The following is a 144,179-nucleotide window of genomic DNA, read 5'->3' as shown; positions in this document are numbered from 1 at the left end:
ACTTCTGCCATCCAAGAGAAGATACAGCAGCATCAGAGCCAGATCTGCCAGGCTGCAGGATAGTTTTTACCCCCAAGCTGTCAGACTCCTTAACACCATGCTGCCACCTGGGATCTTCCACATGGCCTCAACCACCTCTAAAAACAGAACTTTTATACATGTGAGCCACTTTCCTGAAAAGACGAGTGTGCATGTAGAAAAGAACTGAGAATCTCATACTGACCTTTAAGTATTTTGACACTCTTGATATCCTTCTTCTGTGAAATATTCTGACCTGTCATTGTTTACACATGTCTTAAACAACTATTATCATACACTGATAATTTCTGTATTATCTATATCTATTATTTATTTATTATAGTACATATCTATTGACTATATTTATGTATCTAGATTGCAAATACCATACATTGCATCAATGTTCATATTGCTAACTACACGTCAATATTGCTGCTACTTCTTTGTCTTGTCTATGCACGATGTCTTGTCTTGTTTGTGTTTTAATTTTAAAATTTAAATCTTAATTTTAATTCTATTTTTAATTTATTATTTGCACTTCATGTTACACTGTGGACCCTGAGCTTCGCAATTTCATCTATCTGTATACTTGTATATGATTGAGATGACAATAAAGTTCACTTTGACTTTGACTTTAATTTTCGGCCTTGTCCCTTGCACACAGAGAATTCCTCAGATTCTCAGAATTTTTTGATGATATTATGTACTGTAGATGATGAGATATTCATAGTCTTTGCAATTTTACGCTGAGGAACATTATTCTGGCGCAGTAGTAGCGCTGCTGCCTTGCAGTAAGGTGACCTGGGTTCGCTTCCCGGGTCCTCCCTGCATGGAGTTTGCATGTTCTCCCCGTGTCTGCGTGGGTTTCCTCTGGGTGCTCTGGTTTCCTCCCTCAGTCCAAAGACATGCAGGTTAGGTGCACTGGCGATCCTAAATTGTCCCTAGTGTGTGTGCCCTGCACTGGGCTGGCGCACTGTCAGGGGTTTGTTCCTGCCTTGCACCCTGTGTTGGCTGGGATTGGCTCCAGCAGACCCCTGTGACCCTGTAGTCAGGCTATAGCGGGTTGGATAATGGATGGAACATTATTCTGAAATTGTTCCATAATTTGTAGATGCAGTTTTTTACAGATTGGAGAACCTCTGCACATCTTTACTTCTGAGAGAATCTGCTACTTTAAGATGCTCTTTTTATACCCATTCATGTTACCAATTAACCTAATTAGTTGTAAAATGTTCCTCCTGCTGTTTCTTTTAGTATCACTTATTTTTCCAGCCTTTTGTTTCCCCTGTCCCAACTTTTTGGAGATGTGTTGCTGCCATCAAATTCAAAATGAAGTAATGTTTTTCATGAAATAGTAAAATTTCTCACTTTCAACATTTGATACGTTTTTTATGTTCTGCTGTGAATAAAATATGGGTTTATATAATTTGCACATCATTGAATTCTGTTTTTATTTACATTTTACACAGCATCCCAAATTTTTTGGAATTGGGGTTATATAACTTATTTTACATCCTAAGATGAAATGCTGCGGTGGGCTGGCGCCTGCCCGGGGTTTGTTTCCTGTCTTACGCCCTGGGATTGGGTCCAGCAGACCCCTGTAACCTTGTAGTTAGGATATAGCAAGTTGGATAATGGATGGATGAAGATGAAACGCTTATCCATTCCAGAATTCAAGTTTAAAGTGAAATGCTCTCAAAGAAAATACTGGCTTAGCCAAATGCAAGGTACAGAATATAGCACATGTGAAATATGGCTAATCTCTTATGGAGTAAGATCGCTGTCAAAAATAACTTGTAATAATTTAAGTCAAATTTAAATTTCACACATGTCAATTATGCTTGTGCTTCTGGAAGTTACGCTTGCGTTTCTGAAAATGATGTTTGCTTCTAAAGAATACGCTTGTGCTTCTTTCTGAAAGTTACGCTTGCTTCCGAAAATTACAAGTACAATTCTCAGGCGTGAAGAAACTGTCAAAAATACGTCATTGGACACACAATGCATTCTCTATCGAAGAAGAAACAATCGATTTTTGTTACTATGCATGTGCTACAAAGGTGGAACAATGGATTTATTTTTGACAGTGATCCAACTCCATATATACAGGCTAAAGCTTTGGTCATCAGTCCAAATGCCATCTCGTTGTTGTGTGTTTGTGATCCAACTGGTGGTCTCAGGGACTTAAGTTTTCCCTAGCAGCATTTAATGAATGTCCGTGGGCAATCAGCCCTGGCTGTGATGCTAATCAGTCATGGGGGTGCACCACTGGACCCTCTATTTACTTCACCTGCGAGTCTTCGAGAGGTTTGGCGTAAAGCCCACTGAGATATGCGGAGAACGTGACTATTTCCCATGAGCCTGAGGTTATTCGCTTCCAGTCAGTTTCTTATTTACACAACTTGTGCAAGTATTCAATAAGTATTTATTCATCTTTAAGAGTCAGTCAAAATATTCTGCAACATAATAAGATATTAACATGCATCACTAAAATAGGCCCTTTATTTAAAAAAAAGAAATCAGTTTTCCGCATTTTATACCTGATCAGATACAAAGGAGTTATATCAAATTGGACAAACTTAATTTTCAAAGTTTTGCGACAAGACAGGTGCCTTTGTTAAATGACAGTTCAGTTTTGCCCAGCTCAATGACAAACTTGGCACATTGTCATATCTAATGAGTAACATATACTCTGATGTTTAATGGGCACAGTAAAGCATTAGGTGATGTCAGGCAGCCCTCATTTTCACAGCTTTGTGATAAGACAGATGCCTTTGTTATATATGAGTTGGGTAAATGGGTCAAATTGACTGGCAAAGTTGGCACATTCCCATATCAAATGAATGGAATTAGAAGTTTAATGGGCACTACAGAGAGTTAGATGGCATTGGGTTACACTAGTTTTGAGAAGAGAAAAACGCCTTTGTTGGGTATATGGGTCAAGTGGACTGGCAAATTTGTATCATTCTCGTATATCTAATCTGGCAATTTACAGGGTTGTATGCCGTTGACCAACTCTAATTTTCAGAGAAAAGTGAATATCTTTGTTAAAGGTTTAGTTTGAGTTAGGTTGAGTTTTGTTGACCCATTGCGGTTACATGGGTCAGACTGACTGGCATGTTTAATGGGCACTGTAAAAGGTTAAATGGTGTTGGACCACCCTTGTAGTCATAGTTTTGAGAAAATGCAGATGCCTTTGTTAAGTTGCAGTTGAGTTTTGCGTAGACCAATGTAACTATCTGGCCCAAATTGACTTGCAAAATGTGTCACATTCCCACTTTTAATGACTAGGATTAACTTTGATGTTTAACAGGTGTTGTAGAGGGTTGTGCAGCATTTTGCCATCCTTATTTTCATACCTTTGTGACAGGATTCATTTTTATGTTGAAGTTGATGTTCACGGGTCAAATTGGCTGGCAAACTTGCCATATCCAATGAATAGATTTCCCTGTGATGCTCCATTGCCATTGTAAAGGGTTAATTGGCACTGGACCACCCTAATTTTAATAACTTTGTGACAAGATGGATGCATTTTTAAAATTTCAGTTGAGTTTTTCTTGTCCCAACATGGTTACATGGGTCATACTGACTGGCAAAGTTGGCACACTGTAATCTGATGAATGAGATTTATGTGATATTTAATTGGTACAGACAAAAGAAAAGAAAAGAAAAGAAAAGAAAAAAGAAAAGTGCTTTATGCTTCCTGGGATAAGCTCCAACTTCCCTGTGACTCTGCCTCTGCTCAGGATAAAGTGGGTTTAGAAATTGGATAGGTGCATGGTTAAATACAAAATAAGTAAATAAAATGAAGATAAATATAACTACTGTCAAATGTTTCTCTAAATATATAATAACAACATCAAATGTAAATATAAATAATTTAAAGCGTCAGGAAATATGCCACTTGTTCCTTATTCCTTTATGTTAGTCGGTCATTTTCAAACCCGCTTAGTCCTGAAGAGTGTCGCAGAGGTCTGCCGGAGCCTATCGCAGCGAGCATAGGGTGCCAGTCCATCGCAGGGCGAACATACTGTACATACACACACACACACACACACACACGCACACGTACGCACACACACCCACACACACACACACATATACACAAACACAGACAATTTAGTACTGCCAAAGCACCTAACATGCATGTCTTTGGACTGTGGGAGGAAACCCCCGCAGATACGGGGAAAACTTGCAAACTCCCATATTTAATTTTATTATGTATTTATTGTCTTATTTCACAGTTCTTTGGTTTATTTTGCTTATTTATTTTTATCTGAAATATTCCTCCATTATAAGGGCGTATCATTCTCCAAACTCAGTCATTAATCTAACTTAGTGCTTCCATAGCAAAATTGTGAGCATTAATAAAAACCTCACTTAAAAGCACTGCCATCATGAGGGGGCTGCATCAGAAGTTTATAATGTGCAAAGCCCCCGATCTTTACATTCGTGTTGTATATATTCATATCCTCCGGGTGGTGGGGCATCATAATACCATGCCTCCCTCCCCAACCCCAAATCTATGACCAAGAGTGCCGAAATCCGAAGGTTGGAAACATTTCGCAACATCAAACATCTGAACATCAGCTAAAATGTTATGTAAAGTTTAAAACACGCCACCGTTAATATGTTAATTTCATGCTCTCACTTTTTATTGTTAAATGTATGTTGTCATTGTTTAATTAATTTCACTGTGTCGGTTTTATTTTGTTTTTGCATTTTGCCTTTTGGAGCCACTCTAAGGGAGCTAAGTATGAAGTATGATCACTGTCAAAAATAACTACAGCATTCTACCTTTGTAGCACAAGCCTAGCAACAAAAATCCATTGTTTCTTTCTCAATAGCGAATGTTTTGTGCGTCCAATGGCATATTATTGACAGTTTGTTCACGCCTGAGAATTGTTCTCATAATTTTCAGAGGCAAGCATAACTTTTAGCACCACGAGCATATTTTTTAGGAGCAAGCATAATTTTCAGAAGTGCGAGTGTAATTTTCAGAAGCAAGCATAACTTTTAGAAACACAAGCGTAATTGATTCCTGTGAAATGTAAATTTGACTTAAATTATTAGGAGTTATTTGTGTCCATAGTTTCTCATCAACATCCTCCCCATATATGGTTTTGAGAAGAGCTTTACTTGTCACGGATGGGTATATAATGCAATAGCATCCCTGCAAGATGCTGTCAATAACTAGGAAAAAATAGATACCAGAACACAAGAAGAAACATAAAAATAAGCTTATTGTAGAACACACCCACACTCATTCACAAGAAGCCATCCTTCTTTGGGTTGTGCAGGAAGGAAGAAAAAAGTTTTCAGGAAAAAAAATCAAACTATACACAGGCACAGATTGAGCTCTGGATTTGAGCCCAGTCTCCTAGAGCCATCAGGCGGCAATTAAACACTGAATGATTTCTTGCAGCAGTTTTTTGGGTATCTTATTATTGGCAAGACTATTACAATTTTTAATGAATTATTAAATTATGAAACTAGTCACCATTCAGGGGGAATTTCCCCATGGGATTAATAAAGTTTATCTAATTTAATCTGAATACAGTATTTCCTACAAAATAAGGAAGGCATAGCTTTGCAAAAGATAGATAGATAGATAGATAGATAGATAGATAGATAGATAGATAGATAGATAGATAGATAGATAGATAGATAGATAGATAGATAGATAGATAGATAGATAGATAGATAGATAGATAGATAGATAGATAGATAGATAGATAGATAGATACTTTATTAATCCCAAGGGGAAATTCACATACTCCAGCAGCAGCATACTGATACAAAAACAATATTAAATTAAAGTGTAATAAAAATGCAGGTAAAAACAGACAATAACTTTGAATAATGTTAACGTTTACCCCCCCCCCCACGGGGTGGAAATGTAGAGTCGCATAATTTGGTGGAGGAACAATCTCCTTAGTCTGTCAGTGGAGCAGGACAGTGACAGCAGTCAAACTGTCCAGCTCCATGCCTACAATAGAGCCTGCCTTCCTCACCAGTTTGTCCAGGCGTGAGGCGTCCTTCTTCTTAATCCTGCCTCCCCAGCACACCACCGCGTAGAAGAGGGCACTCGCCACAACCACCTGATAGAACATCTGCAGCATCTTATTGCAGATGTTGAAGGACGCCAGCCTTCTAAGGAAGTATAACCGGCTCTGTCCTTTCTTACACAGAGCATCAGTATTGGCAGTCCAGTCCAATTTATCATCTAGCTGCACTCCCAGGTATTTATTGGTCTGTACCCTCTGCACACAGTCACCTCTGATAATCACGGGGTCCAGGAGAGGCCTGGGTCTCCTAAAATCCACCACCAGTTCCTTGGTTTTGCTGGTGTTCAGGTGTAAGTGGTTTGAGTCGCACCATTTAACAAAGTCCTTGATGAGGTTTCTATACTCCTCCTCCTGCCCACTCCTGATGCATCCCACGATAGCAGTGTCGTCAGCAAACTTTTGCACGTGGCAGGACTCCAAGTTGTATTGGAAGTCCGATGTATATAAGCTGAACAGGACCGGAGAAAGTACCGTCCCCTGCGGCGCTCCTGTGTTGCTGACCACAATGTCAGACCTGCAATTCCCGAGACGCATGTACTGAGGTCTGTTTGTAAGATAGTCCATGATCCATGCCACCAGGTATGAATCTACTCCCATCTCTGTCAGCTTGTCCTTAAGGAGCAGAGGTTGAATGGTGTTGAAGGCGCTAGAGAAGTCCAAAAACATAATTCTTACAGCACCACTGCCTCATAACTTCAATTCACCACTGCCAATAAAGGTGAAGCTTATATTTGCTAATAATTATATCATTTGTGAAGACCCATATTTGCTAATAATTGTGTAAATTTTTTGGAAACAGTTTCTAGTTCATAGAATTTAGATAAAAAATACGGTAGGCCTCCTAGTTGCCTCGGAGCCCACTTTAATCAGCCATTAGTCATCAATCAGCACTCCAGTGTACATGTGGCATCCTCGCCCCCTATAGCTCGCCTGCGATTGTTTCCTGCCTAGAAGCCAGGGAAGCTCTCAAAAGCAGGAGATAATTAGGTCAGGACTAAAAGTTTTATGAGGAGCTTACAGAGTAAAAAAGAATAGAGGAGAAATGCTTCAAGGAGCAAAGGTCAAGAATTATCAAAGTCTTTTATCACAGCCAGAAGATAAACATTAAAACAGCATTGCTTCTCACATGCTCCGTGTGTCCTTCATATACTGTATGTCTGAATTTTCCTGTTACACCTGATAAAATAGACATTTAATAAAAAACTAAGTAAACGTTTAGGAAAAGCCTCATACTGCAAGATGAAGCACCCATTCTTTATTTATAAACTAAAAGTTCAACCAGACTGCTAAAGTTAAGATGATCTGTTATAGTCAGCAATCACAAAGAAACTGGAATTGCTGACTATGTGAATTTTCAGACCTATGAACTTAGTCCAATGAACTGACATTTGCCCTTACATTTTCAGTCTTGGTACTTCCTAAAGGATTGTTTCCTTTGTTAACTATGCTGACACCCTTGGATTTGCATATAGTTGCTATTTACTACATAATGCTAATGAGTTTTCCAGCCCATAATGAAACAATCCACCACACATCACTGTAAAGACGGTGTTGATTGACTGGACTGTGTTGGTCTTAACCTTTCTTCAAACTGTGATCTATGAGACAGATTCAAGCCCACAATATCATATTGTCACAACCATTCTTACACAGAACTGTTGTAATTTATTTGTAGGGGTTTGAATTCAAAATTACAAATTTACAAAGCACCATTTTGGTAACATTGCACAATGTATTTAGAGAATGGTTTTAGTATTGGATTCGGTATAATGACACCTGAATTGATTATTCATCATTTTCCTGTCACAAAGCAACACAAACCTTTACACTTAGATGATGATAATATTAAATGAGACAACTTATCATGGCTTAATAAACTATCACTAGCTGAGAATAATACTCTAGTGTTTTAACCACAGTCACTAACTACCCTTTGAAAAATATAATTTCATTAACTCTCACTGCTCATTGCTTTATTATAATTATTTCTGAAGCTTCTAAGAATTTCACTATGAACTGTTAATTTAGTTTACCCCTATAATCACTTGGGTTTTCTTCATTCTGTCTTATATAAGAGATACTAGATTTTTGAAATGGAAAATTGAAACTTAGTAATATGTTAACACTTTTTCGGGCATGGAGATGGATTGGCAATGGTGGAACTTCCTTGCAAACTTTGGTGAGATGATTGGTTTTGACTTTCTCATTTCTCTTTCTCTACATTGTGGTCATTCATTAAACACCAACAAATACATCTGAATACCAGTCTGGGACACTTTTGTACAAGTACTTATTTATCTGGAGCAACAATTTATAAAACATAAGTAAAGGTTTTCAGCATTTCCATGTATCATCAAAGTTTCACTATAACCAAATTGATCACATAGAACACAAAAGTTTTTAAGTAACTAACATTGGATTAAAACAGTTATTTCTTTGTGATTCTTGCAATAAGCATTTTAAACTTCAAAAGCAACTTCATTAAGTGATATTCAAAAGTGATCTGAGAGAATAACATTGATTATATTATCCAAAATATTAAAATCAAGAGCATATTAATATTTGTGCAAACATTGCTAAATTTCCAAAGAGTTGGAGCTGTGCCATTATCAGTAAGAAATATAAAACCACCAATTATGAGAGGTTTATCATACCTTGTCATACAAAATAAAAGCATTATGGAAGCTTAAGGTAAAAATTAATTTGCTTACTTAGGGGGTCAATAAATAATTAGCGGACATGACAGGTGGTAGACCTTTAAATGTGATGACCAAGAGAGGTTTACAAGAATATATTTATAATTAAAATTGTTTCTATAAATAGTGGCTTCGCTCTTTCATGCATAAATCAAGTTAGTAAACTTAAGAGATTTAAACTGGGTATGCACAAACGTTTGGTATGAAAATCTTTCTGAGTCTGCCTTAATATTTAGCTGATTTAACAGACTTGAACACTTAAGATGAAAATATATTAATTAAAAAAAAAACATAGTAAAAGTGTCTCCTCTTTACAATATTTCTATTACCACATGACATTAGTGATGGTAACTGAGAGTGAAAAGACAGAAGACTGGCACAAAGAGATTCTAAGAAATTAAAATATGCTGTGTAATTGACAAGAAAGTCAGTAATATATCTGAATGCTGTGAATGGTCATACACATGTTTATATGTAATATGGCACATTTGACACATTGACTCCAGATGCTCACTTGTAAAAGGCACCAAACATCTCAGCTATAAAAAAGAAGTAAGTACCTACTTCTACTTATGATCTGCCAGTCTAGCATACCCTGACTAGAGCTGTTGATTATCTGTGCATACTGCATTTTTATAAGTTTTGAAGAAATAAAAAAAACAAAATATTTTTAAACCATTACTAACCCACCTCTATTGGGTTACTCTTATCAGTATCTGGATGTGGCACTTGGTGCCACTCTGTGCTGCCAGGCTACTCTCCTGCATATGGAAAAGTAATCCAGGATACAGGGACATTGGAATCATCAGACTCTCATCAGAGAGATGAGAGACAGACAGATTCTCTCATCAGATTGGTTGCCGAGTACAGACTCCACTATAGAAAACCCATGAGTGGGTAGGCAGTTGGCAGAGGCCTCCAGGACTGTGACTTTATTTTTGACTTTGTCTTGTACAGTTTTAACCTCCACCACTGTCAACTGGCCGTAGGTCTTCAATTTACGTTTAATCAGTTGTACCTTGTTCTTTGTGCGTTTTAACAAATCTGCATTTATATGTCTATCAGTTCTGTATTTAGTAATTAGATTAAAATGAACTTGCATTTTAACTGTGAATTATCCACAGTGCTCTGTACCTGTACTCAGTGAACAGTGCTGCACAAAAAATAAATAAAATCTTTGTAATCCAGCTACATAATAGCAGATTCAGCATTTCATGAATCGATAATATAAGAAACTGTCTCATCAGTCATTTCTCATATATGTATATAAATTGTAAAAAGGCGCTATATGGCACCTGACCCGACACAGATTGGACACGGTAGGCACGTATAAAATAAATAAACTTTTTATTTTTCTTCACCTGTGGGGTACGTCTTCCCCATAAACCCCACAGACACAACACAGTCCCCAGTGTACAAACACACACACACACCACACTCCTCTCTTCTGGCACCACGACTCCTCCTAGGCAACCTTGTTATCCTCCACCCGACTCTAGCCATTGAGTGGTGGTTGCTGGCTCCTTTTATTGGGCACCCGGAAGTGCTCCAGGTGTTTGATTGCTGACATCCGGCTGCACTTCCATGTGTGGTGAAACTAAGGCCCAGAAGGGTCCAGCAGCTCCTACTGCAGCACCCCTTGGCGGTACCTGCGGAACCCAACAGAACTGTGGAGAACTCCATCCCCGATGGAGCCCTGCGGGTGGCTGAGGCACCGCTCCAACCCACAGGGGGTGGTGTGGTGTTGCGGGTCCACAGCTCCCATCAGGAAGGCCACTTTTAAATAAATAATCACGCACTCACGGCTTAGCGAGGGGGCAGGGTGGTTGTGTGGCTGAAGTAGTTTCCCGGGGTGATTCGTGATGTGGGCGTTTCTCACCTAAGTGTACAGGTGAAAAGCGATCCGCATCCGTGATTGTTCCGGGGCTGCTGATTTGCCACAGCTGCCACATCCTCTTCATAAATAGAAGCATGAGGCGGCTAAAAAAAAAAAAAGAAGGAGAAAAAGAAAAAGAGCCGGCAGAAGGACGGCTGGCTGCATAAGGCCGAGGAGTCAGCGGGAGTCGGGAGCCTTGGAAGTAGAAGCCCCATCGTGAGCATCCTGGCCATTGAATGAAAAGCCAAGTCTCGGTCTGGGAGAGTGCAACCGAAGCCAGGGATCGGAAGGCCACCAGATCAGTTATGTGGAAAGAAGGTCAGCTGCAGGTATGGCAACTCTCTTGTTGCAATGCCCGATGGGAGAAGCAGGAGAGCCGCCAGGTAAACAGAAGACACCGGGCTTTATTTTAAAGGACAGCTTCCAGCATTGTTTTAACCTTGTTGTTGTTTTAAAAGGATTGTTTTTTTTTTCTATGGTGATTTTAACCTCCACTTCAGCACTTGTTTTATGGACTATTTATTTAATTACTTTTTGGAAGGCACTGCACTATTTGGGATATTGTTTTGATTTGATTTTAATAAAAGCACTTTGCACTATTACACCATCCCCTTGCTCCATTTGTTATGCCTCACTGCCAAGCTCATCGGTAACATTACCGATGGTGAAGGGTTCAAGGGCTCCCAGAAGCTGAAAGAGGAGCATGGAGTGAACCTGCATCGTCACAGGTAGCCATCCAGTGTCCAGGGGGAGGTACTGCACTGTCCAGGGACGCTCCCTCTGAATATATAGTGAAGGGGCGGCCCTGTCGGGCATGGGACCCGGCCGTCCACCTCAATATATATATACAGTACATATATATATATGTATATATATATATATATATATATATATATATATATATATATATATATATATATATATATATATATATATATATATATGTATATGGAAGAGAAGGTCTGTGATACGGTTTGCATATTTGCAGTTGGAGATCCACGAAGGGAGAAAAAACGAATCACGTATCATAAAATAGTTTTATTCCTGAGCTTTCAACCCCTGTCAGGGGTCTTCATCAGAGGATAATGCTTAGACTTACAAGAATCAAAGGCAATATATAGCAACACATTCAGTATGGGAGGGGGTGAATGGGGGGGGTGGGTGGCATTGACTAAGTCAGTATGATCAAGGGGGGGGGGGTTGTATAGTTTAATCATTGTTTATATGTCCTTCTTAAGTTGGCATATGCTGGGTTTATGTCCAAGTGTCTGTTGATGGCGTTTTCATCTGATAGCCAAGACTCGGCCAACTCTCTGGCGCTTTTTGTACTGGCCTTAAATTTTACTTTTACGTTGTCCCAGTTGAATGTGTGTCTATCAAGGATAGTGCATCCTTTCTTCTGACGGCGTTGCGATGTTCCTGTACACGTGTTGAGATTTTTTTTGACGTTTGTCCTATGTATACAGCTGAGCAAGAATTGCATGGAATACTATAAACTGTGTTTCGTGTTTCGGCTGTCGATTTCTTGTTTTTAGCATTAAACAGGACCATGCGCAGATTGTTCGTGGGTTTATGTGCTATTTTTTTGCCCCACTTGGTCAGGTTGCGTGCCGTGCCTTCTGACACATTATGGTGATACGGGAGTGAATGCCAGGTGGGGTGGGGGTTCTGATTTACGTCGATTGTATGCTGATTCTCAACACGTGTACAGGAACATCGCAACGCCGTCAGAAGAAAGGATGCACTATCCTTGATATATACACATACTAAATCGACAGGACACACATTCAACTGGGACAACGCAAAAGTAAAATTTAAGGCCAGTACAAAAAGCGCCAGAGAGTTGGCCGAGTCTTGGCTATCAGATGAAAACGCCATCAACAGACACTTGGACATAAACCCAGCATATGCCAACTTAAGAAGGACATATAAACAATGATTAAACTATACAACACAAACCCCCCCCCCTTGATCATACTGACTTAGTCACTTAAATGTGGCTTTACTAAATATTAGAGCATTAACCAACAAAACATTTTATATTAACAATCTTATCAGGGATAGAAAAATAGACTTTCTTATATTAAGTAAGATGTAGCTCAGTTCTGATGGTGCATCAGTGTTAATTGAAGCAGCACCTCCAAATTACAGTTTTGTTCATTCGGTTGACCAAGGCAAAAAAGGTAGTGGTTTAGCAAGTATTTACTCAAGCTGATTCAACTGTAAAGCTGCTAGTTTTGGTTCTTTCGCGTCTTTCAAATATCTTGCCTTGGTTTTTCAAGGAATGTCACAGACTCTCTTATTTACCATTTATACACCTCTGAAATATAATACGTCTTTTATTGATGAATTCTCAGACTTGATATCTGTAATTAATAACTAACTATGACAGGTTCCTAATTGTAGGCAGTTTCAGTTTTCATGTGGATATCCAATGTGACCTTAAAGCAAGAAATACAAAAAAAACTAACTGCATTCTTTTGATCTTAGTCAGCACATCAGCCAGCCCACACATAAGGGAAGACACATGCTGGAGTTAGTGATTTCAAAAGGATTAAAAGTTGAAATGAGGCAGGTTGTGGATATCGGTATTGGACCATATTGTTTAATTTAGAAATACTGATAACTACAACTAATGAGAAGCGTATTGTTAAAAAAACATTATTTTGGTACTAATGCAGCTTCAGTGTTTGCTAATATCCTTAACAATCCTCCGATTGTACTACATACCTTAATAATACTAATAGTGTACCAGTAAAGTGGACAATTTCAATGCTACGTTGAGAACTGCAACTGGCATAGTGTCCCCTGAAAAGACTTAAGAAATCAGCCAGCACAATCATAACTTGGAAGACCCAAAGAATGTCTGTTTTAAAGAGAACATGCCAGAGAGCTGAGCGTAAAGGGAAAAAATGTCATCACGGATGCTAGTGTCAAGAATGACTGCTCCAAATAATTACAGGCCAGGCAGGAAGAGGCAGGTCCAGGTGGATGGACATCAAAAGTAATGTCAGAGGTGTTAAGGTTATCAATCACCTGGGGCCTCATGTATAAATGTTGCGTGCTCACAAAAATTTTGCGTAAGCCTGTTTCCTCGCACAATTTGAGATGTATAAAACTAAACTTGGCATAAACGGAACACAGATTTTCACAGTAGCACCCTACCTTGCATCAGCAGTTTCTGCTCAGACGGCAACCAGTGTCAAAGCAGTGCTCCATGTTTCTGTGTCATTTACCTTTCTTTTTCATATTTGCATCAATGACACGGGATTCATCAAATATACCAAAATTAATTGCATATCGTTTACAAATGTAATTCACGTGATTGTAATCATTATGTAACAATATAATGGTGAATGGAATGGCCAAACTATTCCAACTACCATAGCTGCTTTAGCATTGTTAGAAGACATCAGAAATGGAAGAAATAGAAAAGGGATTACCATAACCACAGCCTTACGCTCTCCCCAAGTCATACTTGTGTAGCACACATACTTAGATGCATTAACCAATGATTTCTTTTTACTGTGTCTAAGAATATGGTGACTATTTCGATCCAGGATATAGCTCAAAGTGTTTTAAAAGATGTCAAAGAAATAGTTACAAGAAAAGAAAAACAAGTTAAGTTAGGCAAGGATAATAATAATAAATTATATATATTATATAAAAAAATAAATCAATGCAGGCTTACATAACATCCATCCATTTTCCAACCCGCTGAATCCAAACACAGGGCCACGGCGGTCTGCTGGAGCCAATCCCAGCTAACATAGGGCACAAGGCAGGGAACCAATCCTGGGCAGGGTGCCAACCAACCACAGGACACACACAAACACACCCACACACCAAGCACACACTAGGGCCAATTTAGAATCGCCAATCCACCTAACCTGCATGTCTTTGGACTGTGGGAGGAAACCGGAGCACCCAGAGGAAACCCACGCAGACACGGGGAGAACATGCAAACTCCACACAGGGAGGACCCGGGAAGCGAACCCAGGTCCCCAGATCTCCCAACTGCGAGGCAGCAGCGCTACCCACTGCACCACCGTGCCGCCCGCTTACATAACATTGATTTATAATTAGTAGAAAAGTAGAGTCTAATATATAATCAAATTCAAAATCTCTAAAGATGAGTACAATAATAAGAACAGAGGACAGAAAAGATAGAACCAAAAAAGAAACTTCAGTTAAAGTATGGAAAAAAAACAAAATCTGCAGGAGTTCCAAGGTCAAAAGACCATTCAGTCTACTCTGGGCATTCCTGACTGTTTTCAGCCTTGGTCCCAAAGGATTCACCGCAGTGGGTCTTATGGACAGCTGGGGCACCTGCCTTCATTTGAGCATCACAAGTGGCTGCACAGTGCCAGTAAAACTTTTTTTTTTCTTTGAAAGCCCTGTATGTTGAAGCTTCTTTATGGCTTATGACATTTTGCTTATATGACCTTATTTAAAATCTGCATTTTTTAAATCTGCATTTTGCTAATCATAAAGGATTTAAAGTGTAAAATTATGACGATGTTTACTTCTTTGGTGTTTAATGCATTGGTTCATTTTCCTTTTTCTATCATTACAAATTGGAGGAGCACATTGTGCATTCTAGGACAGTGGTGCATTTTTCTACTGTTTTAATACTTTAAAAAAGCTGTTGCCATATTTCAGCAAAGAAAGTGCATCCCATACAAGTTTTACAATATAGCTAAGCAAATACATGCTGTTAACAGATACATTTAATTTAGTATCCCGGCCAGGATGGAGGATAATCTTTTACACGGACTGGATGCCTTAATGTAAGGACTCAACCTCGCCAGAATGCCCTAAAATCTTCATCCTTGCTGGGGTTGTTCTATAATGGATGGACTGGCTCAGCGTGAATTCTGGAAACAGTTGTTACTCCCAAACGGAAGGTGGCAGTGTTCCTCAAGGCTGATCCGAATCAGGACACATGCAACCCTGTCAGGGTCTTTGAGTACCGCCAGAGAGGATGATAATACTGGTTTCCATGTGACCTGGAAGTGATCCTGACTGCCAATGTGGTGACACCAGAAGCAGTCCCAGGTTTTGCTAGAGAAGAAACCTTCAGCTTCACATCTAGGAGTCAGAATAGGGAGGCTGCAAGTAACACTCTAGGAGGAAGGAAGGAAGGAGGAGAAATTCAACTGAACTATGTATTGATTATTGATTTTTTGGCAGGTGATTACAGTAAGGGTGCTTTTATTTAAACCCAGAATTGTGTTTGGTATTACTGTGTCTGAGGTTTGGGGCTCAGTGGTGCCCCCTTTTGGTTACAACAATAAACATGATCATAAACAATATAAACATTGTGCTTTGTTATGAAGCAAGCATTGTTGAAAATTATTAAGTTTTTACATAATTTTTCTAAGCTTTCTTTAGGCATTTAAGGAGAACAGTTTAGTATAATGTAATTATTTTGTAAAAAGCAAGTCCATCCATTTATTTCTTAATCTACTTATCCAGGTCAGGGTTGTGGGGCAACTGAAGTTTCTCCTAACAAGGTTCAGGCACAAGGCAGGAAAAACACCAGTACAGGGCGCCAGTGCCAGTGCAGGATGAACAGACACAAACCAATGGGATCAATTTAGTATTGCACCTAACTTGCATGTGTTTGGGCTTTGGGAGGAAACCAGAGCACTCAGAGTAAACCGATGTGGACCTGGGAAGAAAAACAGGATGCCAACACTGGTCTCCTTGTTCTGAGGCAGCGGAGTTACCACTGCACCACCATGCCACCCACAAAGCAAGTTGTTGTAATTTATTATTGTTGTTTTCTGATGTATTGAGATGGCTTTTTTTCTCTCATGAGTGCATGACTTCCAGGACACAACTTCTGGTTGCTAAGTCTTGGAAGTCGTGCTGCCTGAAATCACTGGAACAATGTTTTATAAGCTGATACTACAAATACATTACAATTCAAGACAGTGGAAATTCAGAGAGCTTTTGTTTATGCTATAGTGAATTCTGGTTTTCAAAACATTTCCATATTGACAACAGTTTTTAGTTAGCTTTAGAACTTAGGCAAGTTATTTTGTCTTTCCGGCTCTCAACATTTTTCTGGTTGTTGAGTCTCATTTCATCTCCTGGGGGCTCATGTATAAACAGTGCGTATGAAGAGAAATGTTCCGTACGAACGTTTCCACACTCAAATCGCAATGTATAAAACCTAAACTTGGCATAAAGCCATGTACATTTCCACACCTCATACCCTGGTGTACGCAAGTTCTCCACTTGGTTTTGCAGATTGGCGGCACCCAGCGTCAAAGCAGTGCTACTGTTCTTGTGTGAGCCATTTTCCTGTGTTTTCTGTTCCTGTGTGGTTACCCTTTCTTTCTTAGATCCACATTCCTGACGCGGCTTTATAAATACACTGAAATTAACTGCATATTGTTTATTAGTGTAATGCATCTGATTGTAATTAACCTGCAGCAATATAATGGTCCAGGGAATAGCCATAGTATTCCAAATACCATAACTGCTTTAGCGTTGTTACTCTCAATGCATCTTCTTCTTCTTTCAGCTGCTCCCGTTAAGGATTGCCACAGCAGATCATCTTTTCCATATTACTCTCACTGCTCCACTCGGAGTATTTATATCACTGTATCTGAGTTTGGAATTACACCAGCAGCTGATCGGAAAGATTTATCGGTATACAGCATCAAGCACACACTAAACGCTTCAGAGCCTTTCCTGTATGGACCTCACGGTTCAGAAACAGTTTCATCCCAAGAACTTTAAACACACTCAATCAGTCCATCAAGTGCTCCTTGTAGAACTGTTTGTACGTATAAGTACAATTACCTCACTGTAAACTTGTACTACAGTTATAATATTGCACAACCTGCGCCACTTTATAAAGCATGTATTTACAGTACATATGATGACGACAACATTTTTCAGATGAAATGCAGCAAAATATGTTGATTATATTATACAGATAAAACTTTAACTTCATTTAAATAATCTATATTGTTAATAATTAAACATGTGAGGACACAGTGCCGCAGCGCTAGCTAGTTCACGGATTGTTCCTACCTCGTGCTGTATTCTTGCTGGGCTGGCACGACACTGGAAGGATAGATGGAAAAAAATAATTAAACACGTAAAACGAAGATATTTCAATGTTCCTTAAACGTTTTGAAGAATCGTCGTTCTAAGTTTACAGATGGCTTAACGTCTATTACAGAGATGATTGTGTGGTGTTTGGGTATTTGGAGAAAGAAAAGTAAAGACAGGAATTGGAGGTCAGTACGTTTGAAAGAGACAGTACTGCTGCAATAAATAATTTCATCGAAGGTCGCACATGACATAGCAAGCATCTTGCATGAGACATGAACAATCACTGCGTCACCGTGCTCCCATGTTTAATAACATGCTTTAACTCCTATCATCATTAAAATGATATCACGTATACATCTCAGTATTTTAATTATTCAGAGAGCTGTAATATTTCGAATGTAATGGATTCTGTGTCCTGTCAGAGGAAGAGAAAGCCTGGAAGCACGTAGTGATTCACACACATAGAGCACATAGAAGATCAAATACAAAACAAAGCATTTAACGTGCTACTTTAGTTACGATGGGATTTGACAAACTAGTAAATTAAACAATTTTAAGATGAAGTTTATGATGTTCTACTTTAATGACAAAATAAACTACATGATTAAAGTGGAAATTCCAAGATTAAAGCTTTTTTCCCACTGTGTGCCTATTTTTTTTTCTTTGTACCCTAATAAGCTTTCATATGACACTCAGACGGTGGGCTACGACTTGCCTGTCGTACGACTTTGATATGTGACAACTTCTTTTTAATTTCAGGCACTGTGCAACTTTGTGAACTTGAGCTTTCGAGTTTCTCTGACACTATATGTCACTCGATCAACTTCCTTTTGTTGATTATATCACTGTTTAAACCAACGAATAGTAAGTTTTTCCTTGCCTCCACTTGGTATGCGCTGAAATTCTTCTATTTTCCCCCGTGCTTTTCCCATTGCCTTTTCACAGACCGCTGAGCTTAAGGGCTATTTATATTGATTTGCATATTCAGAAGAGGCATAATTCTGGGAAGAGTTGGAGTGGGACAGCAGGCGCGTGCACGTGCGTTACTTTTCACGCTGATCAGGATTTATGTAGCGGAAGAATGTGGAAGTTGCCAAATGCACAGATTTATACATCTGGATTTTTCTGTGCATACGCACATTCCCGCTTTTGTGGTTACACCATGTTATAGTGTGAGTTCCACGCACGGCCTTATACATGAGGCCCCTGGTCCAGGTCTAGGTTTTCAAAATTCAAACCTGCTCAGCTATTCTGGCAGAATAGTGGTGGTTGTTGTTTAATGGAAAACAAGCAGTATAAAAAAAAATTATAAACAAAGAATTTACACAAATATTGTTATTTCAAATAGCATGAATAATAATCAGAATTTTTAATGATTTGTTCAAGTAAAATAATTACTTCTGTCCCCTTATGCTGAATTGTTTGATTACCATTACCAGTTTTTGAACTCAAGTCATAAGTGTACCAATGGTAGTTTATTGAATGCACCCAAGTTAAATTATTTTTATTTATGTTGTGACCTATGATTTTTGGCAACCTTCTCCAAATTTAGTGTCCATGCTATCTATTTTAAGAGTTCATTCAGGCTCCTAGTACAAAAACATAAGAAATCTGCCAAATACATAATACCAAAAATAAATAAATAATATTTTCAACATTTTGAAATTTACTAAAATTAAAAATTAATGTTCATTTTGAATTCCTTGTTGCTCCAAAGCCCCAAATAGATTAATACATTAGTGGAAAATGGATCACAAAATAGTACAAAAATTAAATAAAACACCAAATCATAACAAAATATATCACGCACAAACATAAAAATATTAATAAAAAGTCCTTAATACAAAAACACATGGCAAATTATACTTCACAAACAATAGAAATAACCATAAAATGGAAAATAAGCATAAGCCAGGCAACAAACCCTGGCTGTAACATAGCACTCAGTAAAGAATAATATAATACAGAAAAGGAGAAACAATCTCTGAAACATACATTTAAAAAAAGAATGAACAAAAGGCAATTCAATTAATAAAAAGAAGGGACATCTAAGCCAGGAATGATACCTTGGCTATAACTTAACATGTTTTTAGAAATTCTCCTCACTGCACATCACTTGCCTGCCCTACCCTCCATGTCACTGTATGGGCCAACTTGTACATTCAAAAAGAAGTCACAAAATAAACTTAAATATGACCTGAAGTGAACAGAATATAAATGTGCTATGCACCAACAACAACAACATTTATTTATATAGCACATTTTCATACAAAAAAGTAGCTCAAAGTGCTTTACATAATGAAGAAAAGAAAAATAAAAGACAAAATAAGAAATTAAAATAAGACAACATTAGTTAACATAGAAAAAGAGTAAGGTCCGATGGCCAGGGGGGAACAGAAAAAAAAAAAAAAAAAACTCCAGACGACTGGAGAAAAAAATTAAATCTGCAGGGGTTCCAGGCCAAGAGACCGCCCAGTCCCCTCTGGGCATTCTACCTAACATAAATGAAATAGTCCTCTTTGTATTTAGGGTTCTCACGGAAGGACTTGATGATGATGGTCATGCAGACTTCTGGCTTTTAATCCATCAATGTTAGAACATCACGGTGCTTTGAGTGCGCCACCACCAAAAGGACACTGGAAAAGGAAACAGAAGAGAGAGTAGGGGTTAGTACAGATTTTAGAGCCACCATGAATAGTTATTATAATGAACTGGATATACTGAGTATCAGGATTAAATTAAAGTGAAGTTATGAGAAGGCTATGTTAAAATAATGTGTTTTCAGCAGTTTTTTAAAGTGCTCCACTGTATTAGCCTGGCGAATTCCTATTGGCAGGCTATTCCAGATTTTAGTTGCATAACAGCAGAAGGCCTCCTCACCTCTTCTTTTAAGTTTTGTTCTTGGAATTCTAAGGAGACACTCAGTTGAGGATCTGAGGTTACGATTTGGAATATAAGATGTCAGACATTCCGATATATAAGATGGAGCGAGATTATTTAAGGCTTTATAAACCATAAGCAGAATTTTAAAGTCAGTTCTGAATGACACAGGTAACCAGTGTAGTGACATCAAAACTGGAGAAATGTGCTTGAATTTTCTTTTCCTGGTTAGGATTCTAGCAGCTGCATTCTGCACTAGTTGCAAATGATTTATGTCTTTTTTGGGTATTCCTGAGAGGATTGCGTTACAGTAATCTAGTCGACTGAAAACAAACGCGTGAACTAATTTCTCAGCATCTTTCAATGATATAAGAGGTCTAACTTTTGCTATGTTTCTTAAGTGAAAAAATGCTGTCCTAGTGATCTGATTAATATGCGATTTAAAATTCAGATTACAGTCAACAGTTACCCCTAAGCTTTTTACCTCCGTCTTGACTTTTAATCCTAATGTATCCAGTTTATTTCTAATAGCCTCATTGTATCTATTATTGCCAATCACTAAGATTTCAGTTTTCTCTTTATTTAGCTTGAGAAAGTTACTATTCATCCATTCAGAAATACAAGTCAGACATTGTGTTAGTGAATCAAGAGAATCGGGGTCATCAGGTGCTGTTGATAAATACAGCTGTGTGTCATCAGCATAGCTGTGGTAGCTCACGTTGTGCCCTGAGATAATCTGACCTAACGGAAGCATGTAGATTGAAAAGAGCAGCGGACCCAGGATAGAGCCTTGTGGAACACCATATAGGATATCATGTGTCTTTGAGCTGTAATTACCACAACTAACAAAGAATTTTCTCCCTGCCCAATCCCTCCTCAGAATGTAAACAACTGCTTTCATGTGGATATGACTACAGCTAACAGTTTCCACAGATGTTAAGTTCTGTTTTGCTTTATAATAAAACTTCAGGGGCTAAGTAACTTTCGCAGCATGTGTTACATGAATGCAGCCTCAGAGGCTAAGCACTATTCCTTAGCGTGTGCTTCAGAATTAAAACTCAGAAACTAGGCAGCTTAATGTACTATATGTTGCATTTAATTCAAAGCCTAACTAAATACTCACCAATTATGAATATTCAGACAATGAACCCCAGAGGCTAAATTTCCAATGTGTGTCCACTAGGAATAAAGTGTTATACCTGCTTAGCATTAATACTCATGATAGAAGAGTAAAAGGTCAGGTGTGGTATACAATAATTATATACAACAACAACGCAAATTACAAATATCTTTCGGTTGAGCAAACGCTGACGTGACTGGTTGCCGCTGCTCACTGGTAACTTTTTGACTTTTTATCTTTTTTAACTGTTTTTTACGATTAACTTGCAATCTAATGGACTAAGCAACTGTTTTTCATTTTCATTTTGGGCAGATTTATTCGCTGAGTTTTATTTTGCCATCATTTAAAGCTAGACTGATTTCTAGCTCGACTGGTGATGTGGCTGTGTATGGACTATTTTACAGCCTATCCCCGCTTTGAAACTTACCTGGCTTTGTTCTCTGGACATCTGAGTTGTCTGCGTCTTCACTTAACATGTGGACTGGTAGGATATTTATTTGATTCGTGTTTGTTTGGTCCCTCCTGTCGCTCGCTATCCTACCTGCAACAGGCCTGCTTCAGTACTCGGCTGCCGAGCTCCTCTGACTGCACTGCCACCTGTCTGAGCCTCCACTGACTGGTCTGTATCTCCACCCAGACATCGTATTCCTTCCCCATTGGAGATACATCCACCGCAGGTCCCGCGGAAGTATCCAAGCTGACAGTTCAAAAATAATAAACTCCATCTGGTCCAGTTCTTGACGTCCTCCGCATAATTTAGGCAGAGTCGCTGACCACAGTGTGTTAGCCAGCCTAGCCCAGTCGGCTAACACCGTTGCTAAATGCGTTAACACCATTGTCAAATTCAGTCTGTTGAATATCCGCTCACTTACGAGCAAGGGACCTCTCATCCACGATCTCCTCACTGATCGTAAGTTTGACTTTTTCTGTCTAACCGAGACATGGCAACAATCTCATGACTTTTCCCAACTTAATGAATCCACTTTCCTGGGGTTTGTTTACATCTCTCAACTCCGTGGCTCTGGCTGGGGAGGTCTGGCGTTAATGTATCGTGAGAAGTGGAAAGTCCTGCCGTTGTGTGTTCCTGCCTTCAGTTCATTTGAATCTCTTGTATGTCAATTAACTGGACCTATTCCTACTATTATTGCAACTGTTTACCGGCTCCCTAAATCAAATAATGACTTTCTGAACGACTTTGTTATTTTTCTTACTGTTTCATCAAACATAATTGAGAGGTTTGGATTCCAGCAGCATACCAATGTTCCCACTCATTACAAAGGACATATCTTGGACTTGATTTGCTGTTCTGGAGTTACCCTGCTTGATTGTACGGATGAATTCCCCATAACTGATCACTTTCTTATTTCATTCAATGTTAAACTTGCACTTTCCAATACTAAGCTTTCCGGTCTCATGTCTTTCCGTAATATTAAGAATATTAACTTAGACTCTCTTTCCTCAAGTATTGATTCCCTTATGGACATTCATAATTTATCCACTCCTGAAGAACTGGTCTCACACTATAACACTGGATTTAATGGTATTCTTAACTCTGTCACTCCATTAAAAACTAGATCTGTTTCTTTCTCCTTTTCTGCTCCCTGGTTCTCGCCTAAACTTCGGCTTTTGAAAGCCAAAGACCGGCAACTTGAACGATTGTATAAAAAATCTGGACTCTTTGTTCACAAAGAGATGTACAAAAACCATATACTTTATTACAAGGACTGTATTGCCCAAACTAAATCTAACTATTATACTCACATTATTTCTTCCAATGAAGGCAACACCAAGTCATTGTTTTAACTGCTTAATAATATCACACAACTCCTGGATTCTTTACCTTCTCACCTTTACTCAACTGATTTTTGCAATTCCCTTATGTTCTTTTTTAATGAAAACACCCAGAAGATTCATTAGTCTCTCGGTACGGATTCCTCCAGTACTTCATTTGAATTTCACCCACCAACTCACTCATTTTCCTCTTTTCAGTTTCCTACTTTCTCAGGAATCTCAGATCTTGTATGTAAGTCTAAGCCATCCACTTGTCAACTGCACCCCATCCCTACAGTTCTAGTCAAAGCCTGCCTCCCCTCTCTGGTCTCTCATATTTCTGCTATAATCCACTCTTCTCTCACTACAGGTACTATTCCTTCATCTTTTAAAACTGTTGCAATAATCCCAATAAAGAAAATCCTGGTGCCTATCCGACTAATTTCAGTAATTTTTGCCCTATTTCTAATCAACCCTTCATTTCCAAAATTCTTGAAAAAATAGAGGCTATTCAACTTCATTCTCATTTATCTCAAACTAATCTTTATGAACAGTTCCAGTCTGGTTTTCGTCCCCTCCACAGTATTGAAACGGCACTTATAAAAATTACTAATGACCTCCTTATGGCAGCTGATTCTGGTTTAATTACTATTCTCATCTTCCTTGATCTGAGTGCAGCCTTTGGCACTATTTGTCACACTACTCTTCTCAATAAATTATTTTCGATTGGCATTACCCACAGTCCACTAGATTGGTTCAGATCCTACCTCAGGCTGTACTCAGTTTGTTCAGCTTAAAACGTTCACATCCCAACCCACTGCTGTTACTTCAGGTGCGCCCCAGGGATCTGTCCTGGGGCCCCTCCTTTTCATTATTTACCTCCTTCCCCTTGGAAATATCTTTCGTAAATATAACATTAGCTTCCACTGTTATGCTGATGACACCCAGCTCTATCTCACTAGCAAACCTACTGCTTCCTTTCCACCCTCCTCACTTATTGATTACATAGCAGAAATCAAATCCTGGTTTTCTTCAAATTTTCTTAAATTAAATAGTGACAAAACTGAGGTTCTCCTCGTTGGTACAAAATCAACATTATCCAAAACAGATAATTTTTCATTTGTTATTGATAATTCCTCTGTCTCCCCTTCCCCACAGGTTAAGAGTCTGGGTGTCATCCTTGACAGTAGTTTATCCTTTCAGTCCCACATCAATAACATCTCCGGTCTGCATATTTCCACTTGCGTAACATTAATCGTATTCGCCCCTCCCTCACTCCCCACACCACTGCTATCCTTGTTCATAGCATTGTCACTTCTCGTCTGGATTATTGCAATTCCCTTTTCTTTGGTCTTTCTCGCAAATCTCTTTATAAGTTTCAACTGGTCCAGAATTCAGCAGCACACACCATTACTAGAACCCCCTCTATTCACCATAACACTCCCGTTTTGCAGCAGCTTCATTGGCTTCCAGTTAAGTTCCGCATTCAATTCAAAATTCTTCAGTTAACTTTTAAGGCTATCCACAATCTTGCCCCTCCATATCTGTCTGACCTCCTCCATGTTGCCATTCCCTCCCGTACCCTTAGATCCTTTTCCTCCATCCACTTGAATGTCTCCTTCATCTGTCTTACCACCATGGGGAGCAGAGCACTCAGTTGCTCTGCTCCCCAGCTCTTGAACTCACTACCATCTGAGCTTAGAAATATTGAATCATTTTCACTTTTCAAATCTAAACTTAAAACTCATTTGTTTAAGACTGCTTTTTCTCTTTGATTAAAATTTCTCTGTCTGATTTTCATTTTTGTATTTTAATTTTGTTTATAATCTATGTTTTAGCTATTTTTCTGTGTCCTTGAGTATTTATAAAGGCACCTACAAATAAATAAAATGCATTATTATTATTATTATTATTATTATTATTATTATTATTATTATTATTGGCTAAGAACACAGACATGTGCAGTGGGACATTCCTTTGAATCTTCCACATTGGTCATTGTGTCTTGTCTTCTTATGTTGTACAACCCAAGTTATTTGACCAATTAGGAACACCGACTGAAAACAATGACTGTATACATTTGACACAATTACACCTTTGCAGATCAATAATAATCAGATGGAATGAGGCGTGATTCTCTTTCTTCTAGGAATGTCAAGTTGGCTTTGTAAACTTGATGTTGATGTCAGAAAACATCAGAAATGGGTATGTTTTAACACCAAAGGTGGCTTTCCCCAAGAAAGACAAAAGACTAAACTGAACGTGGCTTTATCTTTGTTTTGTCTTGGTAGAGTAATATATTACTCTACTTTCCCCTATTGTATTATTATTATGTAGCCTTTCTCAGAATGCCTCAAATCCCACAGACTTACCACTATTTATAAGGTACTGTACCATATAACTTCTCCCCACCTTCCCTTCTATATCTATAACCTCAGGCAATTGGGTGTAGTAAAAGACAAGCAGGAGTTAAGTTACAATATCAATAATGTATTATTGAAAATATTCATAAATAATAACAATATGCAAAGTACATTTGAATATTGGCAACCATACAACCTGATAAATGGTGATGTGTAGTTTCTGGCGGCACACAGACTTGTTAGTTACTTAAAAATGTCTCTAGTTCATTTGTGGTCAGCTTTCTTCAGAACAGTCCACATGCCTGTCTCAATATGTCTGCCGAGCTGTGCTCTCCATTGTGTGTCCTTTTCAGTTCATGGTGTGTGAGATGGTCTTTCATCAGTTTGGTAAGAGAGAGAGGTAAAGCAAGGAAATTTATAGGTTTTCTATCCAACCCCTACAGCCAATAGGGCATCGTGGTACTTAAAGGCTACTGATACAAGCCAGTTCCAAATAGCCATATTTCAGACCAATGGAGCAGAGAACACCTTCACACCTACCCCCGTGAAGCTTGGCAGTTAAGCAGCCTGACTTTCCTGTGGGGGTTGACTGAGAGACGTTAGCAGAGAAATATTAGCCAAACTTGTTTGAGGCACTTCCCCCAACCCTGTCATAAAATTACAAAGAGACTCATTCCTAAATGGGGGGAAGGGGTTCTTAAACCATCAACCCATTGCTGTTATTATCTATAATGTAACACTAATATTACATTGCTTTGTCTAAGTTACAAATAAAGACATACAAAATATCAACTTGTATGCAAAATTTCACATCACAACAATCTTCAAAGAAAAAGTCATCTTCCTTGAGAATTTTTCCAGAGGAAAGTTATTTAATTGACTTTAATTGCTCAGGCTCCTGTGGAGGTTTATCTGAAGCCAGCGACAGTTGCTTTCCCAATTGATGTAACCAGTTCTCACACTCTTTGATGTGTAAATGAAGTGACTGTTTATGCAATGCTTAGGACAGACATCTGCACTCGAGTTATTTATGGAGGGTTGATTAATAAAAATATTCTTCTGTTCACACTCCCACCAATATCCTATAGCTGTATACTATATATATTCTATCAACAATATGAAAGTACTGCAATTTTGTACTAATTTTACTCTGTCAGCAGGACCTATTTCAAAAGTATTTGCCCACCCCTACTACTCCCAATGTTTTAAACCTATCAAAAAAGTATGTGTTTAGAATTATGTTAGCTGAAAATTATTACTGGGGAGGGACAACGGTTAATGTAGCTTTCCCAAAAAGCTCCCAGAGTCCTTGGCTTACTGTATGTGTGAAGTTCACACATTCTTTCCTTGTCTGCCTGTTTTTTTTAATTTATTTTTATTTATTTATTTTTGCAGATGCAGATGAGTTTGTCTTGTGATGCATTGGCTTCCTATCCAGTTCTGTCTCTTGCTTTGCACCCATCACCAACTCTCTACAGACCTGAATTGGAAACTGTGGACAGAGCAGAGCTAGTTATCTTACAGTGTCTTGATATCATAGCTGATGACTTCATAAGATATGTATTGTGTCTGAAATCCAATGCATCATATATAGCATAGTTGCTAAGCCTCATGACAGGCAATAAAAAGAGATGCCAAAGCCTGAAACAAATGGGAATGACAGAGGGCTGGTTAATATTTAATTACTTCTAGTCACTAGCAGGTTAACTGTAAATGGGAGGAGATAGAAGGAGATTGAAGGGAATTACTTACAAACAGAGAAATCTCACATTATGTGGCAGTGCCACACTGTGAGTGCCAGACACACTTCCAGCTGTCACTGAAAGAGCACACAGCTTTTCTGCTGCATGAGCCATCAAGTAAGAAACGGAAGAATTGGAGTTATTTCAGTTGTCTGATGTTCGACTTCTTCGCAGGAATTGAGACTCTGAGAATTAGGAAAAGGTAAGTCATGGCAGCCTTACTAGACATGCCTATGAGTATTGTATGTCTCCACTTGTCTCACCTTCTGTTAAGTTGTTCTAGGAGGAGTGATACTGTTCTGGGTTGGAAATGTTACACTGTTAAATGCATGGGTGAAAAATATGATTGGACCTACTTGTTGGTTGCATAAAGACATTTGTAATTTGCTATTGTCCTTTGTGAAGGCCTACTTTATACTACTGAAGAATTATTACAAGTAACTCCTTCTTCACAGATATTAACCCAGTCAGTTTTACTGTACTTTATATTGAACATTCTAAGGCTGCTCATTGCAAAAAACAGTGAAAAGAGCAACACAGCACATTTAATTACAGAACAGGATGTTGGAGTGAACGCAGCCAGCAAAAAGAAAAAAGCAGATGTGATAATGGCAAAGAGAGTTAGTTGTGAGCAAGAACAACAGGGAAACTAAAATATAATTTTGTGGGTACAGATGAGATTGCACAAAAGTCAACTGCTGATCAAGAGAAAAGGAAATAGTGGGATTTCAGTTTAGATTGGAACTCTGATTTTAGATTACAGCTTGGACAAAAGATATCAAAATATCTCGAAATAAGACTAGAATTCCTAACAAATTTTTGGCGTATGAACAATTAGTCTGGTAGCACAAAGATCTTCAGTTAGATATGAATGTTAGTAAAAAGAAAAACCTGCAGGCTAATCCTCATCACTGAGAAGAGTGGTTACGTTACCACAGACACTCATTTAGTGTACACAACTGTAGTAATAAAAGCGTTGTAATTACAGCTATTATAATATTATTGTTAGGTATTATATACGTTAATGAACAGGATACATTTATTGTTTACAAATATTTGCAATATGAAACATTTCTGGTATGTGTAGATAATCACTATATGCCTGTTTGTAAAAGGCTTAACAGGAATAAAGCAAGGTCAGAAGACAGTTTCTGCAGCAAGAGTACAGTAGGTCCATGCCCTGGAAGGAGGTACCTACTTGGGAAGGTGTCAAGGTCTCCTATTTTAAAAAAATATTTTGTATCTTGCCTCTGTGTAAACTTATACCTGTCTTGTTTGCTTTTTTCACCCCAAGGAATCCATTGTCTTCATTTATTCTTGAATAACACTTCTATCTATGATATTGATTTTTGATTTGGCCCATTTTATTACTGCCATTTTTTTGGGCACTATGCTTGCTGCCATCCCAGAGTGGGTGTGTCTTCGAAGGTCATGGCCCTGTCAATCATGATGCAACAGAATAAAAGGTCATTGAACGGTATACTTCCTCATCTGATTACATGGATTCCAAAACACTTCAAACCTTCCAAAAAGTTTATTGTTTTGTTTCTTGGGTGCTTCTTGAGTTTGATTATTCCTTGTGATTCTTGGCTTTGGTTACTGTGATAGTTCTTCTCCTGGTTCAGACTCTTGCTTTGTTTTTTTTGACTATGTCCTTTTCTTCCAGTTGCCCTCAGAACTCTTGGTCTACCTTGTGGTGACCTCATAGGAAGCCTGCTTAAGATCTTCTTGGCATCAGATAATCTCAGCAAAAGCCTGGCAGCTTATAGTGTTCTGACTGGGTGTTGTAATTCATGTTTATATTTACTTTTCTTGAGTTTTCCTGAAGCCAGAGAATCTATTTATGATGTCTGTTTTTCATTTGGAGACTTTATTTAAACATCTACCATTCTTTAACATTATTTTTGAAACCATTGTTTTTCCCACCATTTTATGGATTATGCATCACTTGTTACTGTGGTAACACATGTCATTATCAGCATGACTATATAAAGTCATCTCTCACAGTTGTAATTTATCCAAAATGTAATTTATTTATAGACTACAGGATTTCCTTTGTGAATTATTAGGATAAGACTTTTGCTCGGCAGTTTGACTTTGCTTTTTGGGTTAACGTTTCTGGTTTTGTTGTTTCTCAAACTGATCTCTGGTTTTGACTTTTGAAATATTATTTTTGACCTTGTATTTTCTCCTAAATCTTCCTCATAAAAAATTTCTGAGTTTCATTTCAAAGTCAGTACACCAAGAGGACAATAACAAGTCTATGATTACTTTAATTTTAAAAGAAGAAGCTGAATGGGAAATCATTGTTATGATTTAAGGATGTAGTTTAATTTACATTCCATTTCTGTAATTATTTTGTATTTTTATGTTCATTTTGACTTTATTATTATTTTTTATTGATACACTGGATACGCTAAGCTGTCACCATTTCTTATACTGGGTTTTGGTGGTAGGAACAAGCGTTTTGTGTATTTTGAATGGCCGTAGCCATATTGTTGCTAGAAACATCTCCCTGTTTCTACCATATGGCAGCCTGAAGTGCGGACTGTGATGTTTAAAGATGGTGATGTTTGATTGTCAAAGTTTTTGGACTGATATGAGAAAATCTTCAGTGTGTTTAGTATAATAAAAAAAAACATATCTAAGGAGTTATTTTGATTTTGATTTCTGATTTGCATATTGATTTTTAGCATTAAATGGCTTGTTGTCTTCCTGACATTTGACCCTTGATTGTTTCTGTCTCTGCATTCATCTCTCCTCTTCTGGTCTTACGCATTTGTTCCCTAGAACCTTCTAAATCTAATCTTGGTCAAATAATAATAGGCTTTTGAGAGAGAGAAAGAGAGAGAGAAAGAGAGAGAAAGATGCCAAAGAGCAGTCATTAGTTAACGTTAAATCTGCCAAATTTACCACCAACACAAAAACAAAACCAAATTTTCAGACCCTGTCTTTGATTCTTTCCCTCTCCAAGCAATTTTTAATTGTTTTCAGTTTCTTCAATCCAGTGCTTGCACAGGTTTGAAGTTCATGTCACAATTTTATACAATGGCTGGGCAATCACATGTTGTGATTGCCAATGTATATTGTGTTTCCTTCAATATTTAGAGTGGGGTTGTTGTTTGTTATAATGTCTATCTATCTTTCTATTTATCTATGTATTGTTTTGTTCCACTGAAATAGATAGGAAATGTTAGTGCCTTTGAAGAAATTAAACCACAAAGTGTCAATGTGGTGATGCCATCAACATGATGTTGGAAATAATAAACATTGAAGTAACAATAATATGATGGCAACAAGAAGTAATGTCCAAACATTCTCTCTGTTACAAATATGTTTGGATTGGCTGCCTTTTGTTGTTTTTTATTTAAATTAATTTTGCTCTTGTTTAATATTTATTAAGTAATATTCTTTATTTTCTGTTGACACTTTAATGTGTAATCAGTTATTTTTTATTATTGTCAACTGTTTGTTAATGGTTTTCTTTTTAATTATTTGTATTCATTGTGTGTCCTGTTGTAGCTTAAATATTGAACCAAGGGGGCAGGGCCCCCTAATTATGTAGGTGTGGTGCCATTAGAGCTGCCACCTGAAATCCCAAAGAAGAAACCTTCCAGTTGCAGTCTAACTACTCAGACACTGACTTCCCTCCATGTCCATAGGCCCCTTTACTATAAATATATATTATTTTGTTCTTGACTTGTTGAGCTATATCAGAATTTATGCTCTTTTGATGGGACAATTATTTGGTACTTTTTGAATTATCATTTTCTTAACTTTGCATTTAAGACCCTTAATCCTACAATTCCATTTAAACCTTTTTGATTTAGGCCATTGGGATTTCTTCCCATTTCTGTTGTCAGCTGAATTGTGTACCATTTTCTTTGCCTGTTTATTCTATGCATTGCCATTTAGAAGTTATTCTTGATTTTGAGTTTGTTTCGGGACATTCTTCTTGTAAAATAATTTTGAGTTAACTGTATTAGTTAGTCAATCTCTTTAAACAAACAAACTATTAATTTACTTTGGTGATAACTAGACTCCTACAACTTTTCCCTCTTTTTCCACATCTTGAGTCACAACAATATGGTAGGAAACATATTTTCTGTTTTAAACTCTTTTGAAGTGTATATTTGATTTCTTTATCAGTTTCTTTACATTTTACATGTTTGTCCTTGTGCTCTAATGACATCTTCTGATACTTGCAGCTTTCCTCTGATAACTTCACTGTTGCTGGGCATAGGTACATATGTTGGAGATTGAGGTTTCAGTGGTCATTATATACAAATTATGTTGTGGGCTGATTAATGTTGATCAGTGAAATTTTCCAAAGTGCTTTTCGCAGTGAATATGTTGTGTTTGCCATTGACTTTATCCATCCATCCATTATCCAACCCGCTATATCCTAACTTCAGGGTCACAGGGATCTGCTGGAGCCAATCCCAGCCAACACAGGGCACAAGGCAGGAAACAAACCTCGGGTAGGGCGCCAACCCACCGCAGGGCGTGCACACACACACACACACACACACACACCAAGCACACACTAGGGACAATTTAGGATCATCAATGCACCTTACCTGCATGTCTTTGGACTGTGGGAGGAAACCGGAGTACCCGGAGGAAACCCAGACAGACACGGGGATAACATTCAAACTCCACGCAAGGAAGCGAACCCGGGAACCCTAACTGGCACCTTTCACTGCACCACCATGCCGCCCACATACAAACTTAAAAGGTTTAAATAAAACAGAAATATATACCTTTATTTTTACTTCCTTAACTTGTGGAGGGTGTATCCTGTAGCAAAGCCCTAAGTTTTTTCATGAAAGCCCCTTTCAGTCAATAAGCCTTAAAAACAGGTGTAAAGCTAAACTTGCAGCACCGCTATTCAATTACACTTGCCTAACGCCTCTCCTAAGGGGAGATACTATGGGATCTGGGCATCAGTCAAAGCACCAATCACAGGCCCGATTAGAAAGCGGGAAGCTGTGATTTGTCGTCTCCCTCCCATGTAACAATCACAGCCAGTGTTACAACGCACTGTATGTATGTGTATATGTATATATGTATATGTGTGTGTTTATGTATGTGTGTATATGTATGTGTATATATATGTCGATATGTGTATATATATATATGTATATATATGTGGATGTGTATATGTATATATATATATATATATGTATATATGTATATATATGTATATGTAGATATGTGTATATGTAGATATGTATATATATGTATATATGTATATGTATATATATGTTTACATAACCTCTTTAACACACTACTTCTCCGTTGCGAAGCACGGGTATTTTGCTAGTTTAATATAAATCTGTATTTAACTTAATAGTTATTTTGGTTTTAACAATTAATGTATTTGAAGCATTACGTTTTGTTTTTTATTGGCTTTGGTGTTAAGTTCTACATGTTGTTTTAGTTATTACCTATAATCCCAAAAATGTGTATAAACGTGTTGTGGGTATGCTTAAAATATAAAATCTGGTAGGGTAATACAGTTACATGCCTTTTGCAATGGCAAACTGAGCAAATGTGACTTAAATGGATATTTATTAAATTAATTCTTTACTGTAAAAGGTGAATTTTGTCAGATGTTTTCAGATAATCTTATAATTCACTGCCAAAAATGGAGCATGAGTCAAATTGTGCTATTTATTTAAACGCAGCATATGTAATTTGTAATTGTCCATAGTTATCTTAGCATAAAAATGTTTTTGCCATTCGGAACTCTTATACTTCTTTTAGTTGCTGTTGATATGCAAAGGTCCATTTGCTGACATTCTTGCATTTTATATATAATTCAAATGTACAATGTTGCCATGGGCACCTTCATGCCAGATTAACTACTTTGCCATGGGATCTTCAGACAGAAGATTTTTGATTTAATTTGGTTTTATACAAAATAAGAGATAAGTGAAATTTTCTGAAAAATCTTTAGTATGTGTGAATATTAATCATAAATAATATGCTCTGAGCTCATCAATGCTATCTTATCTCTGAATTTTGTAACCTTCAAGGACTGCTGTATGGGATGAGTATTTTTTGTTGGTTTGCTTGAGTATCATAAACTTCATATTCCTGCTCTTTTCCTTTTCAGAACGCGATGGGGTGTGACAGGGTAAAGGGCACCAATAGGGATTTCCTTTAATCTTATTCTAATTATTTTAAAACTGTTGTTTATTATCCATGTCATATTTTGTTGCTTGCTGTTTGTTACTCAGTGATATCTGATCACAAAAAAGGACAAATAATGCACTCTATTAAAATCTCAACCATGGTCTCAAACAGAGCCATATTGGCTGCAGGTTTTCATTTCAACCCCTTTCTTAATTAGTATTCAATCACTTCTGCTAATAGGATCTACTTTGCTCTCTTGATTTTAACTAATTGTTTTATGATTCCAATAACGTAAATTTGCTTATTTTTCCTTACTACTCTGAGTCAAGCAATGTGTGGATGAAGTGTGTAAAACTCAGCTCTACTCCTGGTGGGCTGCAATGGCTTTAGGTTTTTGTTGCACCCAGTTTTATATTTAAAATCCCATTCTTGTTGTTAATGGTACACATATTACTTTAATTGTATCGCTTGGCAGTACACTCAGTCTAACACATCAGACATTTCTAATATTATTTATTTTCTTTTTCTGGGAACATCATCAAATTCTTTTGATCTGGAGTAGTTGGCAGCTGGTTAAAAGAAGAAAAAAGATTTTCTTTTTCTTTCTTTTTTTTAGTTCCTGCTGCTTTGAAATAGTTGCCCATAAAGCTCTCTTAAACCTCTAAACTGACCTAGTTGGAGCCTCTACCGCTGTATATCTGAATGTGTCCCAACCTCCCCATGGACATGAGTCTTTCTTTTTAAAAGGTGGATTACTATTCGTGCCAGCAAAGCAGTGGGTCCAGATGGAGTATCATCACGACTGCTGAAGGTTTGTGCGTTGAAGCTGAGGAGTCCTCTACAGCGCATCCTCAACCTAAGCCTGGAACAGGAGAGAGTCCCGAGGTTTTGGAAAACATCTTGCATCACCCCAGTCCCAAAGGTATCTTGTCCTAGTGAGCTGAATGACTTCCAGCCTGTCGCTCTAACGTCACATGTGATGAAGACCATGGAGTGGCTACTGCTTCACCACCTGAGGCCACGGGTCCACCACGTCCTCAATCCTCTGCAGTTTGCATACCAGCAGAAGGTGGGAGCGGAGGATGCCATCATCTATATGCTACACCAATCCATTTCCCACTTGGACAGAGGCAGTGGTGCTGTAAGAATTATGTTTCTGGACTTCTCTAGCACCTTCAACACCATCCAACCTCTGCTCCTTAGGGACAAGCTGACAGAGATGGGAGTAAATTCATACCTGGTGGCATGGATCGTGGACTATCTTACAGACAGACCTCAGTATGTGCGTCTCGGGAACTGCAGGTCTGACATTGTGGTCTGCAACACAGGAGCACCGCAGGAGACTGTACTTTCTCCAGTCCTGTTCAGCCTATATACATCGGACTTCCAATACAACTCGGAGTCCTGCCATGTGCAAAAGTTCACTGACGACACTGCTTTCATTGGCTGCATCCGGAGTGGGCAGGAGGAGGAGTATAGGAACCTAATCAAGGACTTTGTTAAATCGTGCGACTCAAACCACTTACACCTGAACACCCGCAAAACCAGGAGCTGGTGGTGGATTTTAGGAGGACCAGGCCCCTCATGGACCCCGTGATCATCAGAGGTGACTGTGTGCAGAGGGTGCAGACCTATAAATACCTGGGAGTGCAGCTGGATGATAAATTGGACTGGACTCCCACTACTGATGCTCTGTGTAAGAAAGGACAGAGCCGGCTATACTTCCTTAGAAGGCTGGCGTCTTTTAACATCTGCAATAAGATGCTGCAGATGTTCTATCAGACGGTTGTGGTGAGCGCCCTCTTCTACGCGGTGGTGTGCTGGGGAGGCAGCATAAAGAAGAGGGGCAACTCACGCCTGAGCAAACTGGTAAGGAAGGCAAGCTCTACTGTAGGCACGGAGCTGGACAGTTTGACATCCATGGCAGAACGATGGGCGCTGAGCAGGCTGCTGTCAATCATGGAGAATCCACTGCATCCACTAAACAGTATCATCTCCAGACAGAGGAGCAGCTTCAGCGACAAACTGCTGTCACTGTCCTGCTCCACTGACAAACTGAGGAGATCGTTCCTCCCCCACACTATGTGACTCTTCAATTCCACCCGGCGGGGTAAACATTAACATTATACAAAGTTATTGTCTGTTATACCTGCATTTTTATCACTCTTTAATTTAATATTGTTTTTTATCATTATGCTGCTGCTGGAGTATGTGAATTTCCCCTTGGGGATTAATAAAGTATCTATCTATCTACTTCTCCTTTGTTTGTGATGTCTATTGCCCCTCAAGGTTTGGTGCTTGGTCTGCTGCTCTTCAATAGTCTTGTACTGGATTATTTATCTTACGCATCAAAATGGCATTCATGTGTTAATGACACTGAGTTCCACATGTAATTCACCCTTTCATAAATATCAGGTATATCTAAACTCTTTTCCTGCCTCAGTGAAGTCAAGGCTTGGATGATGCCTCAGGGTGTACGTTTTGACTTCTTGGAACACTCTCATTTAACCAGTCATTCCAGGCTCACACTAGTGCCAATGATTTTGACTGCTTACTGACAACAATGTAGCCTGAAAGAACTTTTAAGGCCGAGGAGAAGTGGCTGTATACTTTAAGCAAACTGAGCTGACCCAAATTTCAGCTTGCTTACTGGTTATCCACTTATAATGCACTCCTCCAATGCATATCTCTTTTGCACTATCTCCAAGTTAATTATATATTTTGAGAAAATAAGGCTATTTTCACATGACTAAAGAAATACAAGAACATTTAATAGGTGCAGCTTGGCTTTAGGAGTACAGCTGTGATCAGTAGTGTATGGGAGATTATTCATTTCAAAATGAAATGTAATTCAATGTGTTAACTGTGTTACTATGCAATTCACATGCAAGTTGGACATTTGATTTTGGTGGGGTTTTATCGTTGTCATAATTAAAAGTATATCCACCAAATGATTGATTGTTTTTTCACTATAGCACACTATATAAGAAACATCACCTGGATGCACTGGGATGCATCATCAGTGATGTATCCTGAGGTCATCAGGTGTTCCAGGTCTCACAACATCATACACCCTCGCTCAGGCGACCCAGCCGGGGTTGATCAATCCCCAACTTGCATCGCAATAGCGATCCATGGATCAGCCCTCTTTATCCAAAGCCACCTTGAGATTTTCTCTGCGGCTTCGCTTGCAGATTTAATGGCACTGTTTTTGCCCGCTCCTGTTTTGCCCAGCCATGTGAGGACTCTGCAGAGTGAGCGTCCTGCAAATCTTCTGCAGCCAACTTCTATGGGTTCATAGAGTACCCACTAGCCTCTGACCCTGCACTCCTCCACCAGCCCCTGGTACTTGACACATTTCCTCTTGTTAGCTTCCTTGATATGCTCTTCCCAGGGCACTGTCAGTTTCAACATGATCAGCTGTTTTGAGGCCTCAGAGGTAATGATCATGTCTGGCCAGAGTGATGTTTTTATGATTTGCTGCAGGAACTTCAGCTGCTTTCCCAAGTCAGCCTGCAGCTGCCAGTCAGAGGCTGTGTGGAAGAGGCCTGTTATTACTGCCTTTGCCTGGGATTGCTCTCCCACTTTAACGAAGGTAACTGCCATCTTTGAGCCATGGAGGAGTTTGCTTGTGTTGATGGCTGAAGCCAAGCTTTCAGCAACTGCCTTAAGCACCTTGTCATGGCGCCACCAGTAGCGGCCATCTGCCAGAGCCTTACGGCAGCTGCTGAATAGATGTTCTAGAGAGCCTCTCTCTTCCCCCAGACGTGGAAGTTTGCTTGGCTTGGCAGGGCATTGTAGACCGCCTGCACCAGGAACCAGACTCGAAAGAAATCTCGGGCAGGTGATCCTTCATTGGAGAGTACTCTCGCACCTTGTCCACGCACCCTCTTGCCAGAGTCCTACTGTCCTGCTCACTGTCTCTTTCTCCACCTCTGCTCGGAGTAGATGGATTCTCTCCTTGCCCTGGGCCTTGCCGACCTGGGTCTTTGGGAAGTAGCCCAGATCTGCTCTACCTTTTGCCATGGTGCCCACCTGAGAACTTCTGTCACAGGCGTGACTCTGCCACCTCCACAGCCTTCTCTACCCTCCATTTCCTGCATGCCCTCACTTCTGTGCCAACTGCTGACACCTTGGAGTCCCTGTACTGTAGGGCTTCTTTGGTGTGTGCCACCATGAATTCTTCAGTGAGGCCGCTAAATGGTAGCCGTAGGATGTTACTTGTCCCATACAGTGCTGCGCTGGTGAGGCTGCGTGGGAGTCCCAGACACCTCCGAAGAAAGCTGCTGATCTTCTTTTCAAAGGACTCAACTGTTGAAAAACGGGACTGCTTATACCAGCAGAGGCCGTAGGACTCGGGGCAGTATTGAGTGCTGATAGATCCAGATATTAAACCTACCAGGCACGCCAGACCTATCAACCTTGGTGAGCCACGTCCCAAGCTTCTGGGTGGACTTCTGAATGGCAGCTGTGTCTTTCAGACTTGAGTCAAAGACTTTCCCCAAGCTCTTGACTGGCTGCTCTGTGATGGATGGGATGACTGTTCCTACAATAGCAAATTTGTACTTATCAGTCACAAGAAAAGCAACTTATTCCATTTTGCTTACACGTGCCCCTGTATGTATGCACTTTGATTCAAGACCATGCTTTAATTGGGACAAAACTAAATGTAACCAAAGGATCAATCGGCATCAAAATGTGTGGCACGGGGTGTTAACGGTTGAGGGAAGAAGAGCTCTAATCACAAGTGTGTTGTACTTGGAAAGAAGGTGAACAGGGAGTTCATATGGCAGGGAATCTGCTGTCTCATTGAATGGGTGGTAGCTGGTGTTCTAAATGTTCTCATGTGTGTCGAAACGATGGAAAAAATATTAATAGTATCTGTCTGTGTATGAGTAGAGTTAAGAGGAAACTGAGCTTGATGATTCTAACAAATGTTTCTCAGCATTTAGTTAAAATCGCTAACACCCCACACCTTGAAAATTTAACTGCGCTGCTTAACATGTATAAAAATTAAATGACTTTAAAGAACTTAACATAAGAGTAAACTTACTTAATATACTTATTGCCGTTTCAGTTAACCACTCCACAGTCCTCATTGACTAAATGTATGCTCTCTGTCAGGATAAAGAAACATTTAGAAGAGGAACGCGTTTTTTCCCCAACTGTAAATACCCCTTGCCCCACCTTTTCACGTTGATTTGTCATTTGATTACTTTTAGTTTTGCCATGATTTAAATGTGGGCTGCCACTAAATTAATTCAATATATTAGCTTTGCAGTTTATTTATGACATGTGATCTATGAACATGAATTACAATGCAATACATTTTTGTGTTGCATTTTAAACTGCTAATAACATGGCATGGCTTAGTGAAAATCAATCAATTATTTGGTTAATATGTTTTTAATTTGATATTTAATTTTAATATGTATTACATTTCAAAATAGTTAACACGTTAGATTGTATTTAATTTTGGCTCAAATAATCTTCCATAGTAGTGAGGTCAAGAGGAGAGAACAGAAAGAGAGATCTAGCAACTTCAGAAGGGAGGAACTCAGTCAATATATAAAACTCCCATTCCTGGGTAAATGAATCTACAATCATATAATGGATATCATCTCAAATATGTTTTCAAAATTCAACCATCCATTTTTCTAACCCACTACATACTGAAGATGGACACAAGGAAGCTGAAGCCTATCCCAGCAAGCATTGGACACAAGGCAGGAACACCCAGCCAGCCAATCCATCGTAGGGTGAACACATAACCATAAACATACAAGGGTCAATTTAGCATCACCAATCCACCTAACCTGCATGTCTATGGACTGTGTAAGGAAATCCACACAGACAGAGAGAGAGAACAAGCAAACTTTACACAAAATTCAAACTTTACAAACCATTGTTGTTTTAGGTCTATGGAGAGACCAAGATCCTGAATGTGAGAATGCAAAATAGGGTTGTCAGTTAAAAAGTAAACAATAAGGAGAGCTTTATAATGGTTTAAGAGGAAGGTAAGGAAGACATTTAATTACAGACACACACAAACACATTCACAAACACTCACACACACACACTTATATCTCTCTAGTATAAAAAAAAAATCTTGGAAGGTTGGAAGGAGACGAGACGTGATTATCTCAGAGAGACACTTTCAAATCCCGCGAGACGAGTCACTTCTGCGAGACGAGTCACTTGTTCAAAATCTTTGTGCCAAGAGATTATCCATGCCCGGGGCCAGAAATAAAACAAAGAGTAGATGACAAAGTAGAACGTCATAAAGAATTCAAAAACGTTGGCGCGGTACAAATGCAGAGCAGGTTAGAGATAATGGAAGTATGAAAATTCAAAAGTTTCAAAAAAAGGATAATAAAGATCGGATTAGCGCAAACAAATAGAAATTATTATTCCGTGAAATAACGGAACAGTGAAAAGAGATCGAATATATTGTTCGGATTTAAAATTTAAGTCGGAAACTTGTAGATCGTCTAATTCATGTTGTCATCAGGGAAAAAAAAAGTAGTGTTTCTTCCCAGTGAAGAGGTGTATCTGCGAGAATTAAAAGAATCCAAAAACATTGGTGCTGTACACATGCAGAGCAGGTTACAGATAATGGAAGTACGAAAACTGGAAAGTCTCAAAAAAAGGATAGGAAAGATCGCATTAGTGCAAACACATGGAAATTATTACTTGGTGAAATAACGAAACAGAGAAAAGAGATTGAATATATTGTTCGGATTTAAACTTTAAGTCTGAGACTTGTACATCATCTAATTCATGTTGCCATCAGGTAAAAAAAAAGTAGTGTTTCTTCCCAATGAAGAGGTGTATCCACGAGAATTAAAAGATTTGTTTTTGGGTGAAAGTGAAATCATTTCTCATTTGTGTGAATGCTATTGTCAGACACATTTCTTGTAGAGAGAAAGAAACAATATTCACTCACGGGCAGTTATATGTTGCGTTGTCACGATGTAATTCCAAACACTGAATTAAAATTCAATGTGATATTGATGAAAAGGTAAAAGCGAAAAGAGATCAAATATATGGATATAGGTGCCCTGCGGTGGGCTGGCACCCTGCCCCGGGTTTGTTTCCTGCCTTGTGCCCTGTGTTGGCTGGGATTGGCTCCAGCAGACCCATCGTGACCCTGTGGTTGGGATATAGCGAGTTGGTTAATGGATGGATGGATGGATGGACATAGGTGATATGACAAAAGTGCGGTGCGCGAGATGCAGATCACGCGGCACGGCAGCAGCAGCAAGCCAGCAGCTGATCAAACAAAGAGAAGGTTAAAAAAAACTGTATTTGTTTTCTATTGTATCACCCTTGTAAGAGGGTGTTTTGGAGAAGCAGCCGCATCTCCTTGTGGGGCTTCACAACGCGAGCGGCAGATATGCGAAGTGGTTGGTGCGTAGCGCAGGCCCTTTGATGACCAAAGCGAGCATGAGGCGAAGCCCCCTAGTATATATACCTAGTATATAACCATCACTCTGACCAGAACTTTCATCTTAGCCTTCAATCTTTTTGTAAAAAAGTGCTTTTTCTTTAGTCCTCCAAGTCAGATATTAACAATAGTAGTCCTCACCATTCCTTATTAATCACTCTAGTGTTCCTTAAGTGTTCTTACAAATGACTCTTGGACAGGCTCTCTTATTCGTTTTGAGGCTGTGCCAACTTCATACATTTTGTGCATTCTCCAAAGGACAGAGTTCCTGCTTTGGCTGTAGCTTTTCCTAGTTTGCCTTTATTAATTCTGTTCCCTAATCATGAAACCAGAAGAGGCAAGATCCCATGTACTTAGCTAAAATTAATTTAAAAAGGTAATGCAATTTAATATAACAATGATTGAACATGCAGAACTTTAATAACCTATCGACCTTGTACTTATTTAGATCTTTGACCATGCCCCTTTTGGATGGTTTGGATTCCAGTTTTCCAGTTGCTTGGTTACAACAAACACAGTGCACTCACTTCAGGCACCACTTTGGTGAGGCTGATGAGCTGGGCAGACGTGTTCTATCATTTCAAGCATATATTTTACAGTCCTTGCATTGTTACTTTGTTTTAGAGCTTTGATTAGTCTCTTTTGTCAAATAGAAAGTTTAAATGTTTTCCTGTGGAATGTACTTTTCTCTAAAACAAAGTTAATGTGTCTATCTGTAGAAGTGTTACTTTATGAGGAAAAAGTCGTCTACAATGTATCCTTTTGAAGCCATTACATGATTTATAATGTTTATAGGTTTATTATCATAATGTGTACAGAGTACACTGAAATTCTTACTTTCATAATGACGATTTTACAGCAATAAAAGACTTTGCAATCAATAAAATGACGAGAAGGTAATAACAAAAACAACAAAAACTGGTTATGAACCCTTTTAATAACTGGTGCCTAAAGACAACACTGGTGTCTGCAGAGTATTGCATAGAGGCTTACATATCTTCTGCACATACGTGATGTTAAGTAGGTATTGGTGGTATCCTTTTAAAGGTGAGAGTGGCAGACGGTGACTTGTCTTCTCCTGGGTCAGTAAGTTCAGTGTTGTGGATGAAGCAGACAGATTTGAGAATTCTCTGGAGTTAACTGCAACTGTCTCCTGTGATTTCCTTTGTTTTTACCCCCATTGTGAGCAAACATGCCCTAGACAGAGGTACTACTCTGTGTAAGCCTAAACAGCACAGTGCCAACAAAGGTACAAACCTGCAGATAAAGATTTCAAACTGAAGCGGTTATTTACAAGTTTTAAGAAATGTGTTTGTACTTCTTGAAAATATTTCAGAGCACATTTAAAGTGAAAAAACATCACAGTTTCTTGTTTTTTTATTACACTTTTCAAACTAAATCCTATCCTTTAACTTCTTCATAGTGTGACAGATAGGGGCGCTATTGCTCCCTTGAACCCTCAGATCAGACGCCAGACACCAGATAAAAGTCCAAATGTTATTTTATTTATAATAACAATGTGCACAAAGCACCTACACTCCACAATACTCAATAAATCAATACTCCAAACAATACACAATAAACAATCCTCCACTCCCAGACGCTTAGCCACCCTGCCTCCCAACTCAGCTCATCTGTCTGGGATTTCCCACAGTCCTTTATAGTCCATGACCCGGAAGTGCTTCTGAACCCTCCATCCGTGTGACTTCTTAGCACTTCCGGGTCAGATCAAAACTCTTCTTTTTCATCCCGGAAGCACGTCATCTCTTTTGTCCATGTGACTGGGACGTACTTCCGGGGTGCAGGGAAAATAGTCCTTACTCCTCCCTGCAGCGTCCTCTGGCGACCCCCCATGGTATCCAGCAGGGCTGTGAATAAACACTCCATTGTCCATAATTCCCTGCTGGCATTCGGGGCACTTCCACGCTACAGGGAGAGGCTCCACCTGGTGGCCTGGAGGTATTGGCCGGGATGAATGGCCGGCCATATCCCACAATAGAAATACTTTAAAGAATATTGCTTAATATGACCAAGCTAAGTGAAGTGCTTGGCAGAGAAAGTGATGGTTGCACAAACCTGCATTTAATCTGTAATTTACTTTGTGTATAAAAGTCAACTTGGATGAAAAACTGATAGCTACACATAATAAATAATATTTGATTTATATATTAATTTGTGTTATAAATCAGGTCTTTTTTGTAGTTTTTTTCTGTGACTGGAAGATTGAAAACTTTCAAAAAAGCGCAATAGAGTTCACATTTACTTTTATTCGTTTTGCTGACACTTTTATCCAAAGTGACTTACAAAAGAGTTCAACATGTTTGAGTAAACATTAGTCTGAGGGACTGTTTTGGAACAAGTGTTACAGGACAAGGCTACAAAGTTGATCTGCACAAGTGAAGAGGTCTGAACAAAATGCAGTCTAGTTACATCCTCTTGATTGCAAGAACCAATCAAAGACAGTCTTCATACACTTCTTAAACACAGGGAGGTAGTCAGCAGTATGAGGTCAAGGTGGGCAGCTCATTCTACCAGCTAGGAGTTACACATGAAAAGAGTCTGTATTGAAATTTGATGCCATGCAGAGGTGGCATCACTAGATGCCATTCATCACAGACCTGAGTGGGTGAAATAGACCCATTGACTACTCTGTAGGCAAGCATCAAGAATTTGAACTTAATATGTGTTGCTATACAGTTAGTTGAACACTGTGCCACTGTGGCTTGGTAACACATGTTGGTACTCCTGCCATCAAAGAGTCACAGTAGTCCAGATGTGACATGATCAAGGCATGGTCCATGAGTAGTGCTTCATACTTTGTCAGAAAAGGTCTGAATTTGCAAAATGTTGTACAGAGTGATGCTGAAAGACATGATCAGAAAAGGACAAATGGCCATCAATCACCACCCCAAGGTTGCATCCTGACTTGGTGGGAGTAGGCACTAGTGAACTGAGCTGCACAGAGATGGGAGTGTTGAATAGGCAGACAAGCTGGGATAAAAAGGAGGTTGGTCTTTGACAGATTGGACTGGAGATGGTGTTTCTTTATCCAGGTTGAAATATCAGTGAAATATGCAGAGATTCCAGCAGATACTGTGTGGTTGTCTTGAGGGAAGGACACATACAGCTGCATATCATCAGTGTAGCACTGATTATGAGAAACCATAGGAATGGATGATCGGGCCTAGTAAAGAGGGGCAAATAGAGAACAGGATAGGACCCAGGACTAATCATTGGGATATCCATGTGCCCCTTGTCAGGACACATCATCCTGCCCAAGAGGCAGAACTGAAACCACATAAGAGCAGTCCTAGTAATGCCGAGGTCAGAGAAGGTGAATCTTACGGTTGTCTGTGTCAAACGCAGAGGAGAGATATAAAAGAATAAAGGACAGAAGACATGTTGGTAGATGTAGCGAGCTGTAACATATCATCAAAAGTGAGTAGAGTTGTCTCAGTGGAATAGCTTGTCCTATACAAGAAAGGAAGAAACTTGGTTAGAGATTGCATGAGTGATTTAGATAGAAAGGAAAGGAGAGTGACTGTAATTACCTACTTGAGATGGATCGAGCGTGAACTTCTTCAGAAGGAGAGTTATTAGGACCTGTTTGAACACAGTAAAAAAGGTGTCTGTGCTGAGTGAGGTTGTGAGGTGTTTCACCTGCAACTTTATGCAAGTGACTCTAGCTTGTGCATTGTACAGTCCTCTTTAACAAACCAGCATCTAAAAGTCAGTTTTTAAAGGAAACATGTTGCTTAAATCAATTAAACAATAAAAAACGGTATGCAAAAAACAAAAAGAACAAAAAAAAACAAAGCATTCTGAGTATGTTACAAATGTTTCCTTGTATTTTACATACAAGTTACTACTGTAGGTCATAGTCTAAAAATACATTATTTATCTGTAACTTCCAGCTCATTATCCATGGAGTGTCATTTTATTACATTGAAGAATAAAAGTAGTCATGTGGTTGGATTTTAATGATTTACTGTGTAGACATACAGTATCTGATGTGGTGAAGGTAGAAAAAAACAGTGGTTGGCAGTGACTGTAATGCTTTGCACAGGTTAAAAACTTAAAGTGCAATGGAGCACTAAACACACACAAACTCAACAAAAGCCACAAAAAGGTTTGGGACAGCCACCCGTATATTGTTCCCTGGCTGCAAAATGAAATGAATAATTGCACAGATGTGTATAGGTTGGAATCCAGAACAGAACTGATTTGCTGGCACAAAGATGGTGGCTTTAAGGAGAGCGGAGGATGTGATGTCATCATTAGGGCCAGAACTGGAAGTAGTGTCATTGGGGCCGGGACCGGAAGTGATGTCATCAATGGGGCTGGAACAGGAAGTGATGTAATTGAGCCCAGGACCGGAAGTTTTGTCATCAGGGCCAGGCGGAATACCGTTACTGGTCTGCAGAGAAGTGAGAGAAAGAGTTAGTGCACTCCATCACCCCCTGGTCTGGCATGGAATTTCTCTCATTCAGGCCCTTCAGCTACCTCCCATGAGCACGTGTGTGACACTGACCATCCATTTGCTGAAACTCACTTAATTCAAAACGAGGCGTGAGGAAGACAAAGTTTATCCCAGCAGAACCATAGGGCACACTGACAGGACCGGTTTAGAGTTGCAATTTCAATCTGGTTGTCATAAAATAAAAGGAATTCCACGATGACAAAGAGTTGAGGACCATCCCCGTATAATGTCCAACGGAAAAAGTAAAGGAATAATTGAAAAAGGCTAATCATGTATTCAATAACAGCAATTGACAAAATGAAATAGAGACATGGCGTCTTTATAGAGGAACAAAATGGCTTGCGGAAATGATGTGGCAGGAAATGATGTCGTAACTGGAAGACGGATGTAACGTCATCAAGAGACCACCAGAAGTGATGTTATTGCGGAAATTACATCATCTTCGGGAACCGGACATAACGGTATCGAGAGGAAGCCGGAAGTGACATCATCAGCGGGAGACAGGATGTGACGTCATCAGTGGGAGCCAGATGAGGAAGTGACATTTGAGGAAGTGTGTGAGGCAAGTGTACTGGATTACTTTTCTTCTTTTGGTCTGATGAGAAAGAGAGAGAATTGTTAGTATCATAAATCAGCCCTTCATCTTGCGATGTTTCATTCACCTCAGGGTTTGTTGACTGCCTCCTAAGCGCATGTGTGTGACATGGTGTTCATAATTTTTAAATGTAAAGTAAGCTGACGTACACTGAGAAAATCCACCAAGATTGGAAGGCAACTCTTGAGTCGTGAGGCAGGAGTATTAATTACTGTATCGGCATTCTGCTCAAAGTTTAAGAAAAAATGGTCATGCAAACAGTAAATATTTGGACTGAAACACATTATAATAATGTACCAAAAGTATAATATATATTATACACATTATAAACAAGTGCTAGGAAACATGATGGATGAAAATATCAATAAACTATGTAAGTAGGGATGTGGAATACACCACAAAATTTGACTGCATTCCAATACTGAAATAATAAATCATACTTGACTGCTTATAGGCAGGGGAAGGAGTTTGTTTCCATGTAAATAACAATACAACGAACACTGTTGTATTTCAAGACCCAAAATCAAAATGCCTAGAACAAGCAAAATTATCAAAAATACAGAAAAATCCCAAATTTTGAAACGACATGATTTAATTTTCAATTAAATAATCAAGTCATAATGATTCCATAGGACTTGCCATTGATATTTATAAGTTTATGAAAGCATGTGAAATGAAGCTATGACTGATTCAGTAATTATATTTGGTGTGGCCAGTAGGGGAATCTCAGGGCCCCAAACCAAAGATACAAGCCCTGGGCTCAAATCAACTGCCTTTACTTTCAATAACATGTACATTTTACAGGCTTCCTTCCCTTAATGCTGTAGCAGCTTCAGCACTGAACAATACAGTATAGCAATTCCTCACACACTTCTCCTATTACTTTGCAAGTGTTGTCCATCTCCTCTCCTGACTCCAACTCCCCAGGTGGAGGGCTCTCTTTTAAATTCCAACCTGTGAGTACTTCTGGTGCTCAATCTATTGTTTCCAGAAAGCACTTCCAGTTCAGTCAGGTCCACAACTGTCCTTGTACAGTCAGTATACAGCAGCTCCCCCTGGTGATCCCTAAAGGTCCCCAACAAGGCAGGCCTGTGGAACCACAGCTTCCATGCTGCCCTGTGGGCTCATTATAATGGGGCTTATCAGATGGGATGCTGCCCCCCAGTGCCCTGCCCATAGCAAGCAGTCACCCTCTGTCCTGTTTTTCCAGTTTCATAAGCTCAACTAATGGGTCCTTTGATGGCTGTTGGGACTCCAGCCCTGGTGTAGTTGCTGCTGCAACATACTTTCATATCTACATCCTTGCACACAAGGGGAATATGGCTGCTCCCTCGCTTATCTTTCTTCATCATATGCTTCTGGCTAGGAGACGGTGCAGGGTCCATCTTGGCTGGGATGCCAGTTCGTCCCTCACAATAGAAGTCAAAAAAGGTCATTGTAATTTAAAATAAGAAAATAGACTTCACGGGCGGCACGGTGGCGCAGTGGTAGCGCTGCTGCCTCGCAGTTAGGAGACCCGGGTTCACTTCCCGGGTCCTCCCTGCGTGGAGTTTGCATGTTCTCCCCGTGTCTATGTGGGTTTCCTCCGGGCGCTCCGGTTTCCTCCCACAGTCCAAAGACATGCAGGTTAGGTGGATTGGCGATTCTAAATTGGCCCTAGTGTGCTTGGTGTGTGGGTGTGTTTGTGTGTGTCCTGCGGTGGGTTGGCACCCTGCCCGGGATTGTTTCCTGCCTTGTGCCCTGTGTTGGCTGGGATTGGCTCCAGCAGACCCCCGTGGCCCTGTGTTTGGATTCAGCGGGTTGGACAATGGATGGATGGATGGACATAGACTTCACCCTACTGAAGAAAAAAACACAATGGCTATCGTTATATGAATTCACTCATGAAAATTAAACAAACTGAGTCATGGAAGGTCAACCTACGTGTGGTGGTAGAGATGTTGATATGTCTTGGTCTGCATTGCCTGGCTGAGTTAGGATATTAAACATAGAAAATGTCGATGGTTATATTATTATTACATGTAGCTCAACAAAATCAGTTAGGTACACCTCAGTGCTGGCCACGGTGCTGCATGTTTTGAGCACAGCTTGTGAGTGACAGCTGCTGCAATGCTGTATGTTACATGTCAGCAAATTCCCATGCTGCACCATTTGTTTGGCTTCAGTTAAAATATGTCTAAGTCTGAGCAAATTAGATTATGATTTTTTTGATCTCTTGTGGAGAAGGAAGGCATCCAAACAAAGATCATGTTATTTCCCAATTGTAGGGTTTTACTGTTATATGCATTTTATTACTCAATGCAAAGCATTTATAGGCTGTTGTGTTTTACCCCAATTGCCAGCACTTTATGAAAAGCATACTAATTCAAATTTAAATTACTGTTGTGTAAGATATGTAATATGTTCTATCTATTCAGCTAGTATAATGATATTGTAAGATCATGTTTGATGTCCTATAAATACAAATAAACATTCATATTTGAATAATCTATGTTTATTTATGTGTATGTAGGTTGGTTCTGGCTGGGGTTAAGGTGGTAGTGGGGTCATAATGTTTTACTAGGCCCAGGAGACCCATGGTCATGGATCTGTCCCTGCTGAGAGCTGGAGCCAGACTAACCAGAGTCAGGGACAAGGCATGACTGGATGATTTCATATCTTGATATATTTCTATTCTGTTTTTTTTCTCTTCTATTATTATTTACTTTAAAGGAGCATCAACATCTATTCTTTAAATAGCTTTCTGGAGCAATTATTGAAGACTTGTCACTAACTGTTGCTTCTTGTGATCTGCATATACCAACTGTTAAATTTGCCATCTTGTATGCAGTGACATTTCATGTGATCTCAGTTGTCAGAGGATTCGGCACCTCTGATGTCATTAGTAGACATTTAACTATGCAAGTTTCTTTAAATTCATGAAGGGGATTGTAATCTGGATGCCAGTATTAATTACACTATTCTATTAATGGTTTGATGTTTTCATTTTTATTCTATCTATCTATCTATCTATCTATCTATCTATCTATCTATCTATCTATCTATCTATCTATCTATCTATCTATCTATCTATCTATCTATCTATCTATCTATCTATCTATCTATCTATCTATCTATCTGCCAGGCCTGCCTGCCTGCCTTGCAAGCACTTAAGGCATAATATGCTAGTGCAAGCGAGTGTTGCTTAAAAATTAAAGCTACACATTTTAAAAGGGATACACATGATGTAGTTCTTGAAAATTATTATTATTATGGCTTTTCACTTTATATGTTTGCTATTCACAAGATGTGTTCCATTTTTAAGTGAGGTCAATAAGATGATGTGGGTGTCCCTCTGGCAGAAGGCCGTTTCAAAGTCTAGCATGCTGAGACTGTTGGTGGTGCAGAAATGAACAGAAGAATGAGTGTATAAAAGAGGACATGTTTTAAGGACAAACAGAAGGTCAACAAATAAGTGGAAAGGTTTAATGAAGGCAGAAATGAACATTGAATGTTCACTTCTGTGATGTTTCAGGGCAACAACAAACTGATTAGATTGGTGCAACTTTGGCTTTGTAAGCAACAAAAATATATTTTTGTCTTTTCTTTTTGGCTGTTGATGGAGAGTATGATTAAAATTAGCCTTAACTTGCATATTTTATTAAGTATTGTGTCTGGAGTGGGATAGAACAGTGGTGCAGTTATTAAAGCTATGGGCTCATAGATCATGGGACCCAAATTCATTCTCCATGTGCATTCTCTAGGCACTGCAGTTTTCACTCATATTTACTGAACTGACCTGGTATGTGCGAGTAAAACATAAGATTAATTAATAATGGTATTATAAGATCATTATCTAATATTATTTCCTTTGTTCATGATTGTAGAAGGTAGAACTAAATTAACACTTAAAGTGTCTATACAGTGCAGCACCAATCAAATGTAAGTACAGTGGCTTTAAAAAGCATTCATCCCCATGGAAGATTTCACGCTTTACGTTATAAAACATTCAATCATAGTGGATTTAATTTTGCTTTTTTGACACTGTTCAGCAGAAAAAGACTCTTTAATGTCAAAGTGAAAACAGTCTCGGCAAAGTGGTCTAAACTAATTACAAATACAAAACACAAAATTATTGATTGCATAAGCATTCAGAACCTTCAAGTCAGCCTTGTTTCTGTGTGCTCAGATCTCTATCAGCTTTGTACATCAGGACACTGCAATTGTATACCTCATCGTCTTTACAAAACTGTCCAAGGTCGGTCAGGTTGCATGGGGATTGTGAGTGAACAGCCTTTTTCAACTCCAGCCCCAAATTTTCAATTAGACTGAGTTCTGGGCCTTTTTCTTAGGCACTGTATTTATTGCAGTTATTGAGATTTTCCTGTAGTTGTAACTAACAGGAGTTCATGATGGCACAGTGAGTAATATACTCAACCCTATGATTCTTGGATTGTGACTATGGGGATTTTTCCCCAGGAGCTCCAGTGTCTTCCCCACAGTCCAAAGGCATGCACTTGGCTTGATTGGACTTCAAACCACAAGGCTGCTGCTTCAAATCCCACTCCCAAATCAGCAAGTGACACTGATCAACACACTTAACCTTCTTGTGCTACAATAAACTGCACTGTATACCTCGCATGTTGCCTGGAATAAATGCTATTAAACAAATATACAATAATACTAATCATTTTCTGTAAATAAACTGATGCTAAATGGATACTTCCTGTTCAGCGCTGGCACTTGAATTTGTGGGCTCCAGTTCCATATCATCCTGTACTCAAAGGGTCTTCAGAAAATTGATGTCTAGCAAATACGCATTATAATTATAACTCACTTTTGTGATCTTGTAAGGAAATATTGTGTTTTCATTCCATCTTGCAATGATATTGCAGCCTATAAAACAACTTTCTTTTGAGGAATTGTTTCGTCGATTAGCATCCTATGGTGACCCTATTTTCCCCTTTGTATTCTTTATTGTGTAGACACCTTAATACAACATTCAAAATTCCATACTCTTACCACTCTGTGGTCAGGTATGTTAGCACTTCCACCCCCCTTTCCTTCTACATCTGTAATCTCAGGCAGTTAGACAGACTAAAAGAACAGGCAGGAGTTAAGTTACACAAAGGGGTCCTCTAGAGCGGGGGTCCCCAACTCCGGTCCTGGAGGGCCCCAGTGGCTGCAGGTTTTCATTCTAGATCTTTTCTTAATTAGTGCATTGTTTTTTCTGCTAATTAACTTCATTTGAAATCATTTTAATTGACCTGTTTTTTAAGATTTGTACTCCTGAGTTTTTTCATTGTTTCTCTGAATTGCTTCATTTCTTTCCTTAAATGGCACCCAAACAGAAATGAAATGTGAAGTGAGGGAGCCAACAGAAGACCAACTAAGTCAGGGCCTGAAACTCCAAAAAATTTCACTCCAAGCAGTTGCTTAATTAGGCACTGATTTATTGTTTATTAAACCTGTTCTTTTATTCCATGGCTTATTGCTGGTCTCATTGTGAAATAGCAGACATTTCTGAAATTGTTGTTTTTCTCTTTTCTAAGAGCACTGGTCAAATGTTTTGGGGACCTGAGCAGATCAGCATTCCTGAGACCTTCACCTTTCTTTATTTTCAGATATTGTATGATTTACATTGTTGATCATATTTTGCTGGTCATGTTTTGGTTCATTTTGTATCTCATTATTGTTTGGCTGCTAATTAAGGAAAATGAAACAATTAAAGAGTCTGAGTCTTCAAGAGCAAGTCAAATAAAATTAATTCAAAAGAAGTTAATCAGGAGCAAAAACAAGTCACTAATTAAGAAAAGGGTTAGAATGAAAACCTGCAGTTACTGGGACCCTCCAGGACCAAAAATGGGGACCCCTGCTCTAGAGTGCCTCTTTCTCTTGCACAATTTGTCTCAACAACTAATCAGCACATCGTCACCTCATAACAGGCTTAAGTTTCGAGTTCGGTATTTTTCCTTTCAGCCGTTTTAGCTCTAGACCATCCTCAAGAAACTGTGGCATACAGACACACACAGACAGATACACCCATCATCGAAATATCAATGTTTTCGGTATCAGGAGACCCATTGAAAACTGACGAATCTAAAGCTTTCTCTCCAAAACTCATTTTGAGTGAGAGAAAACAAATTGTGGATTGGGAAACTAGTCCATTATAACTGCAAATAAGTGTGAGTGTGAGTGCATGTGAGACAGAACAGCTGACCAAGTTTGTGCTTAGCCTCCCTGAGAGATGGTGCCAGTTACCTATATTAGGGATGTGTTCTACAGACTTATCATGGTGCTTTAATTGAGCAGATACGTTTATCGATTCACAAAGACGGCAACAAAAGTACACCACATTCTCATTTTTCTCACGGTACAGTACACCATCCATGATCTACTTATCCTTTCTCTATTTTTCATTTGTATATAATAATTAGTAAATCTACTCCAATCATTATTTACAGAATAAACTTTAGTTTTCACCAGAACAGTGGTCTTTATCTGATAGATGATTTGGTCAGAGAGCGGGGTCGTCATTTATAATGGCAGTGTTGTTGTGTTGGAGTAGAAAAGGCTCACCAACATTTTCATCTGTTTTTTCACTGTCACTACAAAGAGGGGTACAGGTAATTTCAGTACAAGCATTTTCATGTTCCTCTTTGTCTGAAGCTGCAGAAGCCACCACATTGTGGGTTAGACTCAGGAAGAAAGAGTTAAGTTTGGGGAGATTCTCCATGTAGTGAGAAGTCCAGCAAAATGACACCTTTTATTGGCTAACTAAAAAGATTATAATATGCAAGCTTTTGAGGCAACTCAGGCTCCTTCTTCAGGCAAGACGTTAGCCAATAAAAGTTATCATTTTGCTTGACTTCTCACTACATTAATAATGGCTAACATGGTACAACACTCTAGTACTAGGGAGATTCTCCATTAATTTCTTTGTTTTGTCTTTTTTCTTTCATTTGTCTGATCTGGAGGGATAACTACATTTTATTTAGTTGCTGCAAGCTTATGTTATAAACTTTTAGGTTTCAATGTTCAATTTAATGTAGTTGATTCTTGCGTTCTTATGAATTCCTTGTGACTGTTGTAACTGGCTGCCTGCTACGCAGAGTCCAGGGATGTTGGAACAGTCTACTTTTCCCACAAGGAATGGAGTAGGTGTATGCATCAAAGAAGATGCTGTTGAGAGGGACAGCAGCTTTATGTAGCATAGAGTTAGCATCACTGATAACCTGAAGTGGGCACAACAAATTCACTATAGTCAAGGTGCCTCAACAATACCTTTACTTCCATAGACACCTGACAAAACTCTGGAGGTCTCCGTCTATGCTTACACACCAACTTCAACAAGTGCACAGTAAAGTTCATATGTGGTGGCTGCATAACATCCTGGTACAGCATTTGCTCAGCTCAAGGTCAATGCAGGGTGAAGTCGGCGACACAGCAACACAGCTACCTTACATTAAGGACATATACTTTATGGTCAAACGTATGTGGACACCATTCCAAATTATTAAGTTCAAGTGTTTCAGCCAAATCCATTTGTTAACAGGGGCATAAAGTCAAGCACATAGCCCTGCAATCTCCATTAACAAACACTAGCAGTAACATGGGTCATGCTGGAGAGCTCAATGGCTTTAAATGTGGCACTGTCATAGGATGCCACTTTTGCCACAACTCACTACATGAAATTTCTGCTCTGCTAGATTTGCCCCAGTCAGCTGTAATTGCTATTATTGTGAAGTGGAAGCAGCTAGGAGCAACAACAGTTCAGACACAAAGTGGTAGGCCATGTAAACTCACAGAGCATGACCTCCTAGCATGTAAAAATCGCCCATCCTCTTTTGCATCACTCAGAATAGAGTTCCAAACTACCTCTGAGAGCAACATCAGCACAAAAACTGTATGCTGGCAGCTTAATAAAATGGGTTTCTATGGCCGAGCAGCTGCATACAAGCCTATGATTACTAAGCACAATGCCAAGCGTCAGCTGGAGTGCTGTAAAACACGTCAACATTTGACTCTAGAACAGTGGAAATGTGATCTCTCAATATGTAACGCATATTGCCTCATTCAAACTTAATAAACAGCTCTTTTCCAAGCACACTTTATTCCTGCAGTTGTGGAAAGAGTTTTGAATTCTTTAAACAGACAAAACAGACAAAAAAATTTAACTAATTTTCAGCAAAATTCAACTCAACTTGTTTCTAACTTTCTCAGATTTAATAAAATTCAAAGGTGTCTTCTCTGCAGTGGGTTGGCACCCTGCCCAGGATTGTTTCCTGCCCTGTGTTGGCTGGGTTTGGCTCCAGCAGACCCCCGTGACCCTGTGTTCGGATTCAGCGGGTTGGGAAATGGATGGATGGAAAGGTGTCTTCTTCAGATTTACTCTCCTGGAAAGGGTTGGGGACACAACATTTGAGATGGAACTGAAAGAGAGAAGCACCACATCTTAGGAAAGCGTGTTTACATTAGCAAAACCAAACTTTTAAAGATTTTTTATTACCGTGAGATTCAAGACTTGTGTATTAAAGGCAGCTGACATGCAGCTGTTCCCACATCTTTCTGTCTTAAGTTTGTAAGAACATTTGCTTTTTATATTTTATAGCAAAATATTTGCAACTCAGAAAGCAAAAGCAGAGATTTGTTTACTATATGCATCATCATAAATATAATATTTTAGTGCAAAACAGTATTTAAAAAAATCTTTAATGACAGTCTGAATGGGCAGGCACCTCCAAAACTCTTTCACATTGATGGGGCTGCTTGGTGTTCATAATACATTCTGACAGGAGGCACAGGAGCTTGTCTGTCCAAGTTTCTGTCCACTGTACAAAGTCAGATTCATTGGTACATGTTCATAGCCAGAGATGCTGGTGTTATTCTTACCTAAATTATGTCTGCATAAAGTCTGCATGAATTCTGTTTGTTTATTGTGCAGCAATAAAGTGTCTGCCTTTTCTACCAATCAGCATTTCATGCTATAGTTGTTTACTTTTTCAAGATAAATTACTTTCAGCATTATCAAGTGGAAATTAAACTAATAATACAAACTAGGCTTATCTTCTACCCTTTGTGGAAATGTAAGCTAGTAATAAATATGCAACATTATTAATTTACTGAGTGCATTCAATTTGTGTTATTGGAAGATGAAGACTAATTGATGGTGTTATAAAGGTATAGCAACTGAAAAAACTGAACAACAAACATAGATGTACAGTAGTGCTGGGATCAATGGCAGATTCCCCATTTAATTTTAGTGGTCGTATAAAATTCAGAGGACCAGTCTGTTCCTTGGCTTCATCAGCCCATAAGACCTGCTTCTGAGGACATAGTTCTATCTCCTTTAGATGCAGGATGATGAGTGAATGCTGTCTTCTGGATGTCACAGATTCTCATTTTTTTTTTCCTCTGGACTAAATGTAGACAGAGGATGGTTATTAATGAAGGTGTCACATCACTGTTTGCCCCTATTGTTCTTACCTGCTTAGAGACCCTAAAACGCTTCATGAGAGTGCATGCCTGACAATACCTGTAACTCTTGATCTAGATTGCCTGTGCCAAACTGTTGTCAATATTAGGTTCATTTATTTATAAAATTATTGTATCTACTTGGAAGGTAATATATGTATAAGCAATGTCACACATGTGTGCCAGAGAATCACCTTCCAAGTTAACTTAAAGTAAGTAGTACCACCCCGGGACGAGAGGGGGCACTGCAGCTAACAGTCTTGTCTCCTTCTTCCCTCACAGCCTGGAGAAACTGCCCTTTAAGGGCACTGAAGCAAAAGAAGCCCCATTCTGCATATTCTAAAAGGAGAGAATGCTCATGGAGGATGGTGTCTCATTTACATGTTGACCCAGCTCCTGTGTTGATCCAAGCCAGAAATGACCTTTTGCAAACATTCTATGAAGAGAATTGCAGTATTTGTTGTTAAAACACACTTTGAACTGTTTGATTTTCATTTATTTTATCAAATATTTGTTAAACAGGGTTTTTTGGCCAGTTGGCACCCAAAGCAACCTGCTTTATGCTGCACCATCATTACGCCTCCACTACATCAGATTTAAATTTACTTTGTTACTGCAGCCACAGGAAACAGGAAATATTGTTTCAAATATTTTATAAAAAAAAAATGGCTTCTGAGATACTCTACCATACTTAGCTGAATATTACCTGATCAACCATATGACAATTATTTTCTTATTTATTAATTATTTATTGACCATTTCTCCAAGTAGGTGCTGTAGCTGCAACAAAAATGCAAAAATTAAAAGAATTTAGTATTTTTTTTATTCATTACATTATAATTTGGGTTAAAGAAGTGAAAAGCAAAGCAGGTCGCTCTTATAAAATAAATACAGATGTGTGGGTGACGTTATTTATTTTGATTCCTGTTGTTAGCAGAAAGCAAAACAATTGAAGTCACTGACAGATGGATATAACTAAACAAGTCCCTGAAGACCATGAGCTCTCCTGACATCATTTCTTGGTTTTTAAGGATTTTATATTTTGTAAATGTTCTTGCCAAGTTATGTACTGTATGCAGAAGTCCACGCTATTAGTTTAAATGCTGTCCAAAAATATTTAAGTGGGTGTGCTAATTATTTTGATTTTTAATAACAATTTGAACTCTCACCATCTATTTCTTGAGTGGATTTGTGTTTACATAGTGTTATTTTTCTTTGGAAAGGAATTGGTGATAAGATATCTTTTCCCAAGCAATAAAGTATATTGAGAAAAATTAAAAAATAATGTTATTTAACTACTGGAATTTGTCACACTGAATTGCTACAAGATATAATATAAAAGTGTGAGTTAGAAATATTATAGAAACTAAAGAGTTGCTTTATTTTTATTCTTTCATTGCTATATGGGTGCAAAGTAACTGACTAATGAGTACAACAAAAACATTTTTGCAAAAAAATGTGTTCTTCTTGCTAATGTGAGGAAGAGGCACTTGCTAAACATGTCAAGTTTGACAATATGAGAATTTTTATGTCTTTAGCTATGGAGGGGCAGATTCGAGAGCTGAAGCTTCAGCTGGAAAAGCAGTATTTACGGACAAAGGAGCTGGAGAATGAAAACCAGCATCTTGGTAAGCAAATTATTTTACTATAAGAGTCCTACTAATGCAAGTATTGCTACAGTGAGTGAAAAACATTTTAAGCTGCATTGTGAGGCAGCCAGTTTAAGGATTATTTGTTCCTTTTAAGTTGTTGGTAAATTCATGGAGGTATTGCCCTCACTAAACAAAACATAAAATACTGCAGGCATTTATTCTGAAAAATGTAACGCCAAAGACAAAAATTGAGAATATTTATGTTCTTTAAAATCAACTCACCACAAATATATTGCAATCAGGTTGCCTAGGTTTGGTTTTGTTTTCAGGCATGGGTAAAAGAATACATCTGGACTTTTGCCATTAAATTGTAAGATGGTGTGAAGACGCTAAACGCAGCCCCAAGGGGTTGTGGCCGCTCCTCTGAAACCCCTTCTTAAACGGTGATTCAATGGGAAACAAATACAGTTTTTTATTTCCTCTTTGCTAGATCAGCTGCAGGCTTTCTGCTGCTGCTGTGCAGTGTGATCTGCATCTCGCGCAGGGCTTTAAACATTTAAAAGCCGGTACTGCAGCTGTCCTTTGGTCTCATTGCCTTGTCTATTTTCCCCCAGACAGTCTCTGCTTTATCCGTTATCCTTTATTAAGCTGTTAATGAATAAAGTTTCTGTTTCTTGAAAACCCTGAATGAATCTGTGCAATTTTGTGACCCAAGAGTGACAATGGCTTGTTAATTGGCAACTCAAAATTCACCTCATGTGAGTATGCATGAATGGGCCCTTTAATGGACTGACTCCCTGTCTCAGGTAAGGTGGGTTGGAGTTTGTCCCATCGGCAATGAACACAAGGCAAGCAGCCACCCTAGACAGTGCACTCACCATCCCATTCATGCAAATATTCAGACACATACATTCATTAAACTGTAAATCACATAGAGTCTCCAATTAACATTAACTACTCATCTTTGGTGACGTGGGAGAAAAATCAGAATACTCAAAAGAAACCCTATACAAGCATGTGGAGAACATGGAGATTTGACCGTGGAGGGGGACCTGAGATGGGACTGAGACTGCAGGCAAATTGAAAGAATACAACACAGGAGTTAGCTCGTAACTCTGCATCTCTGCCTGGGCTGTCAACAATAGGAGCTAGGTTTAGAGTTAAGTACATCCAGAATGATAGAAAATGGAAGGATAGTGGGGGAAATTGGCTAGTGAAGCAGGTCCCTTCTGTGTTGTTAAGTGAACAAGGGTGTGTTGATGTAAGTGTTCATTGGGCAAGAAGAGCAGGGAAGCTGATATCTTGTTAAAGACAGACACTTTTTTAAAGCCTCGTCTTGCTTCCTTCATAAAAAAAACGCCTATACTTTGGTTTTGATAGAGAAGACATAATTTGCAACCAATAAAAGGAGCCACCTAGGAATGTTTACTAATGTTTTGCTGTTGCTAATGGTTCTGCATGAAAATTTAACCAATCCTGGGAAGCACTTGCTGTATTTAAAACTACTTTTTTGCACCTCACAATTATTTAACCAGATTCTTTCCTAAGGGTAGACAAGTACTATACCCTAAACCGTTTCAATGTATCTAATACTTCAAGATTTCAACTCCACACCTACAAGAAATATTGAAACTAACATTATAAAAGAAATAGTTGGTGGATCTGCACCCTGAAGCTGCCTTAAGACTTTCCTGAACAAACCATCTATGATGCCAACAGTTGTCTGTAACATCTTTAGTAGTTCCAGGGATCATTCCTAATTACAAAATTCTATCCAGGAATTGTGATTTTAATGTTTATATACTGTAAAAAATAGTTTTAACAAAATCCAGCAAGTCCAGCCAATTAATCCTCACTCTGTTCCCATGACAAATATCACTAACAGCCATACTGTATGTTGGTTGTATGCTTTTTCAACATCAGTTAATCAATATCTCAACAAAAGCTAGGCAACCTGGAAAATAAATTATAAAACTTACTGGTTTTAAAGTCCTGTCTGTCATTATTTTCTTTTCTTAACTTGAATTTCTTTACATGACATGTGTGGCACAGAGGGCTTGCATCAGTGCTTAATGTATAAATCATGACATGCTAGAGCTCCTTTTGACTGCCTGGGGGTGGCATGGAGGTGCACCCACATTGGCAATTTGGTTACCAGAGTCCTGCAGTTCTGTTGATTTTAAATTACTTCATCGACAACAAATACATAATATCTGCACTGTTTACACATATACTCACATGCATTAAATTAATTCTAGGATATCTGGCAATCTTAAATCATTCTGCTGTCCACAGTAAGTGTAGTACACTCAAATTGAAGTTTTTGCTCACCTCAACCTCGTCTGATGTTCCTTCATTCACAATGCCTTGCACGTGTTCCTCTTATTTCTTAGCCTCCATATCACCATCCATAATCACTGCACTTATGGCAGCTTTTTTTAATCCATTACTTGATTTGATTTTTCTCTATGAAGCTTCCAGTGGTTTTGCCATTCTTTTTTCTTTTCCACATCAACCAATCAATAGGCATAACATTATTTACTTTACTTCCAGAAAATGTAAATAAAGGCTACTTAATAAACTTTGTTTATTTAAGCATTATCAAAAATTAAAAACAAACATTTTATGTAGATTTTGAGGAACCGGAGTACATTTGGAGGTCCTGGAGCACAGAGAGCTCAAAATCCAAGGTAATGGAGCTGAGCTCCCATCAGCTCTTGCACAGATTAGACGTTATAAAAAAAGCCCAAAGAGCTCAAAATCTGAGTCAATGAAGCTTAACTCCTGCCCGCTCTGCCACAAATTGCTGGTTATCTCTGATTAGCATGTGCTAATTAATTCAGTCTACATTTTAGAGATTCAAAGGTTAAAGGATAATTTTGGTATTTTTCAAGTCAAATTTATTTCCTCACAATCATGTATATGTTAATTTGGCACATAAAATTATGTAAAAAGTATTTTTTTTTTTTATAAATTATAAAAATACCTTATAATTGGACTTAAGGTAACCTGGGTCCAAACATGACAAAAAGGATTCAAATTAGATAATTTGTTCACTCTGAAGCTGCAGAGGTTTTGACTTAAAAAACATGCCTTATTCTTATAATGAAAGGACTAGAAAAACTAAAAACAATTATTCTATCCCCGATTCTTGAAACTATTTCCTGTTTTCTTGTCTTGGTCATGAAAATACCAATCTTATCCTTTAACCAGTATTAAGAATTTCTATTCCGGAAGACTATTTACTCTTCAGTCCTCCCTGATAAGAGATTTACAAACCAGACTGCATCTTTAATTTTATTTTTTGATAAGAGGTCCAGTAAGCACACTTCGACACTCATTTTATATTGTCCAATGTAGTGTCTTCTGTTAAATAAATGCCTTTGCGAGGGAACCTGGCACTTAAAAAAAATGTTTATTCGGAAAGTATGGCATGGAAGCAGAGCAAAGAGGTTGGTCATATAAAAAGAGTTCCACAAAAAGTTACAAGGCATCCAGGACATTGCCTACTTGCTGAGATCCTCCTTTGTCTGCAATTGCATCCACAGAGCTCTGACTGACTACAAAGAAGGCTGTATTCTGGTAATGTCCATTCATACAGACCTTGATGGATGTCATAGCTCAAGAACTGTGAAATTGTGAGCTTAGGAGGTGTCTACCATCACTCACTGCCTTTTGTACTATTTCCTGGCACACATACTGTAGACAAGACAATCCAGGGCTTTGCATCTCATGTGCTGTGTGAAGGCCACTCTTTGGCTTAGCAGATACTGTCTTGTGCTGAGACGAGATGTGAATCCAGGACTGTGGCACGTAGAGTACATCCACCACCTGGTAAGACACTATTCCACCTTGGACGACATGATGGGGGAAGAGGACTGATCTACCTCCATCTCTAGGTACCAACAAAGCTTTGTACATCACCCCAACAAGCTCACTTTGTCTCTTTATTGCATGTAATTTATTTTTTCTGATCAGAGACAGAGTGTGAGGCATATAGCTCATGGTGTCCACCTTGTTGTCAGGTACTGAATTGTGACATAGGAATATTGTATGATTAGGACTGCATTGCCTTATGGCTAGGCTATGATGTGGTACATGAAGTTGAACTAGCTAGTTGTATATTTATTTGTGTCTGTAAATTATGCATGTAAATACAATATCCTACGAAAAAAGTGGTTGGATGAGATTTTAAACCCATTCTCCTGGTGATGTGAAGCACTGGTGTTAATCACTGTGGTACCTGAGTTTGAACAATGCCTCTGTCTTGCATTGGCTTTACTCTGTGAGCTCTGATTTTATATCCCTCATCACAAAGAAATGAAAGTTTGATTAAGCAGTGATTCTAAAATGGCCCAGTGCAAGTGTAAGTGGCCTCTGAAATGAACTAGCATTCCTCCACAACAGGTTCCAACCTTACACCATAAACTGTTGGGATAGGACTCCCACAACCCTAAACTTTGACTTCACTGGTCTACAACACAGATGGATCATTTCATAAGTGAAACTCATAGAAAGTATTAAAGGATAAGTTTAGCATTTTTAGGTTATTGCTTCATAATCATGGTATATATTATTTTGCTACATGAAATTGTTTGAAGTAAAGAATATTTTAAAAATTCAAAAAAATAACTAGCCTGCTCTTTTTTGTATTTTGTTCCCAATGTGACAAAAAGCATTACAATTTACTGAATACATCATTTTTTCAAGCTAAAAATGTTATTAAGTATTGATGTGTGTCTTGAGAGTGAACATCCATCCATCCATCCATTTTCCAACCCACTGAATCCGAACACAGGGTCACGGGGGTCTGCTGGAGCCAATCCCAGCCAACACAGGGCACAAGGCAGGGAACCAATCCTGGGCAGGGTGCCAACCCACCGCAGGACACACACAAACACACCCACACACCAAGCACACACTAGGGCCAATTTAGAATCGCCAATCCACCTAACCTGCATGTCTTTGGACTGTGGGAGGAAACCGGAGCGCCCGGAGGAAACCCACGCAGACACGGGGAGAACATGCAAACTCCACGCAGGGAGGACCCGGGAAGCGAACCCGGGTTCCCAGGTCTCCCAACTGCGAGGCAGCAGCGCTACCCACTGCGCCACCGTGCCGCCCGAGAGTGAACATATATCACAAAATAGTAATAGAAAAAGCAAAACATGCTTGTGAGATTCATCCATTTTAAAAAGATTCGGCTGTGCTCTTCACTTCACTGTTTGTCTTCCTCCACAGCAACCTTGCAGTCCCAGGGACAGTTACTGAGATGTTGAAATTGTCGTCTCTGATAATAATAACAGAAAAAAGTCTTCCTTCTGATCTCTTATATTCTTTCATTATGCAGAAACGTATTTTGTTATTTTGCAAAGATATTGCGTCTGTTGCCATTATGGCCAATACACACTTTGGTTCAGTGGTCTAATAAGAGAAAGACTGATCATGCATGTAACATGCAATCAAGTGATAAGAACTGAACAAACATTATAGGCATACACTTAGTTTTAATCAAATGCTTTGACATACACAGAATGGTAGTGCAAAGCTGTCATTCCTGACTCAAAAGGCTAGGTTCTGCTTGAATATGTGTGTATTTGTGGATTGATTGGTATCAGGCAGACTCAGTGAGTTTGCTCAGTCAAACACATTGTTTCCAGTTCTTTTATTGTAATATCCTCAGTAAGAGCAACTCAACATGTGTTAAAAATTTGATAATTGGTTAGTGGCTCTTCTGTCTGTTTCATTGTGGTTGAGCTCTATCCACACTCTGCCTTCTTTATTATCTAAGCATTTTTTCTTATCATGCCTGTGCATGGCATCCCATGTAACGTATGACAGGCCGTTGAATTGGCACTTTCAAAAATCTAAGGTTTTTATTAAAAACTAGCCATGTGCGCCCAACTACGTTGCGCGTGTTAAAGTTGTCTGTGAAGGGCTCCCTGTTTAAACGCGGCTGCCAGTCGTGAACTGGGCCCTTCGTCGCACAGCATTATGATTTTTTATAAAGGAAACAAAATTACTAAACAAAACCCTTGGACATTGATTCGATAGGAACGGCCTACTCGGAATCACTGTCCGAATAGTAATTATGTGGTGGTGGAGGAGCATTTCTGCTTCTCTCTGTTCACAGTCCGTCTCGTTTTCACGACGCTGTCGTTTCCTCTCACGATCTCTTCTCAACCTTTCTCCAAACTCGCAGGTTGCTTTGTGGCAATCCAAAGAGTAAGGAAGAACCAATGCTTCTTTCTTGAACTCCAAACACCGACTGATGGAAAATCACAGAAGTGTGTCCGACTTATATACTCTGACTGCCGACTCCAAGAAGTGGGTGAACAACGAAGTGCTGCCAACGACGGTCGATAGAAACACAAAAAACCACAGTCTCGACAACGAAGCAGGTGTTGACGCCAGATCTAAACACAAAGAGTGGTATCGACAGTGTTGGTAAACAAAAGTAACAACCAAGGCAGTGTCAGGGGAACATGAATTCGCGGACAAACAAAGATCAAGATCCAAATGAAGATTATATATAAAGATACAACAAAGTGTAATCACTTCAGTTAAGTTTTATTGTTATGTGTATAAAGTACAATGAAACTCTTATGTGTGCTATTCACCATGTTGCTGCCACTTGTCAAAAATTTCTTTCTGTAGGCTATGTAAAATAACAACATAGAATGTAAGAGGTGAGAAATAGGTGCTATTTAGGAAAAAATGTTTATAACATTTGAGCGAGCATCTGTCTGTTGTTACAAGCCATGGCAGAACATAACCCCTGAGGAAACAGAACTGTAGGAGCAAAAGTAGGATAAAGACAATCTAGCTTCGCAAATGGGGGGGGGGGGGGGAGGGGGGTTGTAATAACTCCACCTGTGATGCCAAAAGTGAGCAGACAAGCATGAAAGAAACTTATCCTTACCTCAGAAAAATAGAATCTGTGATAAAATGTTTTATTTCCAATTTACTTTTGTTGTCGCAATCATGCAACAGAAATGCAGATGGTATGTTTCGTTAAATTGAAACCTTTGCTTTTCAAAGTCAAAATATTCACTAAGTTTTAGGGCTTTATTTTTTTTTTTTTAATATTCAGACCCTGGTAACCAACTTGTCTATTACAAAACGCAAGAGCAGCCTAGTTATTTTTTAATTCATAAAAATATATGTGCCTAATTAATATATGTTATGTTTGTGTAGCTATAGCTTTCACTTTAAAAAAACCTGAACTTATCCTTTAAGAATAAAAAAAAAGAATTTTCAGGATGCATTTCTATTTTTTCACAAACTGACAGGATTATTATTGTCGCTTTTCTCGGTGAGGAGTCCTTAATTTCATTTTAGCACATGAGAATGGGTGTGACAGCCACCTCTCCAATGCCTGAATTTGTTTATTTCATTTTAGGATACTAGACAACTGAATTCTATCCATTGTAAGGATCATGCAGTATATAATTTAATATGAAATAGTTGAATTTTCTTAAGTACAGGTGAAGAGCCAGTGCCCAAAGTAACACTGTAGATTTTCAAAAATAAAATGATTCATTTTATTTGGGAGTTTTTATTTTTTTAATTTTCTATCAACGATGATATTCTGTTGGTTCAATGGAGTGTATAATTCATGCTTTTGAGGAAGGTTTAAACACAACATGGTGTCATTGCCTGTGTTGGCAGTGATTTGTGTTCAGAATTTTGGATAAAATTACCTGCTTTGAAATACAATAGTGCCCTCTTACGAGCTGAAACACACATTTGAAAATGCAAGTCCTGGCAAGGTGTTTTGCCAGGGCACATTGATTCTGATAAATATTGAAAAGTCTGAAGAATTGACCTGATCAATTAGTGTGTAAATGAAACCAAAGGAGGTGGCTCTGTAATGGAGTGGTGCTCTTATCCTAACCTGTGTCCAGTGTTGTCTGGGATAGACTCCAGTTTCCCATTATTGTGAATTAGATGAAGTGGGTTTAACAATGTTATGTAATGATTTGGGAGCTGGTTACACAAGCAAGGTAGGTCAGTTCATTATTTTGATGTTACAAAATGGAAATAAAATTGTGCCTTTAAATAGTGAGTATTAGACATATATAAACAAAAGACCTCTGTGTGTGTGTGTGTATGTGTGTATGGAGCAGTCCGCTCAACCACAGCCACTAGATCATGCATGCATGCACTTTTAGTTTTTTTTGGCGCTTGCATGCTCCTTAGTTCTCATTACAAAAGTCATGTGTGTGTGCATGGGTGCATGTGTGTGTGTATGGAGCACTCCACTCTGCTCATGTACAACCACAACAACAGGAGTGGGTGTGAATTTTACGGAAGATGTAGAAGCTAATACAAGTGTGACTTGGTGAGATGGCACATGCATGCACTTTTAAATTTTTTTGGCGCTTGCATGCACGTCACTTCTCATTCAACCCAAGCAGACAAACTCAGCTTTGTGGTACATGCAAGTTGTACATTCACACTATGAGCTACCATATGTTTGCCTGAGACAGGTTCCAGTCTGTCCCACTCAATTTGTGCCACAGCTGCATTTGACTACACGTCTGTCTCGCACAATATATGACTCTTAGCTGATGACTTTGCAAGTTCAAAAATATAGTAACACTGCTAGGGAGTCTTCGGGTTGTTATTTGTCCCGAACACCACACGCAGGTAGTCTTGTATAAATCAAGACAAAAATATTCAAAGCTTTAGAAAAAACACTATAACACCATAAATATATTGTTCTTTAAATAAGGGGTGAATAAATTCTGATTACATTGTGTTTGTCTATTTTGCCTTAGAGAATCTACTAACAGAGAAGGACAACATGATCAAAGAACTACAGACCAGGCTTGGAGCTTTAGGTAAGTTCTTCAGATGCAACACAGGTCAAAAACATATTATGGATTAATGTTAAAGATAAGTGAAAAACTAACATTCTCTGATTTGCTACTGCTACATTTGTAGGCATTTAAAAAAACAAATTTTTAATGGCCATTTGTGACGATTCAGGTTGGCTCCAGCAGCCTGACACAACTTGCACACGGAACCATCTATAACATGACCGGGATGAGCCAGGTAAATTAGGACACTAACATCAAGAGTAAGGTGAAAAAGTGCTTTAGTGCTTTTATTACAAAAACAAAGTACTTAAACGTCCAATAAATAAATATTCCACAAAAAATAGGTAACATCAGTGAAAGTTAAAATCCACAATAGAATACATATATGTTCCATTGAAAATTGGAAATTGGAGATGAAAACATTCATCTACCCAGCTCACCCTACAGATATACTCAGCTATAGGAGACATCACCAGCTGCAGCCCCAGCCTCCGGCTCTCATGACAACTGCCTTTTTCGGCGTCTGTCGTGACATTCTGAGCCAGTCCCTTCATCTTCCTCACTGGCCCTTCTGGCACCTACTGGATACCTAGGAAGGATCCTTTTTTGTCCCCCGCTTCTTCTACTGTTCAGAGGGAGACAATCAGCCTCCTGGAGCATTGATTGCACACTCCTCCATGGGTCTACCAAACTACCTGCTGGCTTGGGTAGGCCCAGTTCTGTCTTCTTCTTCTTCTTCATTCCTTTTCACATTTTTTTCTTTCACTCTTATTTTCTTTTTTCCACCTGTTTCCTACCCAAGCTCTCTTTTATCCAACTGTGGGTGTGGTGCCTTGATTGCAATCATTGCACAGCTGACCAATTAAATAATTAGTGTGACTCCACACCAAACACCTCACATCTGCCCAGTTCCTCAGCCACACACGCACCCACAGAGCCCAAGTCGCATCATGTGAGTAGTATTTCCTTTTAAGTTATTATTTGTTCATGTCGTTTTTGTTGGTGACATCATTTCATTGCCGTTGTGTGCATCTGCAATGTTACATGACTGCTGAGCACATGATACACATCATGGCTGACCAACAGGCAAGAATGTCACTGTACTTTGTTAGCTGAAGCATTCCCTCACTTCTCATACCATTCGTTCACTTTCTAAGGTATGGCAAGTACTGGTCATGCACCTTGCAGTTTTAAGATTAGCAGCTAATTTTTGTTTGTGTTTCAAAGTTATGAAGGATATGTAAGAAAAAATCTACCTTTAAGTATCAGTTTCACAGTTTTAATGATCATAATGTCGAAGCCTGAGTTGCTTAAACTTGTCAATTTATATAGTATATATATATATATATATATATATATATATATATATATATATATATATATATATATATATATATATATATAAATAAAATATAAAATTAAATGAACACTTTTTAATCAGAGTATAGCATCAAGTCATTGAAACTTCTGGGATACTGATCTGGTCAGTTAAGTAGCAGAGGGGATTGTTAATCATTTTCAGCCCCTTTGATGTTAATGAAATTAACAACAGGTGCAATAGAGGGGTAACAATGAGATGACCCCCAAAACAGGAATGGTTTAACAGGTGGAGACCACTGACATTTTCCCTCCTCATCTTTTTGGACTGTTTTTTCACTAGTTTTGCATTTGGCTACTGTCAGTGTCACTACTGATAGCATGAGGCGATACCTGGACCCTACAGAGGTTGCAGAGGTAGTCCACCTTCTCCAGGATGGCACATCACTATGTGCCATTGCCAGAAGGTTTTCTGTGTCTCCCAGCACAGTCTCAAGGGCATGGAGGAGATTCCAGGAGACAGGTAGTTACTCTAGGAGAGCTGCACAGGGCTGTAGAAGGTCCTTAACCCATCAGCAGGACTAGTATCTGCTCCTTTGGGCAAGGAGGAACAGGATGAGTACTGCCAGAGCTCTACAAAATGACCTCCAGAAGGCCACTGGTGTGTTTGACTCTGACCAAACAATCAGAAACAGACTTTATGAGGGTGACCTGAGGGCCTGACGTCCTCTAGTGGGCCCTGTGCTCACTGCCCGGCACCGCGGAGTTCGATTGGCATTTGCCATAGAATACCAGAATTGGCAGGTCCACCATTGGCACCCTGTGTTTATCACAGATGAAATCAGGTTCACCCTGAGCACATGTGACAGACGTGAAAGGATCTGGAGAAACCATGGAGAATGTTATGCTGCATGTAAAATCGTTCAGCATGAACGGTTTGGTGGTGGGTCAGTGATGGTCTGGGGAAGCATATCCATGGAGGGACGCACAGACCTCTACAGGCTAGACAACGGCACCTTGACTGCCATTAGGTATCGGGATGAAATCCTTGGACCCATTGTCAGACCCTATGCTGGTGCAGTGGGTCCTGGGTTCCTCCTGGTGCACAACAATGCCCAACCTCATGTGGCGAGAGTATGCAGGCAGTTCCTGGAGGATGAAGGAATTGATACCATTGACTGGCCCCCATGCTCGCCTGACCTAAATCCAATAGAACACTTCTGGGACATTATGTTTCGGTCCATCCGACATTGCCAGGTTGTAGCTCAGACTGTCCAGGAGATCAGTGATGATTTGGCCCAGATCTGGGAGGAGATCCCCCAGGACACCATCCATCGTCTTATTAGGAGCATGGTCCCCCCAGACATTGTCAGGCATGTATACAAGCACATGGGGGACATAGAAACTATCGAGTACGATTCTGAGTTGCTGCAATGAAATTTCGGCGAAATGGACTAGCCTGCTGCATCATTTTTTCACTTTGATTTTTTGGGGTGTCTTTGAATTCAGCCCTCTGTAGGTTGATAATTTTCATTTCCATCAAACGATGTGGCATCCTTTCCTTCCTAACACATTACCCAGTCCATATCAGTACATATATCCAATATGATATTTTTCCAATTGAGATCTGAAGTGTCTTCAAAGTGTTCCTTTAATGGCTGCTGGCCATCCCTTACAATATATGTATTTTTAAGGGGTTAATTGATCACTGCATAGAGCTGTTAAGTATGTACTGTATATAGCAATGCACCAGGGGCCTCATGCATAACGCCGTGTGTAGAATTCGCACTATAACATGACGCAAGCAAAAAAGCGGAAATGTACTTACGCACAAAAAAATCCAGAGCATAAATCTGTGTGAACGCCAGCTTCCACGTTTTTCCACTACATAAACCCCGGTCAGCGTGAAAATTAACGCACGTGCACACTCCTGCTGTTCCGACTCCTCCCAGAATTATGCCTCTTTGAATATGCAAATCAATATAAATAGACCTTAAGCTCAGCCTTCTATGAAAAGACAATGTCAAAACTATGAGGGAAAATAGAAGAATTTCAGCGAATACCAAGTGGAGGCAAGAAAAGCTTACTATTTGTTGGTTTAAACAGTGGTATAAACAACAAAAGGAAGTTGATCAAGTGACACTGAGCTCAGGTTCATAAAGTCGCACATTGCCCGAAATAAAAAAGAAGTTGTCACATATCAAAGTCGCCATGAAAAGGCGAGTCGTAGCCCACCGTCTTAGTGTCATATGAAAGCTTATTAGGGTACAGAGAAAAAAAAAGGCACACAGTGTGAAAAAAGCACGAAATGTCAACTTTAATCTTGAAATTTCCATTTTAATCACGTAGTTTATTTTGTCATTAAAGTAGAACATCATAAACTTCATCTTAAAATCGTTTAATTTACTAGTTTCTCAAGTCCCATCGTAACTAAAGTAGCACGTTAAATGCTTTGTTTTGTATTTGATCTTCTATGTGTGTGAATCACTTCGTGCTTCCGGGCTTTCTCTTCCTCCGACAGGACACAGAATTCATTACATTCGTAATATTACAGCTTTCTGAATAATTAAAATACTGAGAAGTATACGTGATATCATTTTCATGATGATAGGAGTTAAAGCATGTTATTAAACATGGGAACACGGTGGTGCAGTGATTGTTCATGTCTCACGCAAGATGCTTTCTGCGCCATGCACGACCTTCGATGAAATACTTTATTACAGAAGTACTATCTCTTTCAAATGTACTAACCCCCAATTCCTGTCCTTACTTTTCTTTCTCCAAATACCCAATCGCCACACAATCTGCTCTGTAATAGACGTTAAGCCATCAGTAAGCTTAGAAAGCCGATTCTTCAAAACTTTTATTGAACATTGAAATATCATGTTTAATTATTCTATCCATCTATCCTTCCAGTGTCGCGCCAGCCACAGCAAGAATACAGAGTGAGGCAGGAGCAAACCGTAAACGATGCTCCAGCTCCTCGCTAGCGCTGTGGCACCATGTAGTTAAAGTTAAAGTTTTATCTGTATAATATAATAAACATATTTTGCTGCATTTCATCTTAAAAATGATATCGTCATCATATGTAATACGCGCTTTATAAAGTGACTCAGGTTGTGCAATATTATAACTGTATCGCAAGTTTACAGTGAGGTAATTGTACTTATAAGTACAAACAGTTCTACAAGGAGCTCTTGATGGACTGATTGAGTGCGTTTATAGTTCTTGGGATGAAACTGTTTCCGAACCGCGAGGTCAGTACAGGAAAGACTCTGAAGCATTTGTCAGATGAGAGCAGTTCAAATAGTAAATGGCTGAGGCAGCGTGCACTTGATGCTGTATACCGATAATTCTCTTTCCAATCAGCTGCTGTACAGCTGTGATTCACACTCAGATACAGTGATATACAGTAAATACGAGTAGTGCAGTGAGAGTAATATGGAAAAAGATCTGCTGTGGCAACCCCTAAGTGGAGCAGCTGAAAGAAGAAGAAGAAGGTGCAGTGAGAGTAACAACGCTAAAGCAGTTATGGTATTTGGAATAGTTTGACCATTCTGTGGACCATTATATTGTTACAGGTTAATTACAATCAGATGCATTAAACTAATAAACAATATGCGGTTAATTTCAGTTTATTTATAAAGCCGCGTCAGGGATGTGGATCTGAAAAAGAAAGGATAACCTCACAGGAACAGTAGCACTGCTTTGACGCTGGGTGCCACCAGTCTGCAAAACCGAGCGGAGAACTTACGTACGACAGGGTATGAGCTACCGTGGAAAAGTGCGTGGCTTTACGCCAAGTTTAGGTTTTATACATCGCGATTTGAACATTAAAACGTATTTACGCAACATTTTTGTGCTTACGCACTGTTTATACATGAGGCCCCAGGAGCCTTTCCTTAAGAAAACATGCTCTCATGGTTGAAAAGAAGAAGCAGAGCCAAGCTGTAATATTACCACAAACTTCAGAGATCCCTTATCACCCTCTCTCTTCTTTCATTATGCTATGGGTGCAGAAAAGTCACAGCAGAGACAACAATGTGTTGGAGCAAGGCGATTGTCTGGAATAATGGACAAAGGAGTAGTTTCCATCCATCCATTTTCCAACCCGCTGAATCCGACCACAGGGTCACGGGGGTCTGTTGGAGCCAATCCCAGCCAACACAGGGCACAAGGCAGGAACCAAACCCGGGCAGGGTGCCAACCCACCACAGAAGGAGTAGTTTCATTATTTTAAAAAATTATGACTAGCTACTAGTTCATAGCAATAAACTAGAATACAGTGCACTGCAAAAAACACAAATGCTAAAACTAGACAAAAAACTTTAAATGGGAGTTGTTTTGCTTATATTTAGCAGTGTGTATTTATGTCACTGAATTCGCTTGGCCGTCCTACAAGCCAAGAACTTAAGCTGTCAAATGAATAGAGTGAGTGTATGGTCTCCTGCAGTGGCAAGACGGAGTGTGTGAATAAACTTCACTAAGAAAGAGTTTAAATAATCAGAAAGAATTAAAATTGAACTAAAAAGCTTTAAGAATTGTCAATGAAAGAAAATATTGAAATATATATCTTACATGAGTCAGATTATATTCTGTGTTATTTCCATACTTCTGACAAAAACAGAAGTTACTGGTTTCACAATATTATGGGGTACAGATGTTAATGTGCGTAAATTGCAGCATCCCATTACTTCTTTCTTCTACTTCAAACACTGGTTTGAGTGACAATATTATTACTCATACTGCTACTCCCACAACAACTACTACACAGCTTAATGATTGATCTCAACTACTACAACTACTCCCCAACTTAATGATTGATCTCAGCTACAACAACTACTCCTAAACTTGATGACTGATCTTAAATACTACAACTGCTACTCAACTTGATGATTGATCTCAACTATTGTAACTACTCCATAACTTGATGCTTGATCTCAACTATTATAACTATTGCTCAACTTGATGATTGATCTCAACAACAAAACCACTCCTTAACTTGATGATTGGTCTCAGCTACTACAACTATTACTCTACTTAAAGATTGATCTCATCTATTACAACTACTCCCCAACTTGATGACTGATCTCATTTACAACAACTGCTACTCAACTTGATGATTGATCACAACTACTACTAAATTTGATTAATCTCAATTATTACAATGACTACTTAACTTGATGATTGATCTATTTTAACCTTGGCTGTGACTGCACTACTTCTTGTATTATTTTATTAGTCTCCAAGACTCAATTGTAAGGAATCTGTCTTTGGCTTTTACGGAAAAAATCCAGATGGTCTTGACAAATAATAGTCTCCAATTTGAATTTACTTATTTACTTACTTTACTTATGTACTTACTTTATTTATTTGTATCTATGTATTATGGTGTTCTGTAAACTAATATTTTATTCTTGGGTTTGTGCTTATCAATACAAAACACATGAATGTGCTATAATAAAATTAGTGTAAATGAGACAGAGAGAAGAGAGTCAAAAAAGTAAGCAGAAGCAGTGTGCATGATATACATTTGTTATTTGCTGCAGTATATATCGACACTGCAAATGTACTTCACAGTGTGACCTTTTTAGTTAGGTTTCCTATTATTTATTTATTTATGATTCTCAGAAATCTCATGTAATCGTTCAAGCTCGGACAGTGATCAACTAGGAAGGATTAGCCGCACCACGGCTATCGCACCTGAACCTTCACCAGAAGACTGGGACATATCTCTGAAAATGATTCATAAGTCTGCAAGGTAAAAAGATATTTTTTATTGAGTCTTTCTCAAACACAAAGATATCATATGTTGGGTAATAAAGGTAATGGAAAGGAACAGTTTACAATAATTAAATGGAAAGCACTCCTTTTAAACAACATGCAGTGAATTGATTTGTCTGTTTATTTTAATCAAATTAGCACATATATAAGAACACAGAAATTAGAGGCAACCTAATATACAGTACATCACTAAGAATATTTATTTAACATACTATACCTTCATATGTAATCTGAATATGTCCCAAAGGACCACAGAGAAATCAGTCTTAATTGATGTTAACTGTTTCAGCTTTGCAATAAATGAACTTATGATACCAACTAATTTTAGGCTGAGGTACACAACATTTAGGACAGCTATTATTTTTATAGGCAGTTTTAATATTGTTACTCATTTTTTTAAATTTCTTCACTTATTTGCATGAATGACTTCAGGTTATTTGGGGCTTTTCTCTTCAGCCTCTGCAGTTAATTAAAGACAATAGCACACTCTTCCTAATCAGTTTTAACATTTTGTGTACTTGTTAAATACCCAAAATGCAACAATATTTCATTGAATTTTTGTATTTGCAATGTGTGAGTTTGTGGTTTTATTTTATTATGCTGAACCTCCTGGGTACAGTATAGTATATGAAGTGATTCTCAAATGACCTACTTCTTTAAATAAAAGTTAAATAAAATAAAGACATCACAATAGCAAAAACTCTACATTCCCATGGCACTCCAGTAGATGCTATTGTAATATAGATAACAATATATTAAGGAAAATCAACGCATGTTGTATAGAAAAAATTGTTAGAGAAGTATAATTATTTAAATGCTCTTCATTTTTTTCCAATATGCAGCTAGAGGATATCCCTTGGTCTTTTATACATAATACTTTATTGGAGCAAATGACAAACATTTGCATTTAAAGTTTATACAGAGGTCTGTAGAGGCACATATATGAAGAAATAAGTTTTTTTTTACTGAAGTAACCTGAGAGGCTGTTGACAAACTGCCTCTGGGACGTCTGCACATAAGTGTACTTCGGGAAGAACAAAGGCACTTACACTCCACTCCAAATCAAAGCTCCAGGTTCCTGGGCGTCCAGGTCACTGATTGCTATCAGTTGTCTGTCAACATCACCTGCATCCTCAAAAAGACTTAGCAAATGCTTTTTACTGAGAAGGCTAAAGAGCTTTGGGGGTGGAAGCAAAATCCTGGTGATCTTCTACCACTGCACTATTGAAAGTATCCTGACCAGATGCATCACAATGCGGTTTGGTCTCCTGACTTGCCAGGATCACATACTCCTCCAAAGGAACATCCATATTGCTTCTAAAATCATTAGAGCAGAACTTCCACAGTTTCATGCCATCTACTCCACCCGGTGTGTGAGTAGGGCTGCATCCATCCTCTCTGATGTCCAGCTTATCCTCTGTTTTCACTTCTTTTTTCTGGTATCCACTACCAGAGCCTCTCTGAACTCTTGCTAATGTGTTCTTACCTGACGTTTACTGTACCCAGTGGTTTATGTATAATTCTGCTGTATTTGTACTGCCATCTTCACGTTTTTTGTGCTACTGTTAAACTGTGTGGTCCATATGTCTGTACAGTTTTGCACTATGTACATCAGGCCATTCTTCTGCTACTCTTATTTTTTGTGTTTATTTATTTAAATATCATCTTATTGTCTTATTGATTATATATATATTCCTGCAAACCCCCACCAAAGCAATTGTGGCACAAGAATTTCACTATGCTGTCACAGCATAAAAGAAAACAAAGATCTAATCTGATTTCATCTAATTGCCCAGTCAACCATTAATTTTCTGATCCCATTTCTGTCAATTCTGGGTTATCACACAAGGCAGGAGCCAACCCTGGATTAGATGTCAGTCCATTACATTGCATACTCACTCTTATGGGGATAATTTGAAGTCACCAATGTAGGAGGAATCCAAAATGCTTACAGAAAGGTTCATGCAAACAAAAGAGACAACTGAAACTGAAATTGATCTGAAAGCAGTTTCAAATCAGTGTGAGGAAGTAATACAAACCACTAAGCTTTCCCGATTTCCTGCTTCATACTGTTTTATTGCCTTATTTAGTAAATTATCTTTCCTTAACACATTGTATGCATAAATTCCCCTTTTAATTATTTTACAGTGAAAGAAGTCTGATTATTAAGGCTATTCGCCAGAATGACTTCCTGAACCGTCTGGATGAGGAACAAATTAACATGATGGTGGAGTGTTTATCCTGGGATGAATGCAACCAGGGCAAAGTCATCATCAGAGAGGGTTCAGAAGGAAATACCCTATATATTGTAGCAGGTAAAAAAAAATGTCTTTTTATAAAGTTAAAATTTGTTTTTATTACATGGTTCATCCCAGTCAGGATACCTGTTGTCAAGCAATTGGTGATTATTCTAACTACAACTTATACATTGATACTTTTTACTTTTTATTATTAGTAATAACATATTATTAATGATTACTATTTTCATTAACATTAAGAAAATTAGTGTCTACCTTCATTGTTATGTGTGTCCAAAATGTATTATTTTTAGTTGTTTCTAAATCTGAAACTTGTACTGTATCTGTAATTGTAGCTGAAAGGTTTATTTACTTACCTACTTATTAAGACACACACATCAACACTAAAATGAGTCTCATTTTATCACTGTATGTGTTATACTAGATTTATTCTCAACTAGACAATATCTACCAGAACCATCTCCTTCATGTACCATAGCCAATGACAACACAGTTTTTGACTTTATGGTTTTCGGCATCCATTTTGATGAATCATTGGTGAAGTACAATCTAAGCAAACGAAAGAAGTGAAAGGCCTCTAAGGTAACTTAAAGAAAGAATGAAGTGGTGGCTTGAGAAAACGAAGCAGGAGGTGTGAAATATGTTGAAGCATGACCATGCAGTGTGTGGTAAAGGTGTTGTGAGAAACCCAATCCAATGCACAGTTTGGTAGAAGAGGGCACATACAAATTTAGAAGCGTTAAAGGAAGACGGATGGTGGCAAGTGCAACCCTTGTTTGTAGAAAGTGCACAACCTGGGTACAGAATACAGAAATAGTAACTATAAATTTGTGTGGCAGTAAAGAAGATGTTTTAAAGAAATTAGGGAAATTTTGCTACTTAAGTGACATACTGAGTGCAGACACAGCAGTGATATCGAGGGTGAGAGATGCATGGAAGAAATTGCAGAAGCTCTCCCAAAATTCTGATTCCTAAAAGAACCAGTCCAGCATTTATAAATTAAAAGCTGTATGAAAAGAAGGCTGTGAGGGAGTGAGATATGGGATATCAAAGCAGAACATGAAGTAAAGCTACGTATCAGGAATGGAATTGGGAATAATGAGAAGGATGTGCGGAGTGTCATGAAGTAACAGAGAGATGAATGCAGTGTTAATGGGAAGACTTGATGTGGATGTGATAGATATTGTGCTGAGGAGAAACAGACTAATGTAGTTTGGGCATTTTGATTGAAAGGTAAAGGATGACTAGAGGAAGAGGTGAACCGTAATGGAGGTGGAGGGAATGGCTAAAGAAGATAGGGTTGCAGGAGGGGGTCAGATGATAGAAAAGAATGGTTGTCACTTCAAAGAATGCCCAGAACCATAGAAAGTGAAGGAAAAAGACTTGGAGGCAAACTACAGTAACTAACCTGGGTAAACCTGGAGAATCACCAACAAAGCAGTGGTGATGGTGATGAGCCTCTATCACACTAGCATTTCAAATTAATTTTTTTTCAACCCAAGTACCAGAGAGACTATGTTTAATGAAAGCTGATTGATGTCATCCATGTTATTTTCTTAATAATTGCTTTGAGTAGCCTTATGAAGATTGATAAGTTAGATGTGCGCCATAATACATGTACATCATAAAAAGCCTATATATTAACAATCACCAGTTGTTATTGGTACACTTAAAAAAGAGCTTGCTCTGTACGAAGGTTGTCTGGGTTCCGCGCGGAATTTTATCGTTTGTCGAATGTCAGCCTGTCGAAACCTGTTCTGCTGTGTAGAGGGATTATTCAACTGGTTGCATGTTTTTGTTCAGATGTTTTGCTCCCTCTCTTCCTTCAGAATGAACACGAGAAGCAAACGAACTGAGAGTGCACAGCCAGCGCTAGCGGCGAAGCTCCCGACTCCGTCCGTGCGTGACTTTCGAGTGATGATTTTTTATGACTTTTCTGATGGTTTAATCCGCTCAGTGGAACGCACCATGTTTGCCATCTTTTTCAACATCGATGGCATTGTCGCGTCAATTCCGCTGATGGAGAGGAAAACTGTGACCTCTGAGTGGCACACCACTCAGTGCCTGCCTGACGTTTTTCTGCAATGGCTAGAGGCCGGTCCAAGAACTTGCGAAGGCACTTTTTGCATCATGACAATGCGCCAGCCCACACGGCTAATGTGACGAAGCATTTCATTGAAGACAGTGGTGTCAACATTTTGAACCCGCCACTCTACTCGCCTGATCTTGCACCATGTGACTTTTGGCTCTTCCCGAAGGTGACAGAACCCCTGCGAGGCCACAACTTCGAAACTCGAGAGGAACTGATTGCAGCTGTCAAAGAACAGCTGAACAACCTCCCAAAGACAGCCTTTCGCGAGTGTTTTGCGGCGTGGGTCAGAAGAGTCCAAAAGTGCATTGATGTTGGCAGTGAATACTTGGAAAAAGTTTAAAAAGGATCAAAGTACATGAGAAAAATAGAAAAAAAAATCCTTGGCTACTTATTTCGAGTGATTCCGCGCGGAACCCAGACAACCCTCGTATGTTCATAGTAATTATTGCCTGAATAACTGAAAACTAGACAATAAATGTAAATGAAAGTCTATTTGTATTTTATGTCAAGTAAAGTGTAGTCAGGAGTGGAAATATAATAATAATACTAATAATGCATTTTATTTATAGGGCACTTTACATTAGCAGTAAATCTCAAAGTGCAACATAAAAAGTTTAAACAAAGGCAAAGCAAGATAAAATCAGAGATAAAACAACAATAATTATAGCATTCTTAATATGCTTACCTAAATAGACAAGTCTTTAGCTGTTCTTTCAAACACCCCACAATCTGCTGTGTTCTTAGGCTCTCTGGTAGGGCATTCCAGAGCCATGGAGCAGCAGCTGCAAAGGGTCGGTCACCCATTGTATAAAGTTTGGTCACAGGGTTGGAAATGCTCTTAATAGGCACCATACAAGTGTTGTAGCGTAAGATGCCATCATGGAAGGTGTCCTTGCAGAAGTAGCTGGTGTACTTCGGCCTGCTGTAAAATAAAAGACACAAAAATGATAAAGATTTGGAGCCCTGGAGGAATACCCCATTTAATTTGCCATAAGCCATAATATTCAGCTGGGAAAGGAAATCATTGTATAATTATCATTTCCATTTGCATTCACTACATCCTTGTTTCTTTAACACATCCTTCCATGTGACATTGTATGTTTGCCTGGAATTACCAGATGGGTTTACATTCACCCGGCGATAGACTGGTGCCCAGTCCATATATTGTTCCTGTGCCTGCTGTAGCAGGCACTAGCTTTCCTGCAACCCTACTCAGGATAAAGCGCAGGCTTGGAAGATGGATGAATGGGCATTGCTGGTTGTTGCTTTTCATTGGCATTTCATTGGCTGCTGATTACTTGATTGGCGATAGTGGATAGGGCAAAAGAGACTTTAGTTATTAACCGCAACTGTTTCCACTATCTATTGCCCTGCATCTTCATGGCAGACTCCACAAATCACTCACCAAGCTCCAGTGTGTGATACTATGTACATGGGCCATTGCTGACATGGGGCAGTAATGAGTATCCTAAACAAAGGCACCTCAGAGTTGGGGAACAGAAGAATACTGAAGGCACATAGAACATAACATGAGTTACCCTAGGAAACTAGATAGATAGATAGATAGATAGATAGATAGATAGATAGATAGATAGATAGATAGATAGATAGATAGATAGATAGATAGATAGATAGATAGATAGATAGATAGATAGATAGATAGATAGATAGATAGATAGATAGATAGATAGATAGATAGATAGATAGATACTTTATTAATCCCAAGGGGAAATTCACAACTAGGTAGCAATACAGAAATCCTGTATGTTTTATCAGTCTCCTTGCTACTCAGATTGAATAATCATGTAGCCAGAGGGTCCAGCAGAACTTTAAAAAAGAACAAGGGGTCACGACTGCAAGGACAACTAGGGCAGCTAGGTGGAGGTTCCCAGGAGTTTCACAGGAAAATCGTGACTTCAGATGAGTTTGGGGATTCACCATGGCATGATTTGGACTGTTCCTTAAAAGCATCTTTTGATGCAATGCTTTTTGGACTTGGAGTCATGTACCGATTAGGACAAGGTTTTGACTGGTGAGAGGAAGAGAGGACGAGGTTAGGACAAAGACTCATTGGAAATGAATTAAAGGAATGAGGAGGCAGGCACTCGGGGTTCCAAGTCTTGTATTACCTAGGTCCAGAGGGGCAGCTAAGGTTTTATTTTTGCCACATTAGATCATATTATTTTAATACTTTTCCCCTTGTGTTATTGTTTTTTTATAAGTGAAAACAGTTTTAATTACTTAACATTCATCCTGGTTTGATAGACATGTCAAGAGTGTTCTCTATCATTCACAATGGAATTTAAAATTGTGAGCTATGATCACCACTGCAAGCTCCAATACACTTCCCACCAATCCAATCCAAACCATTTTATTAACCGAGTTAATCCCAGCATGGATTAACACTCTTCCAACCCAAGAAGATCCTTTCAAACTGCAGTATATGGAATTGTATCTACTATTTAAGAGACATGGGTTACAACCTGCATTGCAGCAAGTGTGAAATGAGCTTAGCTTTTGACTCAGATCATCCCAGAACCTTTGTGTGTATAACGCATTTAATATTTTGTATTTTAAAGTTTTACATTTATTTACTTTTAGTATATTATTTATGTTTTCCCAAACTGCATGTCTCCTAACCTACTATAATAATTGAAGCATTACACAATTACTGTAAATGAATAACTATTCAATCTTCCATCATAATCATATAAATTTTTGTCAGTTATGAATTTCATCTCTTTCTTAACCAATCCTAAATGTTTAGGATTAAGAACTAATTAAGAATTAATGTGCAAAAGCAGAAGGAGGATAATCTAGTTGCAGTTAAATGCTTGGACTGAATGTTCGTTATTGCTGTGATTTATTTTGTTAACCCATTCCATTTTATTAATTTTGTTCATCTGTTTTTATGATGTTGTATTCTTTCAGATGGTGAGCTCAATGTTACTCAAGCTGGTCGTTATCTACGCACTTTAACAAAGGGGGATGTTTTTGGAGAACTAGCTATCCTCTACAATTGCAAACGTACAGCCACTGTTACAGGTAAAATATAAATGTGTGCATCGTCTGTGGCTTTCTGTTGCATTTTCTACTGATTTATTTCCTTTACTTAAACTGGAATTGGTCATTTTAAAACAAATTGCTAAATAAAGCTTTGACATATAAATGAAAGCTGTTGCAAAAACCACCATGAATAAGTAAATTCTTTTTCCATTTTAATGTCATTCAGAAAAGTCCTAAACGTAAATAAATTGGAGTCAATTTTCTATTTATCAATTTTAAAATATTTTGTTGCTATTTTTTTAAAGCAAATGAGATCAAATTGTTAAAACCAAATCAAATTGTCTCTAAACCACCTTGGTCCCATTTTCTGCTTCATGTGTGGTTGATGTTATTATTACTAGATGATAAGAACATGTTGTTCTGACCAAAAGTGTAATCATCAGAAGTAATCCAGATGAAATGAAGTTAAGAATCGAGTAGCAGAGATATTAGGGATATTTCCAAATGGAAGTCAGACATATCTAGAATCAAAACACCAAAGGTCAGTAGATTATCACATTGGTTTAAGAAGAGTTCACTAAATTCAAATTGATTAACCAAACCAGAATCATAACCAGGATTTTTTTAAAGGTTTTGTCACTGCATGTCATTCCTTTATTTTACAACAAAGTTTGGATGCTATTTATTGTGTGTGGTCATCATTTATAACATGGTGGCCATGATATCATGAGACACATAGCACATGCATCACATGCATAGCAACCAAGTAGTATCACAGCAACCGAAAGCTCCAAAATGACAGTGTCCGTAGAAACCACCACACAAAATATAGGCTCCCATAAAAACAGACATACACAATGTAATGTTTCCAAAAAAAACCATAAAAATATAAAAAATGATAACAGCTTGATATGAGAAACATAAGATAGCATCCTGAATTTCACAGTGTCTGAATCTTGAGCAATTGAAAGGAAGACCTAGTCAGATACTAGCACTTGAGCATACAAGTAAATGAAGATTTCTAGTTTCAATTTTAAATTAGACTAGAGGGCTCTGCCCCCTGATCGCTTGGGTTACCAGATGTATTATTTAAAGTGATTGTTATTTTCATGGGAATTGTTACATATGCATAATAGAGCTAACAACTTTACATTGCAGCGAGTAATTAACCATAGTAAAAAATAGTAAAATGTAATAAATTGAAAGAAATGTTTCATGTTGCGTTAGAGGTTTTTGTTGAGTTAAACGTTTTCATTCTATTTGGCTTTGAAATTAGCACGCAAATACTTTTTAAAATTATGCTTTTACTGTAACACTTCTGTTTTTATAAACAACTTAAAATGAGGAAAATGTAAAAGTTTATAAGAGCTGAGAGTGCAGGAAGTGTGTCTGACAAAAGCATTCACACAAGTGATTGTTGAGAATGCAGGAACTGTGTCTGACAAAAGCATTCACACGAAAGAGAGATGATTGGATCGTGTGTGTTGTTGAATATGGTTGAGAGGAGTGTGGGACTTGAAAAGATCTCCTAGCAAAAGTCTCATCTCACGGGAGTACAGGACTTGAAAAGATCTCCTAGCAAACGAATGAGTTTTGAGTGCGCAGGAACTGTGTCTGACAAAAGCATTCACACAAATGACAGGGGATTGGACCATGTGTGTGTCACGCGGGATTTGAAATTATCTCTTGGCAAAAAGTTTTGTCTCAAGATTTCCTTTTATAATAGAGAGATTTGACTTTGTCTTTGATTTTGTCCATTTACTTTAATGATTGTGCCTATGACTTAGTGTATTGACTCTTGGAAATTACAAGGACAATTCTCCTGTTTTGCCATTTGTCACAATATTTGTCACATAGGACTTCTAAACTGTCCCATTGGGTACAAAAGCTCACTCACCTTGGATCTGCCATAACTACAAGAAACCTTTCCTTTGTTGAAAGTCGAATGCAGATAAGACAAGACAAACAAGGTCAGAGTGTTGGGGCACCTTTCGACAAACCCCATATAATTGCATTATTTTTATATAACATTACACAATTGATAATGTAGGAAAAGAATATGAAGCGACTGACGCATACAGACATATTCATGAGTGCAGGTACTTCAGAAACAAAGCACTGTGTAAACCTAAAGTTTAAATTAAGTTCATAGACCTACAAAAGGTTGCCATTGATTTCAGGCAAGATTGCTTTTCTCCTGTACAACTATACGTTGCATTCTCAACAGTAAGCTTACACGGCTTGATCATATTACAATCAGAGTGCTGAACTAACAACGTGGTATACAAAGAGAACTATAACAATCGTAATAAACGAACAATAAAATAGTGGAGAACCCGTGGATTAAATAAAAAGCCTGCTTTCTTGCCGAAGCAAGGAAAAAGGATGACCTTATATGGTGTTCGTTTATGTGCCTTATATGAGCAGGCAGTCAGCTAAAGAAGGGAATCAATAAATACCTATAATCGTAATAAACGAACAAAAAATAGTGGAGAATCCGCGGACTGCATAAAGGAAATGGGTACCTGAACAGAAAAGTGAGTCTCAAATAGCTACACAATAACTATAATAATCGTAATAAACGAACAATAAAACAATACAGAACTGCTAAGCAAGGAGAAAAGACGGCCTTATATGGCGTTCGTTTATAAAACAGCGGAGAGGCTGTGTAAAGACAGCTTCACAAAAAAACAGATCCTTAACAAATTGTTATTGGTATATTTTCCCTCAATTAAAAAGGTTTTCTTTTCTTCTTAATAAAAATTTAAAAGCAGTACTTCGCCGCTGCGAAGCGCGGGGATTTGGCTATATATCCATCCATCCATTTTCCAACCCGCTGAATCCGAACACAGGGTCACGGGGGTCTGCTGGAGCCAATCCCAGCCAACACAGGGCACAAGGCAGGAACCAATCCCGGGCAGGGTGCCAACCCACCGCAGGACACACACAAACACACCTACACACCAAGCACACACTAGGGCCAATTTAGAATTGCCAATCCACCTAACCAGCATGTCTTTGGACTGTGGGAGGAAACCGGAGTGCCCGGAGGAAACCCACGCAGACACGGGGAGAACATGCAAACTCCATGCAGGGAGGGCCCGGGAAGCGAACCCGGGTCCCCAGTTCTCCCAACTGCGAGGCAGCAGCGCTACCCACTGCGCCACCGTGCCGCCATATATATATATATATATATATATATATATATATATATATATATATATATATATATATATATATATATATATATATATATATATATATATATATATATATATATATATAGATATGTATATATATATGTAGATATGTATATATATATGTGTATATATATGTAGATATGTAAATATGTATATGTATATATATGTGTCTGTATGTGTGTATATATATATATATATATATATATATATATATATATATATATATATATGTGTGTGTATGTATGTATGTGTATATGTTGTGGGAAATAGCCTGGACACAGACAGACAGACATTATTTTAATGTCCCAACACACGTTTATTCACCCTAAATACAATGTCCAAATATGCACACAACCGAGTGCCTCAGCACCAATCACCCCAATAGTCCAGGCCTCTGTCCACAGTAAGTCTTCAGGCCGCCTCCTTTTCTCCTCTTTCACTCAGTCTCCGACCTTGTCCTCTTCCACCCGACTCCAGCCCTGAATGAAGGGAGGCAGCCCCTTTCAAAATCACCCGGATGTGCTCCAGGTGCTTCCCAGCAATCTTCCCCTGACACGCCCCTGTATGGTGGAAGTGCCGGTTGTCTTTCCGGAAGCACTCCAGGTGTCTCATTTTCTTCTTCCCCCCAGCACTTCCTGGTGTGGCGGAAGTGCCGGGGTCCCAAGTCCTCCAGGCATAAGGACGCCCCCTGGCGGTCCGGAGGAGGCATGAGCCCTCCTTCTGTCCTTCTGGGCATCCCGGCTGGGTACCACCTCCAGCCACGTGCCACAGTACCCCACCAGAAGCTGAGACCCATAGGGGCCAGCGGCCCGTCCCGCGAGGGCAGGTCTTCTACGGCGAAAAGCCGACACACTCCATCCCAGGGCCCGGTCCTGCAAAATAGAACTGAGGACAAGGGGCGGAAACGTTGCCCTGATGCCGCCACTCAGCGTTTCTCTGTCTCAAATAGGGACAACGCTCGCCCCTCTGACCGGCACCCCGGTGCTTGTCTGCGCGGCCACCTTTTCGTGCCTTCTGTGCCCCCCATTTTGGGACATCGGACGGGACCGCCTGCGCGCCCGTCACCTCAGCCTGCCGTGGGGTTTCCCTCTGCACCTGCAGAGGACAGCCCTTCTTCAGACATGAGCGCCCAGCTGCACGTCCCTTCCTGTTGGAGGAACCGGCATTCATCCCTCGGTTCTTCCTCTTCCTCTGGGATGCGCTGACGGTCTGAGTCTGCCTATGGCAAAAGCACAGCCCTTGATCCGTCTGCATCCCTTTAATACAACTCGAGGCTGCGGCCGGCTTGGGACGGAGGGCGCTAGGACCCAGGGCACTTATCAGCCCGCGTCCTGCCAACCCTCTTGCTGTCTTTCCCCTCGCCAGTCACGCAGCACTCACCAACGCATCTACTGTCGGAGATCCCCCTACTAGATACCGGTCATTGAAATCACGGCCAATTTCGGTGGGCTCTCCTGCATGCTTTACGGAGTCGGCTGTACTCACCGTCTCCGCGGTGCCTCTCCGACCGAAGACTCCGGCGTCGCGCCATTCTGTCATCACCGACGCGACCGCCTCCCTCTTCAGCCTCTGCAATTCTACACGGATGTCACTCAGCACCTTCATTAAAGGCGACTCTACGGGCCAAATGCACTCCTCCGGCTCACGCAGAGCCACCGGCAAGGACAGGAAGACAGCCGACGGTGAGCTTACCTTTTTGTCAGCCCCGTGCTTTGGCTGCTCCCTGTGGACCTTTTCCTCCTGCCCAATCGGGTCTCTCCCCGGCCCGTGATGGACGTTCCTTCGTCCCACCTCCATTCGGTCATTGGCGGGCCCGCCAGACACACCATCCACTCGCATGCCTGTCACAGGGAAGGACTTCTGGTCCGTGGCCATTTCAGCTCCGTTCCCCCTGGTAGGGCGACATTCCGGCTCTTGGAGTTGCAGCGTCTCCTTTACAGCAGCTCTCCCTGCTGCTGCCGTGCTACTGAAACGCCGCGGAGGGACATGCGCCTGCCACCGACAAAGATCCGGGCAGTCCCTGCCTGCAAAACACAAAACACCCTCGGTCCCGCAGGGCCAGTCGCCGGCAAGCAGGGGACTTACCTCCCGGGTCCCATCTGTCTGAGTAAATGTCCTCGGCGTGGCCTCCTTAGGCGACATGCCGCCCCGGGCTCCTCCAACGACGGCGCGCTTGTCAGAGCCAGCTGCATTCCTGCACCGTCCGTTGTTGTCCCACACCAGGGGAACTTGTCCTTTCTGCGGACCTGTAATGGCCCCAGTGGTAACGCGCTCCCGCGGGGTTGTGCATACGCTGCTCCTGCGCCACGTGTGTGTGATCTGGTGCTGCGCCAGGTCGCCCACAGACTGTTTATAATTACAGGTCCCGGTCCAACTGGACGGACCGGCATCCTGCCGACTACGCCACTGTGGGACACAGCCCGGACACAGACAGACAGACATCATTTTAATGTCCCAACACACGTTTATTCACCCTAAGTACAATGTCCAAATATGCACACAACCCAGTGCCTCAGCACCAATCACCCCAATAGTCTAGGCCTCTGTCCACAGTAAGTCTTCAGGCTGCCTCCTTTTCTCCTCTCTCACTCAGTCTCCAACCTTGTCCTCTTCCACCTGACTCCAGCCCTGAATGAAGGGAGGCAGCCCCTTTTATAATCACCCGGATATGCTCCAGGTGCTTCCCGGCAATCTTCCCCTGACACGCCCCTGTGTGGCGGAAGTGGCGGCTGTCTTTCCGGAAGCACTCCGGGTGTCTCATTTTCTTCTTCCCCCCAGCACTTCCTGGTGTGGCGGAAGTGCCGGGGTCCCAAGTCCTCCAGGCATAAGGACGCCCCCTGGCGATCCGGAGGAGGCATGAGCCCTCCTTCTGTCCTTCTGGGTATCCCGGCTGGGTACCACCCCCAGCCACGTGCCACAATGTATATATGTATATGTGTGTGTGTATGTATGTGTGTATATGTATGTGTATATATATGTTGATTTGTGTATTTATATATGTGGATGTGTATATGTATATATATATACAGTATGTATATATGTATATATATGTATATGTAGATATGTGTATATGTAGATATGTATATATATGTATATATGTATATATATGTTTACATAACCTCTTTAACACACCACTTCTCCACTGCGAAGCACAGGTATTTTGCTAGTGATTTAATACACTGTTGATAATAAATATTAGGAGACTGGGTTAATGATGTAATTAAACAGTGTTCCACTCACACATAATGTTTTAAATTGTCATATGTAATATGATTATTTTCTGTCTGTTTTGAAATTTTCTAAGAGAAAAATTCACTTTCTACTTAGAGGATTGTAGCTGGGAAATGAAGGAAGCCAAAGGGGGTAGACAGAATATGAGAGGTAACAGGCAAGAGCCATTAGATTGGAAAGCTGAACAATCTGTTAAAGATATAGTTAAATTTAGCAAAAATGCTGCAATGACCAACATAAAATACTATTCAAACAAACCCTAAAAGATTTCTTTTAGGATACAAAGCAATTCATCGGTTATCACAAACTCAAGCTAACAATCACATTGCACAGTCATCTTAAATAAAGTGACGCCATGATGTCACACTCAACAACACTACCATTCACCTGGCAGCAATGCCGTAGTTTTAATAAACAATAGTACTATCAGCATGTCAGTTAAATCAGTAAAATGCCACCGCTAGGGAAAATATTACTAAAAAATGGTGTCTGATAAAATCACTGTCATAATGATAAAAATCAATAAAAATGAAAAGTATGAATTCTAATAACAGAATAATTTCAAAAACTGAAAATACATGTGTACAAACCCTAAATTACGACACTGTCATATTTCTTTACATCAATACTATTTTAATATATAGTATGAGATATGCCCAGCCTCTCACTTGATAAAGAGGTAAACCATTTCCTGGATGATGTACAAGTAACCCATTGGTGTCATACTGTAGGTCTAAGCGATTCATTTGAAAACATTCTCAGTCTTGGTTACTTTTTTTTACCTCCAAATAGCTGTCACACATGTCCAGATGTGGTGTATCGAAAGGCAAACCTACCGATCTATAATGACAAACAAGTCCAAAAGAAAACGGGAGCAAATTATGGGATTTCTAAAAAAGTAAGTTCTTTAATTGCTTAATCCTAAACCTTTAGTTTAACAAGTGGAGGCATAGTCAAGGCACTGTGAAGAGAGCACCACGTCCTAAATAGGTGGATGCTTTATGTGATATTTAAATGATATTGCAAAATATTTATATAGGGAAAGTAGGGGTGAGAAAGAACAACAGCATATAGAATTGCACATATGGAATGCTCATATTATAAGTGGACTTTATATTCAGTACAATATATAAGCAATAAGTGAACTGTAATGTAAGATGGCAAAGTGATTAGCTTTTAAATGCTGAAGAAAAAGATCAAGAATGATTTTTTTTTTTTTTCTTAGCAGGTCTTTTTCATGCATGGCTATGCAGTTAGCATATTTCTGTGTATTGCGTTTGTTATCAATGTAAATGGTATAATTATTATTTCTGCTAATCAATATTTGTCTTTATTGTAATTTCTGTGTCTTGGAAAAGTCGCTTGCATGGTTAACAAACCTTGCAAGTTCCAATGGTTGATTACATGAATGTACCCAGCAGTGTTAAATTAACTTTTATAGTGTTAAATGAATCCCTAAAAGTGGGAAAACTGTTTTCCTATGTACTTTTTTAAGTGTTAATTTAACACTGGTGTTTTTCTGGGTAATAATAAACCTTGCTGTAATTGACTTTTTTAGAGTATGGGCCTTTCCTTTATTTTATATGTCATTGATGAAACTTTAGATTTCACAATTTTGAATCCTGGGCATATAACAAAGCTACTCAACATGCAGAGATTAATGCAGTGAATATTTAGATAATAATAAATGCACACCTGAAACTCCAGTTTGGAGAACCCGCCTACTGAATGGTCAATACTGAATCAGGCTGATGTGTTTTTAAAACAATAAAAACTGTCAGTCACTCAGTCATTCTCCAACCCGCTATATCCTAACATAGGGTCCAAAGGGGTCTGTTGGAGCCAACACAGGGCGCAAGGCAGAAACAAATCCCGGGCAGTGTTGGCCGACCAAAGAGCATACACACACACACACACACACACCAAGCTCACACTAGGGACAATTTAGGATTGCCAGTGCACCTAACCTGCATGTCTTTGGACTGTGGGAGGAAACCGGAGCACCCAAACGAAACCCACGCAGACACAAGGAGAACATGCAAACACGCAGGGAGGACCTGGGAAGTGAACCCAGGTCACCTAACTGCGAGGCAGCAGCGCTACCACTGCGCCACCGTGCCGCCCCCAATAAAAACTGCTTTCATTATAATACTATATTTTAGCATGCAAGCACTTGTGCCATTTATTCCATCTCCATGGCTCGGCAAGCTTTAGATATTTTTGGTATTTATTTATCCCTGTCAGATTTTGCACATGTCCAAGCATTTGATACTTGGTCTTGAGAAACCTCAAGAGTAAAGGTTAAAGTTTTTGTTACTGAAAGAAAAGGAAAACTAATTCACAAAGAAGACAGACTGTTAATTCAAAATATTGTGTACTAGCTTACACTACATGGAATGGCCCGGGCTTCTCATATTTAGAACAGGGGTGCCCACACTTTTTCGGCTTGCAAGCTACTTTTAAAATGACCAGGTCGAAATGATCTACCTACATATATAAAAAAGGCTTGTACATAAAATGAAGACTGATGTAGTAATATGATCAGAAAATAGAACATATTTCACATTATTAAATTGACAAAATTATTCCAAAACCTTTCAATTCAATTTAGAGTTACCTATGCCACACAATACCATCAGGAAAATATAGTGCTGCACGTGACCTGAGTAAATTAAAGCTACTCAAGTCAGATTTGACTTCATTTCCACTTCCCTGACCATACTATGGTCATACATTTTTAAGAAATATTTTTATATCAGGTTGAATATCATATCATATACCACACTATGTGAAATGCTCATCCTCCTTATAAATTATGTAAATTGAGAGCTTTCATCTTCTTATATTATGCGTGTCTTTTTACTCCTTTCTGAAACTTTAAGATTTAAATAGAGAAAATACACAGCTTAATATACATACTTCAGGCTTTTTATATTGTGAGTTTTGTTGAGTCCACTAATTTGCATTTATGCCAAGATAATACCACACATCACTTATTAAGGTTAATTGTGTCAGCAAGCTAAAAAAATATCTATAATCAAATCATATCATGCTAGGGAACCTAAAGCAAAAGCTGAGTAAAAACCTGTGGAAATACACAGCGTGAAGACATTTCTCATGCTCGGCCACTAAACACAAGGGGATATAAAAAGTGGAAAGAACAGCACTACTGCCTTACACACCTTAATAGCCTTTTTGTTAATTTATTGGCATATCTAGATGGGAATTATTTGATTCCACTGAAAAACAATTAGAGTTTTGTGATGCTCCAATACAGCAACTAACAAACAGCACTTTGAGTGACAGTCGAAAAGTGCATTGAATTTCCTAAATAACTGCTGAATAGTTAAGTGTAAGACAAATTAATTCCTCTTATGTAGTTTTGTTTGTTTTGTATAGTTTTTAGTTTATGACAATTAAATGAACATTTTTTGAATCATTGTGAAATGACTTATTAATACACAAAAACTAAATTGAAGCTAAGTAACACAAATATTCCCTAAAAGAGTAGAGCACTGAACTTGGTGAGGGGTGCATAATTTAATAAAAGGCAAGCTTGATGTCTGTTTTAAGTTATGAATTTCTGTTTTCAACAGGGCAAAGACCCTGAAAGGTCTCAATGATACTCAGCTCTCAAAGATAATCGACTCAATGGAGGAGGTATGTGTGTCTTTTTCTGTTTCTATAAAGAAATAACACATTCATGTAGTATGTTTGCTTGCAGTTCAGACAACTTTTTTGGTAACACTAGTAACACTTTATGGAGAATGGTAACACACCCAAAATTTGCAAGCAAGTGAATCTCTGATAGATAGCATGGTGGTGGTACGGTGGTTAGAGATTCCTGGGATCTAAAGCAGGTCCGTTTACTGACTATGTGGACTTTGTTTGTGCCTCATATACCTGCATGAAACTGCTTTGGATGCACCTCTGTCCCACCACTTCCCATAGATGTGTGTTTCCAAGTGTGCCAGGTTGCATTAATGAGTGAATCTGCCTTGCAATGGCCTGGTGCCTCATCTAGAGTTATCTTCTAGAAAGGATTTTGGCCCACCAAAACATTGCAAATGAATGAATAAATAAAATATGAACAAATTCTGAAACTTTAATCCAGCTATGCAAGTTGTTGATAGCCATTTTCAGTATAATTGCAAAGAGTCCACAAGCAAAATGCAAGGTTAACCAATAGCTACACCACAACACAGGGCCACTCATCATTCCTTTTAGCGCTTAAGAAAATCACATTTAAAAAACCCTGAAAACAATGCACATCAATCAAATTCCTAATCATAGTGTATAAAATACAATAGAACAGAAATCTTTGTCATTATACAGTACCTGCATACAATAAAACATGGTATGCTATCTCTCTCTAAAAGCAGCATAAATATTATACATAATGATTGAAAAAGCAGTATAATTATACATACTCTTCTTCTTCTTCTTTCGGCTGCTCCCGTTAGGGGTCGCCACAGCGGATCATCTTCCTCCATATCTTTCTGTCCTCTGCATCTTGCTCTGTCACCCCCATCACCTGTATGTCCTTTCTCACCACATTCATAAATCTTCTCTTAGGCCTTCCTCTTTTCCTCTTCCCTGGCAGTTCTATCCTTAGCATCCTTCTCCCAATATACTCAGCATCTCTCCTCTGCATATGTCCAAACCAACAAGCATTCTGAAATGTAGGAAGAGGCAAGATTGTTTAGAGTTCTATATACAAGTAGACATATTTTAAAATCATTTCTAAAGGACACTGGCAATCAATGTAAGATATTAATATTGGGGATACAAGCTCATGTTTTTTCTTTTTGGCTAAAATTCTTGCTGCTGCATTCGGGGCAAGCTATAGCCGATTTATGTCCTTCTTGGGTATTCTAGATAAAGAATGTTGCAGTAATAGGATAAATATAAATGCATATATTCATTTTTCAGCATCTTTAAATGTTATAAGAGATCGCACCTGTGCAATGTTCCTTAGATGGAAGAAATCAGTCTTGGTAATATTATTAATATGTGATCTGAAATTAAGGTCAGAGTCAATAATAACACCTAAATTCTTGACCTCTGGTTTGATTCGCAGGACCAGATGATTAATTTTATTTCTAAGAATCTCACTGTCAATAACTATCAATTCTGTTTTTTCCTTGTTTAGTTTAAGGAAATTCCTATTCATTCATTCTGTTATACTAGTAAGTCACTATATACTACATATATATATATATATATATATATATATATATATTCATGGCATTCATAGTCTGAATCACAATCTGATTGTATGGGTGGTTACCTACCAGGTAACGCTTGTGGTTGTATATATATATTGTGGCACCCGGCTGGGGGTGGTACCCAGCTGGGACGCCCAGAAAGACCGGAGGAGGGCTCCTCCAGACCATGAGGGGGCGACCGCCCTGGTTGTGTTGGGAGCCACGGGTGCAGGGCTTGGAAGCCCAACCCTGTAGGGGCCCGTGGTCACCGCCAGGGGGCGCCCCAATGCCTGGAAAGCCCTGGACCTCAGCACTTCCGCCACACCAGGAAGTGCTGGGGGGAAGAGGAGCAGGGACACCCGGAGTGCTTCTAGGGATGCAGCCGGCACTTCCGCCACACTGGGGCGTGTCGGTGGAAGATTGCCGGAACACACCTGGAGCACATCTGGGTGCTCATAAAAGGGGCTGCCTCCCTTCACAGGGAGGCTGGAATCGGGTGGAAGACAGATGAGGTCTTGGAGAAGAGACAGGAGGCGGCCTGAAGAGTGAGGCATAGTGTGGTTTGGCCTGGACTTTGGGGAGTTTTGGGGTTGTGTGGCACTTAATTGTAAATAGTGACTGTGAATAAACATGTGGTGGTGCTTAACAACATGTCTGCCTGTCTGTGTCCGGGGTTCGTTCCACAATATATATTGTCACAAACTTGACTCAGTGTCATAGAAAGGTTTGGGGCAGCCACCCGTATAATTGATTTCCTGACTGCAAAGTCGTTCAAATGAATACAGCACTGATGTGCACAAAACCGAGTCCAAAACAAAACTGAGGGAATAGGGAAAAGGTGGAGGCTTTTAAAGGGGAAGACAGGAAGTGAGATCAAAGGGGTCGGGCTCATGAAGGTCTTCAGCCATAGGTTCGAGCCCGGACATGACATCACAGGGGCCGGAGCCGGCAAGGTCTCCTTCTATAGGCTCGGTCCCGGAAGTGATGTCAAGAGGGCCAGGTGGAATCTCCCGTGAATGGTCTACAGGAAAAGAAGAAAAAGAGTCAGTGCACTCTGCCACATCCTGGTATGACTCTGAACTGCCCTTACTCAAGCCCTTTAGCTGCCTCCCATGTGCACGTGTGTGACAATATATATTGTCAATAAGTGGATGATAGGTGGCACTGTGGCCCCTTTTTTTCCAAACAGACAGAAACACTACACAGATTAAAATACCAAGAAGTTATTTCATTTCTTCTTAAATAGTGCCCTTCAAGCACCACAGCCACAAATAAACAGGCACTAATCACAATACTAATAAACATAAATCTCTCCTCCACACCTCCCAGCAAGCTCTGTCCTACTCCTACCGACTCCGGCTCTCCTGCTGGGTTCACAGCATTCCTTTATATAGTCCTTGATCCAGAAGTGCTTCTGTCCTTCCGCCCATGTGACTTGCTAGCATTTCCGGGTCAGATGGAGAACTGGCTTTTTCTTCAGCCCGGAAGTACTTTGGAGCTTCCATCCTTGTGACTTGTGAGTACTTCCAGGCCATGGATGATGCATGACTCCTCCAGCCCTTTCACAGCTCCTCCTGGCAACACCCACAGTACCCAACAGGACTGATAAACCATACTCCAAGTCCAGGGGCACTGCTTATCTCCAGGGGAGCTACCATCTAGCATTTTGTCCAGAAGTAGCTGCTTCCTCCATCCTTCCATCCTCAGGGCCTTGAGCTGCTGGCTGTCTATCACAATGCATATTGCCCCCCATGTACTGTAGCCTCACTAAATAAGTCAACATATACAGTAAAGTTTTGTAGCCCTATGCATTTCTAGCTAGCTCTCACACAGCGGACCTCTGGCCTTAGTGCTGCTACTGCTGCTGTTATTTTATTGCTTCCGCCAATGCTGCTCAAGTCAGCTTATCATCCAAGTGTTAAGCTTTCCTGGCAGTCACCTTCAACTCCTTGCAATGGTGCACAGGCTCTTCAAATCTCTGGAGTGGTCTTTTGTCCTGCTCTGGATATATGGCTGGTGATAAGGACACAGCTGCTGTTGGTGAAGGTGGTGGCAGCGCAACAGAGGTTCCTCTCTCTGTTGTGATGCACCACTGTAACCCAGTTCTTTACTTTTATTCATTGCACTACTACAAACTACCAGGCGATGATGGCATATAGACTGTGCTAGCTGTTAGCCCATTTTTACAATGTGACCTGTACAATAAGACCTGGGGCCTCATGTATAACGCCGTGCGTAGAACTCACACTATAACATGGTGTAAGCACAAAAGCGGGAATGTGCGTACGCACAGAAAAATCCAGATGCAGGAATCTGTACGTATGCAAACTTTCATGTTCTTCCACTACATAAATCCCGATCAGCGTTAAAAGTAATGTACGTGCACGCGCCTTCTGTCCCGCCCCAACTCCTCCCAGAATTACGCCTCTTTGAATATGCAAATCAATATAAATAGCCTTCTGTGAAAAGACAATGGGAAAAGCACGGGGGGAAATATAAGAATTTCAGCGAATACCAAGTGGAGGCAAAGGAAAAACGTTCTATTTGTTGGTTTAAACAGTGGTATAATCAACAAAAGAAAGTTGATCGAGTGACAGAGTGTCGGAGAAACTCGAAGGCTCAAGTTCACAAAGTCGCACAGTGCCCGAAATAAAAAAGAAATCACATATCAAAGTCGCCGTGAAAAGGCGAGTCGTAGCCCACCGTCTGAGTGTCATATGAAAGCTTATTAGGGTACAGACAAAAAAATAGGCACACAGTGGGAAAAAAGCACGAAATGTCAACTTTAATCTCAAAATTTCCACTTTAATCACGTAGTTTATTTTGCCATTAAAGTAGAACATCATAAACTTCATCTTAAAATCGTTTAATTTACTAGTTTCTCAAATCCCATTGTAACTAAAGTGGCACATTAAATGCTTTGTTCTGTATTTGATCTTCTATGTGCTCTACATGTGTGAATCACTACCTGCTTCTTAAACGGGCTTTCTCTTTTTCCGACACGACACATAATCCATTACATTCGTGATATTACAGCTCTCTGAATAATTAAAATACTGAGATGTATACGTGATATTTTTTTCATGATGATAGGAATGAACGCATGTTATTAAACATGGGAACACGATGGCGCAGTGCTTGTTCGTGTCTCACGCAAGAGGCTTGTGGCACCATGCGCGACCTTCGATGAAATAATTTACTACAGAAGTACTGTCTCTTTCAAACGTACTAACCTCCAATTCCTGTCCTTACTTTTCTTTCTCCAAAAACCCAATCGCCACACAATCAGCTATATAGACGTGAAGCCATCTATAAGCTTAAAACACAGATTCTTCAAAACTTTTAAGGAACATTGAAATATCTTCGTAGTACATGTTTAATTATTCTATCCGTCTAGCATTCCAGTGTCGCGTCAGCACCAGCAAGAATACAACGCAATGCAGGAACAATCCCTGAACTAGCTAGCGCTGTGGCACCGTGTCCTCACATGTTTAATTATTAACAATACAGATTATTTAAATGAAGTTAAAGTTTTATCTGTATAATATAATCAACATATTTTGCTGCATCTCATCTTAAAAATGAATACCGTCATCATATGTAAATACGCGCTTTATAAAGTGGCGCAGGTTGTGCAATATTATAACTGTAGTGCAAGTTTACAGTGAGGTAATTGTGCTTATAAGTAAACAGTTCTACAAGGAGCACTTGATGGGCTGATTGAGTGCGTTTATAGTTCTTGGGATGAAACCTTTTCTAAACCGCGAAGTCCGTACTGGGAAGTCTCTAAAGTGTTTTGCCGTGGCTCAGGCAGCGTCTGTATACCGACATTTCTCTTTCCGATCAGCTGCTGCTGTGATTCCTCACTCAGATACAGTGATATAAATACTCCGAGTGGTACAGTGAGAGTAATATGGAAAAAGATGATCTGCTGTGGCAACCCTTAATGGGAGCAGCTGAAAGAAGAAGAAGATGCAGTGAGAGTTACAGCGCTAAAGCAGTTGGAATACTATGGCTATTCCCTGGACCATTATATTGCTGCAGGTTAATTACAATCAGATGCATTACACTAATAAACAATATGCAGTTAGTTTTAGTGTATTTATAAAGCCACGTCAGGAATGTGGAGCTAAGAAAGAAAGGGTGTCCACGCAGGAACAGTAGCACTGCTTTGACGCTGGGTGCCGCCAGTCTGCAAAACCAAGCAGAGAAATTGCATACGCCAAGGTATGAGTTACCGTGGAAATGTGCGTGGCTTTACGCCAAGTTTAGGTTTTATACATCGCGATTTGAGAGTGGAAACGGGAGTACGCAACATTTCTGTGCGTACGCACCGTTTATACATGAGGCCCCAGGTCATCAAAATCCAGTAGGCTCCTTTGGTAGAAACTTTGTATGCCATTTGGCAATCTCTAGCATTTTTATGAAAATCCGTTGGATGGGATGTTGAAATGAAAGAGAGTTGAAGAGTAAGGTTTCCCCTTGGTAAATCAAGTGCAGTTAGAGACTGGGAAATATATTTGTGGTTTCAGAGTTGAAACAGATTTTTTTGTGTGATTGCGACCCAGCATTGGCCATGTTGGCAATGATCTTACAGTAAGCATGTATGAAGGTTTTGCACATGGCTGCTGAAGCTCTGTGATGTCTTGCTAACTTTGTAAAGCATCATGGGGTGTTTGGAAAAAAATGTTTGCCTAAGCTGTTGAATTTCCAGGAAAATATTCAGCAAACAAGGTGACCGGTGAATGTGGCATATTTGATGAAAAAAATGGTTTGTCAAATTTTGCCAATCAATACCATTTGTCAATTTGGCTTTGGTGACACAATTGACTGAGGAAGTGGCACAAGGAGTGAAATCATAGGAGGCACTGAGCACTGAGATAGGAAGTATTCTTAAGAATATCAATGATGTTTTCATGTTGGGTAATGGGGTCCCATCTGTCATTGGCAGTAGTCAAAAAACAAACAGGAGGCAACACCGGTGTGTGTCTTCCTAAACTTTGTCCGATCAATTCAATTTGCCACAGGCAGACTCAGGGTCTGAATAATTATATAAATGAGAGATTTCAGTTTTTAATTTTTAATAAATTTGGAAAAACCTTTCTGAAAAAATGTTTTTACTTGGTCATAATGGATTATTGTGTGTCAATTGATAAGCAAAAATGTCAAATTTATCTGTTTAAAATTAAATCTGTAACACAATAAAGTGTGCAGAAAGTGAGGGATTCTGACTACTTTCTGAATCCACCATACAGTGATATTATGAAAAGAAATGCTACAGTACTATTTTTGACTGTGAGCCCTTTGTAAATTTATTGACAACTAGAGGGCTTTACCCCCTGCGCGCTTCATTCTTCAACTCCCAAAAAGGCCAGCACTATGCACCAGCCATTTCACATCTCTGCCGCTCGTGTTGTGAAGAGGGGGCTGAACGCACCCCAAGGAGATGTGGTTGCTCCTCCAAAACCCCCTCTTAAACGATGATACAATGGGAAACAAATACAGGTTTTTTTTTTACCTCCTCTTTGCTCGATCAGCTCCTGGCTTGCTGCTACTGCTGTGCAGAGTGATATGCATCTCATGTGACGCACTTCTGTCATATCACCTATGTCCATATATTCAATCTCTTTTCGCCTTTACCTTTTCATCAGTATCGCATTGAATTTTGATTCTGTGTTTGGAATTACATCGTGAGAACTCAACGTATAACTGCCCATGAGTGAATATTGTTTCTTACTCTCTACAAGAAATGTGTCTGACAATAGCACTCACACAAATGAGAAATGATTGAACCGTGTGCATGGTAATGTGGGCAGGACTTTTCCAAATCTCTTTGCATAAGCTCTTGTCTTGCGGGGCTTGAAATTTTCTCTTGTGGGATTTCACTTTCACCCAACAACAAATCTTATAATTCTTGCAGATACGCCTCTTCATTGGGAAGAAACACTACTTTTTTTTCCTAGATGGCAACATGAATTAGACGATCTACTAGTCTCCGACTTAAAGTTTAAATCCAAACAATATTTTCAATCTCTTTTCGCTGTTCTGTTATTTCACTGAGTAATAATTTCCGTTTGTTTGCGCTAATGTGATCTTTACTATAATTTTTTTGAGACTTTGGAATTTTTGTACTTCAGTTATCTCTAACCTGCTCTGCATGTGTACCGCACCAACGTTTTTGAATTCTTTACAATGTTCTACTTTGTCATCTACTGTTTGTCTTTTATTTCCATCCCCGGGCATGGTTAAATCTCTTGGCACAAAGACTCGTCTCGCAGGATGTGAAAGTGCCTCTCTGAGAAAATCATGTCTTGTCTCCTTCCAAGATTTTTTTTGTAATAGAGAGATAAAGTATATTATCCTTTTTATTTTGAGTCATCAAAGGCCTGTTGTCTTTTTTTTTTAATTAATACTTTAAAAAATTAATAGTCACAGAAGGACTGTTTTTAAACCTCTGTTTATTTGTACAGAGCATCTAGCAATTACCAGCTGCATTTCCATTTCAGTTATGCATAATATTGAAGCAACACTTCTGAAACGTCAATAAAACACAAATGCGAACTGTCTGGGTTTCCATTGAGTGATTTTATGCACATAAAGTTTGCTAAAATTAAAAAAGGCAACCAATATGATGGGTGTTGGTTCTGTGATTTTAATTGCGTCTACAATCGCCATGTTCATTTATAATCAGAGATGATAAAAGTGAGTGATTATAATAAAGGGAAGGAGAACTCCCTATACTTGGCAGAGACCACGTATTAGGGATTTCTTTTAAATCATCTGCAGTGATTTTACTTTGAGGCTGTGGGTATAAAATTTTAGGATGGGCAGTTCAATGTTTATGGAATTATGTAGCACAATTGTCCTTCTTGTGTCCCGTGCAGTAGCATACACAATGGAGCCAGTCCTGACTGAGAAGTGCATAGCAATCGCGCTTTATAAGCTGGCTATCTGAGCAGAGTACTGGGTTGTTGCAGAGCCTTTTGGTGTGAGCAAAACCATTGTTCATAGGTGTGTATGTGGGTATAACAGGCCATATGCTCTAAACTAATGAGGCAATACATCACTTTACCTGACGTGGAAGAGGCACGGAAGATTTCACAGTGCAATTATGAGGCACACAAAATACCTCAGGTGTATAATGCAATCGACAGCTCACATATCTCTATTCGTGTACCAAGTGACGGGTATCAGGATTATGTTAACAGAAAAGGCTATACATCTGTTGTTCTATAGGCGGTCGTTGATGACAGATTAATGATCAGGGACATTTGTGTTGGGTCACCCAGTGCTTATGATGCTGCTGTATTCACCACATCACATTTACACAGATATTTCAAAATTTATGTCATGTCATGTGACCTAAATAAGAAAAAAAGTGCTTCCATTACAGTTTTGTGAATTCTTGCTCTGTTAATTCACCTGAAAAACCACCTCAAGAGAGCATATAACGTTTTTTGCAAATAATTAAAGTTTTTTCGAAATTCACGTGTTTCCATTACTGCTTTTTTGTTTCACAATTTCAAAAAGCACAATAAGGAGGTTAATGGAAAAGCGGCTACTGTCTGTATGGTCTTCATTACTAGGTATAATAAAATGCATTTAGTTATTGTAAACTCTTGTGTCCTTGTATTATGAGGAGTTGAGATATGGGAGGCCATATTCAGTTACCATGTTTTAATTTAATTTTAATGTATTGTGGTTTTTTTTCCAGTGTAAATTTCAAAATAATGAGATTATCGTGCAAGAAGGAACAGAGGGAAATATATTTTATATTATTTTAAAAGGAGAGGTGAGTAGTATTTTGGAAAATTTTCTTGTATAATGTTGTATTGATTCATGGCATTTCAATGTTGGAGTCAACAGCATTGTTCACTTACCATCTGTGGATGCATCCATGAGATTCTATTCCACTGTTTAATGACTGCTGCTAAGGTGACTGGTGACTCTCAGTCGAATGGGCCTGATACTCTTCAATGAAATCATGTTCCATCCAGCATTCTTTGTGAGTGTAATAGGAGTGTTTCTCAACACCTAGAACGAAGTCAAGGAGTCCAAACTTTCCAAAAAATCAGTACACATCATAAACAGAAAACTAAAGCCTCATAGGACTGACTTTTTGAATTGATGACCCATCTCTCCCCCTTATTCAATGGTCAATAGTCCTGTCTTCAATTCAAAAACTGATTCCCATGAAGCTTTAGTTCCTTGTTTATAACGTGTTGATTAATCCAGAAGTACAGAAACTATTTAAAAATATTTTAACAAATGAAAAGCCTGAGTTTTGCATGTAGATTATATGAGATGAGAGATTTTGTTTCTTTTTTCCATGGATGTTTTCCACATCATTTGCCATTGTACAGCACTGATTACTATTGGCTTCTGTTATATTATACATTTTTCCCTCTTCAATCAATATGTAAAAATGAAATTAAAGGTTTTTTTACAAAGAACATATTGTAAGTGACAATTACGTAAGTATTCCTTTAACGTTAGGTTTCATTATACCTTACCTCAACACCATTATTGTTTCCTGTGGGCACCATCACTTTGTGGAAATTTTGTATACAGTTGCTATGATGTTGCTAACCAGGGATTGAAGCATGTGATGTCATCAGTATGACTATATAAATATATATGATATTCTTTCTGGAACTTTCATGTGAATGGGTCTTTTTGGAATGAAAAATCGTTCCCCTATGGCATTGCTCTGTAGAGCCATTCTGGCACCTTTATTTCTAAGACTATAGTAGGTATTTCTGGAAGTGCTTTTTGGGACTTTGTGCTTTGGGACCCCCCTTTCTTCCCACTAGCACATCTGTGCCACAGCTCACCTCCCAATGCTGCATTTATAATGCAGATTGTAAAAAACATTTAGAAACCTCCATCTCTGGGGTTGCCTATAAAGAAAGCACCATAGCCACTTCAGGGTTCAAGAGTGGTCTTATTTGGGTACAGTGACACTTGTAAAGTAACCTCAAGTGGACACCGCTTTCTCTGTTCCTCTTTGCCTTGAACATTGGGGGTGTTCCCTGACAACCCACTTCCTCTCTCTTCCTCTCTCTCTCTGGCACTAGTGTCACATTTATAAAACATATAGTGCCCCCTGCTGTCCTGCAGGAATTTTGCTCACCTTATGTCAGTTCTCTTTGTTTTTGTTAAAAGTCCTGTCCCCACCTGTCAATGCCTCACACATCACATGTTTTCATATATGTAAAATAGTAATGCACTGGCAATGGCACAGCAAATAATCAAGCAATCACCTACTGTTTTCTGACTACTCAGGTCTGTTTACCCAATTCCTAAATGAAATTATATCTTATGCATACATACATACCTTCTCAAACAAATTTATTGCAATTCAGGGTTGCATGGAGCTGCAGCCTATGTTGGTAACACTGGTTACAAGGTGGAAAACATCCTGAACATGGTCAGTCCATAGCACGGTACACACACACTCATTCATATGAAGCTAACTTAGAATAATTAATCTAATTAAGTAATTCATTAATTAAACTAATTCATTCATATTTAATATTAATTATTAAATGAATTAATTAATAGTTAACCTAATCTGCAGGTCTCTATGGAGGTGCTATGACAGGAGTCCTGTCTCCCTTTCTTCTCACTTTGGACACCTCCAGCTACAAATACTGTATAACACCAGGTCATGTCACTTGAGGAAATTCTCAGATGATTCTGCACTTATAGGGTGTATTGATAAAGGCAATGAGAAACAGTATAGGAGAGTTTTGTTTCTTGGTGCAAAGAGAATTATCTGCATCTTAATATCAGCAGAACCAAGGAACTGGTTAGTGACATTTGTTGCCCTAAGGAACCTGTATGTCCGGTCACTATTCAAGGTGTATATGTAGATGTGGTCCACTCCTACAAGTACCTGGGGGTTCACATTAATGACAGGTTGGACTGGTCTTGGAACACTGACAGACTATATAAGAAAGGGCAGATCCTGCTCTTTTTCCTTGGATTTGGAAAGTAACATCCTTCACATCTTCTACAACTCTGTGATGGCCAGTGTGATTTTCTATGCTGCGGTGTGCTGAGCTGGTGACATCACTTCAGGCGAAGCCCACTGAATCAATAAGCTAATTAAAAGGGTAAGCTCAGTTATAGGACACACTGTGGATGCACTGTGGACACACTGGAGGTAGCAGCAAAGGATTAAATTAAAACAACACCGAGTGCCATTATGAACAATGCTGCACATCCTCTCTCTGACACACTAACACTGAGGACCCTCAGCCAAGAAATCATTCAGCAGAAATGCATCAAGAAACGCTGCAGGGGCTCCTTTATACCAATAGCAATATGCCTGCATAATGCCACAGTGGGACTGCCAAGTCAGAAGTTTTCTTTCTTTTTAATTTTCTTCTTTGTTCAGACCAAAGTATGTGTTTATATTTATTTAATTATCTACCTATTTATCTATTTATTTATTTAAAGAGCTTCGGTATGAAGCCAAATTTCCCCCTGGGCACAGATAAAGTTCTATCTTACTTAATCTAATGTAATTATCTTTTTTCTCACTTTCTGATAATTAGAGCACTCTGTTTACTTAAATTAGTAATATTAAATAACACATCTAGATCATACTGTATTTAAAATGATAACAAGATATATTGAATAGTTTTTTTCTGAGTTTTAGGTGAAAGTAATGAAACTAGTAAATGGACAGGAAAAAGAGATCAGGATGTTACAGGAAGGAGATCATTTTGGAGAGCTGGCTCTAATACGGTATGAACACGCTTGACTTTAAAGACTGTTTATGGCAGGAATAGAATTAATTTGTTTAATAATACAATTTACTTTACTTTGATTACAATTGCCAATGTATTGCAAACTTGTTTCTAATTGTTCACAAATTAATAAGGTTATATTAATTGAGGGGTGGCCCAGTAGTACACTGGTCAGCATTACTGCTTCACGGACCCAGACTGCTAGGTCCATAGTCATAGTCCTTGTAGTGGTTACATGTTCTTTCCATGTCTGAGGTGTTTTTCCTCCAGGTAGTCTGGGTTTTATCCCAAAACATGCCCAAAGATGAGCTAGTTTAATTATTCATTATTTGACCTTTTGAATTTAGGCCAATATCATTGTGTGTTAGTTGGTCCTGAGATGGATTATTACCCAACTAGGGTTGGCTCCTCCCTTGTGCCTGATGCTGTTGGGATATACTTTGTCTCCTTGGGGCCTTGTATTATTTTAAGCAGGTCTGGAAAATGTTATATTATGTTACATTAATGAAGGACTGCCACAAGGGTGGAGTTTTTTTTTTTTGTTCTTTATTTCGCCTTATACAATTTCTTGTATTAGGAATTTGTTTGTTTTCACATACCCCTTGGGGTCAGAGCGCAGGGTCAGCCATTGTACAGCGCCCCTGAAGCAATTACAGGTTAAGGGTCTTGCTCAAGGGCCCAGCAGAGTAGGATCTCTTCTGGCAGTGACGGGGATTCGAACCTTCTGGGTACCAGCACAGATCCTTAGCCTCAGAGCCACCACTCCGCCCTTGAGTTTTGAGTGCTACCTGAAAATGCTGACTATAGTATTCAATCTGATTTTTAATTAGTTTTTTTTCTGAGTTGCAGATAAAAATGAAAAGGTAAATTTGTGTGTCTATTAAATGTTTATGAGAGGTCAAAAAGACATTACCAAACATTTAAAAACACCAGTCAGAATCAGATGTTATTGGTGGTGGCACTGTGGTCAGCAGTGTTGCCTCAAACCTCCAGGAAAGCTTTGTTCAGCTCTGGAAACAGGATGTGTGGAGTTTGCACATTCACCCTCTGGCTGTATGGGTTTTGAAGTAGACATTGTTTGTTACCATATGTAGAAGGTACAGCTACTATCACATCAAAATTCTTACCCACGTAGAGGAAGACTAAACAGAGACCAATACACAGGACTATATTCATTAAGTGGGTTACATGGATCTCACAAGTACAAAAGACAACAAAGAATGCAAATCAAACAAGACAATAGTACAGAGTTCTCTGGTTTGCTTGGCATATCTTACAGAGAAGCATGTACCTGTATACTTAAATTGGGTGTGCGCATGAATATGCTGAGACATGGAAATGTAGCCTGTCCAGATTTGGTTCCATCAGTTTCATCAATGCCAGTCCTCTTTTTGGTTCCATCCTTAAGCCTAATACTGCCATGATCATTTTTAGCTCTAAATTGGAAAAAGAAAAACATAAAAAATATTTTGATTTGGATATTTCGGATATGTGATTATTCAAACCATCATGGCAGACTGAATACATCTAACTTCTTCTTACATATAATGACTATGAAGCATTTCAAACAAACCAATCAGCATACAGGTAAATGGCATAGTCCTGAAAACATCTTTGATACTAAGCATTATGTAAAGTCCCAAAATAGTTCATAATTAAGAGTCATGGGAGAATACCTGGTTGAAAGGAATAAGACTTCTATGTAAACTGTTATTAGATTTAATTAGATTTAACTATTATGAAATGTTATATATGATCTTATTTTCTAATTTAAATGAGTGGGTACAAATGTGAGGATGTCCTAGTTAAACAAACAGACAGTTTCAAGTACATTTTCCACTAACAATGATAAAAACATAACAAAAACTTAATATGAAAACATATCCATCCATCCATTTTCCAACCTGCTGAATCCGAACACAGGGTCACGGGGGTCTGCTGGAGCCAATCCCAGCCAACACAGGGCACAAGGCAGGAAACAATCCCAGGCAGGGTGCCAACCCACCGCAGTGAAAACATATTCTCTTTGAAAATATTTATTTGTCTTTCAGAAAGATATGTCGAACTGCAACATGCATTGCTGTAGGCCAAGTTACTTGCATCTCCATTGACAAAGAGTAAGTAATGGAATTTTTTTTCTCATTTATAAAGAGTCATTGTTAAAAATTACATTTACCTTCCTTTTTATTTTGACAGGATATCTTGACATTTCTGATTATATCTGATTCTCTAACTCTTCATTTTTCCCTTGCTGTAATGCAAAATATCAAAAAAACTTTATATTATGAATGGTTACAACATACGTCTATTAATGCACTTGGACACTTCATTATTTATGTAACCTGTGGTCATCAGGTATTCCGGGTATTTCAACATCAGACACCCTAACTCAGGCAACTCAACCAGATTGTGATCAGTTCCCAGTTGTGACCAAGTAGCAAGTGACCATGGTTCACTCTTCTTAATCCACAATCACCTGGGGGATTTTTCTGCTGCCTCTGTGATGGTTCTGATGGCTTTAATCTTGCACACACCTGTGAGACCCAGCAGACTTTAGGCCTTACACATACAGGGACTGAAAAGCCTCTGAGGACACACACTATGTATGCCCCCCCCGCCAATTTTGTGTCCCAATGAACTGTGAGTTCCAGCATGACCAACCTGCTGGGCTGCTTCTGAGAATAAGACAGTGTCAGGCCTCAGTGTGGTCTCTGTGATGTCGTCTGGGAATCGAAACTGCTTCCCCAGGTCTACCTTCAACTGTCACTCAAGCACTGTTCCGATGAGTCCCACTGCTGCCCTGGGCTGAGGTTTGGGCTTCTCTCCAGTTCTGAGAAAGGCAATCCTCTGTCTCATTGATCCGAGGCAGTTGGTCAGGTCTTTGGCACTAAAATTGGTCTCTGCAATTATCTTAAACACCTGATCATGGCACCATCAATAACACTCCACACCCAGTGCTTTCGGGCAAATGCTCAGGATGTCATCGAGCATCCCTCTTCTCTGGCACAAGGGACATGTTGAGAGGAATAATGTTTTACATTAAAATAAAGTAATGTACTATGAAAAAATATCATATTAGTAGGAGAAGTTGATTTGAAACCAAGACCACTTTTTTGATGTTCTTTCACTGAGTTGGATATTTTACAAATTGTCAACGTTCTGTTCTAATACCACCAGCCTGTCAAGAACTCACATCCCACGAGATGAGACTTTGTGCCAAGAGATTCAAGCATGCCTGGGGCCGGAAATAAAAGACAAAGAGTAGGACAGCTGCTGTACAGGCTTTTAAATGTTCGATGCGCCGTGCGAGATGCAGATCACATGACACAACAGAAGCAGCAATCCAGCAGCTGATCAAGCAAAGAGGAGGTTAAAAAAAACTGTATTTGTTTCCCATTGTATCACTGTTTAAGAAGAGGTTTTGGAGGAGTGACCGCGTCTCCTTGGGGTGCATTTAGCCCCCCTCTTCACAACGCGAGCGTCAGAGTTTTAGTCTAGAATATATCAATGTGAAATTTGCATATTCCTCCCTCGTTCCAAAGACATGCATTTTAGATGAATTGCTGATTCCAGTTTGACCTGATGTGAGTGTGTCCACAAATGTGTCCCATAAAGGACCCTATTCAGGTTTGGTTCCTGACTTATGCCCAGTACCTGGGATAGACTACAGGCCCCCAGAACTGAGTTTCACTAATGGATTGAAGGAGAAGTTTTGATCAAATTCCAGTGGGTATTCCATTTTCATTAATTAAGAAAAGTACTGGCAAGCTGAATATTATGTACTTCTGATACGGAAAGTGCAGAGTGAGGTGGCTACAGTAGCTCAACCCCACCACTTCTTTGTCCTCTTTGGTCCAAATTCCCCTTATTGCTGGTAGAAACAGTCCAGACAATCAGCCAATTTCATTTTTTTCAACACTTGACAATTCTTCTTCAGTATTAGTACAGATTTCCTATCAGGACTTCACTGCACTCTACTGAGCAGAAATTCCCACCTCCTATTTATTGGAAAAAGTTGACAAAAGCAGCAATGCACATATTTTTGCTGACTTTTAACAGTCATATTAAGATACAGTATGAAACTGATTTTTCACACTTTGTTTTTAAGACAGGCGATTATCATAAATCTGATTTAATTTTGCAAACTGACAAGCATACATCCATGCCATGTTATTGTCTGTACAGCTATTTTGTTAGTCAGATAATTTGAATGTCCTCAACCCGGACCCAAAGGGGCATTAACAGAGTGTCACCATTTGGGCTGGGTATGGGTTGTTTTTTCACGTACAGTTTTGGCCTGTATCCTAGTTCAGGTTTTTAATTTTTTTTTATAAGTGAAAATTAATTATGATTATTTCCTTTTTTAATATTTTTTTGATTAAAAAAACGCATAACTCATTTAGCATGCTTGCTCTCCTCTCTTTCATACAGTATGTGTGTAGCAAGTACTGGATCATAAAAACTTTGCGGAAACGTAATACACAGTGCTGGACATAAAAAATGTCTATTTAACATGAATTAATCTGATTTCCAGTCATGTGAATGAACTCTTACTCTTAAGATGGAAAGAGTCTGCATTTAGTACTGCAAGTAATTAGATGGAAGTGTTTTATTTGTGCTGTCATTGTGTTTTAAGATGCGTTATATCAGGGAATATAAAGTTTAGGCTAAGTAGAAAGCGTGTAATAACTTCTCTATGTTAATCTAACATTATCAGCAATTATGGACAGACATAATTTTATTGTTAGGGTCGTGAATGTTATCATAGTTCTGATCTCACATCCTGTTGGGATTAATAAAGTATCTATCTATCTATCTATCTATCTATCTATCTATCTATCTATCTATCTATCTATCTATCTATCTATCTATCTATCTATCTATCTATCTATCTATCTATCTATCTATCTATCTATCTATCTATCTATCTATCTATCTATCTATCTATCTATCTAATAATAATAAGGTTTGAAAGAAAGTCATACTAGGACAAAGAAGTGATTGCAAGAACAGATTGCTCTTAACAATATAATAAGAATAAACAAATGTAAAACATCAATGAAATAAATTGAACAGGAACTTTTTACAGTTACGTATAAACATCTCATTGTTCTGGCCCTGAGAGACACCCTAAAAACTCTCTGGTTCTGATTCTCTGGTTCCCTACCGATAATCTACCCCCCTCCCTGCACTTGTACCTTACCCTTAAAACTCACACCTTCTCATCATCCCGTTAACTGTCCAGAAACCTTCATCTCAATTTTCAGCCCCTCCATTCAGGGTACCACTCCTTTCCTTCCTCTACCACCAGTCATTTCTCTGTTGGCAGTCCTCTGCTCCACTTTCCATCCTCCCAGCTGGACTCAACGGTTCACCCCAGCCTGGATGCTACAATAATAATAGTAGTACCTGTAAATTTTAAAAACAAAGAAATACAATCAGGTACAAGTTTGTGCTCAGGATGAACAAGTCCCATGAAAAGGCCCCTTCTCCCTGTTTGATCAACAGCCCACCAACAGGTCTTTGCATATCTTTGTTAACATGTAGTATCCGGAGAGTAAATGTTTACCACTATTTTCTGTTCTACCACGTTGATTTACACAGTTAATTTGGTCAATGACAAACTATTACTCTTACAGTTTTTGACAAAAAAATCCTTAGGAAATTAATGCCTCTTGGCAATTGTTCAACTCTTAAAATTGAAGAATAGTAGTAGCAATTTAAATAAAAGGAAGAACAAGAGAGATCCAGGAAAATAAAATCTGTTCTTTTTTCAGAGTTTTTGAGGAAACCATTCCAATTGAAAGTATAGAACTCCCTGAAGAGTAAGTATTGCATAATTTTTAAAAGTGTTTAAAAGAGTATAAAACAAATAAATGTGTTTGTTTACTTAAATGTTTAATGGATTATTATCAACATCATGGATATTTTGTGAAACCTCAAAGTCAATAATTTTCACTCAACTTATTGTCATGTTGAAAGAGGCCACAATCACATAGAGATGTATCATGTGGAGTTTGTAACAAAATAGTATGGGGTCAAGGAGAGTTAACTAGCTACTCCTCTCTTTCCAGGTTTCTTCTGCTTGCTCCACTGTCCCTTGCTTCCTCTATCTGGAGTGAAGCAGAGAATCTAACAAATCATTAAAGTAACGTAAAACAAAGACTTGCTGCCCTGTATAGTCTCACTAGGTGTCTCAGTGAATCTGTGTATTGTGGTAGTGGCTACCCATGCACTCACAAACACACCCAAATAAATCTGCCAAATCCATAATATGTTTATTCCTCCAAAGTAGATCTTTCCTCCTCAATGCTGACTCAAAGCTCAAACAGCTTTGTGAGGTCGGCAATTTATACCCCAGTCACATGACTGTGGGGGAGCCATCACAACAAATTACTTCAGTTTGGAGGCTTCAGCTGTCATTACACCCCAGACACTTATGACAATTTTGAAATAAATTCTTCTGTGCACGAGCAGCTAGCCTAGGGAGCCTTCGATCAATGAAATCGATCATCTCTTCTCTAGTATTTTAGCAACAGACAAAATGTGATACCCCATTGGTCCTGATAAACAGAACCTGTTACTTGTTACCTGTTCCACTCCTCATCTCCTTGTGTTACTACAGTACAGGAAAAAAAACTGACACATTTCAGCAGCTTATTTCATATTATCGAATATCGAGTAAGGAAAGATAAATGTTCTGGTGACTCGCTAGAGGTCCCGCCTTGGCCTTTGACAGGCAGCTGTCTTCTAAGGAGGATCTGGAATCTCTAGTCTGGTGTACAATGGTCAGTTGGTGTGTATTGAGTATATGAACCCATGAGGAGGGAAGATGAATAGATCTAAAAATTACTCTGTGACTCTAGTCCTTTTTGTATTGCTTTGACATGTTTTTTATTGTTTATTAATGACTCTTGAGAAAATGTTATCTTTTTATTAAAGCATATGCAAATGTAAAACAATAACAAATAACCAAAAACATTATTTTTCTTCTACAGTTGTGACCTCTTTGAAAAGTCTTCATTGTCTGAAAAAAAAAGGTAAAAGTTTTGTACTAAATATTGGGAAGTAAGGTCTTTCTAAACAAATAATATAAACCAAAATTTAACAAAATAATTATTGAATGTATTATTTAATATTAGCCACAGTACAGGTAATAGAGTAATTTAAAAATATTTGCTATCTCTTACCCTACATGTACTTTGCCTTTCTCCTGTATTTGTGTATGTCAACATCTCTTAAGATAAGATAAGATGCATTTATTGTCATTGCATAACACATACAATGAGATTCTGGTTCACTTCCTGAAACAAAGCTTGAAACTATACATTTAAAAAAAATAAAAACACACATCTAATATCTAATATTCTCATATATAAAGTTCACACGTTACACAATTGTCAGCATTTGCAAAAATAAATAAATATTGCACAAGTTAAGATAATAAATAAATAATAATGATAAATATAATATTTCAAAATTACAGTACGTCTATTAGGTGTTTGATTTCAGTACAGTGTTTAGTAATTGCTTTGGGGTAGAAACTGTTCATCAGTCTGCGCAGTCTACTTTATATCATTTTCCTGAGGGGAGAAGTTCAAACAGTTGGTGTGTTGTGTGATACAAGTTCTTTATGATGCTACATGTCTTCTGCAGACATCGAGAGGTGTAGGCGTCTTCCAAGCTACATAAAGGTGTGTTGGTAATTTTCTGTGCTGTTTTAATGAATCTCTGAAGAGCCTTTTTGTTAGTTGCTGAGCTGTAGCCATACCATCCGAGTATCCCATGAGTCAGGTCACTTTCAATGGAACAAAGATTGCATATTTCAGATCTCCTCATCTAATATTTTTCCTTCAGAGCAATGAGATCAACTTTCCAATTTCTCTTATCATTGCCTCATTCTCTCCTCATAAAGAAAGGTGACCAAGCTTTTTCAGCGGTTGCTCCAAAACTCTGGAACAAGTTACCTTTATTTGTCAGAACTGTTTCCATGGTCCTGAGACACATCTTGTTTCTTGGGCTTTTGGAGATGTTGAATTATGTTTTTGCTTTGCTGTGGCTTGGAAGTCATTCTGTTCCTTTACACTTTGGGGTTTGCAGGCCAAGTTGTATTGTTTTTGTTTGTATAGTTTTATTCAGTGTTTTATATGTCAGAGTTTCATTTCTGTTTTACTTTGTACAGCATTTTAGTACAGCTGTTAGTTCAAACTATTGAGTCGATCTTCTGTGTACAATTCTATTTAAGCAAGCCTATAGATCTTCTATAGGACTGAGGTTTTGGCTGTCACCAGTCCATTTCATGGCACTGAATGACACAGATCGATGACACGTAATGGTTGAATTGGCTATGTACTTCAGATCAATCTGATGGTGAAAGATGCAATTTATCTTTAACTTGGAAAATACTTGTCCTTCTGGCAAATGGCAACACATTTTGCACTCAGTTCTCCTGATATTTAGAAATAATTTTACCCTCCATCCTGATCACTTTTGAATAGAAGCAGTCATTTTGTATGATTCTGTCATTACAATGTATAACAGTAGGTATTTGGGCAATTATATGCGATGGCTTTACATCTATTGTCTGGTGAAACTATGCAAAAAGTTTCTACATTGGTCTTATCAGGCAATGATGCATTTTCCCTCATGGTTTCCTCATGTTTCTTCTAGTGAGAGTTTAGATGCTCTCAGATTTGTGAGAAATGGTTTCTATCTTGACACCCTACCTCACACCTCAGATTTGTGGAGAACATGAAAAATGGTATTATATTCAAGGGTGTCCAGTTACTTCCTTTAATCACGCTATGGGCCTCTTGTTAGCTTCTGTGTCCAGCAGGGGGCACTTGCTTCCAGGGAACATGTTCTTTTTTAGAAATGGAGCACATACTTGAACCTGTATATATATATATACAGCAGGGAAAATAAGTATTGAACGTGTCAAAGTTTTTCTCAGTAAATATATTTCTAATGGGGCTATTGACATGAAATTTACACAAGATATCGGTAACAACCCAAGTAATCCACACATACAAAGAAATCAAAACAAATATGTCCATAAATTATGTGTAATAAAGTGGAATGACACAGGGAATAAGTATTGAACACGCTTACTGAAATGTATTTAATACTTAGTAGAAAAGCCTTTGATGGTAATGACAGCTTCAAGACACCTCCTGTATGGAGAAACTAGTTGCATGGATTGCTCAGGTGTGATTTTGGCCCATTCTTCCACACAAACTGTCTTCAAATCTTGAAGGTTCTGAGGGCCTCTTGTATGAACTCTGATCTTCAGTTCTTTCCATAGATTTTCAATTGGATTTAAGATGGGATGATTGACTGGGCCATTTTAGCAGCTTTATTTTCTTTCTCTGAAACCAACCAAGAGTTTCCTTGGCTGTGTGTTTGGGATCATTCATTGTCTTGATGAAATGTCCACCCTTGTTTCATCTTCAGCATCCTGGTAGATGACAACAGATTCTTATCAAAAATATCGTGGTACATTTCTCCATTCATCCTTCCTTCAATTATTTGAAGTCTGCCAGCACCATATGCTGGAAAACAGCCCCACACCATGATGTTCCCACCTCCAAACTTCACTGTTGGTATGGTGTTTTTGGGGTGATATGTAGTGCCATTTTTCCTCCAAACATTGTGTGTGGTGACACCTTCACTTGCTTTGCAGTATTCCACACCAACGACTTATCTGTCCAAGTCATGCCATCACCACTCCTTCTGAACCTTGATTAGCACATGTTTCAGCACAACTTGAGGGAATTATACTGTTTTTCAATATTCTGCCTTCAATCTGTTGAATTTATCTCAGTTTAAATATACTGATATGTATTAATTAACACCTCTTGTTCCATACTTTTACTAATGCCGTATTGTTTCTCTTTCATGTTGAAACAGTTGTATATTCAGTTCTCATAACTCTAGACTCCACACCTCATTGAAGCTTAATGATTTAGTTCCAGTGTTATATCAGGATGGAAAATACCAGGGAAGTCCAGTTACCCTAGGAGTTGGAGGTTTTGGACGTGTTGAACTTGTAAGATTTGATCTTATGTTTTAATATTATTTTAAAAAACTGTTATTTATTAATCCTATTTTGGTAAATCCATGTACAAGGAAAAAATTAACTATGTAAAGTACAAAGCTACAAGACAATCTATGTGTAACTTACTGTTGTGAGATACGCCCGAACACCACCAGACAGACACCAACACTTTATAAAACCACACGTTTATTTTGTTCCCAAAGTCCCGCACAGCACACAGTGCTCTCGCACCAAACACCCCTAACATGGGCCTCTCTTCCAATGTCCGTGGACCGCCTCACTTCTCCTCATGGGAGCTTTGTCCTACTCCCACTCCTGACTCTAGCTCCCAGACTGTAGGAAGGCGGTCCCTTTTATGCTTACCCGGACGTGCTCCAGGTGCTCATTGATGACCTTCCGTCGGCACTTCCTGGTATGGTGGAAGTGCCGCATGAGCACCCAGAAGCACTCCGGGTGTCCCCGGAAGGTTCTTCCTCCACCTGCCCAGGTGTGGTGGAAGTGCAGGTTTACTGGGCTCCATGATGCTCGAGTTGCCCCCTGGTGGCGGCCACGGGCCCCAATGGTTTTGAGCCTCCTGGCTCTGTCCCCGTGATCCCTTCTTTATCCAGGGCGGTTGCCCCCTTCGTGGCCCAGGGAACAAATAAACCACCTCCTGGTCCTTCCAGCCTCCTGCCACACTGTTTGTACTGCAATGTTTCAAAGAGTCCAAACCTATCCCAGTAGCTAAGAAGGTAAAGTAGTAAAAATACCCTCATTGTTAGGTAGTCCAATTACAGGGCACACTTATGGATTACACCTACAATTTAGGGCTTTGATTAAACCCAACTAGTTCTAAATTTCCATCTTCTCTTCACTCTTTTCGTCATGTTCACAGTCTGCGTTCCTTCCAAGAGGATGCTTCTCAGTATGTCAAAGGCAGTGGGGCTTGCATTCTTGATATTATAGCTCTGAAATTCTTAAGTGGCAAACTGGGAGTAATTGGGAGAAAGAAAATCATGAAATTCTCAAATAAAACTCCAATGGAAGGGAATAATCTTTATAAAGCAAGGCTCTTTCTCCAGAAGGATTATACTGTTGGCTGTTAAAACAGTTGTTTCCCCACATCTAAAAGACATATGTGTCAGTTTAGTGTATGTATGTTTTTTCAGAGTGGCCTTGCAATTGACTGGTGCCCCTTCCAAAAGTTGGTTCTCACTTTGCACCCATTGCTGCCAGGATAGGCTCTTGAACCTGAATTGGATTAAAAGGGCTTTAACATGTTATGTTATAAAGCAGCATATGTCAAGAGGGCATAAACTAGATATTGAGAAAAAAAAGTCTGTACGGTATTTGCGAATGTTGTGTTATGACATTTTTATCAGCTAATTAATACTATGTTTAAACAATACCGGTTGCTGGTAGTCATTTTATTTTCCAGTGCCTTCTGTTAATATTGCACAGAGGCTTATTAAATTGTGTTCTACCCAAAGGTGTCCTGATCTTTCTGTCCATGGATGAGTTCTTTCCTTTTATAAATGTAACAACATAACATTTAACATATATATCCCATATTTAGGCTGAAATGCAAAACCGATTTTATGTTATGCAAAACTATATCTTTGCTTTAAACATATATTCATAATAAAAAAAAACCTATGTTCAAGTTTTAATAATAGAAATCATTTTATTTTGTAATTGTATTTAAAACCATTTTTTCCAGTTAATCTTTAGTCCAAAATTCTTGTTTTATTAGATGACAACACCCATTTCATGTCCAGCAGAATATTTTGCCTTGAAACGAGTCAGTAAGAAATTAATTGTGTCAAAAAGACAACAAGATCACATCATGCTGGAGAAGAAGATTCTTCAAGATATTCAGTGCAACTTTGTTGTCAAGTAAGCAACTATCACTCTTTTGTAACCATACAGATGTGATTATACCAGAGGAAAGTTCTCTCTGCCTTCTATATTACAGTTCTTGATGTTTTGGGATTGTTAAAAATACAGTCCTTGAAGCATCCTGAACTAGGCGACCTACAGGTGGTAGAGTGGTCAGAACTGCCACCCCAAAACTCACGGATTTGATTTTTTGTAAGGTGGATTTTGCTGTTCTCACTGTGTCTATAGCAGTTTTCTAGCAGGATTCTGGCCTTCACTAAAAAGGTCTGCATGGTCAACAGGTGTCCTAAAGAGGCTGTTGATAATGAAAATAATGGATTTCTAATTTGGTTAACCATCAAAACTAAATTCATGAAAAGTTTAAAGTTTTTTACAACTGTCACACTTATGTTTATTTAAGAATTTGTTCTCAAGTATTAAGTCAATTGAACAGAACAGAAATTAATTAAGCGTAAATTTTAATTTAAAATGGCACTTAATGAATATGGGTAACCTGAATTAACATGAAGAAACTGAACCCTTTTCAGTAATTTATATATTGTCTGCCTTATTGTTTACAGAAAAATACATACTTAGTTAATGTTTTTTGTTTTATAAAATGAAGAAGTAATTTGCAGAATTGTGCTAAGCTTATACCTAACATTTACTGAGTTTTAGTCAAGGGGTTCCTAATAAGGATACCTCCATAGTAGAAACTCAGCACCTGTAACTAGCGTCAAAGAATTAGACATTCAGGAAGATAGCTATTTATTCATTTTATGCTAAAGACATTAATAAATAAAGTTCCAAGCATTAATCAATAAGTAGATAAAAAAACACAACATTCTCAAAACTCATTTAATCCATGAACTGGAGCATATTTTTTCGTAACGGTCTTAATATATTTAGAATTAACTTAATTTCCATACCCACTTATCTAAAAGTATGTAAGGTGGGAATGAAATCTATTCAAGCAGAACTTGATGTAAGGCAATAAGTAACCCTGAGTCAGAACTAGAAAACCTGGAGAAAGTTCACACAGGCATAGGAACAACCCAGGAAGGCAGTGACCAAGGAGTCCTTGAGCTGTGAGAGAAGAGCACTAATCACTGAATTAATATGTTACATTACAATTATATATATTGTATAAAATATTTTAGAACATGCAGTATTTGTCTGTTGATATTGCTGCTTGTGTGTCCACATACACAAGTAGCAATGGGGATGAGATTTTGGAACATATTGGCTAGTATATAAACAAGCGAGCATAATGGACCAAATGGTCTCCTCTCATTTGTCAAATTTTCATGTTTTTATGTTCTTATGTACTTATATTTTAATTCTTTCAGACTGTTTGCTGCCTTTAAGGATTCCAGGTACATTTATATGGTTCTAGAGTTCTGCTCTGGTGGTGAGCTATGGACCAAACTTAGAGAACTGTAAGACATTTTTGGCTTAATATTTTTATATTTCGATCATGCATTATTTTGTGGTTAATTTAATTTATAGAGAATAACTGCCTTATTAATTATCTTAATATTTATGTTACAGAGTAACTGATTAGTCCATTAGCCCTCAACTAATATACTGCTAATAAGTACAAAACTCCTACTATCACCTTTTTCATGATTGATGCTTTCTATTGAGTTTAAATTTTTTGATGTAAATATTGCTTGTGAATTATCAGCTGGTCCAGTTATTGTCATACCAAGTTGGGTTGATGAACATACAGTTGTTAAGAACTGGTAAGTTAAAGCCCTGAAAGAGTAGATTGGGAAAACAGGAAGTAAAATACCAGGCAGACATAGGTGCTGTCTGTGTGGCAGTAAATTGGTCATGCCAAACATATTTGAGAGTATACATTTCTACAGGCTACTTATAAAGGCAGATCTGACCTGTCAGCCTAACTGATAGCCTGACAACAAAATCCTAATCTCACCAAAGCCGCCCACAAACCATAAACTAAATTGTATTCAGGCCTCTGAAATAAACTGGCTAACCAATATAATCACAGTTTGATGCAGTGGAAATTTAATAATCATCTTCAAACACAGACCATGATCCCTATTCATTGTATCAATGCCAGCGTATGCAGAGAACACAATGTCACTGTCTACTTAATGCACAGTGTTAGACAGGAATATCGTAAATCATATGATAGATGTTAGTGAGCGAACGAGGGTGGTATTTACCTAGTTTTAATGCAAGATTTAGTTTAAGCTCCTTAGGGAGACATTTATATTTTGACTTTGAATTAAATCTGTCTTCATCAAAGCATTCAAAGCCTAAGGTTGCTGTCATGTTGTTGTGTTATTTCTTTTTATTTTGCTGTGTCTGTGTCTCCTCACGTTGGAGGATTATTATTATTATTACTATTATTATTATCATTACTAGGGGTGGCGTGTCCCCCTGGCTGACTATGGTGGCCCAAACCCACTCGATAGTTCACTTCACTCGCTATTGGTCCACCAGTATATTCCAACAAAGTCAAAAACCCTGGCCCTGAGATTTATTTATAGTTATAGCAAATGTTAAAACTATTGAAAACTGTTGTGTATGCAACAGTATAACAGTATACTTGCTGAAATATTGCTAGTATCTAACTTAATATGCGGAAGGAATATGACTTCTCCTGCATGATCACCTCGCCATGATTTTACATGATGCAGCTTTACAATTTGTAAGCGTGTGCCTTTACATTGACTTTAATTGTCAGCTGCTAACACATAATTGAACTACTACTGTTCTTAGAGAATGTATATGAGGTATTTTGTTTGATGTATGCGCGCTAAATTAGTTGTATTGACGTGAGAGTATCATTCTTGTAGTCTGCTAATGAAGACAAAAAAATGATATGTAGATGCATACTATAAGGTATACAATTTTGAAGAAAAATGAACGTTGCATGAAATGTCACACAATTTCACAAATCTTTTTATATAAATATAGATTATTATTATTATTGCTTCTGTTTTATGTAAAGTGAACTAATACAGATTTCATTTAAATACAGTCATATGAAAAAGTTTAGGAACCTCTCTTAATTCTTTGGATTTTTGTTTATCATTGGCTGAGCTTTCAAAGGGCGGCACGGTGGCACAGTGGGTAGCGCTGTTGCCTCGCATTTGGGAGACCTGGGGACCGGGGTTCACTTCCTGGGTCCTCCCTGCGTGGAGTTTGCATGTTCTCCCCGTGTCTGCGTGGGTTTCCTCCATGGCGCTCCGGTTTCCTCCCACAGTCCAAAGACATGCAGGTTAGGTGGATTGGTGATTCTAAATTGGCCCTAGTTTGTGCTTGGTGTGTGGGTGTGTTTGTGTGTGTCCTGCGGTGGGTTGGCACCCTGCCTGGGATTGGTTCCTGCCTTGTGCCCTGTGTTGGCTGGGATTGGCTCCAGCAGACCCCCGTGACCCTGTGTTCGGATTCAGCGGGTTGGAAAATGGATGGATGGATGAGCTTTCAAAGTAGCAACTTCCTTTTAATATATGACATGCCTTATGGAAACAGTAGTATTTCAGCAGTGACATTAAGTTTATTGGATTAACACAAAATATGCAATATGCATCATAACAAAATTAGACAGGTGCATAAATTTGGGCACCCCAACAGAGATATTACATCAATACTTAGTTGAGCCTCCTTTTGCAAATATAAAAGCCTCTAGATGCCTCCTATAGCCTTTGACAAGTGTCTGGATTCTGGATGGAGGTATTTTTGACCATTCTTCCATACAAAATCTCCAGTTCAGTTCAATTTGATGGTTGCCAAGCATGGACAGCCTGCTTCAAATCATCCCATAGATTTTCGATGATATTCAAGTCAGGGGACTGTGACGGCCATTCCAGAACATTGTACTTCTCCCTCTGCATAAATACCTTTGCAGATTTTGAACTGTGTTTTGAGTCATTGTCTTGTTGGAATATCCAACCCCTGCGTAAGTTCAACTTTGTGACTGATGCTTGAACATTATCCTGAAGATTTTGTTGATATTGGGTTGAATTCATCTGACCCTCGACTTTAACAAGGGCCCCAGTCCCTGAACTAGCCACACATCCCCACAGCATGATGGAACCTCCACCAAATTTGACAGTAGGTAGCAGCTGTTTTTCTTGGAATGCAGTGTTCTTCTTCTGCCATGCAAAGCGCTTTTTGTTATGACCATATAACTCAATTTTTGTCTCATTAGTCCAAAGCACTTTGTTCCAAAATGAATCTGGCTTGTCTAAATGAGCATTTGCATATAACAAGCGACTCTGTTTGTGATGTGAGTGCAGAAAGGGCTTCTTTCTCATCACCCTGCCATACAGATGTTTTTTGTGTAAATTGCGCTGAATTGTAGAACGATGTACAAATACACCATCTGCAGCAAGATGCTCTTGCAGGTCTTTGGAAGTGATCTGTGGGTTGTCTGTAACCATTCTCACAATCCTGTGCATATGCCACTCCTGTATTTTTCTTGTCCTGCCAGACCTGCTGGGTTTAACAGCAACTGTGCCTGTGGCCTTCCATTTCCCGATTACATTCCTTACAATTGAAACTGACAGTTTAAACCTCTGAGATAGCTTTTTGTAGCCTTCCACTAAACCATGATACTGAACAATCTTTATTTTCAGATCTTTTGAGAGTTGCTTTGAGGATCCCATGTTGTCACTCTTCAAAGGAGAGTCAAAGGGAAGCACAACTTGCAATTGACCACCTTAAATACCTTTTCTCATGATTGGACACACCTGTCTATGAAGTTCAAGGCTTAACAAGCTAATCCAACCAATTTGGTGTTGCAAGTATTCAGTATTGAGCAGTTACATGCATTCAAATCAGCAAAATTACAAGGGGACCCAAGTTTTTTTGCACAGCCAGTTTTTCACATTTGATTTAATTTCATACAACTAAATACTGCTTCACTAAAAATCTTTGTTCGGAAAATACCCCAGTACTCAAATGTTCCTAGGAAATGAAAGACATACCACTGTTATCTTTTTTGTTGAAAGTAGAATAAATTATTATGCAGGTTGAGAGGGGTTCCCAAACTTTTTCATATGACTGTAAGTTACAACAAACATTTTGTCATTAAAATAGCAAAAATATTTATTATAAATTCAAAATAAAATAAAAAAAAATCTCCAAAGCATTAAAGGCCAGGCTCCTCATCTGATTTTTCAATGTTGTGTTTTCATTAAAGTATTACTACAGTTCTCCCACCATCATAAAAAACCTCCCACTGGTTCCATTCCATCTGAACTAGTGTGGCCCTGAGGTGCCACCCATTGCATGGCTGCACTCGGGTCCTAATCTGGGATCCTGAGTTGGTTTGTCATGTGCTGGGTGTGGCAATGTGCTGTATCAGTGCATGCTCCTAACGTCTGTGCTGCTGAATCTTTGAGTATCATTGACAAATCTCTAAACTGAGACAATAAGAGTGTTAATGACATGCTATTAAATGCAGCTGAATTTTCTTATTATTTTTATTTTAATGATTTATGTTTTAGCTTATCTTTTTTGCTCTCCCCCACACTGTTTATGACTAGTTGCCACCCATGTGGGTGGCACATAAGCCCACAAATCACAGAGTACATGGTGACATAAACTTATTGACACACCTGTCTGACATGTTAATCTCTGTGTTCACTTATTAACACTTCTTTCTATAAGATTTACAAAGATAATGACAGCCCCATGGGGTAGAAAAGGAAAGGTTTCTTAATTTTAGTAGATTGTTCTTGCAACCAATAGTCCAACCACCCCCTTCCCCCAATTATTCACCAATTACTGAACTGTGCATTTTGAAGGTGCAATTATGACAGGATTTTGTTCCATGAATCCCTCACATGTCATTTGGAGGAGCCTGTACTAAGATACGGCTTAACAGTTCCAAAAAATATGCAATGTCTTCTTTCCAGTACACATACAGATGACAGACAAATAAAATAAAAACATTCAAAGGAACGAAACACACGGGAGAACTTCCCAGTAGCTTCACCTGACTATGTTTTCTGCTGCTAAATCCAAGACAGGGCTCCTTACCTTGCATGGGGATTCTTTTTCATGCATTGTCGTGTACAACATAAGGCTCTGATCTTTTTGCAGAAAAATCTCACTAATGTGGAAGTAGGTGTAATTGGACAGGCCTCCTGAGATCTCTCTATGCCTAATATAAATACACAAGATATAATAAATATGTGTTTATGTTTGAAAATAAAAGACCCCCAGAGAGGGATCACCACATAAAAAACAAATAAATGTGCAAGATAGAATAATTCCTAGCTACTCCACTGGATGTAGCTGTCATACATCCTCGGCTCTCCTCTTCCATAACAGCTGGCTTATTCTCTAATGTATCTCAAAGGTATCATAAAAAGCACTCTCCCTGCTCAGCTCCATGATTTCTCTCTCACAGCTCTTTCTTCCTTATGCTAATATTTTTTAATTTGAACTCTAGATGTAGTGCAACTAGTTTCTGAAGTTGTGTTAACATCTTTCCCATACCATGGAATGATTTTTTTTAGAAGAAGAGACTTCCTTATGTTCACTTAGCAAACTAGAGTTGAGAGAGTCAAGGACTTTTAAAAACAAAGAATTTTGTAAAACATCTAAAGTGTTGGAAGATAATTTTATTTTCTGACAAGAGAAACTAATTCATCAAGGGGCGCTGTATTAAAAGAGTTTTTTTACTCTTAAGGAACATGGGGAACCAGCTCCTAAAAAAGCAGACACTGAAGGAAAAGTAGGTGTGTGATTTAGCTATTTTAGAAAGTCATCTCAATCACTGTTTGAAGAGACCAAAATATTAGATAGGGCTGGAGAAACAATGTTGGAGATTTTATTAAAGAGAACTTTGTGTTTGCACTTGTTATTAGATATTAGCAAATTAGGAAGCCCTGGCTTCTCTCAGCATGTTGTTATAGATAGTAAGCAGATGTTTAAGATGGAGGCGATGCACCTCCAAATTAGGGGTTTTAATCCGGCCTTGGTTGCCCCACTGGGTGACTCCAACTCTGTTGTTGCCATTGATGTCTTTACCCCATGTTTTTTGTTGTGATGGCCAAGAAAAAAAATTTAATCTCACATTTTCATGGAGAACAAAATTCAAAAGGTTTATGATATAATACAAGCAAGTGGTGGATAATGCTATACAAGGACAAACAATAAAAAAAATCCAAGGAAAAAAGAAAACTTGTGTTACATAATCAATATGTGTGTTAATTATCCAGTTGTATGCTTAGAACATACTAAAGAAATGCTTTCTTGGCTTAAATATTGTTAAATAAAAATCAGCGCACATCATAAACAGGAATTGCAAGGGACTGAGTTTTTGAATTCAAAATCCACCTCTCCCTATCATTCCTTGGTCCTGTCTGTTCAAGAGTGTGGATTATTTCTTCTCCACTCTGACCTGCAGCTTCATTTAACATTTTGGGTTTGCATAGTGAATGTAAATGATATATCACCAATATTAATTACTAGCAAAATACCCGCGCTTCGCAGCTGCGAAGTACTGCTTTAAAATTTTTATTAAGAAGAAAAGTAAACCTTTTTAAACTGAGGGAAAATATACCAATCAATTATTTGTTAAGGATATCTTTGTATACCACATTGTCAGTTCGGCCCTCCGGTTGTAATATGACCAAGCTGTGCGCTGAGCTTACTCTTGAGCATGCAACGTATAGTTGGCCATGTGAAAAGCAATCTTGCCTCAAATCAATGCCAACCTTTTGTAGGGTCTGTCCCTGAGACTTATTAATTGTCATTGCGAAGCAGAGGCTTACTGGAAATTGAAGGCGTTTGAATTGAAATGGGTTTCATTGATAACTTCGCATTCCAGCTTTTGAGAGTTTAAACATTCATAAACATCAAAGTGTCCACTACTCAAATCGTCACCTATGAATCTAAGATGTTTAAGAGGCATTGGCGGTTGTCCAAAGGTGTAAAATATTTGGCCATTTCAGTACACTTGAAAGCGACAACCGAACAATTCAGCGGCAGCCATCAACTCACATGCAGAACCATAGGTGAAGGGCTTAAGCATTTCACTCTTATAGTGCTCCTGTTTAGTATAATTATCTCCTGTACCGTCATCAGTCCACACCTTGAATCTGTCCCAGTCATTCAATACATAAGACACAATGTTCCTCCGGATATCAAGAGTGAGCCTGATATGGCCGTGCAATATGTAACACAGAGAATGGAAAAAGCAATTGCCATCTCCAGGCATGGAAACCACTCGGTAAGTGACAGTTCTTTGATCGATGATGATCACCTCGATAGACATGTTAATGGGGGTACGGTTGGAACGATAAAAGAAATGGGTACCTGAACAATGTAACTAAGTCTAAAATACCTACATAATAACTATACAGTAATCCCTCCTCCATCGCGGGGGTTGCGTTCCAGAGCCACCCGCGAAATAAGAAAATCCGCGAAGTAGAAACCATATGTTTATATGGTTATTTTTATATTGTCATGCTTGGGTCACAGATTTGCACAGAAACACAGGAGGTTGTAGAGAGACAGGAACGTTATTCAAACACTGCAAACAAACATTTGTCTCTTTTTCAAAAGTTTAAACTGTGCTCCATGACAAGACAGAGATCACAGTTCCGTCTCACAATTAAAAGAATGCAAACATATCTTCCTCTTCAAAGGAGTGCGTGTCAGGAGCAGATCATGTCACAGAGATAGAGAGAGACAAAAGCAAACAAATCAATAGGGCTGTTTGCCTTTTAAGTATGCGAAGCACCGTGGCACAAAGCTGTTGAAGGCGGCAGCTCACACCCCCTCACCACTGTCACACTTCCCTCGTACATATCCTGTACAACTCTTACATACTTCTCTACCACTGCCGACTTCCTCATACAATACCACAACTCGTCTCGAGGCACCCTGTCATATGCTTTCTCCAGGTCCACAAAGACACAATGCAACTCCTTCTGGCCTTCTCTATACTTCTCCATCAACATTGCATCTGTGGTGCTCTTTCTTGGCATGAAACCATACTGTTGCTCACTAATCATCACCTCACTTCTTAACCTAGCTTCCACTACTCTTTCCCAAAGTACTCTTTCTATCTGCTCAACACAATCTCCTCGCTTGTGAGTACATTTCCATCTTTATCCTTTAATACCCTAACCTGCTGCACATCTTTCCCAGCTCAGACCTTCTGTCTAGCTAATCAGTACAGGTCCTTTTTTCCCTCCTTAGTGTCCAACCTCTCATACAACTCATCATACGCTTTTTCTTTAGCCTTCGCCACCTCTCTCTTCACCTTGCACCGTACCTCCTTGTACTCTTGTCTACTTTCTGCATCTCTCTGACTATCCCACTTCTTCTTTGCCATCCTCTTCCTCTGTATACTTTCCTGTACTTCCCCATTCCACCACCAGGTTTCCTTTTCCTCCTTCCTCTGTCCAGATGTCACACCAAGCACCCTTCTTGCTGTCACCCTTACTACATCTGCTATAGTTTCCCAACTGTCTGGTAATTCTTCACTACTACCCAGTGCCTGTCTCACCTTCTCCCTAAACTCAACCTTGCAGTCTTCCTATTTCAACTTCCACCATTTGATCCTTGGCGCTGCCCTCACTCTCTTCCTCTTCTTGATTTCCAACGTCATCCTACAGACCACCATCCTATGCTGCTTAACTACACTTCCCCTGCTACTACTTTGCAGTCTTCAATCTCCTTCAGATTGACTCTTCTGCATAGGATGTAATCTACCTGTGTGCATCTTCCTCCACTCTTGTATGTAACCCTATGTTCCTCCCTCTTCTTAAAATACGTATTCGCCACAGCCATCTCCATCCTTTTGGCAAAATCCACTATCTTTTGACCTTCTTCATTCCTTTCCTTGACACCATACCTGCCCATCACCTCCTCGTTTCTTCTGTTCCCTTCACCAACATGTCCATTGAAATCCGCTCCAATCACCACTTTCTGTCCCTTGGGTACACTGTTCATTACTTCATCCAACTCACTCCAAAAATCTTCTTTCTCATCCATTGCAACTTGCAGGGCATATGCACTAACAACATTTATCATCAGACCTCCAATTTCCTGCTTCATAATCATTACTTTGTCTGACACTCTTTTCACCTCCAGAACACTCTTGACATACTGTTCCTTCAGAATAAACCCTATTCCATTTCTCCTCCTATCCACACCATGATAGAACAATTTGAATCCACCTCCAATCCACCGGGTCTTACTCCCCTCCTATTTAGTGTCTTGCATGCACAATGTATCAACCTTCCTTCTCTCCATCATATCGGCTAACTCTCTCCCCTTACCAGTCATACTGACAACATTCAAAGTTCCTACCCTCAGTTCTACTCTCTTTACCTTCCTCCTCTCCTCCTGCCTCCAGACACGTTTCCCCCCTCTTCTTCTCCTTCTTCTTCTTCTTCTTTGGCCAACAGTAGCCCAATTTCCGCCAGCACCCTGTTGACTAACAGTACTGGTGGCAGATGTTGTTAACCCGGGGCTCGACCGATCCGGTATGGAAATTTGTATTGTTGTCCGCATATTGATTTGCCAAAATTTTACACCGGATGCCCTTCCTGATGTAACCCTCCCCATTTATCTGGGCTTGGGACCGGCATAAAGAAACACACTGGTTTGTGCATCCCCTGTGCCTGGGTTCTCTCCATTTATCAATGTGGGCTCTTTTTTTAAAGTAAAAATTCTGTCAGGCCCATACCCTGTCATTTCTTCTCCCTTTGCCCATTCTGCCCATGGAAAAACCCTTTCAGCTGAGCAACCTGTCACAGTGCACTTTTGTCAAAGATAGTTTTTTATACCTTGGAATCAATCATCTTAATGGTTTTGTTTTATTTTACTGTGTATTTCTTAAGATTATTTTATTTTTCACATTTCTTTTTTTGACATCAGTGGGGCACCATTTTGAGTTGAAGCTCCATGGTCATACCCATGTTGTTTGTGACAGGTGGTGTTGTGATTTGTGACATCATTACATAGACAGTTTCTAAAATGGTGGTGCTATAGGACTAATGTCTAAGTTTTGGATTCAAATATAAAAAATTCATGTTAGTTACTTAGGGAGAAAAAATTAGGGAGGTAGGAACTTTGCTTTGTATTACTGACTTTTGATCAGGCATTTGAACTCATTGGTTTAATAGTTGTCTTTCTGGTACTGACCTTTTCAATCCATTTTGATTTTGATTGGGATACTTCCTTTTACTGTGTCTTTGTTTATTACTATTACTAGTACATTATTTTCAAATTCCTTTCTTTTGGGAGAAGCCATTGTAATCTATGACATGTACATGTTGAAATGTGCAGGATTTTATTCTTGCAATAAAATTAAGTCTTGCTCACCTACTGTCTAAACTGAGATGTTCATAAAACAATGTCTAAGGGTAAGAAGGAACCAAGACAGTAGAAGGTGGTCAAAGAGGCCATTTTACAGAAAGTAGGGCCGTTCTTAGGCAAGGGCGAGCAGGGCAGTCGCCTGGGGCCCCGAGACAAAAGGGGCCCCATCACTCGAGGGTTTTTTTTTTTTTTTAACATCGACGCAAGCTACGTATCTGTACTACGAAGTTTAATGCTACGCTTACTGCCCTTTCCCGGGGCAGGGAGACTGCAACAGGGAACTGGGGTTTGGGGCATTTGCTATGGCCAGGGCCCTGCGCAGGCGATGGCGGAGCCCTGTTACGACACGCTCCCACAAAAGTCAATAAATAGAGTGCTCTCATCGGAGGAGACCATTCTGTTCCAGACCACGGTTCTATCGTGAGCGTGGGCGCGGACTTCTTCCCATGTTTTTCTGTCGCGTATAATGCTTTCTTCCCTTTTTTGCCTTGGCATTGGCCTTATCGTACTCCACTCGTAACTGCATCTTATTCACGTTAGCAGTTTCGCACGTACCATATTAATATGAAATGCAGTTATCCATCCGGTGCTGCTAAACGAAAGAAAAAGGCAGACAATGTAGCCTTTATTGAGACACAAAAAGGAGCTTTGCTGAAATTTGTCGAGGCTAAAAAGGTGCATTCTCCTACTGATTCCTTTCAAAACCGACTAGCAGTAAGCGACAAGCAATATTCACATCACATTCCACAAGAAAATGAGCAGCCAGATGATGATGTTCAGCCAGCAGTTGCTGAAAGTGAAAATGACAAGACAATCATTGAAAATGATGATGCAGTCATTGAAAATGATGTTCGCTGTGTTGACTGGAACGATCTAAGCATGTGGCCCTCATCCCTCACTGATTCAGAGCGAACCTTCTTGGTCAAAAAGAGCTGTAGCTAATACTACACGCATTAGGGCCCCCGCAGTCTAATTATGCACAGGGCCCCCATCGTCCTAAGAACGGCCCTGCAGAAAGACATGGGGGCAGCATGTTTACAATGTAAAGTTGAGGGGCTAAACGTATGGTGCATTGAAAGTGTCTCATTGTGGAATATATAGCAAAGCTATATATTTGAAGATTTCTACATATTACAGCTAATGTCTTTTTCCATTGTGGTACAGAAAACGGTTTGAAGAGGTCATTGCTGTATTTTGCACTGCATGTGTTGTTGAGGCATTTTCTTATCTGCACAACAAGGGAATTGTATATCGAGACCTAAAACCAGAGAATTTAATGTTAGATCGGCATGGATACATCAAACTGGTAGGATCTCCTTCTTTCATTCAAATTAATTAACGCATTATTTTTATCTGTGGTTATTAAAAACGCTTTACTGATTAAAAATATTACATTCTATATTTGACAGGTGGATTTTGGCTTTGCCAAGGAGATTGTACGTGGAGAAAAAACCTACTCGTTTTGTGGCACGCCCGAGTATTTAGCTCCTGAGATAATAAAAAATGAAGGGCATGATTTTGCTGCTGATTTCTGGTCACTTGGAGTCTTGATATACGAGCTTCTGACAGGCAGGTAATGAAAAAAGAAATCTGTCACCCACTTGTCTTTGTGTTGAACCTGTGGATTCCATTACATGATCTTGTTGGTTTGAGCCAAACCCAGAAACCTGAAGCACTTGTCAGGAACCAACCCATAATGGGACAGCTGTCCATTACAGTGGGAGTAAATTTAGCATCTCCAGTCAAAGAATGTGGGGAAACGATGCAGACTCCACATAGACACTGGGATTTGAAACTAGGAGTCTTCAGCTGTGAAACAGAAGTTCTAATCACTATGTCAATAAGCACCCAGAAAGGTTGGACCCTTTGCAATAAGGAGATCATTTCTACTAGAACATAAGTTTCAAATAAGTGGTGCATCCCAGTAGTGTGAGTATGCTTGACTATGCATCTACAGTGCATCCGGAAAGTATTCACAGCGCATCACTTTTTCCACATTTTGTTATGTTGCAACCTTATTCCAAAATGGATTAAATTCATTTTTTTCCTCACACAACACCCCATAATGACAACGTGAAAAATGTTTACTTGAGATTTTTGCAAATTTATTTAAAATAAAAAATTTGAGAAAGCACGTGTACATAAGTATTCACAGCCTTTGCCATGAAGCTCAAAATTGAGCTCAAGTGCATCCTGTTTCCCCTGATCATCCTTGAGATATTTCTGCAGCTTAATTGGAGTCCACCTGTGGTAAATTCAGTTGATTGGACATGATTTGGAAAGGCACACACCTGTCTATATAAGGTCCCACAGTTGACAGTTCATGTCAGAGCACAAACCAAGCATGAAGTCAAAGGAATTGTCTGTAGATCTCCGAGATAGGATTGTCTCGAGGCACAAATCTGGGGAAGGTTACAGAAACATTTCTGCTGCTTTGAAGGTCCCAATGAGCACAGTGGCCTCCATCATCCATAAGTGGAAGAAGTTTGAAACCACCAGGACTCTTCCTAGAGCTGGCCGGCCATCTAAACTAAGCGATCGGGGGAGAAGGGCCTTAGTCAGGGTGGTGACCAAGAACCCGATGGTCACTCTGTCAGAGCTCCAGAGGTCCTCTGTGGAGAGAGAAGAACCTTCCAGAAGGACAACCATCTCTGCAGCAATCCACCAATCAGGCCTGTATGGTAGAGTGGCCAGACGGAAGCCACTCCTTAGTAAATGGCACATGGCAGCCTGCCTGGAGTTTGCCAAAAGGCACCTGGAGGACTCTCAGACCATGAGAAAGAAAATTCTCTGGTCTGATGAGACAAAGATTGAACTCTTTGGTCTGAATGCCAGGCGTCACGTTTGGAGGAAACCTGGCACCATCCCTACAGTGAAGCATGGTGGTGGCAGCATCATGCTGTGGGGATGTTTTTCAGTGGCAGGGACAGGGAGACTAGTCAGGATAAAGGGAAAAATGGCTGCAGCAATGTACAGAGACATCCTGGATGAAAACCTGCTCCAGAGCGCTCTTGACCTCAGACTGAGGCGACGGTTCATCTTTCAGCAGGATAACGACCCTAAGCACACAGCCAAGATATCAAAGGAGTGGCTTCAGGACAACTCGGTGAATGTCCTTGAGTGGCCGAGCCAGAGCCCAGACTTGAATCCGATTGAACATCTCTGGAGAGATCTTAAAATGGCTGTGCACCGACGCTTCCCATCCAACCTGATGGAGCTTGAGAGGTGCTGCAAAGAGGAATGGGCGAAACTGGCCAAGGATAGATGTGCCAAGCTTGTGGCATCATATTCAAAAAGACTTGAGGCTGTAATTGCTGCCAAAGGTGCATGGACAAAGTATTGAGCAAAGGCTGTGAATACTTATGTACATGTGCTTTCTCAATTTTTTTATTTTTAATAAATTTGCAAAAACTTCAAGTAAACTTTTTTCACGTTGTCATTATGGGGTGTTGTGTATAGAATTCTGCGGAAAAACATGAATTTAATCCATTTTGGAATAAGGCTATAGCATAACAAAATGTGGAAAAAGTGATGCGCTATGAATACTTTCCGGATGCACTGTATCTCCACTAAAATATTTTTTAAAGCAAATCAATAATATATGGCAAATATGCACAAAAGTACATGAGAATAAAATATAATAATGCATAATAATAACTAATTACATTTATATAGCACTTTTCAAGGTACTCAAAGCACTTTACACAATGAGTGGGGAGCGACTTCAGACACCACTAATGTGCAGCATCCACCTGGATGATGCGCTAGCAGCCAATCTGCGCCAGAACGCTCACCACACATTAGCTGTTAGATGGTGAAGGAGTGAGAGATAGTTAGCCAGTCAGAGACAGGTGATGATTAGGGGGCCAGAATGACCAGGCTGTCGTGGACAATTTAGCCAGAACATCAGGATACACCCTATTCTTTATGAAGGATGCCCAGGGATCTTTAATGACCACAGAGAGTCAGGACCTCGGTTTTACGTCTCATTCAAAGGACTGCTCCATTTTCACAACACAGTGTCTCCATCACTGCACAGGAGCATTGGGGTCCACATTCAGAGAACAGGATAAGTGCTCCCTGCTGGCTTCACCAACATCTCTTCTAGCAGCAACCCAAGTTTTCTTAGATGCTCTCCCATCCATGTACTGGCCGGGCCTGAAAATGCTTAGCTTCAGTTGGATGACTTGTTCTAAGGTGCATGTGGTATGGCTGCTGGCAAATATCAAAAATAAGCAACAAAACCAAAGTATCCTTTACTGAAAGCATTGCAAAAAATATCTACATATACTGTATATCAAGTGTTCTTCTGAGAGAAAGGACTGAGATCCTGACTAGGATGGAGGATGATTCCTTGCCTAGATATGGTGTCATTCCTCTTACATTGGGGAGAATATGCACATTTTCCCTTGTGGCAGAAGCGCTTTGTTGGCGGCGACCCGACACAGACTGACACTGGAGGCACAGTTGAAAATCAACAAAAATATTTATTTGTTCTTCGTCTGTGGGTTACGCCTTCCTCGTACTCACAGACACAACACAATCCCCAAAAAGACCACAAAAATCACTCCTCTTCCTCCATTCCTCCCAGGAAGCTTTGTGCTCCTCCTCCTGACTCTGGCGCCCTGAGTAGTGGCCGCAGGCTCCCTTTATAGCCCACCTGGAAGTGCTTCAGGTGGCAATTAACCTAAATTAGGCTGCACTTCCGGGTGGGCCTGCATCATGGGCTTAGGAAGCTTTGCAGCTACCTCTGGCGGTGGCCATGGAGCTCAACAGGGCTGAGCTCCAGTGTTCCAGGATAGTGGCCCCGATGCAACCCATGAGGGCTGCCACCAAGTGTTCCGTGGGATGTAGCGTGGATCCCGTGGCTGCTCCCCCGGATCTAGTGTCAAAGGGGCATCCCGGCCGGGCATGGGTCTCGGCCATCCGCCACACCCTGTGTCATCTGCATGGTATGCAAGACACTCCCATTTTCCTCCTGTATGCTCAAATTTGTGCAGATTATGTTGATTGGAAACTCTAAACTGTCCTCAGTAGGGCAAGGCAAATTAACATTCAGAGATATCTTAAAAATATCAATTTAAGATATGTGGAAATCTATTTAAGATATCTTAAATGAATTACTGTACAGATGTTTGAAAATACATCTATTTCAAGATATGTTAAGTGCATTTTAAAATATATCAAATAGAGAGAAAATTGGAGAAAGTTAAAGGATATGAAAGTAGGAAAATTAGAAAATATAAAAAAAGAAAGTAAAGATCACAGTAGCGCAAACAAATAAACTGCCTCATTTAACTATGCACCAGTCTAACTTTGGTTTTGCACAATAATTACTACACTATTGCACCTTAACACTTAATTCTACTTTATTCACATAATTTTACTTATTTATTATGTTCTACTATACTGTTATCTTTCAATCTATGACTTTTTATTAATCTGATATTCTTCTAACTTTGCACAGTTTTTGATAAGCGGATCAGGATGCATTTCACTGCGTGTTGTCCTGTATAACTATGCATGTGACAAATAAAGAATCTTGAGAATTTCAAAAACGGAGTTTACCGCACATGCATTTATTGATTACTTTGTTCATGTATATATATTTATCTGTCTGCTTATTTAAAAAGCTAAATTTACCCCAGGAGTCAAAAACGTTCTGTCTAGCCCTTGTACAAAAACCTAGACAAAAGCTGGGGTATCACCTTGGTAACCCCATGTACTTTGGAACTGTGAGAGGAAAATAGTACGACTTTACAGACAGGAGTCCAATGCAGAACTCTACTTACTTTTGTACTTTGTAAAAAAAATTATTAACTGCTAATGATGTAGATCGTTTTGTCTGTGCTGAAATTCCAAACAGAGAAACCTATCCTGACCTCATTAAAAAGATTCAGCATATTGGGACTCGCAAGATTACAAATATTGTTTTTACAGAAGTTCTGAAATAAAAGTGAAACTAATGAAATAGCAACAATTCAAAGAAAAAAAAAATCTTAAAAGTGTGTATCCGGAAAACCAAACACGGGGTTTGGCGAGCGAAGCGAGCAGGGGGCGAAGAAAAAATAAATACTGGTCCTTTCAACACAAATAAACAGAAAACAAAACAAATGTGTATTGCTTTTCAGATTGTGTACTCTTGGTTTTCTGCAGTTGTGTGGGCTCTTTCTTACTTTGGAAATACTCAGAAATGACTGTGTCAGTGAAAAGTGCTATACAAAAATAAACTGAACTGAACTGTATCTCCACGGGGTGCAGGTTGTCACCCTCTCATCATAGTATTCCATTTTTACAAACTTAAAAGGCAGCACTCCTTTCAAACCTTAAGATGTGTAATGTACTGTATATTCAGAATGTGAATGCTTATGGCCACCCACAATGCATTTAAAGTAGATACTTTCTCCAACCCCTACCATTACACCTCCCCTGACCTTTCAGCTTATTCATGTTGGCTCTGCATCTACCTCTGAATGGAAACTAGGCACATGGCAGAACTCTTGCTGCAGTCTTTCTGGCCCAAACAAAGACTTTACCCAACTCCTGCACTTCCTTCTAGCACCATTTTCAGTTTGCAACTCCTTTCCCAAAAGAACTAACATGTGGCTCTTGGCAGCACTTGTTGTCTTCCAGAAACACTTAACTGCTATTGTTCTCACTCTTTCTCTTAAGACACGATTCCCTGCTCTTTACCCCAATTCGTGTCAAAACTTCCTGTGAAACTTTCTAGCAAACTTTCTGCGGAGTCAGTTCCTCGGATAACATATGCTTTGTTTCTTTTTGTTGAGTCGGTGGGTTTCATTTGTAACATAAAAATGTTTTATTAGTTACAATAATGTGTATTTTTTTATTATTTAATATGTATTTCAGCCCACCATTCTCTAGCTCTGATCCACAGAAGATTTACAGCAAGATCCTGGACGGGATTATTAAGTTCCCTGCTTACATGAGGGAAGCAGCAAGATCCATTGTTAACAAGCTTTGCAGGTAAGAATGGAAAGATCATCTAAACCAAATCTGAAAAATGACGTGATGAGTGCTTTGTGCACTCCGTCTTTAGTTCTTCTCACATAAATGATAGTGACACTGGCTCCTTGGATCCCTTAGTTGATTATGCCATGGTCGAACACCTTTTAACCTCACACTTCAAGTTAACTTCTTCTCATTAGTATCCTTTGCCACAGACTCATTGGTGTTCTGTGCCGTCATCACATTAGGCACCAACGTTCATCAGAGTACACCTTGCATAACTAATCTAGTCATGATCACTAAAGCATCTGTCAACTAGGACTCCTTTTTCAAAGTAATTAATGTCCTTTTGCGGCCTCAAATAAGCAATCTTGGCCCTGGGAACATTTTGAACTGTTTGTTGTTGAGTTCATTTGGTAATAAGACAAGTCCAAATAGACTTGAAATTTGTTTTTTTGTGACAGAGAATGGAGTTTACTTCAGAAAGTGTGATCTGAAAACAGGGAGGAGTCATAGCACAAAATCAGGAAAATCTAATAAGGAAAATCAAGACGTTAACCAATACTCAAATCAGATTTCAAAAAACAGTCGATTCCTAGCTAAGCCATAATTTTTTTTTTGTTTCTGAAAGAAATCTTTACTATATCACAAGGTCCTTCTTTTGTTTAAATATGAAGTTTGGACAGCAGTCTAAATGCACCACCATCTTTTATTTTGTGGATGTGATGATATAACGTGTTATGTTACCGTCAGCCTATGCAATTAGCTGTAGGCGTTGCTGACATCAACAATATGACAGAGGCCATGTTAAACAATGCATACAATAGATATGTTAAAAAAATGACAATACAATGATTTCACCAAAATAACAATAATGTTACATATAGTAATAACATATAAAAAATAACATTAAATGATACCAGAAAGTACATTTGTATACTTAATGTTCTTGACGCATGCATGTGTAGTGTAGGTAGTGTAAAAAATAACATCCAGAAAAGTCACTAAAGTGTTGGGTCACTGGTATGTCATATTCATTTTCTGGTCACTACTGACAAATGTGTGATTCTTTTTTTAAGTAAATGAATAGCAAAGTGGCAAAGTAAATACAGAGGTGGTGTGGCAGCAGGATAAGGTGGCTTCTTCCAGGTCACAGTCTTTCTGATTGTCGAAAGAATAATCTGTGGCACTTAGTCCATATATTTCCTAAATGTCTCCTTTAAACTGGTCCCCACAAGACTCATATTATATTCATACTTGGGACGATAGATAGATAAGGATGAACTACTGTACTTGTGGGTGGGTAGGTGAGTAGATCAGAACTGTGAGGAGGAGGAGGTTAGGAGCATGCACTGATACAGCGTATTACCGCACCCACCATATGACAAACCAACTCTGGACCCCAGGTTAGGAGTGCAGCCATGTGCCAGCCACAAAATGGAGGAGAATACTGGCTAGTTTATTTCTTTGTTCCTAGTGCAGTATTTTTTTTTCTTTGCTTTACTACTCAATCACCAAAATATTTACTAATTTGAATAATCTGATATATTCCTGTTGATATTGAAATAAATTTTTCATGTATGTTTGAGTATCTTAGTTCATATGATTAATCAAGGTACTTACAGAACATTCTGTCTTCCCTCATGGGCGGTGTTATATGCCTATAGCATTGAGCAGATAATATTAATAATAAAACTTAACCAAGGGCATTGCAGTAATGTTTTTATATATTCCTCCATTTTTAATATACATTAAAAAAATAAATGTTAAGCTAAACATATTTGACCTTTGTTTTTTTATAGACAACGACCTGGCCAAAGACTAGGAAACACAAAAAATGGAATAAAGGACATCAGACACCACAGGTACAAAAACACAATAGTAATCCTGAAAGGTAGTCTAAAATGCTTTAGGAAAAAAAACTGCCATTGAAGTAATACATTTTAATATCGTTTTTTGTTTCATTTGTTCAAATATTACATTGTGTACTGTGCCTCTGCGTATAGTCCTTTCTGATATATACAAGAATTGTTACTCGTGGGTCATATATTCTGTTTGTAGCAGATAAGCCCTTTGTCCACCTCTCGGACCTCAGGTACCACTCCAAACACAGGGTAAAAGCACAAGATTCTTTTATTGTACTCTTGTACAGTGCACAAAGCACCCTCCACTCCACACTATTCATAAACAATAAACTCTCAATACAATTCTCTCCTCCTCGCCCAGACACTTCGCCCTCCTACCTCCCAGCTCAGCTCAGTGTACTGGACTTCTCCGAAGTCTTTTATACCCCCTGACCCGGAAGTGGTTCCTGTCCAAACCCACAAGTCCTTATTCCTTCCGGGTCAGGGTAAACAGTCCTTTTCTTCACCCTGGGAGCACGTCGCTTCTTCCTGTCACGTGACCATGATGTACTCCCAGGTTATAGGGCATATAAGAGCCCACTAGCCCCCCTACAGCGACTCCCAGTGGCCCCCAAGGTATCCAGCAGGGCTGTGTATAAAAACTACAAAGTCCATGAGGCCCTGCTGGAACTCGGGGCGCGTTCCTGCTGTCCGGAGGGCTCCTCCTGGCGGCCTGGGGGTGGCGACCAGAGTCTGTAGCCGGCCGTCCATCACATGTTTAAAGATTTTAAAGTTCAGTTCAATATATTCTTAAGTAGTACATCTCAAATTACAGTCTTTGAGTACTGTACATGTTTTCTAATCCATTCGTCCATCCATCCATTTCTGAATGTGCTTAATTTAATAAGAAAATCAGCAGATCATGGAGTCTTTTTCAGCAGCACTGGTGTGCCCATCTATTTGAGGACACACACACGCATCTTCACATTCACACACTGAGGACTAATTAAGAGTTGTCAGTTAAGCTAACAGGCCTGTCAAACGAGGAAAACAAGAGAAAACCTTACATGAACATGAGGAGAACTTGTAATGTCCACAGTAATGTAGCTAAATAATACAAAAAAATAACATGGAAACATGAAAAAATGCCAATAAAATATCTATACTAAAATCTTGCCAGGTGCTTGGAGGATTTTAACTGCATACTTTACTATAAACTAAACAGAGTAAGTGTGCATTACTATGTGACGGCAGCTGGTAACCAATATGCAGCAGTCCTTTGAGTCCTTTAAAGTGTTGGCATACTAATAATCTTTGAATGCAAGAAATTTTTACTCTTACCTCTAAATCCTTCTTATTGGTCTGTGATATCTCATATATTTCCTAGGTGGTTCAGTGAAATTAACTGGCAAAAACTTCAGGCTGGACAAATGGAAGCACCTACAGTTCGTCTAATACGGAAGGTATTTATTTGTTTTAAGGTAGTCATATTTTTCAATAGAAAGTAGAATTGTAATTTTACCAAAGAGGCAAGTGGTGTCCAAATAACACTCAATCAATAATGCACAAATGGACATCAATATATATGTAGTGTAAGTTCCATGAATGCACTGTATGGGTCAGTTGCAGTATTCTGTCTACACAGGATGATTCCATGTTGGTCTGGTCTTAGTGTGTATTTACTGTAACAAGTCTAACTTTCTGGTTTAGCACATTTGCAGTGTGCCCCAGAGCTGTGGGCTTACAGTGGACCAAGAGTAAGAATAAGAGCAGTTGTAGTGGGCTTCATGGAGTTGGAGAAAGGGAACTAAAGTTGCATACTAACTTAGACCACCTCATGCGCAGGTTTAACAGACACAGTATGGTGGGTAGTGTTACAAAATGAATTCTGTATGTATAAAACTGTTAAAGGCATGAAAAAGCACTTATATGCAATTAAAAAAATATGGAAGCCATATTTTATATTTATATTGGGACTGAAATATAGTGTGATACTGAATCAAATATAGTTGACTCAAGTGCCATAGAAAAAGACAAGCAATGTATTGGAATATGTGTATTGGAAAATACTAAAAAAATAGAAAATATGGATCAACATACATTTAACCATTACTCTTCAGTAAAAAGATTCAGAGTCTGTGTACCTAATTAAGAAATAGCCTTAATATCTACACAGTTGTCTGACGCTCTCGAATTGCCTTTCTGGCTCCTAATTTCCTAATCTTTTTTTGGGTGCACATTGAAAGATGCTTCCAGTTTCTTCAATTCAGTGTCATGGAGGTATCTTTGTTGGTGTTCTGCAGATCTGAAATGTGATTTCTCACAATATGTATTATATAGAGCTTTAGCTCTACTGTGAAGTTTGCACTGCAAGGCATTCTTTACAAAAATTGTCCAACCTCTGACTAGATATCTTATATGCTTGGGTGACTGATTAATTCAGTTATTAGAAAAAGCTGGGTTCATAATGAATGACTCTTCTGTATTAACTATTTAATTCTGAAATGAGTTACAGGGAAACAATTATATTTGAGATGCAATACTGCTAACAGGTATCTCTCGTCATCCTACTTTCCACACAGGGATTTCAGGGCCTCTTCATATGCTTGAAGTGAATTTTGAGCTTAATGATTGCAATTATTTTTTAATATCTTTACATGAGGATAGGCAGAGTGGTGGCTCTGAGGCTAGGGATCTGCACCAGCAATCAGAAGGCTACCAGTTTGAATCCCATAAATGCCAGAAGTGACTCTACTCTGTTAGGCCCTTGAGCAAGTCCCTTAACCTGCAATTGCTCCGTCCTGGGTATGGCGTTAATCTGCATCCAGACCTACAAGAAGGTCCTCCAATTTACAGGGAAAACTTGAGAGTTGGTGGCAGGATTGGCACTCCAGCCACCATAAAAAACCTCACACTGTTTCAATATGGTGCTGAGGTGTCACCCACTACACTCAGGTTCCAATCCCGGTGGTTTGGTTTGTGGTGGCTGCAGCAATGCGCTATAAGCATATGCTCCCAACCTCTCTATTACATGAGGATGTACTTTTTCCCTATGCTCTGTCCCTTTTAATCCAGAGGAATGTATAGCTGCACGTCCTTAATTTAGAAAGGGTGAAATGCTAATTGCGTCACTTCTAACTGGCAATCAGATGGCCAGTTGAGTAAACCGAGGAGAAACATGAGGCCAAAACAAGACTATCTGCAGATTCATTAAACTTTAGGCTGATTTTGTTCCACTGTTGATGAAGATAGCAGTTAGACCTGAAGATCATCTCCTCTTAGTACCATACTACATAATCTGGTCTTCAATCTGCTCCCAGTATGGTACTATCTCAGGTACACTGCAACTAACCCATGCTTTTGATGCTCACAAACTATGGTGAAAGTTTTTAATGTTGAAACTAATCATTAATTTTATGGACCATTTGTAAGAGATACAGAGTAAGAATCTGTTCTAATAAATGATAATATATCTGTTATTATAATTATAACCGAAACATTGTATATTTTACACAATATTCAAAAATCTGCAAAATTAATTTTATTAATTAGTTATGAGAAATGATTTTAGTACATCAATGTTTCCTAATAAGACCTACACATACAGTATTCCCCATTCTTCTTAGATTTTTCTTCTCTTTCACTGTTTGACTCATCTATTCAGTTACTCCTCAAGCCTTTGCCAAGTAAATCAGATGTACTAATGGTGGAATAAAATTAAAAACTGGCGTGGCTCAGGAACATGAATGGCTAAATGAATCATTGGTTTAAAATCAGTATTAGATCAGAGTTGTCAATGAAAGAGTTATACCACGTTCTACAACATTTACCTTTTTTTTTAGGTCTTGGTTACTCGGTGGCTATAATGAGTGTTAAAGTCCCAGTGAAATGTAAAAATTAACAAGTTAGCATTCATACAATCAAGATGTTGCAAACATTACCTTCTTGTTGACTGTGCACTGCCAAAATGTGCTGTAATCATTGTAACTTAATATCAAGTTTCAGTAAACCAGCAGCAGAGTGTAAGATGTATAAAACCTCAAATCCTGGAGTGGCCTTTGTGGAGTGGGTTTTAGGTACTCAAAAGTAAACTGCAAGCCCAAGTAAAGACCAGAAGACCAAAGTGAATCCAAAAAAAGGAAAGTGTAGTTTAAATATTAGTACAAATAGAAATGTGCAGGGTTATGGAGATAAGATACAAAAAATAAGAAGAATCAACAAGCCAAAAGCCATTCTCGGCCTATATAGAGGACCAATCCTGTCTATCTGGTTGGATAGCTACCACATTTGCCCACAGAACCATATCTCCCCTGCTTCCTCCTTTCTCTTTGGCTTGTATTTACTCTTGCCACCACAAGACCTCAGATTGCCAGGTACAACTAGCATATGGCCAGGAGAGGCTCCTGCATGAAACTGCTTCTCAGGGATGCCCAGATACCACTTTTAGGTACAAAAACGTTTTAGGGAACTCCTGGAGTCATCCTATCAGAACTCCCTGTAGTGGCCCCAAATGTCCCTACAGTCCTGCAGCTCAGACTCTTGCTAAAATGCCAGACAATCCCCCAGACACCTGGCTATCATAATGGGGGAGCACAGGCTCACATACATCTGGTGAAAAGTCACATACTGCCACCTCATGGCATAGGAGGAATTCAGACATTCATCCCATCATGTCTGACATGACAGGAGCCACATGCACAACACTGAGGCACTGTGCCCCTTATTGATGATTGTCTGATATTACTGGTAATGATGACACTGTCAGTCTATGTACCACCTGGTCACCTTACAGCCAGATTCCTCTCCTGCAATATGACAATGTCATTAAAAACTGCATTCCCTACTGGGTCCCCTTTAACACAGTGTGTCATCTTATTAAACAATATTTACTCGCAAGACTCAAGCATGAAATTACAAATGTAAAATATTTAGTAGTTTTATGAGATTTGTGCATTCATTCTGCTAAGTAACAGCTCCTTGTTCTCTTTTTTCCAGGGACCACTCTATGTAAATTTTGACAGGTTTCCACCGGACAAGACAAAAGCTGATGAGGAGTTTTCAGGCTGGGATGATGATTTTTAGCCTTCTTTTTTGGAGCAACTCGTTAGATGTAAAAAAAAATTAAAACAAAATTTTTAATTTTTTTCAAACCATGAGGTATATTTAATGTGCACCAGGATGTCAAAAAACAACATGATGCCTTCAGTGAGGAAAGATCAAAATTCACTAAAAATTACATTGTTGCCACTTGTGGTTTTATTGTGTATTCTTGCATTATAAGAGGATATACTGTATGTTTACACAGTAGAATCGTAACACTTCACAGAGAAATTCTGTACACCTCAGCAGTACACCTTTTTAAAACTGTGCCTATGATATACAGTACCTCTCGGTGCTGAAAGGGCTGAACTGTAATTGGTTTAGATTTGAATCTGTAACTTGAAAAATTACTATGATGCTAAACTATTTAATTACTTGAAACTCAGGGGTACTTAACATTCACTACAACATTTTTTGTTGTTTTTCTCCAGCCGTCTGTTTTTTTTTTGTTTCTTCTGTCCTCCCTGGCCATCAGACCTTACTTTTATTCTATGTTAATTAGTGTTCCCTAATTTTAATTATTTATTTTGTCTTTTTTCTCTTTCTTCATCATATAAAGCACTTTGAGATACATTGTTTGTATGAAAATGTGCTATATAAATAAATGTTGTTGTTGTTGTTGTTGAAAAGAAACTATGGTCATCGGCATTTCGATAAAACTTAATGTCTCCTAATAATAGACAGTTTTGTTAAAACTATGTTCTGAGGTACTTCACGTAAGGAGGACAGAAGTTTTGAGGTTGTTATTCTCACTAATTGTAGTGCTGGAGAGTGACAGCGTGTTGTATGTTCGTGCTCTTAACAACTCTGTTGAGGAAAATACTGGAGAACTGACCAATGGCTGGATTACAAATCTCTAAGCTAGTGCTTTTAACCCATTAATTATTATATAGTTACCTAAACACAACTAGTAATATCACCTATTAAATTAACATCAACTTACATTTCGCTAATATTTCAGTTTTTGATTTTTCAGAAAGCAAGTCTTAATAATAAATGATTGATAGTTTAAAACTGACATTATATTTCATCATATAATCAGAAGAACGAAAATGGTATTGATCACCTACTTCTGAAATTTTAAGGAAGCCAGCATAATACGCATCCATGAATCAATTTACTGAACCTTTATTCCATGTTAAAGTTGGATCCTAATCTGGCAACATCAGATGCAATGCAAGATTCAGTTCTGAATGGCAGAGTAGTTCATTGCATGACACACACACATCCACAGTCGCTTATCTGTCCATAGATATATTAAAGTTGCTAATTCCATCACAGGATGGCTGTATCCAGTGCCTATTCCAGCAGTATTGGCAGCTAAGAAAGCAACAATCTTGAACTCGCTGTCAGTTCATGAGAAGGGAGACTCTCAATCATACATTCATACTCTCTTACCTGGCTCATCAACAGGCAACATCTAACCTAAACTTCCCATTCTTGGTATTTAGTCGTGGGAAACTAGGATACATACATGCATGCATATGTCTTCGGAGCTGGAGCCCATGTAGGACCCCGACCTCCAAAACAAAATGTATTCACTCTCTTTTCTCACCTCACTCTATACTTTTATTAGATTTTCCCCCAGATTGTCTAGCCATCTTCTCCTCAACCCACCTCTAAATCAGTGAAGAGCAATGTTGGACCTGGAGGGCTGCAGTGGCTACAGGTTTTTATTCTAACCCAAGAAGTCATTCATTGCTCAAGTGACATTTTTCTGCTTAATTTTAGTTGTCTCACTTGTTACGATTCCAAATCCTTATTTGCTCATTTTAGTCTCTAACAGCTGCATCCACTGTTTTTAATTGCTCGTTATTAGCAATAAGATGCAAATGACAGAGAAACTAGCAGTTCTCCATTCTAGCTGGTTTCCATTTACACCTGTGTGTATTCATTTTTAACTATCTGGTTTAATAAAGTATTTAGAAGGAAGCCAAAGACAAAAAAGTGAAGGTCTGAGAATTGCTCATCCATTTTAGGATGCGTATCATTTGGATGCAAGAGTTTAGGAGTAGCAAGTGGGGAAACTGCCCCAGTCCCCGCATCTAAGGGGGCCCCGCTTTTGAGGTCCGCACGTCCCGTTCAAGCGGATTTGTCAAGTTATTGTCTCCAGTATAGATCAACCATATCTCAAGACAGGCTTTGTGGTCTGACGATCCTATCTATAGAAAAAGACATTTCATCCAGATTAGACTACAAAGATGCCATCAACGACTTTTCCAATTGGAAGGCAAGAAAAGTGGATTTTTGTCTCTGAACCTGGAAACCGGTAAGAGATTTCATGATGATACCTCTACGTTAATTTCACACTTCCTGTCGAAACACCAAAACTCACATTTTATTTGTATTTTGTATTTTGTGCATATTAATGCACAAAAACATGTATCGGTAATGATAACCGGCTGACATGACATCAACGTGAGTTATGACGATGACATCCTTCATATCGAGACTCAGGGTATAAATGCAATTTGGGTACTTTTCTAGAAGAGGCCCAGCTAATTTCTGCAGGACACCGCATTTCGCGCTGTTGTGGTATTGTCATGGACTATGAATTCCACTATTTTAATATATTATATTGTTATATCTTGATAAAGTCCGCGTGCTATCTTGCAAAAATTTAGCTGAATACTGTAATGAGAAAATCCAGTGTATGTTAACATTATTTTTATTAAATTCATTTATATACAGTCCACACATACCGGTAACTGCATTTGACATAACCGGCCCCGCGTGGGGTTGGTCAGCCCTAGGCCCCGCACACCCCTAAGGCCACCTCTGTTTGGATGATATTCTTAGAAAGAAAAAAATTCTACTATATACTGTAAGTATGACCAAACATTAGAGAGTTGAAACAATAACAGCCATGAAATTAAATAAGATCTGTTACTGGCAAGGGTTGTTTTCTAATCACTGTAAGTACTGGTAAATGGATTGGAACAAAAACCTGCAGCCACTGCTGCCCTCCAGGGCCAACATTGCTTACCTCTGCTCTAAACCATATGCCCCCTGGACTACCCTGATAAGCTACATCACTACCTCTTTTTTCTGTCATGTTTTGCACATGTCCACCACAATGTAATTTTCATCTTTTTATTTCTCACAGTGCACCTTGTTTCAGTTTGTACATTGCCAGGATAAAATCATTTATTATTTTCTTGATCTCACAACATTCTAGGTTTGATCCCAATTTTGATCAGTCCTGTTTCTAGGCTGTTGTCCTTTACTTGCAAAAAAACATAGTTTACAAGGCAGAGTCAATTTATCCGTCTCATAATTTCAACATGCAGAACCAGGGTAACATTCTTTGACCAAACCATCTCTAAAGATTTGTCCAGACTTGGGTCTCTGAATCATGAGTTTCAAAGACCCCACTTGTTTAAGAGTACTAAAGTCTCTTCACCAAGACAATGTAATGATATCATGAAAGAGGAGGAAACCGGAACACAAGGAGGAAATCCCACAGAGAGAGAGAATAACTCATACCCTAAAACTGTACGATATTGGTGCTAAGCACTATGCGTCTGTGCTGCATCCACAGTAAACTAATGACTACTTTTATGTTTTAATAACCATTAAGAAGTTAGCCTCCTGGTATCCTGTGTCTTGAGGTTGTGTCACAGGAAAGGCACAAGGCCATCATAAAATGAAAAAAAGTGAATGAAGGTCATTTTCAATTCAATGTTACTTAATTCTTCAGTTTATTTTTTTAAAAGTGTAATATATAAACTGTAACATATACTGTATAATTATTATGGGGTACGCAGCAAAATCACCAGTATTTAAATTAGTGTATATAGTGTAAAGCTATGTGTATTTTGGAAATTTAAATAAAGCAAAGACATGATGGCCTTCTTGGATCAAGCTGTCTGAATGTTGTTGTATGTATGGTATCATAACATGTGCACTCCTGCCGCCCAAACCCAACACAGACAGATGAAGATGCCACAAGTTCAGTACATTCGTTTTCGGTTTTTTTTTTCTTTTTCCTTGTAGGAAACGCCTTCCCCCAGTTCCTACCTGCACACTTTTATTTTTTCCGTT

The 144,179-nt window shown here is 39.1% G+C and overlaps 1 protein-coding gene across 1 annotated transcript; it reads left to right on the top strand.

Annotated features, from left to right (window-relative positions):
• Nucleotides 1-27,517: 27,517 nt before the first annotated feature.
• prkg3 (protein kinase cGMP-dependent 3) lies at nt 27,518-140,759 on the top strand. Its single transcript, XM_051924601.1, has 22 exons — nt 27,518-27,806; nt 57,259-57,348; nt 66,096-66,158; nt 73,086-73,215; nt 75,387-75,553; nt 80,520-80,633; nt 87,818-87,923; nt 90,622-90,685; nt 99,947-100,024; nt 102,899-102,987; nt 105,041-105,106; nt 108,767-108,814; nt 109,988-110,029; nt 112,899-113,037; nt 114,779-114,921; nt 116,253-116,342; nt 127,387-127,528; nt 127,632-127,795; nt 133,093-133,209; nt 134,994-135,056; nt 136,423-136,498; nt 140,031-140,759. Exons 2-22 carry the CDS (start codon nt 57,261-57,263, stop codon nt 140,115-140,117), a joined length of 2,076 nt encoding a protein of 691 aa, XP_051780561.1. The 5' UTR covers nt 27,518-27,806; nt 57,259-57,260; the 3' UTR covers nt 140,118-140,759.
• The last annotated feature ends 3,420 nt before the right edge of the window (nt 140,760-144,179 follow it).

The sequence above is a fragment of the Erpetoichthys calabaricus genome, chromosome 3 (assembly GCF_900747795.2).
Source record: "Erpetoichthys calabaricus chromosome 3, fErpCal1.3, whole genome shotgun sequence".
Taxonomy (NCBI): domain Eukaryota; kingdom Metazoa; phylum Chordata; class Cladistia; order Polypteriformes; family Polypteridae; genus Erpetoichthys; species Erpetoichthys calabaricus.
The sequence above is the reverse complement of the archived record's forward strand: the minus strand, read 5'-3'. Positions and strand labels throughout refer to the sequence as shown.

Excerpts from the sequence above, each read along its gene's own strand:
- prkg3 (XM_051924601.1), top strand. The coding sequence starts at position 57,261 with ATGGAGGGGCAGATTCGAGAGCTGAAGCTTCAGCTGGAAAAGCAGTAT. Across the intron at positions 105,107-108,766 it reads TGCATCTCCATTGACAAAGA|AGTTTTTGAGGAAACCATTC; the intron begins GTAAGTAATGGA and ends TTCTTTTTTCAG. Across the intron at positions 113,038-114,778 it reads GTTTTGGACGTGTTGAACTT|ATGACAACACCCATTTCATG; the intron begins GTAAGATTTGAT and ends TTGTTTTATTAG.